This window comes from Malania oleifera, chromosome 5 (assembly GCF_029873635.1).
Source record: "Malania oleifera isolate guangnan ecotype guangnan chromosome 5, ASM2987363v1, whole genome shotgun sequence".
In the NCBI taxonomy this organism is placed as follows: Eukaryota; Viridiplantae; Streptophyta; class Magnoliopsida; order Santalales; family Ximeniaceae; genus Malania; species Malania oleifera.
Genome location: NC_080421.1, coordinates 10,577,654 through 10,721,832, shown reverse-complemented (window position 1 = coordinate 10,721,832; position 144,179 = coordinate 10,577,654). Strand labels below are relative to the sequence as shown.

The window sequence follows — 144,179 nt, the reverse complement described above, 5'->3', positions numbered from 1 at the left end:
TGTGTGTACTGGTGGCGAGGTAATGCTTCACCTGAGGGCTTACTAAGTAAGGTGAGTGCTTTAGTAGGTAGTTTTTAGTACTAGAGTAGAGGGAAGCTATTTGTATGAGTGGGTAATCTTCCTTTTTCTTGGGGACTTTCGCATGCAAAAAAATTATGTACTTGTGCATATTGGATGTGTGTATGATATTAGATGTTGGGGATGTTATTAATGGTACATTTTCTTAGTTGTTATTGATATTATGTGAGAAGCAGTTTATTTTGATATGTAAGTATTGAAACTTATATGTCACACACTGTTATAATTTATTCCACCCTTACTGAGAAGTGTCTCACCCTAGTGGACTAACAATTTTTCAGGTTCTTCTGGAGACCAGGTTTGAAGGCCTAGACTGGGACTGTTTTTGCTGGTTTCTTTTTGGGATATTATGAGATACTAATATATGTATAGATATATTTGTACGAGATTATGTTTTAAATACCGGTTGTGGATATAGATATCAGGATGTTGTAGTGTTTATTTTTGGGTTGCTATATGGAACTCTGGTATTTATTTGAGGTTATTTAGTTATGTTCCGCTGCGTGCATATTAATTATGGTATCAGATACAGGTGATTGGAACACGTGGCACCCAGGCCCCACTTGGCGGGTTTCGGGGCGTAACAGTTATGGTATTATATTATTTTCTAGAATTGTTAAAAAGGAATGCATAATATTGTATATGGTGCTCTGTTGAGTCGCGATCTTGGTTATGATTATGTTTTATGGTGTTCTGTTGAGCCGCGATCCTGATTATGTTTATGGTGCTCTGTTGAGTTGCGATCTTGGTTATGATTATGTTTATGGTGCTTTGTTGAGTCGCGAGCCTGATTATGTTTATGGTGCTCTATTGAGTCGCGATCCTGATTATGTTTATGGTGCTCTATTAAGCCGCGATCCTGATTATGATTATGTTTATGGTGCTCTATTGAGCCACGATCTTGATTATGTTTATGGTGCTCTGTTGAGCTGCGATCTTGAATTAAAGGAAAATATTTATTTTCAAGTATGTAGGTGTGAGTACAATTACAAATGGTTGTTTGTTATACATATGATGAAATTATGTGGTTATGAACGTATGTTAGGCTAAAAAAATAATAATATGGTTTGTAGGAAATGAATATATATAAAAAACTAAAGTATGGTTGGTAGAAAATTTCATATTAATACTAATCTTTGGTTCATTATTATATAGAGGTGAGTTTAAGGAATAAGTTATTAAGTTGTTTCATACTAAAACTTATGTTGCACACGCTGATAATAATTTATTTTGTTTTACTAAGAGGTGTCTCACTCCAATAACCTTAAATATTTTAGGGAATCCAGGCTTAGCAAGTTTCGAGGTAGAGGAGACTTAGATATTGCAGTCAGGGTAAGTAGTTGTGCGACAAGGTTATGCTTTGTGTATTTTGGGATATATTATGGATTTTTGGGAGGAATACATGTGTATTTTGATGGTATTAGAACTATGGTATTGTATTAGGGATTTTTATGTTTCTACTGCTATGTTTTAAAACAAATATGGTACTAGAGATGTATTTATGATACACAGTACTTCGGGCCCTCCGGGTTCGGTATGTTATAGTTATGATTTCCGAGCCGTCACATGATGATGTCGTTATTATGTGTATAATGGAATATTATTTTTTTTAGGGTCGTGACAAATGTGGTATCAAAGCTTTATATGATAAGAAAAAGAAAAATATAGTAGAAATTTTGGGTCGTGACATTATATAATGCATAAAATGCAATAGTTTGCGGATATCTCTGGTCTAACCATGTTTATCATGTCATTTTTTAAAATAACCAGTTATATTGTTTTGTGTTCATAAGATTAAATGCCAAAAAGGGAGAGAATTTTCTGAGAAAACTAATTTTTCTAAAATTGAGAGTTTCTCTTTTAAGCTAAGAATTTTTTAAGAATCAATTTCTTATACTTATCTTAACCTTTTTGTTGATACCAAAAGGGGGAGAGACTTATGAGCAAAAGGTTAGATTCTTTATATGAGGGACAAGTATAGGGGCAAATAAGTAATATAGGGGTAAAAATATCTGAACTTTAATGTGCTTTAATGCCAAAACTAAATGCATGATTATTTGTATTGTCTTCTTTATTGAATATGTTTGTACTATATTGTCTATATCTTTAACTTATGCATATTGTAAGGGGGCACCTTTTCAAGCTAAACCCATTTTGCTCTTATATGTTTGTCATCATAAAAAAGGGGGAGATTGTTGACTTTTTGAGTCAAATCTCTATTTTTATGCTGACAAGGCACAAGATCCTTATGTGTGTATTCAGTGCATGAGTAGGTTTACATTTCAGCACACACCTAAGATTAAAGGGAAATGGAAGCTAGGAGCAACTTAAAGCTTACACACTCAGCATATTCCATAAAGAAAGAAGACTAAAGAAAAGGAAGAAGACAAATATTTTAATTTGTAAATGCATTTTGTTTTAAATTTGGTCTGTAATAATGCATGATATGGATTACAGCTCAGAATAACCATAGACAGACCTTAGGAACCAACACTTTAATCAAAAATATTTTTCATAAAAGCTAAAATCAAACAAAGGGTTTTGAAATATCTTTAGGGTCAAAATCAGGGTAATAAATGAGGAATTTATTGACCTCAGTCGACCGACCAGTTCAAGTTACAATCCGCTTAGTCGACTGACAACGCATTAGGCTAAAAGTGAATGTTTGACTAGGCTCAATCGAATGACCATTTTTTAAACTTAGCTTCCACAGTCGACCGACCTCTAAACTTGACCTTTCTACCTTCCTCAGCCGACTGACGCTTTTGGTTCAAAAATAGCCTCAGCTGACCAGGCATCTGAATAGCCAACCGAAGCGACGAAGGGTTAGGAATCGCCCAAGGTCAGCCACCCGGTGATTTGCTCATTCGACCATACCTAGAGAAAAATTCAAAATCTTAACATAGCTTAGCCGATCGACGCTAGCTTCAGTCGACCGAACTTCTCGAGTTAGTCTAATTTCCAATACTTAAACGTGTTTAATTTTTTAATTAAATATTTTTAAAAATACCAAGCGTGTCCCTAACAGTCAAATTTTTCAGAAATTTATATATACCCCCTTCATAACCTTGATTAGTAACTTTGATTAAGCCAAAAATTATTTCAAATCTTTCTGGGCTAATTTTTAAATCAAAGTTCCCCCACAACATTTTCATTTGCAAAATTTTCTTTGGGGTAAACTTGTTACATTCTCTCTAACTCTCTTTCACTCATTCATTCACTTGAAAAATCATTTTCGAAAGAGAGCATTTATTTAGGGCATTCATATCATCAAATGCATTTTACTCTCATTAATTCTTTCCTTGTTTTAAAATCATTCTTGAGAGTAAATCTTGGTTCTCTCCACATGTTTTCTTGATAAATGTTTAATGGAGAAACCACTTCAAGCTTGTGAATCTTTGCACATTCATTGTAAGATTCAAAAGCTCACTTGTATTTATTTGCACAAATCATTTTGAACTAAAAACCCTAGTTTCCCTTGAACTTATTTTTAACATCTTTACTTGGGAAAATATCTTGAGGATTTAAGATCTTTGAAAATACTTATTGCATATTTCATTTTTGAAATCAAAGATCATATAAATTTCTTTAAGCAAAAATTATTTTGAAAGTAGAACCCTAAGTTCTCCTATTCTAATTGAAAAATATTTTTGGAGAAATTTATTTGGGTTTAAATCTTTGAAGCACTCATTATATACATTTTATTCAAAGATTGAAAATATTTTGAGAAAAACACTCTTACTCTACTGAGCATATTTTATATCATACTAGAGTACATTGTAGAGCTTCAACGTGTACATTTATGTTTATTTTCCAGAAGCATTTTATTGTAAAAAAATTATTATTGTCATTTCACCCAGTCTAGCTCAGCCTGTTGATTGAGTTGGGGAGTCTTTACCTCATAAAAGAGACTGGTTTGGTTCATCCCGGTAAATTGAACTGGGGAGTCTCTACCCTCGTAAGGGAGACCAGTTGGGCTCAACTTGGTAATTGAGCTGGGGTTTACCTCACCCTGTAAGGAAAGGTTGTAAATGGTTTTTGTTCCGCTTGTTAAGGGAGCAGGGTTAGTAGATTCCTTGGGGGGTATGCCCAAGGCGGGGATGCAGGCTGGTTTGGCCGAATCTCATTAACAAATCGTTTGTGTGTGTCCCTCTCTATCTCATTTATTTTTTGCACTTTAATTTCCATATGTATATGCTTGTTCATTTATAGTTATAATTATTTGTATGCACGCATTGAATTAATTGAGATATGCCGCACACATTTATGTTCGCATCCATTGCCTAATCATTTTACATACACACTTATTTTTTGAATGAGATGATGTGATGATTGTATGCAAATATTCAATTTGTAGAGAATGTCATATTTGTTTTAAATTTTTGCATACTTGAATAATTGAGGGAATTGAGACTTTTTTTTTTTTTTTTTGGAATACGCACCGGGTATCCACGCGTCCGTTTTACGGTCTACGTGACTAATCCTGCGCCCCTTGAAGTTGACCCCACATTTCCAAAGGGAGGGTAAATTCAAGAGTCCAGGGACGGAAACGAGCCTGGGAGGGTTTGAACACCTGACCTCGTGAAAGGCACTCCCGCAGCCCGCACTACCACTTGAACCACACCCTGGGGGTGGAATTGAGACTTATTAGTAAGACCCTAGGTTGCAAAATATTGATTGTGATTTGAATCAAACCTAGGAAGAATTTTTAATACCCAATTCACCCCCCCTCTTGGAAATACACCATTCCTCTAAAAAAGAGAGTAGAGGAAAAGAAATTTGCGGAGAGAGAGAGAGAAAGGGAGAGAAATCCGTGAGAAAGGGAGAGAGGAGAAGGAAAGAAGCGGAGAAAAGAAGAGAGAGAGAGAGAGAGAGAGAGAGAGAGAGAAGAGCTTTTATATATATTAGTGGAACATGTGTCACCGTCTGTACAGTGACATATGGCAAAATTAGGGTGATGTATTCAGAGGGCAACAGAGATGGTGCAATCTTGGCCATCCAAAATGCGTTTTCTTTAGATGATCGAATCGCTACCATGTTAGTGATCCATGTCAAAATCTTAGGGCAAGTCGTGTCTTGCCACGTGGCAGGTGACATCATCATAACGTCACTTTGCTAGAGTAAAATAAAAAATAAAATAAAATAAAATAAAAGTAGTACCTCGTATTGCCATGTCTAGCGCTGACATGTGGTGCACTCATCCCAACTAGGTCAAACCTGATTCAGACCGATTGAACTGGTCTATCTTTTTTCGAACCGTCGGATCATTTATTTAATTTTAAAATTAATTTTTAATTAATTTTTTTTAAAAGTAAAAAATCAGAAAATAAATAGAAATTATTTGAGTTATTTTGACTTAGATAACAAAAAATGGGAAAATAAAAATATCAAAAATGAAGGAAAAAATATTTAAAAATCCTAGAAAACTGTAGAAGAATGTTGGAAAATTTTCAGAAAATTCTAAAAAAATTTTGGAAAAAATCTGAGATTGTTTTGAAGACTCTTTTTGATTAAATTTGATAAATAAATTATCTTTATATTAGTTCTAAGGGGGTTTTATCTAACAAGATCCCTTCCTTTGGGTCTTATTAGACATTCCCAAATCACACTTTATTTTTCTTTTTTCTTTTAAATTTTTTAAATTTATTAGTTTATTTTAAAGGAGTTAATCAAATACCATTAAATTTAATTTATGGATAATTCATGATTAATTAGGGTATCATTCGTAGAACAAGTGTGTAGGGGGGGGGGTGCTAAAACCTTCTCCTCGCATAACTAAACTTTTGATCCCAACTTTGGTAAATACAGATTAAGATTATTGGTTCTTTGACCTAAGATTAATCTAAAAGACCAATCAACAAGTATAGTAATTAAGTGAACTAACCACATCTAGGAAAATAACTTGCTAGTAGCGATTCTATCGAACTTATATTATTATTATTCCGAGCCATTCCAGACCTTTCTCCGGGACGGTGTGACAAACCCCATTGTTATTTTTTGTAAGCCTAGAGCGGAAGACACCTCCCTGGAGTTCCCAAGTTGGTGGGAATTTAGGGATGTAGTTAAGGCATCCTAATAGATCGATAGACTTGAACCTTGTTCCTACTTGATGCGATAAATTCGATTAGGCACTAGTCATCTATTTTTATTGTTCGAATTTTAGACATTATGAATAATCAATGGCTTTGTCCATCTATTTTTTTTTGGTATTTTTCTTCATTTAATTGTAGATATTCTGGTGTCTTGGGCGTCCACCAATTCATCCTCAACTTGGTGGTTAAACTCTATTGTGGTGACGATATTTATTGCATGAGTTCGAGCTCGACTAGTTTATCTTAATAAATGAGTTTGTGTAAGCCATTATTGAGTGGACCATTGAGTAGTTGATGAGCAGTTCGACTCATTTACTAGTGTGATGCAAGTGTTACGTCAAGGGCAGGAGGATCAACTAAAGAGCACCTCATAGCATGCTTTCATTAGAGGCCTATTAGTACAAAATAATTAACTAGACAACCTTATTTAATGTTTCTTAGATAGTGTTAAAAGCACAGATTTTGAAGATTGAATTTAACTTGTGTCCATTTGAACAAATTATAGCATAAAATTATATTAATTTTCTTTTCAATTCACACAAATTCAAATTCATGTCTCGAAATTTATATTACAAGTTAAAAATGTTATGTTAATGGTATCTCACATTGAAATCTTTGAAAAAAAAGAAAAAAAAGAAAAAGAAGGATGGGCCTTGGAGGGACGTAAGATGGAAAATGTGCTGTGCTAGCAACATGCTGTGAGCCTCCAATGAGATTTTACAAAATAAAAAGTTGGACAGATACTTGGCACCTCCAATTTCAATTTCAATATTTCATGACTCATCAATTAGAATTATGCAATCTCCGAAAATTCAAAGCCAACGAAAATAACGAAATATCTTTATTAATTATTTTTCTTTTGTAAGAATGACAAATTTATCTTGAAAAACTAAAAATTAATACAATTAATCCGCCCTCCTATATTTCTAGTAAATGCCTTATTCTTTTTTCTTTCTTGGCATCATATTATTATTTATGCAACAACAAATCCAAATAATATAGAACAACAAAAAACCAACTTAATCAAACCCAAGTTTTGAAAAAAAAAAAATTCAAAGCCCAGAAGTGAACGGAACACCCGTAGACGGCAACCAAGACCCGCCGGCAATGAAGTTCCCGACGGTGAATTTCGAAGCTTCGGTGGCGCTGGTGATGACACGATACCCACCCCACTTCACTCGATTCGCCGTCGACGACCCAGGTCCGGTGTTCATGTACTCCCCGTAATACAAAGTGTTAAGCGCAAAATTCCCGTCCCACTCCAACCAACCCGCCGGATTTATCAATCCATCGAGATACGTCTTTATAAACACCGTTCTCGAGTACATTTTCCACGGCCGCCCGAGGTAAGTTTTCACGGAGCTCTGCACCGCCTTGAGGTCGCTGGCGGCGGTGACTCTGGAGTTGTGGATGGAGATTCCGGTGTTCTGGTTGGGGTCTGTCCGGCCTTGCGCGGTGATCGTGTTGGTCTTGTTGGGAGGGTTTCTGGCGTAGATGTTGCAGTTCTGGAAGACGACGGCGGCGTTGCCGAAGATGAAGTCGACGGTGCCGTAGATGTCGCACTCTCTGTAGAATTGTCTATCCGAATGAACGTAAAGCGTGTCTTGGTAGCCCTCGAAGCTGCATTGGTAGAACACCGAGAGGTCTGAACCCGACCGGAGAGCCACCGCCTGGTGGTTTTTCGCTCCGGCGGTGTTCCGGAATGTGATCCCCCGGCCAATGAATCCGTCTCCGACCACAGCTGAAACCCAAAATTGAAAAATCAAAGTTAGTTGGGTGTTGAAATGGTCGCGGACAATATTTTAAAAAAATGAAAAGAAAAGAAAAATTGGTTTTACTCACCAACAGTGGCTGAATTGAATGTGGTGGAACCTCCTCCGACGCTCTTGCTACCGGTAATGACAGTTTTTCTGATCCCATCTCCGACCAACATGATATTCTTCAGCTTGCTTCCTATCTGAACATTTTCATTGTAAATCCCTGCCTTGACATAAATCACATATCTTCCGGTCCCGGACCGCTTCGCTGCCGCCGCGACCGCCTCGCTCACCGTCTTGTAATTCCCCGACCCGTCCTTCGCCACCACCACATTTGCTCGAGACGCAGGAGAAGAAGAAGCCTGCAAGAGCTTACGGTCGCCCGGTCTCACCCAGGAGGGAAACCCGTCCCTGCCGTAGCTCGGCTCGGGGGAGGAGGGAACTACATTCAGAGCCAAAGTGTTGCTTATCAACTTGGACACGTTGTTGGACATCAATGGAAGGATGAAGTCACCGACGCCGAGCTCCGCGAACCCGGCCCGGCAAGTTTGGAGGTTTGTGAGCGCGGTGCTGAGCCATGTCTGGGCGTCCACCTGGGTGCACGTGGTGGCGCGGCTTAGGGTTTCGTTCAGGCGGAGGACGGTGGACTCGTAGAGCTCGAGACAATCGGTCCACGCCGCCTTTTCGCGCTCGTTGCGGCACTTGGGGCCGAGCGAGAGGGCGGTGGTTTGGGCACGGTTGGCGCGGTTGAGCGCCAGCTGCATCGCGAGCTTGAAGAAGTCGGACTTTTGGTGGATGGAGGCGGTGGTGGAGAGGTTGCGGGCTAGGAAGTACTCGCAGGGTTCGGGGTGGGGGGTTTGGCGGCACCAGGAACTCACGTCGGCCGCAGAGTAGCCGGAGACGGCCGGCGAAAGGAGGAAAAGGGCTGCCACTGCTAGGGTTAGAAATGAATGAAGTTCCATTTTGCTAGGTTATGGAGGTTGAGGGGGTGTCGTTGCGATGATGAGGGTTTGCATGGATTTAATGGGAAATGGTACGTCTATATATAGAGGGGAAGTGAACCAAAGGAGGGCTCGCTAGTCGTGGAGATCCGAACCTTCACGTTTTAATTTATTATATAATTTATAAATATTTGTCAATATATCTTAATTAAGAAAGTGACTTATATACATCAATCAATATACTTAATTGAGTTGTTGATTCATGAATTTTATAAATTCACAATATTAATTAATTAATTGAATATATATATATATATATATCTACTTATGTATTTATGTATTTATTTATATGATTACATACACATACCTATAAATACATACATTTTTGACTTCAGATGGGAGAGATTAAGTAGTCTATAATATTTAGGACAGCACAACTTATTAGCAAGAAAACTCATCCCGGGGGGTTTGAAAGTTGAAACCTACGAAGCATTCAGACAAATTAATTAAGTAAATATACACAAAATGACTGATGGGAATTGTCAAACGATGTGATCCAAACACCTTTTACTTTCTAGAAATGTACATTTTCAAATCTTCAAAAATCAAAAGCCCTCCTTGATGAATGAATACTGCTTTTGAAAATTAAGTCTGCTGTTTTCAGTTCTGCTGGGCTGAGATTGCTGGCCTTGCAGGCTGCTGATTGTTATATTAATTCTTATCCAAATCAACCTAAGTACATTTTCAACTTAAAATTTCAAATCCGTGTTCTGATCACCCCTTTAGACTTATACACAACAAGAAATTTGACTACAAGCGGCCGCAGGGCTTGATTAATCTTCTTCCAGAACTGGCAATTCCTAGCTAGCCCAGTGCATTGCATGCATTAATTTAATAAATTTGGCAAAAGCTAGGCGCAGTGTGCACTACATGTAGTTTATAAAAGGATTGAATTATTTTTTTATCGAGAGAAAATTTTCATTAATTAATATAATTAAAGGAATAGCCTCTCAATAGTGATTCATGTAATAAGTTAAAGACTCCCATGGTTAAATGATCATTATGAAAGGTAATTTTTTATTTGAGATATATATTTGAAAATGCAATATCATTATCAAAGGAGAAATTAAGTAAACAAGTAAAACTTCCAAACAACTGAAATTAAGGCTAAATTATTGATTTTTTTTTAGATAAAAAAACACAGACAAAAGTAAGGAGAAAGCCGCGGAAGGATAAAAGAACGGACCTATTATTTTGATGGATTAGCCGAGTGTCCAAAGGTTCTCGGACCATAATTTATATATATATATATATATATAGAGAGAGAGAGAGAGAGAGAGAGAGAGAGAGAGAGAGAGCTGCATGCATGGTTAATTAATTAGTTAAACAAATGCCACATTTAGACAAAGCATGCAATATATCATTTAACTTATTAATTATATATCATCGAAAATAATCATCTGCCATAATTTATATAAATCTATAATTAATTAATCAGGAGGCTAACTAATTAACCATGAGCTGCAGATCTCCAAAACCTTGTGTCTAATCTTCAACATTATACTGCAACTCTAATTTTTATTTAGGGCAAAAGACAACGATCACCTCTCTCAAGGTTTAGCAAAAATTGTAACAACATTCCCAAAGATTTCAAAAATTTTATCAAATCCCAGAAAAAGGTTGAGTGACTTTTACCCGTTAATTTTATTTATTATTTCACACATGATAATAAAAGGGAAAATGGTCGGACAATGAAAATTAAGGTCATAAAAGGTTATGACTAAAGGAATAAAGGTAGAGCTGAATGGTTGATTAATTAGTCCTTTTAACTGTAGCTGCAGCTGCAGCTGCCTTTTGCTGAGAATTAAGAATAATCCGCACATATTAACGCGCAAATCGACGTCAAATTAGTCATTGATGAGAAATTCAACGGCATTGTAAAAATGAAACGGACGTCTAACTACCTGCCTAATATATAAATAAAGTAGTAATGAAATTTTGCTTTAATCTAGATTAGATGTTCATCATGCATGGCACGTACGTACGTACGTCCAGACCACGCATCTACGTACTTACGTACCCTTTTCTTTTCTTTGGTTGACTATTTTATATATCAATTTTTTTTTTATTATAATAGGCAAATTGTACAAGTTATCCAAACCATAGAAGAGCTACCTAACCATATATCTGCCTACCTACCTAGATCCCCATATTCATGATTAGAGCTTTTGACCCTTTAATATTGAATATTTTGGGATTTAATGCTTGATTAAAGCTTTTTACCCTTTAAAATTAAATATTTTAAATCCTAGTATTTGCTGATATTAAAAATTAAATTTGTGTTGTGCATTTACAGTACATGACTTACAAGAAAAATGATGTTTGGAAGGTCTTTGTAGTATCCACTTAGAGCTTTTTCGAAGGTTCAAATGAGTATTAAGATTGCATAAGCTATCAAAATAATTGTTCTACAATATCCGATATTTCGTATTTTCTCCCGGTGTGAGGGCATATACCTTAATGATATATGAGTAGAGTTCATCTGTGAGAAAAGTTTATTTAGTCTTATAAGTATGACTCATTTATCATAATGAGCATAACTCTCATCTAACTTATGAGTAGGATTAATTTTTCTTATGAGAAGAACTCATTTCTCGGCATGAGCAGGACACATTTGTCTTATAAGCATGACTCATTTATTGATATGAGTAGAGCTTATATGTACTTATGAGCAATTATGAGCATGGTTCATCAATCAGCCTTATAAGAGATAGGATAGGCAAAGAGCACACATGCTATATAGCGGGTCAACTCCTCCCGCCTCCCCCCTCTCCCCCCAATCGGCCAACTTAGGTTAATACAAATCAAAGACATTTAAAATTAAAAGTTTTCACATGCTTTACATATTATAAACTAGACACTAAAGAAAAAAATGAAACAAAGAATGTGAAAGAAATAATATTTTTATTTCAATGAATGGCAACGTGAACACTTATAAGCTATACAGAGAGTAGTATTAATATTTAAATGGAGGTACATAATACAGTTGTTAATTACGAATCCCGTAAAGTCGAATTTGTTTACGATTCATATCAGATCTTCAATAAATATTCAGTAGTGGTTAAAATTGTCAATGATTTGATAAAACCGTTGACGGTTTGCTACTGAATTACATTATATTTGAAACGTACTGTCAACAATACTGTCAACGATTTGCTTCAGAATTACATTCTATCCGAAACCGTAGATGAAACCATCAACGGAATGATCCTCAACTGAGTCAAAACCATCGAGTATCAGGACTGACAGATCTACGTGTTGATTGGAATCTTCCTTCTTTGGTTTGATTTTATTGCCATTGGAGCAATCTTCATAGTGATTTGAATCTTCCTTCTTTGGTGAGAAATTAAATTTATTTCCTTGTTGATGTGAGTTATCCTGATTTGTAGGAGCTGCTGAATCATCATTGTGGCCTAAATTTATTAACGTGAGAGCTCTTGTATCCCTCATCGTCTCTCCACTAATTTGGGCTAGATTGGTGGCTTCATTAATTGTCTCACGTGCATTGAGAGTGTCGAGCTATGATAAATTGCTAATGCGTACCCTCCCACAAACCTTGTTGAGATTGGAGGCAAAGTTTGTTCTGAAAATAAAGACGTGCTAACTTAGACCTTGGCTTTCTAAAGAGATCGGCAACCTGGTTATTAGTGGAGATATGTTGAGTGATAAGTAGTCCACGTGGAACTTGTTCATGCACAAAATGATAATCCAGTTCAATATGTTTTCTACGAGCATGGATGACAGGGTTAACGGTCATGTGATGAGCACTGAGTTTGTCACAGTAGATTATGGGGGGAGACATCATTGTAATTTGAAGGTTTTGAAAGATAAAGGTGATCCAAGTGAGTTCACCGGCTGTGTTAGCCATGGCCCGATACTCGGCCTCCATGCTTGATCATGAAATAGTATGTTGTTTTTTTGGCACACCACGAGATGAGATTCCCTCCAAGGAATGTACAATAGCTTGTGGTTGAGCATCTTGTTGTAGGACACCCTGCCCAATTTGCATATGAAAAACCAACCATATCAAGTTGAGTGTGTGAAGAAAAATGTAATCCCATTTCAATTGACCCTTTGACATATTAATTGTAGGATAGTTGAACCATTTTTAAGTGTCATCGTGGGAGCATGCATGAATTCTGAGGCATAATTAACACTAAATGAAAGATCAGGATGAGTGAGTGTGAGGTATTGTAAAGCGCCAACAAGTCCCCGATAGTAATTAGGGTCTTCCATGAGAGTTTCATTGGAAGAAATTTTTGTTTTAGCTTCAAGTGGTGTACTCATGGGCTTACAAGCAACCATATTGGAGCGTTCAAGGATGGTAAGGGCATACGTAGTCTGATTGATACAAATGAAGTCCATTGGTTGTTGGTGTGATTTCCATTCCAAGGAAGTGATGAGTTGGCCCCAAGTCTTTCATTGCGAACTCACTGCTTAGAAGTTTAATGAAATCTGCAACAAGTGTTGGAGTAGATCATGTTAGCAATATATCATCCATATAAAGAAGTAAAATTAATGAGCCAAAATCAAAGTGAAAAATAAATAATGAAGGGTCGGGTAGACTATAAAAGAAGTCATTTTTAAGAGGAAATGTACTAAATCGATCAAACCAAACATGAGGTGCTTGTTTTAAGCCATAAAGTGCTCTTTGTAGTTTACAAACATATGTTGGATGTTGCGGATATGGTATTCCTGGTGGTTAATGAGCCAAAATCAAAGTGAAAAATAAATAATGAAGGGTCGACTAGACTATAAAAAAAGTCATATTTAAGAAGAAATGCACTAAATCGATCAAACCAAGCACGAGGTGCTTGTATTAAGCCATAAAGTGCTCTTTGTAGTTTACAAACATATCTTGGATGTTGCGGATCTGTCATTCCTGATGGTTGTTGCATATATAGGTCTTCAGAAATTAAACCAGGCAAAGAGGCATTTTTTTACATCTAGTTGACGAATAGACCACTGCTGAATAAAGTGCTATAGTTATAATCATAAGAATTGTTCCAGGTTTGATAACTAGGGAAAAGGTTTCAGTGTAGTCCACTCTATCAATTTGATGATACCATTTGGCAACCAAACGTGCTTTGATTCAATCTAAAGTACCATTGGGGTTGAGTTTTAATTTAAATACCCATTTCGAACAAATGACATGCATGTTAGTTGTGCGAGGAACAAGTGTACAAGTCTCATTTTGATGTAAGGCAACAAGTTCTTCATGCATGGCTACTTTCCAGCCAGGGTTTGCTAAAGAAATTTTTATGTTGTGAGGCTCACGGGATATGGTGGCTGAGGTGATTGTGGTCAAAACATACTTTGGATTGGGTTTGAGCACACCTAGTTTAGAACAAGTGACCATAGGATGTCTTTGTGCTGAAGATTCAGGGTGTGATTCTTGTGGTGGTTATGTGTCTGGTGAACCATACTGTGAAGTAACTCGTGAGAGTCATTTGTTGTATTGTCAACGGTGGTTTGGGTGAGGTAGAGTTAAAGGTTTGGGTGACATGGAATTTTGTGAGGATGAAGTTGTTGTATCTTAGGGTGGCAGTAAGGGACTTAACCATGGAGGTGTGGAAGAATCTGAGGAAATTCCTAAGGAAGAGTGAGTGTCAATATGCGGTAGCCAAGTTTCGAAAATACTAATTACTTATGGTTTTGGTGTTGTCATACAAGGGGTGTTTGTATACTTATAAGGAAAAACTAACTCATCAAAGACAACATGCAGAAAGATAAAAAAAAAATTTCTTAATGGATAAAAACATTTATAAGCCTTGTGTTTGTCACTGTAACCAACAAAAATGCAAAGAAGTGTTTTAGGATCGAACTTGTGGTGTTGCATTTCCCAAGTGTAGGGAAAACACTTAGACCCAAAGGCTCGAAGTGAAAATAAAATCAGATGGGTTCCATGTAATGAAAAATATGAAGTTTCAAAATTGAGAGCTGATGAGGGCAGCACAATTCATGAGATAAACAACTGTAATGAAGGCTTCTACCCATAAAAATAAAGGACCACCACAGTGAAATAACATTGTCATACCTAGTTCTCTTGTAGTCCTATGGCTTCTTTCAACAATACCAGTTTGCTCGGGAGTATACGGTGCTGATACTTGATGAACAATGCCTGTGGAAAGAATAGGAGCAGGTCCCCAAAAGTCACAGTGAATTTTTTCAAAGAAACTACTACTTGAGTGTTCTGAACAAGAGAAAGATAAACGACTAAGTTTTCCTAATTGCCAACTATCTCAAAGATGTTGAGATTTTGTTGTCCTCACAACATCAATTAATCCCTTATTTTTTAGCAATTGCAAAGCTGAATGCTGGGGGTGGCCAAGGCATTGAAACCAAACTTCTGCAGTGCCAGATTTGAATCGATAAGAGAAATATAGTTCTGGTGAAGTGGGTAGGACATAGAGGTCACCCTTGCGTTTCCCTGTCATCATTGCTTGTCCTATTTCGCTTTCCTTAACACAAAAATCAAAATTAGAAAATTCACAATTAACAAGAATTTGAGTAGTTAACTGACTTACAGAGAATAAGTTCATTTGTTAGGTTTGGAACTAATAACACATAATTTAAAGGTAAGGAAAAATATTTTTTGTTTTATACAGGAGTCTCCAATTGCAAGAATTTGCATGGAAGATCCATCTTGTGACGACCCAAAAATTGTAACATCCCGAGAATCTATACCATTTTTTTTATTTAATTAAAATTACTCTGATACCCTTGCATTATCTACTATAACATCTCAGACCCCAAGCAAGTACTAAGGAAATCCTATTTATATTACACACCTATGTAACGGAAAATATAAAACTGTACATCCATATTAACAATACCAAAATTCAGTAATTCCTCCCAAACCATACACACATATATACATCGCCCCAGTATCATTTGCTCAAAAATACAATCTCTTGTATACACTTACCCAACAAATAGGGTAGTGTACTCGCCCTCTCTATCTGCGAGCCTAATTCGCTCGCCTAACTGGATCACCTGAAAAAAAAATATTAAATCACTGGGACGAGACAACGCTCAGTAAAAGGAAATATGCTATTACTAGTGTGTGGCAACTGAGCTTACAAACATATTATACTTGAAAATAACATAAATTAAATTTGGCTGGTAAAACATCTCATAGTACATCGTACACTCATATAGTTTAAAATACAACTGACATTTCTGAGTGTTATTTATTCATAATTCCAGTATTATAGAATATTTGTTGTTGTTTTGTAAATCTATATACATAAAAATAACTGTGATAATACCTGAAAAAATTGTACATCATGATTTAACCCCTTATGATAAGGTTGTGTGGTCCGTAGGCGGTACTTAACACTGGTTGGCCTACCATGATAAGTCAAACTACACTCTATCAATCCTTAGCCCGAACTTGACACAAACTCGTTGGCACAGTAACTGGTAAACTGCACTCCACCAATCCTCAGCCCTGTCCTGACACAAACTTCGTGGCACAGTAGCTAGTAAACTAATATGAAATAACAACGGTACCGTGCTTTACTGATAACTGATTTAATTCATCAAGGTCTAATACTGTATTTATATATATATATATATATATATATATATATATTATCTTCCTGTTTCATCATGATTTCAAAATAATCATAACACCGTAAACTGATATGAAAATATTGTACTAACTGAACTGAAATATTTATAATAATTGGCCTATAATATCTGAACTGTATAAACTACAATATCATAGTCAGAATTTTGGTAATCTGTGAATACTGTAAATCAAAATAGTTTGAAAACTATATAATGATATTTTCTCTTAATATACTATAAAACATGATATCTGAAAGCTGTATAAATTTTGTACTGATCTGTTACAAGCTCATGCCATACAACTAATTAAATAAATTCTCATGCTATAAAATTTGTATTTTATGATATACTAATAATTTGTGTATTGAATAATAATTTGATAAAACATATAATTTATCGAAAACCATACTAAAATTCCTAATATAGTATATTTCCCTAACCTAATTGGTTGGGAGGTGACTCACTCAAAAAATAAGCATCTCGGAAGTTATCCCAAGTATAGGAGTTCAATCGTGTAATACTTAGCCCAAATGCTAGATCGTCTCCTCAGAGAATGCGGTTTAATTCCAAATTTTACGTAATTTCAATCAAAAAATAAGAAACAAAAGGGTCATTGAACACAGTTTAGATTCAGGTTTTCTAAGATGTTTGAGATTTTTTTTGATGAATTAGAGCAACATGAAATTTAAACTATTAATTCTAATACGAACTAAATTTAACAATGAGAAACGGAAATCCTATGTTTAATAGTTAGGTAAGAATTGAAACACGTGTTGAACTTGAGAAAAAATTAAAAGTGATAACTTTAAGCACAAACTTAAACATGCAATTAAAAAAACTCAATCAAACTTAACTTCAACAGGAACCAAATTTTTTCACGCAATCAAGAACTTAAACAAAAATTAAAACTTTCACTACTAAACAATAACGAAAATACAATAAAAAAATTCGGACTTTAATAAAACTAAACTTAAACTAAATAGAAATCAACAAATTTAAATTTTAAAGAAGATAACTAATTTAAATCCTAAAGAAGATATATTTTTTCTTTTTGTATTTTATTCTTTTCTTTTTCTTTCAAGAAACCAAACCGAACTTTAATCAATAAGAAAAAAATAGCTCAAACAAAAACTAAGTCTAATACTAATATTAATTGAGAGAAGAAGAAAATAAATAAACTTTCATAATAACACCCAACAAAGATTCCCAAGTTTAAAACTTTAATCACACTTCCATTAAAAACTATAACAATTATTCAACTTTTTTTAAAAAAAAAAAAAAAGCAAGAACAAATTAAAGAACTTAAAGAAAAGAGAAGAAAGAAAAGAAAAAGAAAGAAAGAGAGAGAGAGAGAGAGAGAGAGAGAGAGAGAGAGAGAGAGAGAGAGAGAGAGAGAGTTGTGGCTGGCTGGTCGTGGGGATTTTGGTGCAGTAGCAAGGAGTAGGGGTAGCAGCGACTTGGAGCAGCTGGAACAACAGCAGTAGAGGGGCTTCTCAGACAAAACCTTGGAGCAGCACGCAGCAGGATGCCTCTCGGGTTGTAGCATAGGGAGCTTCGGGTTGGCCTCCTCTAGCAACACAGTAGCGAGGCCTTCGGTTTCAGCAGTAGCACGTAGGGGGGAAGGGCTTGGGCAAAGCAGGGAGCAGCAGCAGTGGTGGAGAGGAAGAGAAAGGGAGAAGCAAGAGAAAGGGAAGAGAGCCTGGGAGCTGAGAGAGTTGAGAGGGAGAGAGAAGAGAGGAGAGAAGAGGAAGAAGAGAAAGAAAGAGAAGAAGGAGAGAAGGGAATGTTGGGAGATAATACCTGGAGCAACAATCACACACGAAGAAAAAATACAAGCACACACAATCACAATGGAACACCGGATTTACGTGGTTCGGTCCAAACTGATCTACATCCACGGGAGCACACACCACTGCACTATAAACTGGGAGAAATATTACAAGGAGGAGGAGCTGCACTGCTCAACTCTACTCTCTCACCACAACTCTTTGCTCTCTGCACTTCTCTACACACTACACATACAACTCTCTCTGCAACACACCTCACTACCTTTCTCTCTGCACTCTCAGCACACCACACACATTGCACATTTGCCTCACTACAACCCACACACACACACACACACACACACATATATATATATATATATATATATATATATATATATATACAGGAGGGGGGGAGCAAAATTCAAAGAAGGTGGCCACTGTTTCAGCAATATCTGCAGAGTAGGTGGCCGCTGATCTTCAGTGTCAAAGGTGGTGGCTGGTTTGGTGCGGCTGTCGGCGGCTCCACACCTGCAAAATCAACAATCTCCCACTTGGAGGCGGAGACAGCATCTCAACCAGTGTATATACAAATGTTGTGCTCATGTCCGTCTTCAATCATGAAGGCTAACTGAAGTTGAGCATAACTTCAGTTTCTCTATAGTTACCACCTTTGTCAACATGTCAGCTGGATTTCTGTTGCCTTGAATCTTTTCAAGTGTTAGTACTCCATCCTCTAATAGAGATCTGATGAAGTGATAACGCAATCCGATATGTTTGGTTCTGGAATGAAATGCAGAGTTCTTTGCCAGATGTATCGCCCTCTAACTGTCGCTGTACAAAAAATTCCTCTCCTGCTTTAACCCAAGCTCTGTTAACAAACCCTGAAGCCAAATCATCTCTTTGTTGGCTTCTGTCACTGCTACGTACTTAGCTTCTGTAGTGGATAGGGCAACAATCTTTTGTATCTGCGACATCCAACTAACAGTTGTTGTTCCAACAGTGAATACGTATCCGGTGGTGCTCCTGCAATGATCAATTTCACCAGCAAAATCGGCATCTACATACCCTTTGACTTTCAAGTCTGCTTTGCCAAAACATAAGCACTTATCAATAGTGCCCCTGAGGTACCTGAAGATCCACTTCACTGCTTCCCAGTGAGTCTTTCCTGGATTAGACATGAATATACTGACTGCTCCCATTGCTTGGCCAATGTCCGGTCTCGTACAAACCATAGCGTACATGAGACTTCCAATGGCTGAGGTGTAAGGTACCTTAGCCATGAAGTCCTTCCCTTCATCAATCTTGGGAACCTAATCCTTGTAGAGGCGAAAGTGTCCTGCCAAAGGTGTATTTACTGCTTTGGCGTTGCTCATGTTAAACCTCTGTAGAACACGGCCAATGTACTCCGACTGAGATAGCTGCAATGTTCCTTGTCACTTATCTTTGGAGATTTGCATCCCAAGTATCTGCTTCGCTGAGCCTAAGTATTTCATGTGAAATTCCATTGACAATTGCTGCTTCAATTTCCTGATCTCTTCTATATCTGGTCCTGCGATCAACATGTCATCCACATATAACAACAGAATGATATAGCTATATCGATACCTCTTGAAGTAGCAACAGTGGTCGACATTACACTTTATAAAATCATTCCTGTGCATAAAATCGTCAAATTTCCTGTACCATTGTCTGGGAGCTTGTTTGAGACCGTACAAGCTCTTCTTTAACCTGCACACCAAATTCTCTTTACCTTTCTCTGAGAATCCTTTTGGTTGATGCATGTAGATTTCCTCTTCAAGATCACCGTGAAGAAACGCCGTCTTCACATCTAACTGCTCAAGATGTAAACCCTCTGAGGCAACAATACTCAGAACAGATCTGATGGTTGTCAACTTCACAACTGGTGCAAAAATGTCGGTGTAGTCAATTCCTTCCTTCTGCTCGAAGCCTTTAACTACCAACCGAGCCTTGTATCTCCTAGAGCCTTCATGCTCCTCTTTGATTCTGTACACCCACTTGTTGTGAAGGGCCTTCTTACCTTTGGGCAACTCAGCTAGTTCCCACATTCTATTGGAGGTGATGGACTTCATCTCGTCCTTCATTGCAAGCTCCCACTTGCTCGCATCTCCTGCCTAACATGCTTCATCATAGCATTCGGGCTGTCCTCCATCTGTAAGAAGTAAATAATCTATATACCTTCTGTTTGGTACATAGAGCCGAGTAGATCTCCTAAGCTCCGGAGCTGGAGTAGGAGGCAGTGGTGCGACGAACTACTCCATTGGTTCCTCCACCCGAGGATTCTCGGCATTCTACTATTGTGTCCTCACACATTCTGGGACATTATCCATATTTACATGGGTTGATTCTCTCTGAACTGGTTCGGTGGATTCAGTTGTGTGCCTATCTTTGTACATCACCTTTTCATCAAAAATCACATCTCTGCTTCTGATCACCCTTTTGTTTTCATCATCCCAAATGCGGTATCCAAATTCATCTCCACCATAACCGATGAAAGTGCATTTTCGGGATTTCGGATCCAGCTTATCCCTGACATGATCATTGATATGTACATATGCAACACAACCAAAAACTTTCAAATGTGAAAGTCTTACCTCTTTGTTACTCCAAACTTCTTCTGGTAGGCAATAGTCCAATGGTACTGAAGGACTTCTATTAATCAAATAAGCTGCTGTGTTGACTACATGTGCCCAAAACATCTTTGGCAAGCCTGACTGAATACGCATGCTTCTGGCTTTTTCTGTCAACGTTCTGTTCATCCGCTCGGCTATGCCGTTGTGTTGAGGCGTACCTGGCACAGTCCTTTCCATTCTGATGCCGTGCTTATAGCAGAATTTCTTGAACTCGGTGTCAACATATTCTCCACCGTTATCAGTTCTCAACCTTTTGATTTTCAAAACAGTTTCGTTTTCTACCATCGCTTTCCAATTTTTAAAAGTATTGAAAACATCAGATTTATACTTCAGGAAGTAAACTCATACCTTCCGTGAATGATCATCGATAAACGTGACGAAGTAATGCTGTCCTCCTATAGACGAAATTGTTGTTGGTCCCCATACATCTGAATGAACTTGCTCAAGTTTTGCCTTCTTCGGGGTACTGATATTTGCCTGGAAACTAACTCTCTTCTGTTTCCCAAATATGCAGTCCTCACATGTGTCAATCTTCACCGACTGTAAATCACTCAACTTACCCTTTGAGTGTATCACCTTGAGTCCTTTCTCACTCAGGTGTCCTAGTCGTTGATGCCATAAGTTGCTATCATCATTTCATGTAGCAACTGTAATAGATATACATGTATTAGGAGTTACATAAAGAGTACCACTTTTCTTACCTCGAGCAATTGTCAATGCTCCCTTCAAAATCTTCCATTCATCACCAATGAAAGATGTATTATAACCTTCATCTACCAATTGTCCGACTGAGATCAAATTCTTCTTTACGTCTGGAATATACCTGACACCTCTCAGCTTCCATACTGACCCATTTATTTTGATCTTCACTGTCCCCTTACCGACAATGTTACAAGGTTGATCATTGCCCAGATATACCTTACCGAAATTACCTGATGTATACTCCCCCAGGTAATCTCTGCTACAAGTGGCATGGAATGAAGCTCTAGAGTCTAATACCCAAGACTCCCTTTTGCTCTCCAAAGAGCAGATCAACAAATCATCGTTCTCGGAAGCAATATTTGCTTCTGTCTTTGCCCTCATATCTTTCTTCTGACTTCTACACTGGTTCTTGTAATGACCAGTCTTTCCATAATTCCAGCACTCAATAACTTTTCTGCTCTGAGAACCTGTGTCCTGAGTACCTCTGGAGTCTCTGGATTTGGACCGCCTGGTCCTGGATCTACCACGATTGTTAGATTGTCCATGCCTTCTTCCCTTTCCTCGGCTTTCCACATTCAAAGCTGAACTTGAAGTGGAGTCATTGTTCGACTGCATTCTAATCTCCTCTGTCAAAATCATGCTGATAACCTCGTCGTATTTCAGCTTCGATTTTCTTGCAGAGCTACTGATCGCAGTGACAATACCTTTCTAACTCTCAGGCAGCTAACTGAGAATTAATAGGGCACGGATCTCACTGTCAAAGGTAATCCCGACCGAGGCGAGTTGATCCGACAACTTGTTAAAATTATTTAAGTGTCTGCTGAAGCTTTCACCTGCAGACATGCTCATGGTAAACAGTCTCTTCATTAGATGTACCTTATTTGCGGCTGATGGCTGCTCGTACATGTTAGATAGCGCATCCATAAGGGACTTGGTGGTTGTCAAGTGCTTGATGTTGAAGGCAACAAACTTTGCCAACATCATCCTCACGGCTCCGAGGGCTTTTTGGTCAAGCAACTCCCACTTGCTTTCCTTCATGGATTCTAGCTTCTCCATCAGTGGTAAGTGCAACTCCCTATCAAATAAGAAGTCCTCGATCTGCATTTTCCAGAAACCGAAGTTCATGCCGTCAAACATCTCGATGTGAGAGCTTTTTTCGTTCGACATCTCAATTCACTGATCTAGAGATGGAATTGGCTCAATCAGATAGCACCGTTGGATTCGAAACGGCCGAAAACCCTAGAAATGGCTTAAGTCGCTCGAAAAACGGACTCGAAATGGCTTCGAAAAGCCAAGTCAAACTTTCTGTCAAACCTGGTCAAAATGGTCAACCCTGCTGACGTGGCACGTGGGCCCACTACTGAAGTGGCACTGTGGGACCCACTGCTGATGTGGCGTGGGTCCTGGGCTGACGTGGCGGCTGACGTGTGTGATGACATGTCACCAGTTCCCTGCTGACGTGGCGCTGACTCGCCTGCTTACTTGGCGCCACATGGTGCTGATGGGGTGCTGGCATGGAGCGCTAACGTGGAGGGATCTGGCTGACGCGGCGCTGACGTGGATGCTGACGTCAGCGTCTTCAACCTCCGAACGCTCGCCGGACTTTCTCCGGCGCGTGGCCGCGCATGGAGTGATGCATCGAAGCTCTGCCGGCGCGTGTGTGCGCATGGGAACGTCCTTTGGACGTTGACGGCGCGTGTAGGCGCGTGCGGCTTCTTCCGAGCTCTGTTTGAGCTCCGGTTACTGCCTTTGGCTTCGTCTCGGCGAGAGGAGTTTGATGGCAGCCTCAAAATTAAATTTTGAGCTACTGGACAGGGGCTCAAAATCCGAAATTTTTCTCTGATCTGACGATTTTACTCCAACCAAGCTCTGATATCAATTGTTGGGAGATAATACCTGGAGCAACAATCACACACGAAGAAAAAATACAAGCACACACAATCACAATGGAACACCGGATTTACGTGGTTCGGTCCAAACTGACCTACGTCCATGGGAGCACACACCACTGCACTATAAACTATGAGAAATATTACAAGGAGGAGGAGCCACACTGCTCAACTCTACTCTCTCACCACAACTCTTTGCTCTCTGCACTTCTCTGCATACTACACATACAGCTCTCTCTGCAACAAGCCTCACCGCCTTTCTCTCTGCACTCTCAGCACACTACACACATTGCACATTTGCCTCACTACAACCCACATATATATATATATATATATATACAGGAGGGGGGGAGCAAAATTCAAAGAAGGTGGCTGCTGTTTCAGCAATATCTGCAGAGTAGGTGGCCGCCGATCTTCAATGTCAAAGGTGGTGGCTGGTTTGGTGCGGCTGTCGGCGGCTCCACACCTGCAAAATCAACAGGGAAGAGAGGGAGAGGGTGTCGGCTGTCAAGAGAAGAAAGAAAAAAATATATATATTCAGAGAGAGCCCCCAACCCTACGCCCAACGCTTCAAGCAAAAGGACTGACTGCATGACTAGATCAAATCACAATTTATTTATTTTTTATTTTTCTTTTATTCTCTTTTCTTGTTTCTCCTTTTTTTTTTTCCTTTTTTTTTCCCTAGCGAACAAGCCTAAGTTTGACCCTCCTAAAGCCCGTATCTCTTAAAGATCGAATCGAAGGATGAAAGCCGTAGAACACTCCCTCAGCTTTTCCCATAATTTTGAATTGTCTCAATCGAAGTTCAAACGAGAAAGTTACGCCCAAAAAACGAAATAGTGTTGATTTTTACTTCCAATAATTGCCCTGCGATAAAAAATATCGAAAATTCATAAATTACTCAATAAAACCCAAATATTATAAATAGAACACAATGTTAAAATATTGAGAGTAATTAGGCATTTAATTAAAAATATAATTCTTAATGCATGAATTTAAATGCCTAATTACGCAATTTAGGCGCGTAATCACACCCCCAACTAACGTTTTACTAGTCTCTAACAAATAATGTGAATAAATTTCAAGGTAGTGCCTATAAATACTAATTCCAACAAACATGAAATAAATGCACATGCGACCCAACTATACCATATCACATATAAAAATATAACCAAATTTTACACAAGCTCATCATATACAATGCATGCAACTCCGAAGTAAGTCATTCATGTGTCTCATTATTATATAGCTGTTAAGAATAGTATATTCACATGAAGTTAACCAGCAATAATATTTAGAGTTAATGTAGTCAAATAAATCTGAGTATAAACAGGCAAAATTATGAGGTATGTGTAATGTGTATGACTCGTTACACCCAGAATACTAGTGGACACCTACAGAATGGTCTTTTTGACTTGGTCTAACTGGTATACCCTAAAAAACACTCAAAAAGGATATGTTCACTTGTCATATGTGAGGAGGAGTGTCGCAAACAAACATACCACATATTGTAAATAACAAACGCTAAATGTATGGAATGGACTAGTCTGAAAAGGATCTAACCTATTTGTGAGGTGTCAGGTCCTTGCCCCTAACATCTTCTCACCTACTCACCATGTCCAACCAAGGCCACCATAGACCAACTTATTCACAAATCAAACGTGAATACATCTAAAGCATTAAGCGGTTCAACAGTCTTCATACATGGTGAACATGTGTCGTGTCCCTGACTTTTTGTGGTATTTGTATAGAGCAGGTGTAGTAACCGGGAAAAATAAAATTTTAAAAAATAATAATAAAATAATAAAATAAAATAAAATAATTAAATTAACAAGTAAAATGAATAGTATGACAAGGAAAAATATATATATATATATGTAAATATTGAAACATGTATATATATATATATATATATATATATATCTGTGTGTGTGTGTGTGTGTGTGTGTATAAGTAAGTTATTATGATATACATTTAATATATAGGTTAAAGGTATATATATATAAAGTGTGAAAGCTTCTTCAAGAAGCTTGCTTAGATTTTTTTGGAAGTGCTCTCTCTTTCTCTCTCCTACGACTCTCTCTCTTCGATTCCGGGCCAATTTTACGCTGGATCAACAAACCGAAGTCACCATGACGCTCCTAACGAAGTTCTCTACAAGTCTGCCGGAGCGGATCGTCAGGAAAACGAAGTTGGATTTCATCCCAAATCTAAGGTAAGACTTTATACTCAATATTTGGATTTTTGATAGTTGAAGAAAGTGATATACAAGCAAAAATACTGAACTTTAATATTGAAAATTTTCATTTCTAGGGGTGTTGATTGGGAACGTTGGGAATCATCCCTAAGTTGAGGTAAAACTTTTTAAGCCAAATTTGACTTAGTGGTAGTTATAGAAAATGTTGTACGTACAAAAATACTAAACTTTAATTCTGTGAGTTTTCATTTTCAAGGTGTAGAGTTGAGAACCTTGTGGGTACGGAGAAGATTTTCTTAGGGGCTTTTCAGGAATCAGGTAAGGGGATAAACTAAATTAGTTTTGTTTTGAGAAAATGCATGTATATATATGTAACATCTGGTTTCAGGAAAAATAAATATATTTATATATATGATTTATATTTGGAAAATACTATTTAAATGATGATATGTTAAATATGTGGAAAATTTGTTCAGTGTGGCATGAGTATAAAATGTATGAAAAACTGTTTTCTAGGAATGTGATTATGGCACGAGTTTTTATGATGGAAAAACCGGCGTACGGGCCGAGATATTTTTATATGTATATGTGATTTGCCGACGTATAGGCCGTGCTATGTGGTTGAGATTTACCAACGTACGGGCTGTGTTATGTGATTTACCAGCGTACGGGCCGAGCTATATTATTTGCCAGCGTACGGGTTGTGCTATATGATTTGCCAACATACAGGCTGAGCTATGTGATTTGCTAGCGTACGGGCTGTGTTATGTGATTTGCTGGCGTAAGGGCCGAGCTATGATAAAATGTGTAATTTCGGCGTACGGGCCGATGATTTTCATGAAATATGTATATGTGAAAAATGATATGATTGATTTGATAATTATTGATATGAGATATCTATGTATCATGATTTTAGTATATGTATATGATATCAGAACCTGGTTGGCTTGGTCTAGGCTAACACTTGCACGGTACCGTTACTATGTGTCCATGGTTCTCGTGATCATGATATCTGTGTTAACACCACTGTACGGAGTGGTGTGAGATTGGATGGTCGATGTGGTTATTTTCAAGAAGTGTGCTGTTATCGCCCCTGGTGTACAGACCAGTTTGGGTAGACCCATCGGACCTACAGATTACTGTTTGACTTGGCAGTGGTCGGCCAACCATTGTCAGGTCCCGCATTCGGGCCACACAACCCAGTCATGTGGGGGTAATACATGACAACAGCCAGCTAACCTACTAGGATTGTTTTATGTTATTATTATTGTATGAGATGAGATATGTTTATGAAAATGTAGTATATTCTGGTATGTGTTGATATATATGTATGTTTTCCCAGATTTGATAAACAGTATTGAATATGTTATGTATAATATATATAGAACACAGAATACTCATATTGTCATACACTGGTATTAGTTTTTTTCCCTTACTGAGAGGTGTCTCACCCCTAAATCTTATTAACTTTTCAGGAGCCCATGATAGGAGAGCGGAAAAAGCCTCGCTAATATAGTACGGTCTATCTGCCCTTTTTGAAGGGTAAGTTTTGTAGGGACAGTTAGATTTTGTGAGAAATGTCCCTAGGTTTTATTTTTGGGATGTATATATGAAAATACAGTGATTGTAGTAACTCTAGTATATTGTGGTATATGGTATTAAGATGTACATGTTTGTATATTTTCTGCTGCTAGGGCTTCTGCTTTATGTTATGATATATCCCTGGTGCCCACGGGCCCAGGTGGATTGTGACCTGCTGAGGTGGAATATGGGATATGTGATATTGATATTATATAAAAAAAAAATATGTGGAAAAATGAGCAGTTCGTGACAGTAGGTATAAACTTTTCATTTCATGTGCATTTGTATTTTTCTTATTTTTTCTTTTACTCATTCTTCAATTTCTGTCTTTTCATTGTCAATTAGGAAAATCATTTCATTTCTTTTATTGTCTTCATACCACCAATGGTAATTAAGTTTAGACAGTAGTCCATGAACTAGGTCTATTTCTAGGGGGGCTCAACCTTCACATTTTAAGTAGGCTACAAGACCTAAGTTTCTATCTCCCCACTAGATGCCACCTTTAGGCTAGCAAGTCAAAAACAGAGACTAGTGTACAAAGAATCGTCCAAAAGAAAAGAGAACAGAGTTTTATGAACTCTGATTTTATGTTAACGCTTAAAAGGACAATAAATAGCTCAAGGATACCTCACAAGATGTCATAGTCGCCACGGGTGTTCTCTCAGTGCTCACATGGAACCCTAAGTGCAATGAATCACGTGAATGTGTCCATTTAGCCTCATGAGATACCATGTAAATACAAGAGTTTATATGACCCAATTAACACAAATGAACTACCAATCAACCTTCATGGAGTTACAAAGTCATATAAAAATAAACTACCCATAAATGACTCGAGTGTGTAATTCTTAGGTTAAATGCAAGTATGTGAAGGGTATATGTCAATGTTAATCATGGCATAATCATCTATCCTCAATATTTTTTCTTTCTTTATTTCTTTCTTTTTTATTTTTTTTATTAATACAAAACTCAACATGTAGACGTGCACAATGTCATATGCAAATTCTCACCCCCCCCCCTCCCCCAACTAAAGTGGAACATTGTCCTCAATGTGAAAGGATAGGGGAAATAGAAAAATTGTGCATGGGTGAACAAACTAATAGAAAATCACTACCAACTAATGCAATAGAAAAAGAAAAGGGAAATGCAAATAAAGAAAACAAATAAAATAAAAATAAAAAATAAAATTAATGAGAGCGAGGTCAGAAAATTCCCCTAGGGTCTTGTAGAAGCAAGACCTCTTTATTTGGATCGAAGGGAGTCATGAGAGACTTGAGCTACTGTCCATTGACCATGAAGCTATTATCATTCGTTAGATCCACAAGTTCTACTGTGCCAAGGGAATGAGCGTGTTCAATGATGTACGAGCCACCCCATCGGGACCTCAGTTTCCCGGGAAACAGATGCTATCTAGAGTTGTAGAGAAGATCTTGCTGAATCGAGAAAAATTATTTATCCTTGATTTTATGCAGCAGCTTCATCTGCTTCTTCACTAAGCGGTCCTTGTCATAAACTTTCTTCTTGGATTCTTTAAGCTCACACACCTGCAACTTTCTCAAGCCTATGTCACCATCAAGTGAAAAGTTAATCTGTTTTATAACCCATAATACAGAATGCTAAATCTCAATGGGTACATGACATGCCTTACCATAAACCAACCTATAGGGAGACACCCCTAAGTTCTTCTTGAATGTAGTTTGTTAGGCCCAAAGTGCATCGACTAGTTTCTCGAACTAGGCATTTCGATTAGGACAACACATCTTCTCAAATATGATCTTGATCTTTGCAAAGAACTAACGCTTATCAATTTAAATGGTTTGAGAGCACCGGTGGACCGAACGTGAGGTTCGGTTGGCCAAGTGACCAAGTTCGGTCGACTAGGATAAATTTGAATTGAGAGTTCGGTCGACTAAACTAGGGTTCCCAAAGGCGATTTTTCATTTCCGCGCGGTTCGATCGACCGTGTGGATTTGAACTAAGTGGTTCGATCGACCGGGCGATTGGCCAAACACACGTGAAAACTTGGTCGACCAGGTGGTTGGCTTAAGTAATAGGTGCGGTCAACTGTATGGTCAAAAGTTTGACTTGGAGAGAGTTCAGTCGACTGGGTAACTTGAACTAGGCAGGGTATCGTTAACTGTGCTATGGTCAAATTGTTGATTCGATCGACCGAGGGATATAGTGCTTTCAAGTACGGTTAACTGAACATGTAATTTTCATGCACTTCGGTTCAAGTCCCTTATACAAAAATCCTATTCATGTGAGCATATATATTTAAAGCATGCATGAATATCCTAGGGTCATTCTAGGTCTTTTTTAGGACACCAAAAAAATTCAGCGTCTACGGTCATTTGGTTTCCCTATGGTCATTTGAGCTTATCTACCCTATCATACAAGTAAAGCATTGATTATTACAGACCATTTTCCTTAATTACTATTACAGACCCAAATTGAATAATAATGAATTATAACACAAAATGATCTTTAGGGTTTTCATACTCTTCTTCATCTGCCATCAAAGTATTTACGAATATAGACCTACACACAAACTTGATAGCCATCAATTACAAGTATTTATCATTATCAAAACCGGAATATGACCCATAGGGTCAACAGCCAACCAGAGTTAACTCCCGCCTACGGGTTGCACAACCCTGTCATGAGGGGTTAAATCATGACGTATAATTTTTTAGGGTAAATATCACAGTTATGTATATGTATACACATTTACTAAATATCAGCAGATATATATTATGATACTAGAAGTGTCGCGACGTCCCGGGAGCGCGTGTGCCCCGAGCGGCGAAATTAAAAATTAATTTTAATATGGTGTGGAAAAACATGGATGTCGGAGTCGCCACTAACCTTTAGTGCGGTTAGAACACATGATTACTACCCCGTTAGGGGTAGAATCAGTCTACATTACCAGAGTTGGGGTCGGGAGTTCGGTTACGCGAGGGGAAGGTACTAGCACCCCCTACGCGCCCGTTCTTACGAACGGTACCTAATTAATTTGAAATTATCCCTAAGTCAATCTAACAATTCTTTAAATTACTCCTTTTTATAATTTTATAAATACATAGAGAAAATAAATAAATAAATAAATAAATATATACATATATTCCCTCAGCTCTTAGGGTACGTGATGCCCAAAGGCTCATACCCATGCAATAAAATCATAGGGATTAAAATCAAAATTATTTAAGAAAATACGCTCCCACATTTTAAAATTGTAAGTAAAAGTTTTATAGGAAAATATTAGTATGGGAGGTTTTAATAATAGATATAATAATTTAAACATAATAAATAAGTAAATAAAATAGTAATAAACTAGAATATTAGGATACCAAAATACATACTAATCAACATATATAATAGAAGCTAAAATATCTAACATACCAATAATAGTAGAATATAAACAATAATATAGACTAAGATAATGAGCAAATATTAAAATACTACATGTGCGTTATAAACAAAAATACTTAAACATACCATAATACACATAATTACGATAATAATAATAATAAATATCCACAAATAATATAATACGTAATAGATTACTATAATACTATATATACTAAACATACCATATAATAGCATGATACCAAAACACAAAGAATATTACCTAAAATATTAAACTTACCATAATAATTAATACCTTGTATATTAACATACTAAAAATATAATAATAATATATAATATTACCTAAAATGTTATATTACTAAATGTACACGGTCACCTAAAATACTAAATTAAATGTATAATGCTACTTACAATTCTAAGTTGCTAAATATAAATATCATTTATTCAAATAAATATTATAGCATTAAAAATTCCACAACAATGTTATGAACACGACAAAATGATAATACAATCGTATACAAGAAATAAATAAACAATAAACAATAATGAACATCAATATATACGCAATAGCAATATATATACAAAATAACATTAAGAAGAAAAAAAAAATATATATATATATATATATAAACAAATTACAAAAACATCACACGTGCATGTGTGTGTTTGTGTGTGTGTGGACAAGTTGTCCAAGAGATGAAACTCAAAGAAATTAATCAAATCAGTAAATATTAACAAGGGAGAGTTAGAAACAACCGAGTAAGGTTTCAGATTGATCAGATAAGAAATCGCCGCTCGATTGGCTTCATCTAGTTGAATGCGCATACACCGACGATTCCACTGCTGCGGCGGTGAGACAGCTGTGTAATAAATTAAAATGAAATTTTAAAACTCAAAATAATAATCTGAATGGTGAGAATTAAGATAAAAGGGTCAGAAACAACCTGGTAAAATTTCGTATTGATCGGATAAGAAATCGCCGCTCGATTGCCTTCGTCTAGTTGAATGCGCAGATGCCGATGACTCCACTGCTGCGGCGGTGATACGACTTTGGAAGAAATTAACACAAAGGGAGAAAACTCAAAAGACGAATCTGAACGGTGAAAATTAAGAATAAAGGGTTAGAAACGACCTCGTAAAATTTCGCATTGATCGGATAAGAAATCGCTGCTTGATTGGTTTCGTCCAGTTCGATGCGCAGACACTAATGATTCCACTGCTGCGGCGGTAATACGGCTGTGCAAGACATTAACACAAAGGGAGAAAACTCAAAAGAAGAATCTGAACGGTGAAAATTAAGAAGAAAGGGTTAGAAATGACCTCGTAAAATTTCGCATTGATCGGATAAGAAATCACTACTTGATTGGCTTCGTCCAGTTCGATGCGCAGACACTAATGATTCCACTGCTGCGGCGGTAATACGGCTGTGCAAGACATTAACACAAAGGGAGAAAACTCAAAAGAAGAATCTGAACGGTGAAAATTAAGATGAAAGGGTTAGGAAACACCTCATAAAGTTTCGCATTAATCGGATAAGAAATCGTTGCTCGATGGTTTCATCTAGTTGACTGCGCAAACGCCAACGACTCATTGCCGCCGCACAAGACTGCAAGGTAAGATGTTTTTCTTTGCTTTGGTCTGTCACTCACTCCTCCTCCCCTTTGTCTTGGCTATGCCCCCTTTTATAAAAAAAAATTCTCAAAGCCCTAAAAAAAACTTTCTTTTTGATTTCTTTTTCTTTTTCTTTTCTTTTTTTGCTTTTGCTATGATGGTAATAGAAATAGAATAGTAATACTAAATTATATAATAATAATAAAATCATAAGGTAATAATAATAATAATATAAATAATTGTAGTAAAAGTAAAATAATAAAGATACTATCAATAAAATAAAATAATCAATAAGACAGTAATAATACTAATACTAATAGTAATAGTAAAAATGACAATAATAACATAATAATAATTATAATTAATAGCAAAAAATAAAATAAAAATAAAAATGAAGTAATATAACAAATGTAAATACACTCCATAATAATAACTAAAATCACTAAATAATAATAATAATAATAATCATATGGATCGGGCCTGGGTAAAATGGGGTGCTACACTGCCCCCTTCTTTGTAAGGACTTCTGTCGCTATCAAATTAAACAGTAAGGAATTCTCCATACTGCTAGTTGTAGCAACAAGCCTGCAAAGAGAAAAGACCACTGATTTGTGACTAGGCCCAATGTAACAAAAGACCAAAAGATTTGTGCAAACCGATTATTGCATGTATCTCTGAGAGTCCATGAGAAGACTTGCTTCGAGTGTAGGAACCCCCGAGCTATAGTCCTCCACCCCACCCAACCCAAGGATGGGGAACCTTGCAACCCCGTGGGTAGGAACCCGAGCTAATCGTATCATGAAGGGTCAATAAGTGGGATGCGTGGATGGCTTTCTAATAAGGAGTGGGACTGCGATGGTCAATAAGAGTGGGACTCGCAAAGGTCAATAAAGTGGACTGTTAAGGCGTCAATAAGAAATGGAAACCGCGATTGGTCATAAGAATATCTAGGGGCGTACAGGAACTGCAGGGTCCAATCAAAGTGGGACGATGAAGGTCATAAGATGGAACCAGCTGATGGATCCGAAAGAATGGGACCACGATAGGTCAATAAGGTGGGACCAATAAACGCGGAAGGGTCAAATAAGGTCGGAACCACGATAGCTCAATAGCAATGGGACCCGTGATAGGTCCATAGGTGGGACCACGCGAAGGGTCCAATAGGTGGGACCAGACCCCGCTATATGTCATAGAATGGGACCGAGACGATAGGTTCAATAAGGTGGTACCCTAAAACCGCTAAATGCGAAGGTCATAGGTTGTGACACCGCGATGGGTCAATAAATTGCGACCGTGATAGTCAATAAGGTTGGCCCAAAACACACACAAAGATAAGGAAGAGGTCAATAAGAGTGACCGCACAGTGTTAATAAAGGTCGACCCAGCGGCCGAATTGGGGGGGTCATAAGGTGGGGACTATGCGATGGTCAATAAGAATGAGACCCCGTGATAGGTAATATGTGGGACTCGCGAAGGTCCATAAGGTGGGACCCCGCGATGGGTCATAAGAATGGGACCGTGATAGGTCAATAAGTGGGAACGCGAAGGGTCAATAAGGTGGGACCATCCGAGCATGGAGATACATAAGAATGGGACCCCTCGTGATATGTCATAAGAATCCGAGTGGGACCGCGAAGGGTCATCGATGGTACCGCCTGGGACACATGATGGGTTCAATAAGAATAGAATCCGAGCCGTCGATTATCCACCATGGAACACATAGGTCGAAGGTATGGAATAGGTGGGACCGATGATCCAGTGGGACACAAATGATGCTTTGCTTCGAATTCAAGCCGGAGTCACGGATCCAGGCCAGGACCATGCTTTGCTTCGAATTGGTCGGAATAAGGTGGGAACATCGATGAATCGAGCCGGAGGACCATATGGATCCAAGAGCCCATTGGGACACAATATGGCTTGCTTTCGAATGTAGAATCCTGAGCCGTAGGGCCACAAAAACACGATAGATACAAAACCCAGCCATGGACCTGAACAATGACAAAAAAATGGCTTGCTTCGAATGTAAGAATCCGAGCGTAGGGACACCGATGATCCCGCCATGGGACACAATGAATGGCTTGCTTCGATGTAGAATCCGAGCCGTAGGGACACACGATGATCCAGCCATGGGGACACAATGATGGCTTGCTTCGAATGTAAGAATCCGAGCCGTAGGCACGTAGGGACCCGAGCCATGACCATGCCCATGGACACAATATGGCTTGCTTCGAATGTAAGAATCCGAGCCGTAGGGACACGATCTGATCCAGCCATGGGGCACAATGATGTGCTTGCTTTCGAATGTAAGAATCCGAGCCGTAGGGACAAAAAACGATGCTCCACCAGCCATGGGACACAATGATGGCTTGCTTTCGAATGAGGCATCCGAGCCGTAGGGACATGAATGATCCAGCCATGGGGCACCGCAATGATGGCTTGCTTCGAAGTAAGCATTCCGAACCGTAGGAACACGATGATCCAGCCATGGGGACACAATGATGGCTTGCTTCGAATGTAAGAAACCGAGCCGTAGGGACACGGATATACAGCCATCAGACACAATGATGGCTTGCTTCGAATGTAAGAATCCGAGCCGTAGGGACACGATGATCCAGCCACCTCAATCCAGTAACAAGATGTGAAAGCAAAATTTGGAAATTTGTTACTCTATTTGGAAAATGCACTTGGGGTAAAGTCTAAATGTCAATGAATGAATCCCCTATCTTTGGGATTTGTTGTCCCAGTTCAAAATAAATCAACGTGTGTCTGGGGTCAACTTGCCCTAGTTTTCCAAGTAAATCAATGTGTGCTTGGGGTCAGTTACCCCAATACAACTGAAATCTCTCCATCCAAGATGTCAAATAATCATTTGAAAGCTCAAAACAAGTGTGAAGGGTGCTCTATTGCTGCTTGTGATGCTAGAATGCAATGATATGCTGCTATATGTATGCATGTTGCTAACTGGTGATTTTTATTTTTTATTTTTGTGATGCTAAAATATAAAATGCATAAGATGTATGGTAATGCGTGAAATGCATGACAATGCATGAGATGCATAGTAATACATGAAATGCATGGCAATGCATGAGATGTGTGGTAATGTGTGCATGACATGCAAGGCGATGCATAAGATGTATGGTAATGCATAAGATGTATGGCAATGTGTGAAATGCATGGAAATGCATAAGATGTATGGTAATACATGAAATGCATGCAATGCATGACGATGCATAAGATGTATGGTAATGCTTGAAATGCATGACAATGCATGAAATGTACGGTAATACTATGAAATGTAGGTACTGCATGCAATGGATGATAATGCATGAAATGTAGATAATGCATGAAATGCATGACAATGTATGAGATGAATGGTAGTGCATGGAATGCATGGCAATATGTGAAATCTAGGTAATGCATGAAATGTATGACAATGCATGAAATTTGGGGTAATGCATGATAATGCATGAATCTTTTCTCCCAATGCACTCATGATCAATGTCCTCATCTTTGGTCTCTACATGAGGTTCGCCACATTTGAATGGATTTGTAACCGATCTTAGCTTAATCTTCTTTATTCATCCGGTCATGGAAGTGATTGACTCAGCTCAAATGAAAATCATAAAATCTGCCCCAGTTGAATGGACCTACAGATGATCTTGACTCTGATTTCCTATTCCAATCCGATAAGAAAGTACTTGAATGGGACCTACTGAGACTCAACTCGGAATTTGCCCCAGTTAAATTCATCTGTCACCGATCTTGAATCTATTGTTGGATTCCTTTTGAACTTGGCATAACATTTGCCCCAGTTTGACTGCTCTTTCTCCACAAGGATCTTCTTTATAGAAATTTCTGGTGATTCTGAAACTCTTTGACTATCCATCCCATTGGAATGATTATGCAATTATGACATCAACTTGGGAAATCAAAAGGTCAACCACCCAAAAAGATGTTTTACCATGTTCCAATGTTATTACAAGAAAAATTTATACCAGTATTCAAAAGCTATATGATATTGATGTTTAATTTACTAAACTGAATGGCTGATCTTTTCTTCGACTGTCCCAACTTTATCGATGGCCACCTCTCTTCTTTTGTTTCATCATGCTGTGAAACCATTAGAAATTTCACCTATTTAAACGTTGTCTTTAGTTTAGTCAAGTTCAACTCATGTTTTGATCTCAAGATGGTATTTAAGACTCGGGACGAAATGTAGGCTAAGGGATACAGGTTTTCAGAATAAAAGGGAAACTAAGGCTCAAAAATACCACCCCAAATAATGTTTTACGCCCCCAGTTCAAGTTGAGACGTTTTGCAAGATGTTGACCGAACTTGTTATTCAAACAAGCTGCCTACGTACCTTTTCAGGATCAGGTCATTACGTAGTTCAGACTCGTCATTGAGTCTGACAAATCATTAGAGACAACAATGTATACCAATCTGGTCAGGACTTCATTTGGACCGTAATGTAGGCTGGGGGTTATAGGTTAAAGAAAGAAAGAGTTAAATAGGGCTCAAAATCATCATTTTCATCAAGGGTAATTTGGTCAAGGATCACATGCGTAGTATGTCCCTTATTTTCTTTCTCTTTTCTTCTTTCTCTTTCCATTTTCTTTTATTGCTCCCTTTTGTTTTTCTCTTTCATGAAGGGATTTTTTCATTTTTGTTTGAACTTCATTTGGGACTAATCCTTTAAAATTGCCCCAGTGTGGGGGTGTGATCCTTTGACGGGTTAATTAATAAATGAATTTTTCAGGCTCAAAAGGGCTTGCAAGAGATTTCTTCTTTGAATTTCTTTTGGATAGTAGAAAAATGGCCTGCCATCATTTCGATAGCCCATTGTTGTCTCATATGACTTGCCAAACGCTAGGAGACCCAACCCAGGTTAACTTTTTGGTGAACTGACTTTTAAGAAAATGCTAGTTTAACAATCAAGCTCAACTTGGTTAGCAATTGGTAAATCAATATTTGGTTCTTTTTAAGGATAACTGATCGGCCAAAGATGGCCATCTATCATTTGATCAAAACATGAATAGTGAATTGACTTGAAATTTTTGGCACAACACACATATTTTGCTGAATTCCTCCGAGATTCTTTATTTCTTCACAACATCTGTCTTTATAGGTTGAGGAAAATTGTTTTATCTTCTTCTGATTTCACCTCCCGTGTTTGGTTTTCAAAATTAACATCACTTTCTGGCTTATGAATATTGGTATTATTATTTTCCTTATCTTTACACGAAACATCAGTAAACAAATTTTTGGTCAACTTGAAATCAGGACACAAGTGATATGAGAAAATGCATAACTCAATTTATTGATGAAAGGGAAATTGGCTGAGATAATAGTGTCGACAGACTGCCGGAAATTAAAATGACATCACCACATGAAACAAACTGGATAATCAAAAACTTGCCCCTTGTGTACTTTTTCTCCCTTTGGGCTCCTTACGAGAACTCCGGGATCCATAACTTGACATATTCTTTTGCCTGACCTCGGCTCACAGTCTTTCGTACAACATATTAACCATTTCCTTCCCCGTGATTGGGTAGGGGATCACTATGGACTCCTGGCTGCTTATCATCAAAGACCAACCAACCGGCATCCCTCAACGACTGTACCTTGTGTTTAAATGTCCAACAACGGTCAACGGTGTGACCCGGCGAATTGGAGTGATACGCGCACTTAGCATCCGGGTCATACCATTGTGGTAGGGGGTGTCGTACGACTACTCCAGGGATTGTTGAAATGAGTCTTCTTTCGAGCAATTGTGGGAGCAATTCCGAATAGGACATGGGAATTGGTTGCACCCTATTAGGACCATATCTCTGTGTCTGAACATTTTTCTGTGTGAGCGTAGGCCCATAGGGAACAAACTGAGACCCTGTGCCTGTATGCGCTATCTGGCTAACAATATTTCTTCTAAACCCTTGGTTATGACCTCTTTGGTATTGCCGCCCTTTAATCATATGAGTTTCATCATCCTTCTTCCTATTTGTCCATTTCTTGTCTGAACTAGTTTCTTCGCCACTACTTCTGGCTTTTCCGACTTTGATGGCTGTTTCGATTCTCTCTCCGGTAGAAACAATGTCCATAAAGTCATGGGGGGTTGCCCCTAAGAGATGCCCAAAGTAGGGATCTTTCAATGTATTCACGAATAGGGAGATAGCCTCCCTATCTTCCATCGGAGGGCTCACTTGGATGGACATGTCCCTCCATCTATATGCATATTCTCTGAATGTTTCATTAGGTTTCATTTGCATGCTTTGTAGGGTCATACGATCAGGTGCCATCTCTATCACATGGCGGTACTGAGCTATAAATGAATTTGCCAAATCTTTCCAAGTACGGATTCGAGCTCGATCCTGCTGAATGTACCATCTAATAGCTGCTCCAGTCAAACTATCTTGAAAGCAATGCATCATCAACCTCTCATCATCGGTGTGTGCAGCCATTTTTTGGCAATAAAGGCGCAAATGGGTTCGAGGACAGTGGGTTCCATCAAATTTTTCAAAATCCGGCATCTTGAATTTTAGCGGCAGAGCGACCTTTGGCACCAGGCAAAGATCATTAGGATCAACTGAGTCAAATGTATTATACCCTTCAATTGCTTTTAAACGCTCCTCTAATACGTCACAACGACCCTCAGACTCAGATCTATTTATCCCCATATCAGGAGTTGCTAATGGGGAAGTCCCTGCCACTGGAAATCCCTGTGCTGGCACAGTTGGGATAAATGGAGGCATATTTGGCATTGGATCCCCCATGACGCCCGGCGGTGGAGCTGATGTTTGTCCATGATTTAGGGTGAACCCTGGAGGATGAGTAGGGTCTATATCTGTTTCAGAATCATCTTGTACCGCTTTTCCTTTGTTCATTAACAATTCCATAATTTTACTCATTTTTTCAATCAATTCTTCCTGTCCTTGTTCTATGCCCAGGACTCTACCTTCTAATTGTTCACTCATTTCTTTTGCCCTTCTCCTGGTATTGTATTGTTGCGTGACAGTCTCAATGTTGCTTGCTCAGACGAATTCTGTGGCTAGGCACTGCAAACCAAAACTTTCCCTTTTTAGAAACGTGAATGCATAGGTATGAATGCATGAAATGCGATGGTCTTTTCAAGACATGTGTAAATTTTACAAATATGAAACATATGTATGCAACCTATCATGCATGGTTATGCGTGTGAAATTATGCATGAATGCATGGATGCCATGAATGTTTATGCATGGATGTAACTAGTGCAATTCCTCATGCAAATAGAGATATGAACATGCATGTGACCTATTGTGCATGATTACGCGTGAAGTTATGCATGAATGCATGGATGCAATGTATGTTTGTGCATGGATGTAACTAGTGCAATTACACATACAAATAGAGATATGACCATGCATGTGACCTATCGTGCATGATTATGTGTGAAATTATGCATGAATGCATGGATGCAATGTAAGTTTGTGCATGGATGTAACTAGTGCAATTACACATACAAATAGAGATATGACCATGCATGTGACCTATCGTGCATGATTATGTGTTAAATTATGCATGAATGCATGGATGCAATGTAACCTAACTAACTACTTTGTCAGCATTCTAGGAAAAATCCCACTAATGAGAGATTTTAAGACAATCATTGATGGGCCACAATTTCAATTCAATTCTTCCCTCAATCATTCTTTTCCTTGATGACGGTCCATGTACCTCAGATTCTATGAAGGGTCAAATTATGATCTGAGGTTGGGGTTAACCCAGGTTAGTCAACCCACTGGATTTGTTCAATATGGGCTTGTGGACTTTAGGGTGCATTTGGGCCTCAAGTATATTAAAATATGGGCTTCAATATATTTCATGATGGGATCAGGCCCTAGTTTTAAAAGGGCTTGGGCTTGGATTGCTTAGAAAAATGTTGGCCCATATTTTTAAACAATAGGGCCGAAGCCCACTTTTGAAATCTGGGTTTTAACCTTTTTGAAAATCAGGCTTGGGCCGAGTTTTTACTTAAGAAAAGGTCGGGCCTGGGTTTGTTTTTAAAGAATTGAGCCCAAGTTATTTGAAAAGGGTTGGGCCGGATTTTTAGGTAATAGGACCTAAGCCCATTTTTGAAATTTGGGTTTAACCCCCCCCCTTTTTTTTTTTTTTTGAAAATGAGGCCTGGGCCGAGTTTTTTCTTAGGAATATGTTGGGCCTATACTTGTTATTTCTCAAAAAATTGGGCCCGAGTTATTTGAAAAGGGTTGGGCCAACCCATATTTTAAAATAGTTGGGCCAAGTGCTTCATTTTTGAAAGGATGGGCCTTTGTCTCATTATTGGACTTTTTCTGAATACTGACTAAGTAGTATGTAAAACTGGACGCAAAATGTATGATATAATGCAAAGTACAACATATATATATATACTATACATGAAGAAGGATGTGGCTCCTGTCCCAACCCAGGGTAAGTATGTATATACAAGGTTCTTCATGGCTCTATCCTAGTTAAGGACAAACTATGGACAAGTACGTGTGGGTAGACTCTAATCCCTATTGACAAAAAGGTCCCCAATTTGAAATTTCATCCTCCCCCATAGGGGTCCGGACAAAACTCGCATTGAGCGGGGTGGTTCGCGGGTCCCATCAAGCTTAAGCTACGAAGGGACAAACGCTATTACACCCCTATCTAATCTTAGCAAGGAAAGCTCGGGTATAGAGCGTGAGAGTGTGTGAATTTAATTTTAACCTAATCCCGCTATCCCACATTTATTCACATGCTATAAAGAATATGGAAGTAAGATATTTACAATTAATATATATATTCAAAAGATAAGGAAACACAATATATGCAATAAATATGTTCATGCAAAAAATTTGGAAACAAGGAAACAAAATATTTATAATTAGTATACAAAATATCTATACTTATTCAAAATATCTTACAATTAATATGTTTTATTCAGAATATTTGGAAACAAAATATCTACAATTAATATTCACAAAATTAGGAAACAAAATATTTTTAATTAATTTTGGTTATTTACAAATTATGGAAGTAAAATATTTTCAATTAATCAAAGTTATTTACAAATTACAATATTCACAAAATAAGGAGTAATTAAAAGTTTTATTAAATTTGGACTTGGGATAATTTCTAATTAATTAAAGGCTCGACTCTCTCAAGTCCCCAGCGGAGTCGCCAAGCTGTCGCGACGTCCCGGGAGCGCGTGTGCCCCTAGCGGCGAAATTAAAAATTAATTTTAATATGGTGTGGAAAAACATGGATGTCGGAGTCGCCACTAACCTTTAGTGCGGTTAGAACACATGATTACTACCCCGTTAGGGGTAGAATCAGTCTACATTACCAGAGTTGGGGTCGGGAGTTCGGTTACGCGAGGGGAAGGTACTAGCACCCCCTACGCGCCCGTTCTTACGAACGGTACCTAATTAATTTGAAATTATCCCTAAGTCAATCTAACAATTCTTTAAATTACTCCTTTTTATAATTTTATAAATACATAGGGAAAATAAATAAATAAATAAATAAATATATACATATATTCCCTCAGCTCTTAGGGTACGTGATGCCCAAAGGCTCATACCCATGCAATAAAATCATAGGGATTAAAATCAAAATTATTTAAGAAAATACGCTCCCACATTTTAAAATTATAAGTAAAAGTTTTATAGGAAAATATTAGTATGGGAGGTTTTAATAATAGATATAATAATTTAAACATAATAAATAAGTAAATAAAATAGTAATAAACTAGAATATTAGGATACCAAAATACATACTAATCAACATATATAATAGAAGCTAAAATATCTAACATACCAATAATAGTAGAATATAAACAATAATATAGACTAAGATAATGAGCAAATATTAAAATACTACATGTGCGTTATAAACAAAAATACTTAAACATACCATAATACACATAATTACGATAATAATAATAATAAATATCCACAAATAATATAATACGTAATAGATTACTATAATACTATATATACTAAACATACCATATAATAACATGATACCAAAACACAAAGAATATTACCTAAAATATTAAACTTACCATAATAATTAATACCTTGTATATTAACATACTAAAATATAATAATAATATATAATATTACCTAAAATGTTATATTACTAAATGTACACGGTCACCTAAAATACTAAATTAAATGTATAATGCTACTTACAATTCTAAGTTGCTAAATATAAATATCATTTATTCAAATAAATATTATAGCATTAAAAATTCCACAACAATGTTATGAACACGACAAAATGATAATACAATCGTATACAAGAAATAAATAAACAATAAACAATAATGAACATCAATATATACGCAATAGCAATATATATACAAAATAACATTAAGAAAAAAAAATATATATATATATATATATATAAACAAATTACAAAAACATCACACGTGCATGTGTGTGTTTGTGTGTGTGTGGACAAGTTGTCCAAGAGATGAAACTCAAAGAAATTAATCAAATCAGTAAATATTAACAAGGGAGAGTTAGAAACAACCGAGTAAGGTTTCAGATTGATCAGATAAGAAATCGCCGCTCGATTGGCTTCATCTAGTTGAATGCGCATACACCGACGATTCCACTGCTGCGGCGGTGAGACAGCTGTGTAATAAATTAAAATGAAATTGTAAAACTCAAAATAATAATCTGAATGGTGAGAATTAAGATAAAGGGTCAGAAACAACCTGGTAAAATTTCGTATTGATCGGATAAGAAATCGCCGCTCGATTGCCTTCGTCTAGTTGAATGCGCAGACGCCGATGACTCCACTGCTGCGGCGGTGATACGACTTTGGAAGAAATTAACACAAAGGGAGAAAACTCAAAAGACGAATCTGAACGGCGAAAATTAAGAATAAAGGGTTAGAAACGACCTCGTAAAATTTCGCATTGATCGGATAAGAAATCGCTGCTTGATTGGTTTCGTCCAGTTCGATGCGCAGACACTAATGATTCCACTGCTGCGGCGGTAATACGGCTGTGCAAGACATTAACACAAAGGGAGAAAACTCAAAAGAAGAATCTGAACGGTGAAAATTAAGAATAAAGGGTTAGAAACGACCTCGTAAAATTTCGCATTGATCGGATAAGAAATCACTGCTTGATTGGCTTCGTCCAGTTCGATGCGCAGACACTAATGATTCCACTGCTGCGGCGGTAATACGGCTGTGCAAGACATTAACACAAAGGGAGAAAACTCAAAAGAAGAATCTGAACGGTGAAAATTAAGATGAAAGGGTTAGGAAACACCTCATAAAGTTTCGCATTAATCGGATAAGAAATCGTTGCTCGATTGGTTTCATCTAGTTGACTGCGCAAACGCCAACGACTCCATTGCCGCCGCACAAGACTGCAAGGTAAGATTTTTCTTTCTTTGGTCTGTGCCTCCTCCCCTTTGGCTTGGCTATGCCCCCCTTTTATAAAAAAAAATTCTGTAAACCCTAAAAAAAACTTCCTTTTTGATTTTCTTTTTCTTTTTCTTTTCTTTTTTTTGCTTTTACTATTATGGTAATAATGAAAATAGTAATAGTAATAATAATTATTATAATAATAATAATAAAATCAATAAGGTAATAATAATAATAATAATAAATAATTGTAGTAAAAGTAAAAATAATAAAGATACTATCAATAAAATAATAATAATAAGACTAGTAATAATAATAATACTAATAGTAATAGTAAAAATGACAATAATAAAATAATAATAATAATAATTATAGCAAAAAATAAAAATAAAAATAAAAATGAAGTAATAATAACAATGTAAATAATAATAATAATAATAATAATAATAATAATAATAATAATAATCATATCGGGCCTGGGTAAAAATGGGGTGTCTACAAGAAGTATGAAAAAGTAGGAAACTCAAATATTACAGTTCTATTTTAAACTATAATAGATGCAAGATGTACAATATATTGTTTTGCCAATTTTTACAGTTTTAGACATTTATAAGTATAGTATTTATGGAACTCAGTCACCACACACTAGTAATAGCATATTTTCTCTTACTGAGTGTTGTCTCAACCTAGTGATTTGACATTTTTCAAGTGATCTAGTTAGACGAGCAGATCAGACTCATCGATAAAGGGGTTGTTGCACTGCCCTGGTTGTGGGGTAAGTGTTTTCAGGGAGATGTGTTTTTGGGTAGTTTTCCAGGGTTTTGGTGGATGTTACTGGGAGAGTGTTTTTGTGTATGTATATTTTGGGGAATTATTGAATTCTAGTATTGTAAATATAGATGTATAGTTTTGTGTTTTCTCGGTGCATAGGTGTACCAAATGAACATGGTTTTCTTGGTGCTCGTTTGGGGCCTAAGATGTTATAGTAGATAATCCACGGGTATCAGAGTAAATTAAGTTTCAGTATATAGTAAAATTTAATTAATTGAAAAAAATATATAGTTTTTCGGGTCGTTATGTCATCCCTCCTTCCACCACATCCTATAATCCCAGCTTTGTTTTCTCTTAACCTTTACCTAATAATGTTGATTTTCCCACCTTAACTCCACCCTCCAATCCCACTGACCTCCCAGAAACCATAGAACCATCTCTTCCCACTCCATCTTCTCATACATCTCCCTTCAACTCTTGCACATATCCTATCAATTCTCATACATCTCCACCCCTCCTTAGCCCTTCAAATACTCCACCACCTTGTAGGTCAACTAGACCATGGAAAGCTCCCCAATACTTGCAGGAATTCCACTGTGACTAGGCCTCATTTTCAGCTTCAGATCAATTGTTGTCCAAGGTTTTTGCACCTCTTACTAGTAATCCCCACTCACTATCAAACTTTATCTCTTACCAAAAATTTTAACCTACCTTTAGTGCTTTTTCCACCTCTATTTCCACCGTGTTTGAACCACAAACCTACAAGCAAGCAGTGGAACACCCTGGCTAGTGTCAGGCCATGAATATTGAGTTGGAAGCTTTAGAATAGAACCATACTTGGATTATCACTAATTTACCTCCTGGAAAAGATGACATTGACTGCAAGTATGTCTACAAAACCAAGTTTAATTTTGATGGGCCAGTTGGGATATTGAAAGCAAGACTTGTTGTCAAAGTTTTTACACAACAAGAGGGCATAGATTACACGTAAACTTTTTCCCCTGTAGCTAAACTTGTGACAGTGCGGGTTTTGCTCTCGGTGGTAGTCATTCAAGGATGGTTTCTTCATCAATTTGATGTTAACAACGCTTTTCTCCATGGTGACTTTGAAGAGGAGATTTACATGCGCAAATCCCTGAGATACAACAAAGGAGGACCTCAACAAGTACGCAAGTTACTTAAGAGCCTTTATGACTTTAAGCAAGCCTCAAGACAATGGTATTCAAAATTCTCCTCCTTTCTTATTGCTTTTGGTTTCAACAATCTAAAGTTGACTATAGCCTTTTTACCAAGCTTGATGGTACTGTTGTTACTGCCTTATTAGTCTATGTAGATGATATTATTATGGCTACAAATTGTCTCACAACCATCACAGCTCTCAAGTCCTTCTTTAATCGCCAATTTAAGATCAAGGATCTTGATTCCTTACACTATTTTCTTGGCTTGGAAGTTGCTCAGTCTCCTAAATGAATTCACTTATGCCAACGTGAATATGCATTGGATATTTTGCTGGCTGACTCAGGAAACCTTGGCAATAAACCCACCAAGCTACCTATTGACTAGAATTTTAAATTGAGCAAGGATTCTGGTGACCTCATTTCAGATCCAAGCTCTTATAGGAGGCTCATTGGTCGCTTATTGTATCTAACCCTAACTCGGCCTGATTTGTGCTACGTTATCCAGCTTCTTAGTCAATTTATGGACAACCTAAGGACTTAATATTCATCCATTGCTCACAAAGTGTTGAGATACATCACAGCTATCCCTGGACAAGGTATTTTTCTACCTTAGGCTCTACGTCTCAACTTCAGCTCAAAGCTTATTGCGACTCGAATTAGGCTTCATGCTCCGACACTTGTCGATCTATTACAGGATATTGTATCCTCCTTGGTGATTTACTTGTTTCTTGGAAAACAAAAAAGAAAACTGTGGTATCTCATTCATCGGCTAAAGCTGAGTATCGTTCCATGGCCTCAACTTGTTCCAAACTCACTTGGTTGCGCTACTTGCTCTATGATCTTAGAATTCTACATCCACAAGTTGTAATACTTTATTATGACAACCAAACTGTTCTTCACATAGCTGCCAATCCGATTTTCCATGAACGGGCTAAGCATATTGAGTTGGATTGTCACATAATAAGAGAAAAAAATTCAAGAAGGAGTTGTCACCACAACTCATATTGCATCCCAATACCAATTAGCCGATATTTTTACTGAGGCATTGTCTTCTTACCTTCTCCAAAGGCATTTATCCAAGATGGGAATAGTGAATATCTATTCTCCATCTTGCGGGGGGTCTACTACATAATTAGAATCAACACCAAGCTGCATAAGTGCTTAAATCTGAAGAAGGATGACCAGCTATTTTCTTTTTATTTGTTCATTATTCCTTTTATTATTCTTCTATTATTCTAGTATGTAAATCAGTTAGTTTGTTAGGAATTTTGTGTCTAAAATAGCTTCTTGTATTGTACACAGCAATTCCATTAATGAAATACAGCATTCTCCAAACTTCCATGCCTCACGCTCTTTGAGCTCTCTCGTCTCTTTCCTTTGTTTTCTTACACACGAGCCTAATGAGTCGAATATAAACTAGCTTGAGTTCAACTCTTTTAGTTGATGAGTTCGAAGTTTGAGTTCAAGCTCGACTAGTTTAAATAGATAAACGAGTTTGTGCAAGCTTTTATTGAGTTGACCATCGAGTAGTTGATGAGCAGTTCGACCCATTTACTGGTGTGATGCAATTGTCACCTCGAGGGCCGGAGGAGCAACAAGAGAGCATCTTAATCCCAATTAGATTTTTTTACAAATTTTGTGTGTGCTGCTAATATTGTAAATGAAGAAAAACAATTGAAAATTGTTGTTTATATTGGAATGGTATTAGGCCTGGAAAAACGGGTTATAACCCGTCGGGTCACCTTGATCCACCCGTTTAAAACGGGTCCGGGTTTGAAAAAGTTAACCCATTTAATAATTAGGCGGGTCACAGGTCAACCTGTTTATAAACGGGTTAAGTGGGTTTGGGTGGGTCACTCGTCGGGTGACCCGTTAATTCGCTGCTTCAGCCCCTTCTCTGCTTCTCAGTTCAACCCCCCTTCATTTCAAGCCTTCACCAGCTTCATGCCTCACTGTTCACAATCACACACAGTCACACTTAAAAAAAAAACCCTAAGGCTAAGTAAAGTTCCCGACTCCCTGTAGGCTCAATTTTCTAATCAAGCAAGAGGTGGGAATATTTATCTGCTTCGAACTTTTCTTCTTCTTCTTCTTCGTCTTCGTGCTCATCGATCGCCTTTCCCAGACTTGATAACAGCTCGAAATCGACTATTTCCGAATCCCAATTGATTTCATCAATGTAGATGTCTGGGTCCGACACAGAAATTTGGCAGGGGCAGGGGAGACCATTGATCTGTGCCCAATATCTGGCTTTTGCATTTCGGAATGCCTCCTCTGTACCGGAGTCTTTCCAATTTGCAATTTTTACAGTAATGAGTTCTTCTGTCTGGCATTCGTGGGCAAGGATTTTTCTTTGGAGCTTCTTGATCACGACTCTTGATTGTAAAGTTTTTGAAGTTTCCCATGATGTTTTTCCCTGGGAAGTTGATCCGAGAAATCAAGAACAGAGAGAGAATGGGTTTAGGAAAGTTTAGAAAGAAGAATTAGGATAGAAATCCTTTTATGTGGAAAGTTGATTGGGGCGCAAGTCATCCAAGACCCCTCATCTCAAACAACTTCATGGAGATTGCGTCCAGCTGCTCCACTCGGTTGGACCACTCCTTGTGTTTTTTTTTAAATTTTACATTTTTAAAAAAATGTATTCATTAAAGGTATGTATTATTTTGTACATTTTATATTCTTTTTATTTAAAAATTAATAAATATAATGTAGTTTTTTTTTTTTAAATGTCATTTTATATGAAATTTTTTTAAAATTTAAAATAAAAAAATTAAAATTTTTTAAACAAGTGACCCCTTACCCGCCCGTTTATTAAACGGGCAGATTAGGGTTGGCATGTGTGTGATTCGTTTAACATCTACCCATTTATGAACCGACTCGTTTATGACCCGGCCCATTAGTGACCCGCCCAAACCCGGCCCTCCCACCCGTTTTGCCAGGCCTAAATGGTATACCAACGTGATTTCAAGTAGATATAAATTCCATTATTTTTGTCCACATACAAAATAATTAGTTAGACAACCTTATTTAATTTTTCTTAGATAGTCTTAAAAGCATAGATTGTGAAGATTAAATTTAAATTGTGTGGATGAACAAATTATAATATAAAATTATATTTATTTTTTTCAAATTCACACAATCAAATTCATCTCTTGAAATTCATATTTCGAATTAAAAATTTTATGTTAAAAGGTATCTCCTATTCAAATTTTAGAAAAAAAAATTGGGAAGAAATGTATGATGGGACATAATTAAGATGGACAGATAATTGGCACCTCCGATTTCAATATTTCATGACTCATCATTTATAATTATGCAATCTCTTTTCTTCAAAGCCAACGAAAAACAAAAAGGAAATATCTTTACTAATTATTATTTTTATAAGAGTGACAAATTTATCTTGAAAACTAAAAATTAATACAATTAATCCGCCCTCCTATATTTCTAAATTCTAATAAATGCCTTATTCTTTTTTCTTTCCTGGCATCATATTATTATTTATGCAACAACAAATCCAAATAATATAGAACAACAAAAACCAACTTAATCAAACCCAAGTTTCCAAAAAAAAAAATCAAAGCCCAGAAGTGAACGGAACACCCGTAGACGGCAACCAAGACCCGCCGGCAATGAAGTTCCCGACGGTGAATTTCGAAGCTTCGGATGCGCTGGTGATGACACGATACCCACCCCACTTCACTCTATTCGCCGTCGACGACCCAGGTCCGGTGTTCATGTACTCCCCGTAATACAAAGTGTTAAGAGCAAAATTCCCGTCCCACTCCAGCCACCCCGCCGGATTTATCAATCCATCGAGATACGTCTTCATAAACACCGTTCTCGAGTACGTTTGCCACGGCCGCCCGAGGTAAGTTTTCACGGAGCTCTGCACCGCCTTGAGGTCGCTGGCGGCGGTGACTCTGGAGTTGTGGATGGAGATTCCGGTGTTCTGATTGGGGTCTGTCCGGCCTTGCGCGGTGATCGTGTTGGTCTTGTTGGGAGGGTTTCTGGCGTAGATGTTGCAGTTCTGGAAGACGACGGCGGCGTTGCCGAAGATGAAGTCGACGGTGCCGTAGATGTCGCACTCTCTGTAGAATTGTCTATCCGAATGAACGTAGAGCGTGTCTTGGTAGCCCTCGAAGCTGCATTGGTAGAACACCGAGAGGTCTGAACCCGACCGGAGAGCCACCGCCTGTTGGTTTTTCGCTCCGGCGGTGTTCCGGAATGTGATCCCCCGGCCAATGAATCCGTCTCCGACCACAGCTGAAACCCAAAATTGAAAAATCAAAGTTAGTTGGGTGTTGAAATGGTCGCAGACAATATTTTTTTAAAAAAATGAAAAGAAAAGAAAAATTGGTTGTACTCACCAACAGTGGCTGAATTGAATGTGGTGGAACCTCCTCCGACGCTCTTGCTACCGGTAATGACAGTTTTTCCTATCCCATCTCCGACCAACATGATATTCTTCAGCTGGCTTCCTATCTGAACATTTTCATTGTAAATCCCTGCCTTGACATAAATCACATATCTTCCGGTCCCGGACCGCTTCGCCGCCGCCACGACGGCCTCGCTCACCGTCTTGTAATTCCCCGACCCGTCCATCGCCACCACCACATTTGCTTGAGACGCAGGGGAGGAAGAAGCCTGCAAGAGCTTACGGTCGCCCGGTCTCACCCAGGAGGGAAACCCGTCCCGGCCGTAGCTCGGCTTCGGGGAGGAGGGAACTACATTGAGAGCCAAAGTGTTGCTTATCAACTTGGACACGTTGTTGGACATCAATGGAAGGATGAAATCACCGACGCCAAGCTCCGCGAACCCTGCCCGGCAAGTTTGGAGGTTGGTGAGCGCGGTGCTGAGCCATGTCTGGGCGTCCACCTGGGTGCACGTGGTGGCGCGGCTTAGGGTTTCGTTCAGGCGGAGGACGGTGGACTCATAGAGCTCGAGACAATCGGTCCACGCCGCCTTCTCGCGCTCGTTGCGGCACTTGGGGCCGAGCGAGAGGGCGGTGGTTTGGGCACGGTTGGCGCGGTTGAGCGCCAGCTGCATCGCGAGCTTGAAGAAGTCGGACTTTTGGTGGATGGAGGCGGTGGTGGAGAGGTTGCCAGTTAGGAAGTACTCGCAGGGTTCGGGGTGGGGGGTTTGGCGGCACCAGGAACTCACGTCGGCCGCAGAGTAGCCGGAGACGGCCCGCGAAAGGAGGAGAAGGGCGGCCAGTGCTAGGGTTAGAAATGACTGAAGTTCCATTTTGCTCTCTAGGTTATGGAGGTTGAGGGGGGCTTGTTGTGATGATGAGGGTTTGCATGGATTTCATGGGAAATGGTACGTGTATATATAGGGGGGAAGTGAAACAAAGGAGGGCTCGCTAGTTGTGGAGATCCGATCCTTCATGTTTTAATTTATTATATAATTTATAAATATTGGTCCATTTATCTTAATTAAGAAAGTGACTTATATACATCAATCAATATACTTAATTGAGTTGTTGATTCATGAATTTTATAAATTCACAATATTAATTAATTAATTGAATATATATATATATATATATATCTACTTATGTATTTATGTATTTATTTATATGATTACATACACATACCTATAAATACATACATTTTTGACTTCAGATGGGAGAGATTAAGTAGTCTATAATATTTAAGACAGCACAATATTAATTAATTAATTGAATATATATACTTATGCATTTATTTATATACATTATTACACACACATACCTATAAATTTATATATTTTTTACTTCAATAGAAGAGATTAGGGTGATCCAAATTAAAACATTTAAGTTACTTTAGTATATATATCTAGATCGTTAGTATAAAAATGATCAATTGTTAACTGTATGCTACATTATATTCTTACATTTTTTTGGATTAGAAACTAAATATAACACAACATAATCATGAACTACACATGCATTTCCAAATAGTAAATTAATCCCATTGAAGGTAAATGAATAAAAAGCTAGTTTATTAATTAATTAAGAAAACTCATTTGGGGGGGGGGGGGTGTTAAAATTTGAAACCTATGAAGCATTCAGGCAAATTAATTAACTATATATATAAGTATATACAAAATGACTGATGGAAACAAATTAAACTGGGAATTGTCAAACGATGTGATCCAAACACTTTTTTCTTTCTAGAAAAATATTATATAATTAATTAATAGAAAAAGTACATTTTCAAATCTTGAAAGATCAAAAGCCCTCCTTAATTAATTAACACTGCTTTTGAAACTTAAAGCAATATTGTCCCCAGTAAATTAAGTCTGCTGTTTTCAGTTCTGCTGGGCTGAGGCTTCCTGCGTTTAAATTAACAGAAAAAATTAGTATTGGAATGATGAATTACAAAGTAAGACTTACACACAACAAGAAATTTGACTACCTGCGGCCGCAGGGCTTGATTAATCCCAGCAGCAGCAGCTGCCCATGTACTTTAGAGAATTGTGCATAATCGGAACATCCCCTACGCGCAATTTGACGTCAATTAGCAGTCACAGACGTCGCTGTCAAATCAAACATCTATCTTAAATTTTGTAAGGTATTAAATTATTTTTTTCATACAAAAACGACGGTGTTCGATACCCCTTCAAACAATCGAGTACCGAAATAACATATCGATCCATTATCAAATTATAAGTTATCAAATTATTATTAAATTATTGTATTAAAATACTTTTATTCTTCCTAACACACTTTCCACCAACCAAACATAATCTTAATTCTTGTCTTTTAATTATAAATTTTATACAATTTTTGAAATATATATATCTAAATTTTCTCCTTCTTAATTTGCAAATATTATATATATATATATATATATATATATATACATGTGTGTGTGTGTGTGTGTGAGCTCTAAATCATAACATGAAAATTGTTTTTTTTTTTTTCAACCGAGGGACTCCAATCATCATTGCGCCACTTTGAATATTTTGGTACGACACTAAACCTAGAGAGCGAAAGCCGCCCGACTATTGATAATGTGAAAATTGTTAAAAAAAAATATATGAAGTTTAGATTTTACTCGTGCATACACATAGACACACTTGCACAAGTTAATTAGTTAATTAGATTGTGAATTACTTCACGTTTTGTATTTCATGCCAAGTGCATATAAATTGGTTTTTTTAATAGACTGAAAGAGACATAAGGAGAAAAGTTATGCTCCAAATCCAATAAGTCTCTCAATGCCTAATGATAAAAGAGAAAAATGAAAAAAGTTGTTTGAGACTTTGAGGTATATGCTAAACTGATATCAACATATATATTAAACAAAGCATGCAACATATCATTTAACTTATTAATTATATATTATCATAAATAATCATCTACCATAATTTCTCTAAATCTATAATTCATTAATCAGGAAGCCAGCTAATTAACCATGAGACGCAGATCTCCAAAACCTTGTGTCTAATCTTCAACATTATACCGCAACTCTAATTTTTGTTTAGGGAAAAAGACATTGATCACCTCCCTTGAGGTTTGATAAAAAGTCTACAAACCTTCCCCGATGTTTCAAAAATTTTAGAAACTTCTCTTAAAATTTCAAGAATTTCAAGAATCTCACTTAAGTTTTGTCAAAAAGATACAAACTTTCTATCAAGGGACGTCTGTAATATTTTTGAAATCTTAAGAGAGGTTCTTATCTTTTTGTCAAATTTTAGAAAAAGTTACAGATATTTTACCCTTTTATTTATTATTGCACACATCATCATAAAAAGAAAAATGGCCGGAAATTAAAAATTAAGGTCATAAAAGGTCATTAATATAATTAAAGGAATAAAGGTGGAGATGCTTGGTTAATTAAGTAGTCAAATAACTGCAGCTGCAGCTGCTTTTGCTGAGAACTATGAATAATCCACATATTAACGCGCAATTTGACGTCAAATTAGTCATTGAAGAGAAATTCAGCGGCACTGTCAAAATCAAACGTGCGTCTATCTAGTCCATAACTACCCGCCTAATATATAAATAAAGGAATAATGAAATTTCTGCATGGCACGTACGTACGTACGTCAACCGTGCATGCATGGTTTTGAGGAACAAATTAATCAAGACCGCCCATCTACGTACTTACTCACCTTTTTCTTTTCTTTGGTTGACTATTATATATATCATTCGTAATACGCAACTTGTACAAGTTATCCAAACCATAGAAAGAGCTACCTAACTATGTATCAACCTACCTACTGGCATCCCATCTTCATGATTACATCGTTTGACCCTTTAACATTGAATATTTTGGGCTTTAATAATTGATTAAAGCTTTTGACCTTTAAAAATGAATATTTTGAATTCTAGTATTTGCTAATTTTAAAAATTATATTTATGTTGTGCATTTACAGTATATGATCGGCAACTAAAAAGATAAATGATGTTTAGAAAACCTTTGTATTCACTGGGAGTTTTTTCCAAGGTTCAAATCAATATTAGGATTGTTTTCAGTGCTAAATATTGTAAAAATGATCATTTAGTAATAATGGGAGACCAAATGATTCTCAGTTCTGGAAATCAGTGATAACCACCATTTCAAAAGTTATAGATAATGTTAAAATGATCATTTATTAATAAGGGGTGACCAAATGATTCTCGGTTCTGGAAATCAGTGATGACCATCATTCTGGAAGTTATAGATAATGTTAAAATTTTGGTGAGAGGTGGGAATTCTTCTTTTTGGTTCAATAGGTGGCTTACATTAGGCCCATTAGCGGTGCGCATTGAGGATATTTCAAACAAGAAGCTATGCATTAAGGATTGATGGCTGAATAACAACTGGAACTCTGATTTATTAATGGAAATGGTTGGGATAGACAGAACAAGGGAAATCTTGCATAATGTGCTAGTTGGTAAAAGTGGTGAGAATATATTCATCTAGAAGTCTGCCCCTGACAACAATTTCTCTACAAAAACTACATAGGGGGCAGTGAGGAGCAGAAGTTATAATTTTGAGTGGCATGAGTGTGGTTGTGGCATTCTCTATTGCCTAGAAGAATCGTAATGTATTTATGGAAAACCTGGTTTAGATACTTGACAGTAGATTATAAAATTTAGGCAAAAGGAATATCGATGGCTTCGACTTGTGATTGCTACGTGCAAAGAAGTTAGGAAAACACTGATTACATTCTTTTTTTACACGAGGTGGTTTCAGAGGTTTGACGTCGGGCAAGTGTGGTGTTGGGGATTCCTTTCCAACAGTTCCTTCCTTGGAAAAATAGAATTACAAATTGGTTTCACTATGCTCGAAAATCATCTATTAAAGGTATTTTAATCGGTCTAATTCTATATTTGATTACGTGATGCCTCTAGAATCGAAGATTCAAAGTGAGGATGGAAAGAGTTTACCAAAGTGCGGATCAGACGTGGAGAAGTGTTCGATACTAGGTTAGTTATTTAGCTGAGAGCTCTAATTCTTTTCGAAATTTGAGTATATCGGACATTACGATTTTGAAAGAGTTTCAAATTCAGCATTAGGGAGTTTGCGTTAGGCCTAGAAAAATTATCTCGTGGGTTAAACCCTCAGTAGGGTGGATAAAACTTAATTGTGATGGGAGGTGTAGGGGCAATCCGAGTACTTCAAGAGGTGGAAGGATCATTTGGGACTGTCATGACATGGTGAAAGCGGTTTTTTCAACCTATTTTAGTAATGGTACGAACAATAGTGCAGAAAAGTGCAGAAAAGCAATCTTGGAAGGAATTCGTTTATGCAAATGACTTCATTATTTTAATGTGATTATTGAAAGTGACTCAAGAATTGTTGTTGATTGGTTTCGGAAAGGTAAATATACCTTGTGGTATCTTTGGGATTTTTGGGAGGACCTTGTGGTGAAACTTGAAGGAGTGAACTTCATGGTGATCCATCAATATAGGGAAGGCAATAGTGCGGCTAATTTTCTCGCTAGAGAAAGAGAAATGAGAAACAATGTCATCTATGAAGAATAACATCTTTTACCACGTTTTCTAAAAGATATCCTTTTGATGAATAGGTTGGGTCTCACTTCCCTTTGTCATTAGTTCATCCTATTGATTTTTATTTGGTTGGTTTAGATTTTTCTATTTTAGTTTATTTTATTATTATTGTTTTTGTTAGGTCTGTTTAGATTTGTTTCTTATTTAGTTTTGATTGGATTTGTAGTCCTATTTTGGTTGGTTGTTGGTGTTATTTTTGAGAGGCCTTTAATATATTTTTTATCTGTAACCTCTCAATGATTGTCATGTAACCACAACATTCTTCCGCCAAAAGTGAAGGTATATTAATAAATAATTGGAGGTGCTGCCCTTCTTTAGTTTAAAAAAAAAAAAAATTAGGATTGTATAAGCTAGTAAAATATTTGCTCTACAATTTAAGGTATTTCCTATTATCTCTTGAAGCGACTCTCTTATAAGCTCCCAAAGACTTAAAAGGTTAATTGTTATAATAAGGGCATATACCTCAAATGACATTTGAGCAAAGTTCATATGTCATATGAGCAAAATATATCTGTGTTATAAGTATAGCTCATTTATCTTAATAAGCATAACTTTCATCGGTCTCAAACTATCTTATGAGCAGGACTCATTTTTCTTATGAGAAGAACTCGTTTCTTGACATGAGTAGGACACATTTGTGTTATAAGCATGACTAATCATTAATGGATATGAGTAGACTTCATCTGTACGTCTTATGAGCAATTATGAGCATGGTTCCCCCCCTCCGATCCCCTCAATCGGCCAATTTAATTAGGTTAAGACAAATCAAAGACATTAAAAATTAAAAAAATTTCACATGCTTTACATATTATAAACTAGACACCAGATGTAACCATTATAATATGATTTTATGCATAATATACTTATCCATATTAATTAATTAAGTGCTTGTCTTTTTCTTATTTTATGTACACATTTATACTCATATATAATTACCATACGGATCACCAAAATGCATATACCGTGAGTAATTAACGTAATCGAAACCAATTTTAGTCCAATTATTTAAAAACCAAAAATCATGCCATTAGTTAATCAATAATTTTTAAACATTATTATCATCCTAATCATCCCCACTTAGTCACTATCATTAACAGTAGTAGATGATTCCAATCACCATGCATGTTTGAATGAGAAGTTGTGATTTTTCTCATCAAACAGCTCTTAGGTTTGGTTTGGTTTGGTTTGGTTTGGTCTGGTCTCGTCATTTCAAAAATTATAACAAGGAAAGATAATCACGGACGTTGATATTGTTGACTTCCAATTTGGTTAATTAATTTTAGTGCATGGATATGTCTTCCACGCATGACTTGAACAATTGATCATGCTGACAATTAATATGTGGATTGTGGTGAGCTCTACTCCTCGCGTTTTTGAGTCGTTGTATGATATGATCATGACCGTTGAAAGTGAATAATTAGGACGGTTGAATTTTGGCTATGCGGACTTTTGATCTACTGCGGGGGAGGCGTACCGGCATGCAGGGTCAAGATTCAAGAATTAGGAAATGAAGAATTTTCTTCCTGGGATATTACACTTTAAATTCTTTAACTTTAAACTTTTAATTACAACATGTGCTATTATAGTGATAGGTATATGTTGAATTAAATATGTTAATATTTTCGTTTACACAAACAAGTTAACATGGTAAATGGCGAACAATTTTATTTTTATTTTGTTGAGTGGTTAATACGTTCAATCAAAAGTGGTCAGGTTAAATAAGTGAAAATAGTCAAGTATGATCTAGACTTGACCAATCATCATGTAAAAGTACCACTACAAAAAAAAAAAAAAAAACTTTTAGTGACGTTTAAAATGTCACTATTAACTATTAGCGATAATTTAGTAACGCTTATAGATTGAGAACTATAACGGCCGTCTCAACTTACTATTAGTGACGATTTTGGAAACCATTACTAATTAATAATGGACTATTAGTAACGGAGACAAACCGTCACTAGAAATGTACTACCATCACTATAATTTACACTATTTTTAGGTTAAAAATCGTCACTAAAAACCTACTATTAGTGACGGTTACTAAATCGTCACTATTGTTAACTTTTAGTGATGATTTTTAAACCGTTACTATTGTTAACTTTTAGTGACGGTTTGAGAATCGTTACTATTGGCATATTTTCAGTGACGACTAGCAACCGTCACAATTGACCCACTTTTAATGATGATTCTAGAGTCGTCACTACTAGTGAACTTTTAGTGACTGCTCTAGAATCATCACTAAAAGTTTCTAATAATTTAAATTTAAAAAAAAAATCACGCATTCCTTTGAGAACTCTATAATTAAATTTTTTTCACACATCATATTGAACCATAATTATAAATTAATTGTTGTAATTGTTATGCAAATAAATATATATATATATATATATATATATATATACATAAAAAACATTAGAACATACATAAATATCTTGTATATATATACATGCATTGGTATATGACACAATAAAAAATAAAAAATAATAATAATAATTTGCATCATTATCATCGTGGTTGTAACGACCTGATTAATTTCCATATTTTTTTTTTCCATAATACATTAAAACTCATATAATAAACCCAACAGATCAAAATCCACCTGAACCTGTGGGTATCAGAGATACATCAGAAACACATAACGGAAGCTTTAAGTAGTAGAAAACATACAATCATAATATCATAAATACAAAACCATCCATCACAATAGTAGAGTTACTACATCCACTATATTTAAGTATATACATCCCAAAAGAAAGATCTAGGGACATTTTCCACAAAATCAATCCGTCCCTACCAAAACTTACCCTTCAGAGAGGGCAGATCAACAATACTAAATTAGCGGAGCTTTACCCGCTCTCCTATCAGGGACTCCTGAAATGTTTATAAAATTTTGGAGTGAGACACCTCTCAGTAAGAGAAATAAATTAACACTAGTGTGTGACAACATGAACATTTCTGTGGTATACATATAATCATAAACATAAGCAGCAAAACTGTATATATATTTCATTTCTGAAAAAAACATGTATAATCAAAACATGGCAGAACATAATGGTTTCCATAGCATAATTCATCTCATATAAATAATAATACAAAAACAACCCTAATGGATTAGCTGACTGTTGTCATGTATTACCCCCACATGATTGGGTTGTGTGGCCCAAAGGCGGGACCTGACAATGGTTGGTCGATCACTGCCAAGTCAAAAGTACAGTCTGTACTTCCGATGGGTCTGCCAAACTTAGTTTGTACACCAGGGGCGCTCACACTTCTTAAAACAACATCGACCATCCAATCTCACACCACTCCTTATAGCGGCGTTAATACAAATATCATGAAGAATCATGAACACATAACATTGGTACCGTGCAAGTGCAGCCTAAACCAAGTCAACCAGGTTCTAATAACATATAGCATATACTGAAACTATGATACATGGATATTTCATACCATTAATTATCAAATCAATCATATCATTTTGCATATACACGTATATCATGAAAATCATCGACTCGTACGCCGGTATTTCATATTTTACCATAGCTCGGCCCATACGCCAGCAAATCATATTCATAACTCGGCCCATACGTCAGCAAATCATACACATAGCTCGGCCCGTACGTCGGTAAACATATCCATAGCTCGGCCTGTACGTCGGCAAATCATATCCATAGCTCAGCCTGTATGCCGGCAAACATATTCATAGCTCAGCCCGTGCACCGCCAAACATATCCATAGGTCGGCCTGTACGCCGGCAAATCATATAAAAATCTCGGCCCGTACGCTAGTTTTTCATTATAAAAATCCATATCTTTATCATATTCCTAGAAAACAATATTTCATTATAAATTCCACTCATGCCACACGAAATAGGTTTCTCGTATATTTAAACATACCATCATTTTCAATAGTATTTCCCAAACATAACATATATAAGTATATTTATTTTCCTGAAATCAAATGCTATAATAATATACAAACATTTTCATAAAATAACTAACTTAGTTTATCCTCTTACCTGATTCCTTAAAAGCCTTTAAGAGAAATACTCCTGCACTCGTAGGGTTCCCCACTCAACACCTTGAAAACGACATTTCTCAAAACTAAAGTTTAATATTTTTACGCGTACTACGCTTTCTACAATTGTTAAATAGCCAAATATTGAGTAGAAAGCCTCACACTAAATCTGCGATGGTTTCCAACTCAGCCCCACCGATGATCCACTCTAACAAATTTTAAGAGAACTCTCTTAGGAGTGTCGTGGTGGCTTCAGATCGTCAAACCAGTAGAAATCCGGCCTAAAAACTTAGAGAGAAGGAGGAGAAACCGAAGGGAGGGAGGGAGGGAGGGAGAGAGAGAGAGAGAGAGAGAGAGAGAGAGTGAATTCTGCGAGCAAAATAAGTTGTAAATCACGTTTAACCCCTATTTATATTGCAACCTTCATCGACGAGCCACGTCACCTTGTCGATGAGGTCAATAGGCAATTTGTCGAAGAAATTTAGAATCTCCCAAAACCTCTATCGATATTTTCTCGTCGACGAAGAGTACCCTCATTGACGAGCCCAACTGTTGCATCGTCGACGAAGACCTATTTACCTGCTTTTTATTTCCTTTTCTCCCTTCCCTTTATTATTTGAATATTATAAATTCTCTGGGTCACTAGACTCACTACAGTGGTCGTCGTCATCCTCATCATCATTTGATAGAACGCAGATCCTACAAAATAATAATTATACAATAAATTAGTATAAAATGTTCGAATACTATAAGTACAAATGATTTGATAGTAAGAATAATTATATATAATTAAAGAAAAAATGATGCATTTTTTAAATATCTAACTTTGAGTACTACATACGATTTTAAGTTTCAGATAGGGAAAGTTTTTAGGCACCGTTAGTTCCAACATGTCCAGCTTAATGTCACGGACGTGTTGGAATTGACCCTGACCACTTAGTTTGGACCTCGTATGCCTGAGTCGGAGACCTGAGTGCTGAAATCAACTAAATATAGATCTTAGATATGTACTCTAAGTTTTCTTCTAAACACTTAATTTTCAGTTGGGAGGAGTTTTTAGGCATCGTCACTTTCAGCACGTCTATCTCAATGTTATGGACGTATCGAAATTGACCCTACTCAGTTTGGACCTCGTATGGCCGACTTGGACACCTGAGTGTTGAAATCAACTTAGAATATATCTAAGGCATGCATTCTAAGTTTTCTTTTAAGCGCCTAATTTTCAACTAGAGAGGAGTTTTTGGGTATCGTAAGCTTCAACACGTCTACACCAATGTCATAGATGTGTCGAAACTAACTCCATTCAGTTTAGATCTCGTATGCCCGACTTGGACACTTGAGTTCTGAAATCAACTAAGTATAGATCTAAAGGCTTGTATTCTAAGTTTGCTTCTAAGTGCCTAATTTTCAGCTGGGAAGGAGTTTTTGGATACCATCAGTTCCAGAACATCCATCTCAATGTCAAGGACATGTCAAAACTGACCTCACTTAGTTTGGACTTCGTATTCTTGACTTTGACGCCTCAGTGTTAAAATCAACTAAGTATAAATCAAAGACATGTATTCTAATTTTGTTTCTAAATGTCTAATTTTCAACTGGAAATGAGTTTTTGGGTACCATCAGCTCCGGCACGTCCATCTCAATGTCACAAACGTGTCAGAACTAACCACACTCAGTTTGGACTTCAAATGTCCGACTTTGAGAGCTGAGTACTGAAATCAACTAAATATAGATCTAAGGCATGTATTCTAAGTTTCCTTCTAAGCGCCTAATTTTCAACTAGGGATGAATTTTTAGGCACCGTCAACTTTGGCATGTCCACCTCAATGTCACGGACGCGTCGGAACTAATCCCACACCACAAAAAATAAAGTTAATTATTAATGAAGATTTCAAATTAGTCACTATATCTACCATTATTAATACTTATTAGTGACGAATTTTAAAATCATCACTAATAATAAAGTATTAATGACGGTTTTATTTTGCCACTAAAAGCCTAAGATCGTCACTATAAATTCTACATTTTCTCAGTTCAAAATCGTCACTAGTAATAGACTATTAGTGATGGTTTGAGAACCGTTACTAATAATTGACTATTAGTGAAAATTTTAAAATTGTCACTAATACTTTAAAATTATTAGTATTAGACTAACTAGTGATGGTTTGAGAACCGTCACTAACAATTGACTATTAGTGACGATTTTAAAACCATCACTAATAATTTAAAATTGATAAAAAAATTGATTTCATTCATTAATTTCTATAAAAATCTATGATTTCATTGAACAGGTATAAGATTCAATGAACACATGGGTTAAGCGTTCCGCCATGGGAGTATATAGTCCAAAGGGGGGGGGTGAATGGACTCTTTCCACGAAATTCGTATTTTTCTACAAAATAAAATACTTGGCAAGGTTGCAAGCAATTATATCACAATATACACAAAATAAATCATGCACAAGATAAAATAAATGTGAAGGGAGAGAAAGCTTAACACCGGAGATTTAACGTGGTTCGGCACAAAGCCTACGTCCACGCTGTTAGCCTTAGTGGCTACACCATCATTATTTAATGTGTTTTGATGATATTAACCTACATGTTGTTCCTAGTGTTTTCCTATCTTTGCAGATCATATTTAGTACAGGTACTTGTACATGAATTATTGGATCGAAGGCAAAGATCAGACCGAGTAGACGTCAAGAAGGAAAGATCAAATGGACATGTACTCGGAATGACCCAAGCACAACCAAAGAAAGCTTAAGTGTATATATTAATTATAATAAGGGTTATGTGAGTGAGTGCGTATTATAACTCTTGCGATGTGTATCTTGCATGATTTCTGAGTAAGAGTTGAACCATTGCATAAGCATACTAGGACACATGAGTTTATAAGATTGCACTAAAGACATAAACACAAACTCACCTTTCATAACTTTCTAAGTTAAAACAAGAGTTTGTCAAATGAATCCTAAAACTCAAATATGTTTTCAAAGGGACAGGTTTTTAACATCCTAGTTTTAAGAACATTTTTATACTTAGTCCCGATTGTGTTAAAACAAGTTTAACGTCCTAAAGGTTCAAAGAAAGTCGAGTATATTTACAAAAGGACATACTAAGCATATAAGATATCAAAATGGGTTTTCAAACGTGTTCTATTAATTAAAATATCTTATATTCAAAAGGAAACTCATTTGGACAAGTTTTAATCTTCATTAGACTTAATATATTTCATATAATTTTGTCCAAGAATGATTTGAGTCATTAAAACACTTTTTGATAAGAAAAAACAAAGTAATCGTCACTGTCGTAGTGCAATCTTGAATCCTGAACACCTTACGGTATTTTGAGCATAACTTTTCCTAAAAAAGTTCAAATGGGAAGATCTTGGTGTCCCTAGAAATCTAAGACAAAATGCCACAACTTTCATTTTGGTGACGTTTTCTGATTCAGGGACCTCATCGACAAAATTCATATTTCGTCGAAGAATTCTGGACAGAAGTGCCCTAACGGGCGGAAAACGGCTAGTTTGCCAAATAAAGTATTTTTTTCTTTCCCCCAACGGCTAGTTAACGGCTCCTAAGGTTCTTGAGTTATAAATACAAGTTTTTAGACTTGTATTAACAAGGTTTTGAGCATTGTTGATCATATTTGTGAAAAATATCATTTTATCCAAAACCTAAGTACTTTGCACTTTGCATTTTAGTTATTCTTCACTAGTGCTCAATCCTCTCTTGCTTACTTATCTTGTAAGATTCATTCCTTGAGAGAATAGAGTGAGGATTTGGTTATGTTTCATATTGGCTCATTTAAGGAGCATTAAATTGTATTTCCAATCTCTTGTAAGGTTCTTTGTGAACCATTGTTGTAAGGTTCTTTGTGAACCGAAGCGAGGCTCTTGGCGAGCATGGTAGGGGTTTGTTCCCAATTGTAGGGATTTGTTCTCGAGTTGTAAGGCTTCTCCGCCGGTGAAGCAGTATCTTTAGTGGATTGTGGAATCCTTGGCTTGGTGCTAAGGCGTGGACGTAGGCTTGGTGCCGAACCACGTAAAAATATCGATGTTGTTCTTTCTCTCCCTTACACTATTTATTTTATATCTTGTGCATGATTTATATTTATATTGCGATAGAATTTCTTGTATCTTGCCAGGAGTTTTTATTTTGTAGAAAAATACGTATTCCGCAAAAAGAGTCTATTCACCCCCCTCTAGACTATATACTCCGGGCTGGGACTCCCAACAAGTGGTATCAGAGCCAGATGCTTGCATTTGACGGTGTAAAATCTAGAGCGTAAAGATCAAATGGAGTATTTAGCGAGTACCTCCTCCCAAGGACTGTCTGTGGCAAGACCACCATTGTTCAACAGTTCAAACTACCCGACTTGGAAAAACTGAATGACCATCTTCATCCAAGCACAGAATCTCAAAATGTGGCGTGTCATCTCAAAGGGAAATTACGAATTCAAAAATACCGAGGGTGAACCAAAAAAACTAGAGGAGATGTCGAACACCGAAATAAGGTTAGTTGAGCTTAACTTTCAAACCAAAAATTTTCTTTATTGTGCTTTAAGTGATAATGAATACAATCGTGTTTGTGGTTGTGATACCGGTAAAGAAATATGGAAAAAACTTGAAGTCACATATGAAGGTACTTCACAAGTTAAGAAGTCCAAAATTTACATGTTAGTCAATGAATATGAAATGTTTAAAATGGATGAGGGAGAATCTATCACATCCATGTTCACTCGGTTCACACACATCATAAATGAATTAAAAGCACTCAGTAGAACTTATTCTATGGAGGATAATGTTCAAAAAATTTTACGATCTTTACCCGAGTCATGGCATGCTAAATCCACCGCCATTGAGGAGGCAAAGGATTTAACCAAAGTCACACTTGATGAGCTTATTGGATCACTTATGACTTATGAACTTAAGAAAAATACGACTTTGGATCCTCAAAAGCCTAGGAAGGATAAGTGTGTTGCTCTTAAATCATCTAATCCAAAATTCAAAGAAATGTTAGAAAATGATGAGGATAGTAAGGATGATATGAAATCACTCATAAAAGACTTTAGAAAATTCCTTGAAGAAAAACAACACTTTAGGAAAGAAAAAATAAGCAAAAATGAGGAAAAAGCGCATCCATGCTTAATGGCTAACGAACAAGAAGATAAAGTAAGTTTGGATGAGGAGGATTATGCACCTTCTCATGATGAAGTAATAGAAAATTGTGCTAAATTATATGATGAATTAGTTTTAGTAAAAAGAATGAACAAAAATATGGAGAAAAAACTTACTTTGTCAAAACATAGGGAATCCTCATTGATAGAAGAAAATAATTCTTTTAAAAAGAAGAATGAGGAGATTGTTTTAAATTCTCAAAAGGAGCAAGTAAAGATAGAAAATTTGGAGGAAAAATTGTCAAAATACAAAGGAAAAGAACCTTGTCTTTGTTCCTCCTTGAAAGATGAAAATGCTTCCCTTAGAAAAGAAAATGAGGAACTTAATGAAAAAGCACAAAAAGACCATAAAATTTTTCAAGAACAAGTTGAAAATTTGAAAAATCAAATTGAAAATATTATGAAAGAAAAGACTCTCTTGAAAAAGATAAAGGAAGATCATAGCAAAACCATTTAAGGAAAAGAAAACTCCAAAGCATTTTTGGGAGTTAAAAAAAATAATTTTTACAAAAATAATTTTAAACCACATGGTCATGCCTCAACAAGCAAAAATAATATAAATAAGTCAAGACCCTTACATGAAAATAAGATTTGTCTATATTGTGAAAGAAATGGTCATGTTAAATATTTTTGTCCATTTAGAGGAGTTAAAGGCAAAGAAAGAAAAATGGAATGGGTTGTGAAGAAAAATCCATTGGGACCCAAGGAGAAATGGGTACCAAAAGGAAACACATGAGCTCTTTGAATTGTTTCCTTAGGACCTAGGATTAGAAATTAGGTTTAGGTAGATTTAAACCCCACCTAAGTAAAAGTATTCAATGAGCTCAAAGTAAAAAATCCCAAATTTTGAATTGTTTAAATTACATTGTTGGGAACTTTTGTCCATCATGCCAATATTGATGAGTTCAAATTATAAAACCAGTGTGATGCTTTAATTGTATATGTCATTATCAATTGGTTTCTTTTTGAAAATGTTGGCTATTGTTTATGGGATAAATAGCATGTGCTCCAAGCTTATTAAATGGAAATACCTTGTGTTTTCTCATATAAGTTACTAAGGTTTTGAATTTAAGCTCAAAGGCATGCTATGATAGGTAAATCCATCTCTTATGGAAAAGAGATGTATTTCTTAGTCACATAATTCGTTTTGATGATATATATGCTCTTGTTTGAATACATAGTAGAATATCTAAACATAGCATTCATGAATTGAGTAAAAATAATCATAACAACAAGTGGTATTCTAAAATGAAGCATTTATTTGTGATATCATATATTTGAGGAATACCTTCCCATTAGTGGCAAATTAGGAGAACATGTCTCCTATTTTCTAAGAGCATTGTCGAATAAAACCAAGTTAATTGAAAAGGTATATTTTCCTCATTTTACTTTATCTCATGTCTTGATTCATGATTTACATCTTGTGTTAAATTCATTAACAAATCATGGGTTATATTTGCATGATATCTTATGAGATATCTTAAAAGAAATTTTTTTTTTTACTCATAAGATTCTTGTTAGGTTATAAAGGGTAATAATGCTTTAAAAACTTAAATAGTGTTTTGTGCTTAAAATTTTAAATTTTAGTATACATTATTATACTAAGAACCTTAGGAAAATCAAGCCAATATGAGAACTTTAGTGAAACATCCAATCTATTTCGCTTAATATATATATCATTATGATTGGTTATTATATGATAGTATTGGTTATTGCATACTTAAGTAAACCCCCTAAATGGACAAAGGATCTTAACTAGTTAAATAATTTTTTAAATGCTATATCTTAAAATATAGTATATTTTGTTCATCATACAAAATTGAGTTTTTGCGAATTAATTATAGACTTTGCACATATAACCCTAAACTCATCCTGAAGCTTAAATGATTAATATATTCAAAAAGATCATAAAATTTTTCTGCTTGAGTTGTATAATTGAAAGGAAGTAGCAAATTTAAAGTTCATCCAATAAATACTTTAGTGTATTGTGCTTATTTTGGATATATATATTTTTTGGATGCTTCATGTGAACTGAACGCTTACTATCCATTACTTTCTAAATATTACATTATTTAATAGTTTATATTGATTGAATATATTGAACTGCATGCTTAATTTGAACATAACCTACTTGGTCGATACAGATTTGTGCATTGCGTGCTGATAGTTGACTAGGGTCTGGCATGTTGAATTTATTGATCTATTTTAGACATACATGCTAGTTAGTCAATTGAAATTATGACTTCCTAAGACTTATTTTTTAAATTCTAAATACTTTTGAAAGTCTTATGCAGTATTAGTATGGTGACCAAGTTGAACTTAGTGTTTTAACCTTAAGTGGTCACTTAGACTAATTCACGTACATTGTCATTAATGAATATTTATAAATGATGCATGATAAAAAAGATTATTTGCATGAAGATTCATTGATAATTATAAGTCTTTGCATGTTAGATGATCATGGCTTGAAATCCATTGCATGTGGGTTGAACTTTATGAAATTTTTTATAATGCATGCTGAATAATTGAATAGGTGGTGGTACATGTTGAATCCTAAACATTGTATGCTATATTGAAAAACATACAAAATTTTCAATAATCCTTTAAATTTTCCTAGAATGCTCTAAATTATACACATGCTCTTTATCAAGTTGTTTGGACACATTTACCATGCTTAAATTATAAGTTATTTATGCTTATTTTGAAAATGTCCATTCTTGAATGATTGATTTACAACAAATGGTTTAACTTCTGAACATTCATGAGTTTGGAAGGAAGTCAATCCAGGCTTTTCTAATATTTTGGTTTAGCACCCAAAATTTTGGTATATGTGTTTAGCACACTCACCTCACCACCATGAAAACTAGTCTTAATAGGCTCTTAGAGTATTTTTAAGATAAATGACCTCTTTTTTTTATGATGATCAAAGGGAGGGGAAGATATTTGAAGTTATCCATGGGGACAAGATTTATGGTGTTATATGGAATAGGGAAAACATGATGTATGTGTGGGGGAAAATATGGAATGCGTTAAAAGTTCAAATGAACATGAATTATTTTTATGCTTCATATGCATATAGTAAGGGGGAGCAAATTATAGATATCATTTAACAATATGCATAAATTAAGGGGGAGCACATAAATAAAGGGGGAGCTTTAAAACATGCCTCATATAGAACACCAATGGTTTGTCATCATCAAAAAGGGGGAGAATGTTAGCCTTAGAGGTTACGTAAACTTAATTGCATAGTTTTGATGATAACAACCCATTAGTGGTTCTAGGTAAGTTTATCTTTGCATATCAAGCCATGATTAGTATAAATATAAATGCAAAGATTAAGTAAATTAATAATAGGTTAGACATCATCAAAAAGGGGGAGAATGTTAGCCTTAGTGGCTACACCATCATTGTTTAATGTGTTTTGATGATATTAACCTACATGTTGGTCCTAGTGTTTTCTTATCTTTGCAGATCATGTTTAGTACAGGTACTTGTACATGAATTATTGGATTGAGGGCAAAGATCAGACTGAGTAGACATCAAGAAGGAAAGATCAAATGGACACGTACTCGGAATGACCCAAGCACAACCAAAGAAAGCTTAAGTGTATAAATTAATTGTAATAAGGGTTGTGTAAGTGAGTGCGTATTATAACTCTTGCGATGTGTATTTTGCATGATTTCTGAGTAAGAGTTGAGACATTGCATAAGCATACTAGGACACATGAGTTTATAGGATTGCACTAAAGACATAAACACGAACTCACCTTTCATAGCTTTCTAAGTTAAAACAAGAGTTTGTCAAATAAATCCTAAAACTCAAATATGTTTTCAAAGGGACAAGTTTTTAACATTCTAGTTTTAAGAACATTTTTATACTTAGTCTCGATTGTGTTAAAACAAGTTTAACGTCCTAAAGGTTCAAAGAAAGTCGAGTATATTTACAAAAGGACATACTAAGCATATAAGATATCAAAATGGGTTTTCAAACGTGTTCTGTTAATTAAAATATCTTATATTCAAAAGAAAACTTATTTGGATAAATTTTAATCTTCATTAGACTTAATATATTTCATATAATTTTTTCCAAGAATGATTTGAGTCATTAAAACACTTTTTGATAAGGAAAAACAACGTAATCTTCACTGCCGTAGTGCAGTCTTGAGTCCTGAATATCTTACGGTATTTTGGGCATAACATTTTCTAGAAAAGTCCAAATGAGACGATCTTAGTGTCCATGTAAATCTAAGACAAAATTTCACAACTTTCATTTTGGTGACTTTTTCTGATTCAGGGACATCATTGACGAAATTCAGATTTCGTCGACGAATTCTAGGCAAAAGCGCCCCAACGGGCAGAAAACGGCTAGTTTGCCAAATAAAGTAATTTTTCTTCCCCCCAATGGCTAGTTAACAGCTCCTAAGGTTCTTGAGCTATAAATACAAGTTTTTAGACTTGTGTTAACATGGTTTTGAGCATTGTTGATCATATTTGTGAAAAATATCATTTTATCCAAAACCTAAACACTTTGCACTTTGCATTTTAGTTATTCTTCACTAGTGCTCAAGCCTCTCTTGCTCACTTATCTTGTAAGATTCATTCCTTGAGAGAATAGAGTAAGGATTTGGTTATGTTTCATATTGACTCATTTAAGGAGCATTAAATTGTATTTTCAATCTCTTGTAAGGTTCTTTGTGAACCATGGTTGTAAGGTTCTTTGTGAACCGAAGCGAAGGCTCTTGGTGAGCGCGGTAGGGGTTTGTTCCCAAGTGTAGGGATTTGTTCTCGAGTTGTAAGGCTTCTCCGCCGGTGAAGGAGTATCTTTAGTGGATTGTGGAATCCTTGGCTTGGTGCTAAGGCGTGGACGTAGGCTTGGTACCGAACCACGTAAAAATACTAGTGTTGTTCTTTCTCTCCCTTACACTCTTTATTTTATATCTTGTGCATGATTTATATTTATATTGCGATATAATTTCTTATATCTTGCCAAGAGTTTTTATTTTGTAGAAAAATACGTATTCCGCAAAAAGAGTCTATTCACCCCCCCTCTAGACTATATATTCCGGGTTGTGACTTCCAACACACGCCTTAGCACCAAGCCAAGGATTCCACAATCCACTATGAATGCCCCTTCACCGGAGGAGCAAGTCTTACAACTTGGGTGCCAAACCCTACACTTGGGAACAAATCCTTACCACGCTCACTAAGAGCCTTCGATTCACCAAGAACCTTCACCAAGCGGTTTACAAAGAACCTTTACAACCAAGAATATGATTAACAAAGAAATGCTCCTTTAATTTGAGCTGATAATAAATACAAACCAAACCTCACACAACTCTCTCAAGGATTGAATCAAACAAGATAAATGAGCAAAAGAGAACTTGAGCACTTGTGAATAAATGAACAAAGATGCAAAGTGCCTAGGTTTTGTATTCAAGGATATTTTTCACTATATGCTCGTAATAATAATCAAAACCATGTTAAACAAGTCTATGGACTTGTTTTTATAGCCAAAAAGCCCTTATAGTCGTTAGTTAGCCGTTGGGAGCAACTCCCAAACAAAACTAATCGTTTTCTAGTCGTTACAGCACTGGGCACGAGGTCATTGGTCGACCATTCACTTTCTATGGTCAACCATTCACCCACTGGAGGGCAATGGTCGACCAGTCACCTAGTTTGTGAGGAAAAAATACGCACTAGTTAAGCTAGTCGACCATTCCCCTATATTGATTGACCATTCCCTTGTTCTGGTCAACTAATGCCCTGAATTAGAAAAATTCATCAACATAAAAGTTGTGTAATTTTTTTTTTAACTTTCCATAGACACCAAGATCATCTTTTTTGGACTCTTCTAACAAAAGTTATGCCTGAAATACCAAAAGGTGTCCAGGACTCAAGGCTGCACTATGTTAGTCGACGAGTGCTCTATTTTTTCTTTGGAAAAAAACATTTTAATGATTTAAAACATTCTTGAACAAAAGTATACGAAATATATTAAGTTTAATGAAGATTAAGATATAAAACATTCTTGGACAAAAGTATATGAAATATATTAAGTTTAATCAAGATAAAAACTTGTCCAAGAGAGTTTCCCTTTAATATAAGATATCTTGTTAATAAAAATACATTTGAAAAACCATTTTAATATCCTATATAAGTGTATGTCTTTTATTGAAAATATACTTTACTTTCTTTGCGCCCTTAGGACATAAGACTCATTTTGATAAAATCGGGAATGTAAATTTTTGTAAAACCAAGATGTTGAAAACTTGTCTCTTTGAAAAACATATTTGAGTTTAGGCTTCTTTTAACAAACTCTTTGATTTATATTTGAAAACTATAAATGTGAGTTTATGACTTAAGTGAAAACCTATAAACTCAAGTGTCCTAATATGCATATGCAATTTTGCTTCACTCTTACTCAAAAATCATGCAAGAATCAAAACCGCAAGAGTTACAAAATACACTACCTCAAACACACACCTATTACATATAAATTAAACAAAAAGTTTCCTTTGGTTGTTCTTAAGTTCTTTCTGAGTGAGTGTCCACACCACAATAAATAAGCTTATTAGTGACGGTTTCAAGCCATCACTAATAATAATAAAAAATTGTCATTAATAGTATTAGTCACGGTTTTATCAATATTAGTGACGATTGTCGCAACGTCCCGGGAGCGCGTGTGCCCCAAGCGGCGAAATAAAAATCAATGTTAATGTTTTCAGGAAAAATGGAAATATCGGAGTCGCCACTAACCTTTAGTGCGGTTAGAACACATGATTACTACCCTGTTATGGGTAGAATCGGTCTACATTACCAGAGTTGGGGTTGGGAGTTTAGTTACGCGAGGGGAAGGTACGAGCACCCCCTACGCGCCCGTTCTTGCGAACGGTACCTAATTAATTTGAAATTATCCCTAAGTTAACCTAATAAGTCTTTAAATTACTTCTTTTTATGAATTTATAAATACATATGAAAAATAAATAAATAAATAAATAAATATATACATATATATTCCCTCACAGCTTAAGGTACGTGAAACCCGAAGGCTCATACCCCCGCATTAAAATCATAGGGATTAAAAATCAATAAAATATATAAGAAAATACGCTCCCAAATTTTGAAATTGTATATAAATTTTTTATAGGAAAATACTAGTATGGGAGGTTTTACTATATATTGATAAGATAACAAGTTAAAATATTAAATTATCACAATGCATATAAAAATAGTAATGATAATAAGCATATCTGTTAAAATATTACAACTTTCAAAATAGGCAATAAAATACCATATGTATATATATATTAAAACACTCAAGATACTATACAAGGTAATACCATCTATAAAAAAAAAAATGCCTTAATAAGTGAAGCTAAATAATAATTATACCATAATATTATATACAATATCATACTAAATATAATAGCAAAATATATACCAAAATACTAAACTTACCATAATGATTGATACCTTTATATATAAACATGATAAAATATTAGAATACGAATACTAAATATCAGAAAATATTAATATGAGTATAGATAACACATACAATAAAGAAAACCCTAAGTAATTAAAATTGAACATACATCAACGATGAAAACCCTAAATAGCCCTAAACATATGGATTAAGTAAATAATTACAATAACTATTCTAGCTACGTATTAAACATGCAATAATAATATTAACAATCCAACGAATAAAATGAAATTAAACTTTAAATATCTAAACAAATTCCAACTATAAAAATTCCGCAATAAAGACAATTAACTTATATAAATAATACAACCAAAATTTACCATGAATACTAAATATTAAACTAACTATAAAAATAAAAACCTACATACCTGCATATACAAGAAAAAAAACCAAATATTAGATGTTAGAACAAATAATAATAAAAAATCAACAAAGAAATAGAAGGAAAAAAAAGGCACGTGAATGTGTGTGTGTGCGTGTGTGTGTGTTTCTGTGTTTGGGTGTTGCAGTGTGTGCTGTGTGTGCGCTGTGTGTGTGTTTTTGTGTGTGCTGTGTGTGAGTGTTGCAGTGTGTGCTGTGTGTGTGTGTTTTTGTGTGTGCTCTGTGTGTGTATTTTGTGTGTGCAGTGTGTGCTGTGTGTGTGTGTTTTTGTGTGTGCTGTGTGTGTGTATTTTGTGTGTGCTGTGTGTGTGTGTTTTTGTGTGTGCTGTGTGTGTGTATTTTGTGCGTGTGCAGTGTGTGTGCGTATATACAACAGAGGGGCAGGGAGCTCCTGGAGAAGAGAGGCCGGTGGAGCTTACGGAGGTGCAGAGAGCCTCTCGGGTCTGCTGGTATGGTTGACTGCACCAGCTGTGCTCGGCTGGAGTTGGGTGGAGTTGCCGGAGATCTTCTGGCTTGCTAGATTGCTGGAGTGGAATGGAGAATGGAGAGAAATAGAGAGTGGTGGAGAGGTGGCGAGGGGCGACGGAGCTGCTGGTTTGCGGGGAAGAAAGCAAGCAGCAGAGGGACAAGGGGGTGGTGCTCGGGTGGCTGGTGTTGCAGAGGGTAGCCGGCTGTTTGCGTGTGAGAGAGGATGAAGAATAGTTGGGGTTCTTTTTTTTTCTTGGTTTTTCTGGCCCCCGTGCTGCTGCGGCTGTGCGCTGCGCCTGCGTGTGTGAAAGAGAAGGAAGAGATGAGAGACCTAGGTTTTTTTCTTTTCTTTTGGCATTCGCTGTGCCGCGCCTCTCCTCCCCCCCCCCCCCTCCTTTGGCTCCGTGCCTCATTGCCCTTATATAAAAAAAAATTAAAAACCCTAAAACAAAACTTCCCTTTTTTGAATTTTTTTTTTAATTTTTTTTTTATGCTTTTATTCTTATGGTAATAATGAAAATGGAAATAATAATAATCATCATCATCATAATAATATAAGGATCAAAATGGTAATAATAATAATAATACTACTACTAATAGTAAATAATAATAAATAATTATAGTAAAAAAATAAAAATGAAGATACTATCGATAAAATAATAATAATAATAATAATAATAATAATATTAATAAAAATAAAGTAATAATACTAATATTAAAAGTAATAAATAATAATAATAATAATAATAATGATAACATTACCAAAAATAATAAAAATAATAATAGCCAAAATAAGATACTAATGCTAATAATAATGATAAAATCAAAATAATAATAATAATAATAATAATAATATATCAAAAAAAATAAAATAAATGAAAAATAAAAATAATTATAGTGAAGTAAAAATAAAATAAAGATAATAAAAGTACTAGTAATAATAATAAAAATGAATAATAATAATAATAATAATAATAATAATAATAATAATGATAATAAAAATACTAGCAAAATAATAGTAAAGTATTAATAATATAGGAAAATAATAATAATAATAATAATAATAATAGTGGTAATAACAATGAAAAATTATAATAATCATAGATAATAAAAATAATGGGGCAATAATAATAATAATAAATTAAATATAATAATAATAATAATAATAATAATAATAATAATAATAATAATAATAATAGCAAATATGATAATAGTAAAATGGTAATATAATAATAATAACAATAGCAAGATAATAAAGTGATAATAATAATATTTTAAAAATAATAATAACAATAATAATAAAAATAATAATAAAATCAAAATAATAATAATAATAATATAATAAAATAAAGATAATAAAAACACTAATAATAATAATAATAATAATAATAATAATAATAATAGTAATAAAAATAATAATAATAATAATAGCAAAATAATAATATTATTAAAAATAATAATAATAATAATATTGGGCCTGGGTAAAAATGGGGTGTCTACAACGGTTTTAAATTTGTCAGTATATTTGTAGTTACTACTACTTATTAGTGATGGTTTTAATAAACCGTCACTAATCATGGAGTATTTGTGATTAATGACGGTTTTCATAAACTGTCACTAATAATGGAGTATTTGTGACGGTTTTATTCTGTCAATAAAATCCAAATACCGTCACTATAAATTCTACATTTTCTCGGCTCAAAATCGTCACTAATAGTCGTTAATTTAGGTATAATCCCAAGAGGGGGGCTGAATTGGGTATTCTAAAAAAAATTTCAAACTTATTTACCAATTAATCCCTATGTCTAAATTTAACCAATTACTTATGAAGCTCGTGTGAAATTATTCAACAAACATACATGTCATGTAAGTAATGAAATGTAGTGCGGAAAGTAAAGAGATAAGGGAAGAGAGAGTGCAAACACAACTTTTATAAGGTTTGGCCAACCCGGCCTACGTCCTCGCCTTGAGCAACCCACTTAAGGATTCCTCTATAATCTCGGCTCCTTAAATTGGGACAGAACTTCCCTTACAATCCGCTGTTTACAAGAGGTACAACTTCCTCCTATACTACTGCTTACAAGAGATATAGCTCTCTCCTCATACCCGGTTTACAACCCGAACCATGAATACAATGAAATCTGTAAAACACTCAAAGTTGCTTCCAACAAAGCTAGTGAGTACAATTCAAATTCCTAATACATAATCATATAATGAAACTTGAAACTCGGACTAAATGTAACGATGTAATCATTATATGCAAGAGTATGATTCACTAACTATCCCTTTTATCAAATCTCCCAAAAATATTTATATAAATCAATGCTTTGGAGAACTTAGATTAAATCTTTGAATACACACACAACTTTGAAGATTGCAAAGATTTGAAAACACTCTTTGTCAAAACAATATTTCTCTCAAAATTTAAATCTCAATATGATCTTTATAATATTCAACTTAATGTATACAGTTATGCGCTGCTAAGGATACCTAATCAAATAGTTTAGGAGTATCCAATATATCAAGTCTTTAGCTAAGAATACACTTAAAAGATAACTCTTTAATTAATGGCCAAAGTAAAACTTTCTCAAGTAATGAACTAGTAAAAAACACTCTCTATATGTATATGAAAATTTAATATCAATCTTCTCTAATGATATTCAATAATAGATGATGATATGAAAAACTTTTGAAATCACTAAATGAATTAACCAAACCTTAATACCAAGTTGAAATCAAAATGTGTAAATAGATTCCCTTTGATTTTCTGAGTTGATTTGCCCAACCTTGATGATTGTAAGTTGGAGTGCAGGCAATCGTATATCAAGACATTCAAGTTTCACAGTTCTCTTTTCAACAAGATGTTCTTTTCTCTTCTCGTATGTCTTATCTTACATAGTAGGGTTTAGATATTTAGTATGTATAGCGATCTTGCCTTTAGAATAAATCTCAACCATTGGATCAAAAAATATCTCATGAGTTCTCTTAATAAAAATTAATTTTTTAAGTTTTCCCGCAAGTTCAAACGACTGAGGTCAAGGGCCCAGACGACTGAAGTGTTGGGTTTAGACAATTGAAGTGTGAGTTCAGTCTTCTGAAGTGCTTTTGCCAAGTTCTGAGTTTCACTAGAAATTCTTCAAGCAACTGAACTTAGTCTTCAGTCTTTCAAAGAAATTCTTCAGACGACAAAGGTTAACTTTGGTCTTCTGAAGTTGCCACTTCAGACGACTGACCGTTGACTTTGGTCTTCTGAAGTACCCAATTCCTAGACTTTTTCTTTAGTTTGAAAAATCTATTTTGCTTTCTTTCTTGACTCTTTTATAAAAATATTTTTTGGGGTTTTGACATTATTTCTAAGTTTATGAATGTCCCCTAAAGATGTTCATGAAACGCATGAGTCCTAAAGTCATTCTGAGGTATGATTTTAGCCTCAAATTAAATCATATGAGAATGTAAATACATGAGTTCTAAGTACCCATTCCCATGACACTCTTGAACTTGGTGATTGCATCTTCATTCTTGTATTCTTTGAGTTCCATGGATTTGCCAAGTTATGTATGCTTTCATCTTCATGGCTTCCATGACTTGTTATCCTTCCGTGCATGCAATATATACTTCCTATTCACAATCTCAATGCACAGATCAAATATCAAGTGATTAGTCATTATCAAAACAGGATTGGACTTATAGTGTCAACAATAGTCTATTATTAGTGAAAGTTTTAGAACCGTCCGTCATTATAAATTCTACATTTTCTCTGCTCAAAATCATCACTAATAGTCTATTATTAGTGACAATTTTATCTATTATTAGTGACAGTTTTAGAACCATCACTAATAGTTAATTATTAGTGACGATTTTAAAAAGCGCCACTATAACGACCTAATATTTAATTGGGTTTTTTTTTTTTTTTTATACTACAACATTTAAAATGCTCTGATACCACACTAGATTAAACTCAATCATCAACCTAAGCAGCGAGAAGCGGAAATCAAATAAACATAACCATATATAGTTATATACAATACCAGAGTGCTAAATTGTTTTCCAAAATATACATATATAATTGTTCCTCAGAAATATCCTCAACTGGCTGGGGCTATACAAAATACTCCCAAAAATACTCACTCTAATATCAGGGCAATACTGAAGCCCCTATGTCTACGAGCCTGATCTGCTCGCCTACCTAGATCACCTGAAAAATGTTAAAGTAAGTGGGATGAGCCAACGCTCAATAAGACCAAATATGTTATTGCTAGTGTGTGGCAGATGAGTTACAATATTATGAAAATCTGTTTCTATAAAATCATGTATAACTAGATCTGTAAATATAGTACAAGTAATAGAAACCACCACAATTTTCATGTTGCTTAACATATCAGTATTTTTAAAATACTTCTAATGTACATAAGTATATTCTCTATCTCTGTAAATCTGTATATACATAATAATAACTGAAAACTTCCCTGTGGATAACTATGTGTCATAATTTAACCCCTCGTGACAAGGTTGGGCGATCAGGGTAAACCACTATACTCCCTCGGTCTAATCTGCCCTCCTCAACCCATATCTGATGGGGAGTCTGTCCACGTCAAGACACTATACGACTGACCTACTACCACGTATTATCTGAATAGGTGGTTGCACTCTATAAATTGTATGTAGCTACGGTACCGTACTCTATAACTGTATGGTCCAACAGGGTCTGATACTATAATAATACATTTCTATACACAACTATCTGTTTTACCATGATTCTGTAATAACTGTATAAACCATGACGTTGTAATAAATTCTAACTGTATTATCTGTCTTTTTTAGCTGAATTGTAATCTGTAAGTCATGGTACTGAAACTATATAATCATGGTACTGTAAACTGTATAATCATGGTACTGAAAACTATATAATTATGGTACTGTAAACTGTATAATCATGGTACTGTAATTACTATAAAACATATCCACTAGTTGTATATTCTATAAAAACATACCCTGAAAATATTGTAAAACTTGCTTCTGTACTATATTTATATTCTCAAGTCACACAGTAATTTATTATATAATATTCATAATTAATAATCTGTATAATGTCATGCTGTAAATAATAAACTGGTAAAAATAAACATTTCAAACCTGAAATCATTTTAGAACTACCTAGCATAGCATATTTCTCTTACCTGATTTCTGCTAAAAATCCCCTACTATAATGGGTCCAGCACTCACAAGATTCTCCACTCAACACCTTGAAAATCATAAATCCCAAAGAAAAACTTTACTATTTTTACGTATATTACATTTTTTACAACTGCTGGAAACTCAAATTCCGAATAAAAGACCTTACCTTGGATTTGGGATGAATTCCAACTTCATCCCACCGACGATCCGCTCCGGCAGACTTGGAGAGAACTCCACTAGGAGCGTTGTGGTGGCCTCAGATCGTCGATCCGATGACTGATGAAGCCGAAATCGAAGGAAGAAGAGGGAGGAGCCGTAGGGGTAGAGAGAGAGAGAGAGACTGTGGCAAATTTCTACGATTAAAATCAGTTTAAGGCTATTTATACTGCGAGTTTCGTCGACGAGCCACGTCATCTCGTCGACGAGTCCTTAAGTAATTTCGTCGACTAACCTTATCCTTCGTCGATGAAATTCAGAGTAGCCCAAATTCTTCTCTCGATATTAACCCTCATCGACGACCCCTGTATTCGTCGACGAGGCCTAGAAATTTCTTGGAATTGTTATTACCTCAAAAGTGCAATGTCATCGACCAACGCGGAGCTTTCGTGGACGAAGTCTATTGCCTCCTTTGGTTCCAATTTCCATTTTCCTCCCTCTTAATTATTAAAATATTATTATTCTTCAGGTCACTAGAGTCACTAATGCTTATTAAAGCATCTATTAGTTACGGTTTTTGAACCGTTACTAATAATAGACTATTAGTGACGGTTTGAGAATCGTCACTAATAATAAACTATTAGCCACAGTCTTGAAGCTATCACTAATACTTGGGCTTTAGTGACAATTTTTAGTCGAGAAAATATAGAATTTATAGTGACGATCTTACGATTTTAGTAACGGAATGAAACCGTCACTAATACTCCATTATTAGTGAGAGTTTTAAAATTGTCACTAATAATTGACTATTAGTGACGATTTTAAAACTGTCGCTAATACTTATAAAAATTGATTATTAGTGACGGTTTCAAAACTGTCACTATTAATTTTAAATTAATAAATTTTTTTTATTTCATTCATTAATTCCTGTAAAAACCTATAATTACATTTTAACATACATAATATTAAACCAGAATTACTAAAAAATTCATAAATTATTCAAAATTCAAATTCAAATACAAATACATTATACAAATTCAAATTAAAATACAAAAATTCATTATGTTTAGATAACAAAAAATACAGAAAAAGTCAAAAACTGCATCTGACTGTCGTGCCTAGCATTGTCTTAATGTTGTGACAACCACAAACCCTACAAATTAATAATTATAAAAAAGATTAGTATATGAATTTTGAACATATATGTATATCTACTATAAGTATAAATGATTTGATAGCAAAATGATTGGATATAGTTAAAAAAAATGATACAATTTTAAACAGCTAAGTTTTTTCAATCGGAATTCACCACACTCAGTTTCGACCTCGTAAGCCTGACTTGGACACCTAAGTGCTGTAATCGACTAAGTTTGCTAAGTTTGTTTGTATTCTTACTATTGGCCTCATAAGGCTTAGAATCTTATTTTTTATGATAACAAACTAAAGGAACTTAATCAATCTTTTTGTTTGTATGAATACTTCTTTGCAGACCTCAAAAGCTTTCATAAAAAGAGATCAAGCTCAAAGTTCTTATAAAAGATTCAAGTCTCTAAAGGATCAAGGCTTAAAGAATCTCATCATGAAAGTATGCTTGTCCCATGATGAAAACAAAGGAAAATTAGAAGAAAAACTTGGATTCTGAGATAAAAAAAAATATGAGGAACCTGAAGAGATATTGAAGTTTAAGACAAAAATGGGACTCAAAGCAATATAATACAAGAATACTTCAATGTTTTAAAAAAGTTTTTACAAAGTCTTACGGAAGTGCTTTTTGTATCATTATACTAGTATTTCATTTTAAATATCAAAATGAATGCTTTAAGCTCATTACGGGTTATTCATCGGACTTAAGACCTCGTATTTTGAAAAACCCTTGAAATATCTTTTCTTAAAGTATCATAAAACAAGTTTGACAGAAATAGTTTTTTTGGAAACAAATTTTAAACAATGTTCTTACTTATTCAAGGTAAGTTCCGGTGCGACTAACCCTTGTCTAGTCATCGACTGACAATTTTATTGAATTAAATTAGGAAACAGTATAGGCTTCATCAGTGCGACCTGACCCCCCCCTGTGGAGGATCATGTGACTGACCCCTGTTCTACTTCTAAAATCCCTGACATTACTTTGTATTTAAAAAGATTTGGTGACTGACACCCGATGAGTTCAGGCGGCCTGACTCGTAATGGCTAGTTAAAATAGTGTTGAAAAAAAAAAATTTTCCAATGAGTTGCGTGTGCTCTAAACTTTGTCAAACTGGGAACATGCCAAGTTAACATTGGGTAAAACAACGAAAACTCTAACTGTTTAGCAGTTAGGCTCTATAACTAATAATTTCTAAAATCAAGATTTGAACTAAACAAAAATTGAAAATCTGATTTCAAGGACTATAATTGTGCTCACTTGACTCAAAAACTCGAGCTCCTCGTCAAAAGCCTTCTTGCACACATTCATACTTGCGACTGAGATCTTCTGATATATTTATTGAGTTATTGATGACACCGATCTTGGAGCACATACCTTCTTTCTAAGTTTTGAATCAATCAAGAAGATCCTGGTAACATACTCTTTACAGCTTCTAATTCTATTCTTCATTGATTTTTGCATTAAACGCTATTGATTTAGTTGTCGCTAAAAATCTTGTATTAAATGCTGCCTCTGTTTGAGAGTAATTCTTGTACGCAAGAAATGTTCTTCATTTCTTGTATTCCTTGATTATTCAGGCTTGTTGAATCCATTGTATCGGAGCGTCGGGGTATCACTTGGAGAGGAGGGGATCCAACACTATTGAAGGAGTGGTTGTAAAGGGTTTGCCCCTGCCCCAAAAGAAGTATTATAGTGTAGATCCTTAGGTGTGTGCCTAAGGTAAGAATCGTGACAGTATATAAGCGAACCTCTAAAACCTCCTCGGTCTCACTCTCTTCACTTACTCTTTAAGTATAGCAAACTAAATTGAAATTAAGATTGAGGAAATTTTAATTAAAGGATACGTTGATTATCTTTTTGCAAAACCTTAGAGGGGAAATATGTTTACAAATACACCCACACGGAACCTTCGATTAAAATAAGTTGCATTGATTAGGACGCTAAGTGACAATAAAGATTGAATCTTCGAAGTGTTGCTTTAGATCCATGGTTATTATTTAAGGTAACCTGGTGGATTGTGTTATATATTGATTGATTGATTGGGTATTTGGTTAAAAATTGATGCAAAATCAGTTGATAATACAACTTTCCAATATCGAATTTAAAAGTGAATTTTATTTTCACCACAGCTGATATTGTAATTGAAAGTGCCAATATACCATCCTTGTGTGATTTGCTAAGAATAAAGTAATTTGGGAAAGAATTTATAAAAGAATTTAAGAAATTTTTATAACCCCAATTCACTAACCCTCACCCATCTTGGTGATTACAATACAAAACCTTACTTTCAATTGGTTATCAAAGACCAAGTTTGTAGCGAAATCTTAACCTAGTAGCTAACAAAGATCTTTATTCGGCACACTAGGCGTAGCTTCCTCTAGCTCTCCCTTTGCCAGTGTCAATCCTCAACTAGGCCTTCTCATCTTTTGTGCTCTTATTACTTATCTTCTTTAGGAAAACAAAGAAGGAGAATCAACCTCAAACTATATGGATTGAAAGCATGGAGGGTTGTCCACAATATCCTAACACACATGCTGATCTTCCCATCCATAAACTTGTGTACGATTGGAAAAGAAATACCCACAGAAGAAAAAGACATGACAGAAAATGATCATAAGATGTTACAAGTTAACTCAATTGCTATAAATGCATTATATTGTGCCTTTGATATAAATGAATTCAATAGGGTCATGACATGCAAAATAGCTAAAGAAATCTAGGATAAACTTGAAATAACCTATGAAGAAACAGTTGATGTTAGAGATAGTAGAATTGGCATGCTCACAAATGAGTATGAAACTTTTAGGGTAGCCCAATGTAAAACCATCCACTCATTGTACATTAGGTTCAACCATATAAATAAACTCCCTTTCTCAACGCCTTACGAAAAATTGCCTCAATTTATGAAATGATTTGAAAGAAATGATTTGAAAAAATCCTTAGAGGACTTGCCATTTCCAATTTGGGAACCTAAGGCCACCACCCGCAATTACAGAAAGGAAGAAATTCTTTGAAAAATTAACCTCCTAGATGAAATAATAGGTTCTCTCCTACATATGAGATGACAATAAAAGACCGAAAGAAGTGGAAAATCCTAAACGAAGGAAATATTGCCATTGCTTTCAAAGCTATCAAGTGAAAGCCTAACTAGTGATGAAGATACTTGAAAGAGTGATGGGATGTAAATGATGTATCCCTTATAACCAAAAGACTTGCAAAAATCCTTAGAAAGAAGAATAAGTTTACAAGAAAAATCTGGAACTCAAAATCAGATGAAGGTGAAGAAGAAGAAATCGGTAAAAAGAAAACAAAGGCTGAACTTCCAACGTGGTACAATTGTAAGAAACTTGGACACATAAAACTAGATTGTCCACAACTTAAGAAGGATTCCAAAAAGAAAAAGGCAATGAAGGCCACTACATGGTACAATATAAGTACAAGTAGTTCAAATAGTGAATCAAGTGACCAAAAGGTTACTAATACTTATTTTATGGCATGGGACAATGATGAAGAACAAAGCTCCTCATCCAAATCATTTAATGATTCTTGTGATGAGTCATCTGATGAATCCAATGATGAGAGTATGACATCTTATGAAGAACTACAAAGTGAACTATTCAAGGTTTATAAGATTCTAGTTAATATGACTAAATGATACACTTTATTGAAAAATAAGAATGAAGTTGTAATAAAAAAATTAGAATCTAAAAATCTTGCTGAAAGAGAAAAGGATCTAAAAATCAAGAGATTAGAAAGCAACAATGAAAAGATGATGAAAGAACTAGAAGATTTAAGATCTCAAGCTCACCTAGCCTCGACGTTGAAAAAGAAAAACTGTACCTAGTCATTGATGTGCACTGAAGAGATAAATTGAATCAGATGACTAAAGAACTACTCGTAAGGCTGCAAGCTAAATGCAACGAATCAAAGATTCAGTTCGAAGATAATACAACCTTTGTGCCTTGAAAAAGTAAAATTAAGGGATCAAATAAAATAATTTTACATCTTACTAAAGGCGGAAATGGGAACGTTAATAATGATTTGGAGCACGAAGAATGTATGTGTATGCAGGGACCCGAACCCATATATCATTTTATACAGTAATCAATAAAATAGGGAGAGAAATGATTATGAAAGAGAAGGACGGCCGTAGAATTCTTCGTCGTATGACAGTATTCCTCATTTTGGAGTGATAATGATTAAATAATCAAAATTTTAGGAAATTGCCAGCTTCGTCGACGAAGGGAAAGTGGTGTTTGGTGGATATCAGACAGAACGAAGGTCCTTCCTTCAATTGGAATTTAATATCGTCGACGAACACCCAGGGCTTCGTCGACGAGAAAACCAAGATTAGAGGGTTAGAAGGAAGGGGGCTGAAGAGAGGGTTCGGTTCGGCTCGCTCTGAATTTTGGGGACAGGGATTGTTTTTGATGAATCAACAGGGTGCGTAGATGAATTTTATGAAGACTTCTTGTCGACGGGAGGTGACATGTCTCGTCGATGAATCTGGGCAGTATATTAAGAGGAGGAGGAAAACCGGGATATTTCCCTATTTCTCTTTTTCCCTCCTCGATGCCGCTTTCTCTCTCTCCTCTCTCTCTCTCTCTCTCTCCTACGACTCTCTCTCCATTCTCTCTTTGTTTTCAGCCCCACCAGTCGCCGGATCGATGATCCAAAGCTACCACAACGCTCCTGGTGGAGTTCTCTACTAGACTGCCGGAGCGGATCGTCAGGAAAACGAAATTTAATTTCATCCCAAATTTAGGGTAAGACCTTTTAGCTAGTTTTTGGCTTTTTAGCAGTTATAGGAAATGATATAGATGGAAAAATGCTGATATTTTGTTCTGGCATATGTTGGTTTCGGGGTGTTTTGTAGGAGGCCCTGCGGGTGTTAGGCTTGTTTTCCCTAGGGGAGGCTTTCCAAAGTTAAGGTAAGGGAAATATGCTATGCTAGGAAATTTCTAAATATGATACAGTTTATTTATTTACGAAAATTATGTATTAGAGTATGGTGTGGCTTGTGAATATGTATGTAGTACGGGGATATGTTTTACGAATTGTAGTTTCATGATTTTTATGAATTTCAGTACCATGATTTTATGAATTTAAGTACTATGATTATGTAAACTTCAGTACCATGATTTTACGGATTTTAGTACCATAATTATACGAATCTCAGTAACATGATTATACGAATTCCAGTGTTACAAATATGCAGTTCCATGTTATGATTATTCAGATTTCATTACGTTTTGCAGCATCATGGTTATTATGATTACTTTATAATCATGGTAAATCAGATAAATATGTATAGAAATATATTATATGATATCAGACCCTGTTGGACTTGCAGCTACAGAGTACGGTACCGTTGCTACAGATACTATGTTACTTATTTAGTGCAACCACTTATTCAGATAATACGTGGTAAAGTCGACCACCTAGGCCCTTGAAGAGGTTAGGCTCCCCTTCTAGATATGGGTTGAAGTGGGCAGGTCGACTAACGGAGTTCAGTGATTTATTCCTGGTTGGCCAGTCACGGTAAATCCAGCCTACAGGCAACATAACCCTGTCATGGGGGGGGGGAAGTCATGACACACAGATAGTCATAGGGAACAGTTTCAGTTACTATTACTTATGTACAAATTTACAGAAACAGGGACCATATTTATGTACACTAGAAGTACTTTGAATTATAACCATAATACTATTATGTTAAGCAATAGGGAAAAGGGGTGGTGTATTTTATTATTTGTACGGCACTTTCGTATTCAGTTATTCATGTTTATATGGAAACAGATTTCATGATATATATATATATATATATATATATATATATATATATATATATATATATTATCTCATTTGCCACACACTAGTAATAGCATATTTCTTCTTACTGAGCATTGGCTCACCCTAGTGTTGAAACATTTTTCAGGTGATCCAGGTAGGCGAGCAGATCAGACTTACAAATAGAGAGACGTCTGCAGTGCCCTATCAGAGAGTGAGTATCATTTTGGGAGCGTTTTTGTATAGCCCTCATCAGTTGAGGATATTTTGGGAATACAGTTATATTTGTATATATTGGAAAACATTTCAAAACTCTGGTATTGTATATAATGGTTATGGTTATGTTTGTATGATTTCTGCTTCTTGCTTCTTAGGTTTATGAATGGGTTTTTCCTCAAGTATGGTATCAAAGCATGTAGAATATTATAATATGGAGAAAAAAAATCAGTTAATTAAGCAGGTCGTTACAATGTCTTTGGATAAAGAAGGCATAGGATTCAATGGATTTAGACATGGAGGAAAAAAAGATAAAGAACCTTACATGGGGGTGCTTGCAACCAAGCCTCCAAAGGACACCTCCTCAAATGCTAGCCCTTTACCCCTCTCTCAAATGGGTTGAAGCCTTTCTTCTTCCCCCCCGAAACAAGTTTGGAAAGTAAAAGAAAACTTTAAACGAAACAAAAAAGCATTGGTTCAAAATTGCCCTCCAGCTTATGCATAACCTTTTGTAGAATTTCAAATAAGGAATAAGGATAAACTATATTATGCTCTAATAGTAGATTTTGTACGAAGAGAACCTGAGAAGTTGCAAAATCTAATGGAAATGCAAGATGCATATATATTTTGTGAAACCAAACACTAAGTTGGGTTGAAATATTATTTTATTGTGCTTGGTTCTTTTATTAATTGGTTTTTCTCTTGACCATCTTAATGATGGATGATCATGTTATGATTGAAATATATGCTGGATTATGGACTTTGTTATCATAATTTAAATGCAATTTTTTTGGTCCTTATTACCTTTGCATAATATTGCAAGTCAACTTAGCTTGCAAGTGTGTGCTTAGTAGTTAATATGTGTTGTAAGTTGTGCTTATTACTGTGTCTATTAAGTTGGGTCATTTAATAGTTTAGTAAGTTGTAATATTTATTTTGTCTCCCATGCCTACATGGGAATTGTGTGTGTCTAGTCTTTGTCCCCCATGCTAGCTTAAGTTAGTTATGGCTGTGTCTTCCCCTTCCCCATGTCAAATCTATATATATATCCATTGTAATAGTTATAACAACAACCAGAAGTTAATATATTGTTATTCAGTTAAAGACTTTGTCTTTGTGAGCTTGTCTAATCTTGTTCTGATCCTTGTGATTGAATGGTGAGAGGCTACATTCGTTCTCCTCGAAGATCAGTTGGTGTGAGACCAATATTTATCCAGCGATACCATTCATTTCCATCATTCACGTCCTCCATCCATCATCCAATCAGGCCAACCCACCAACGTTACCTCCCCACGGGCCATACAATATACACAGTTTCAATGTGCCTAGCATATATATTAATATATCAAAGTGTGCATAAGGACTCCAGAAGAGTTCTAACTTGTGGAGAAAATCATCAAGGCACTCTTCAAAGTTCGTGGTGATTTCAATATTTTCTTGGACCATCCCAAGTATATAGCAGCTTCATTACAACTTCAAAGCTTGATTAAGGAATTTCAAAGGTATAATCTGAATTTGTGTGAATCAAATCAAGCCATTCAACAATTTACCTTGGTAAGATTCTTCTTAAACCAACCTAAAATTTCTTGAGAACCTTTGTTTAAAGTTCCATAAGCATTTGTTGAGAAACAACCTTGAATCCTCGTTGTTGGCTTTTTGAGTCCGATCCCTAGTTTTGATAATGACAAACTGCAAGTTACTTATGTGTGTTTCTAGTGGTTGAATAGGTTATAATTTATCACACACATAAGAGGTCTGAGATGGAAGTCAGACGAAGCTCAAAGAACACATTATTTGACATATTCTATGAAGGCGGAAGAGCAAAAGAAGAAGAAGAAGAAGAAGAAGAAGAAGAAGAAGAAGAAGACATGTTTTCAGTTGCATATGCATTTAATTTTTATATTTTGGATTGTAATAACTGCACACATTCTACATGATATGTCTTAATGTTCAAACAAAACTGTAGACAAACCTTAGCGCTGACTTCAGTCGACCGACGTCAGGCTTCTAGGTTAAGTTAAATAGCTTTGGCCTTAGATAGACCATAGGTCCCTACACATAACTTTTGCAAAAAATAAAGACCAAATCTTAAGTGTGAAAGGGCTTCGGGCGACTGAATTGTGTGCGTTGAAAATGCCTCGATCGATTGAACCATTGAAAGGTCAAATAGTTGACTTGACTTCGGGCGACCGAACAAAAAAGTACTTCACCGTCCTCGGTCAACCAAACTTGCATGCTTACCTTTTCACCAACTCGGCAGCCTGAACTTTACATTCAAAACTACCTTGGGTGACCGAACTTTGAAGTTCAACAGACCGAACTTTGAAATGGGCGACCGAACCTCGGGCGTTTGGAAAGTCGCCTTGGTTCAGCCACCCGACCATGATCTCGGGTACTCGAACTTGAAAAAGGCATTTTTCATCTGTGTTTGTTCAAGCAACCAAAACTCTCGGGTTGGCCAGATTTAACTGCAATAATTAGGATAAAAGTTTGATTAAACTTTTTAATAATACCCTCTATGTCCCCAACGGTCATATTTTGTTGAAAAACTATATATACCCCCTCATTTGCTTAGATTAACAACTTTGATTAACCAAATTTTCTCTCTAATTTTATCCTAATCAAAGTTCTCCCAAAACACGTTTTTATTGCAAAAATTTTTTCTTGGGCCAAATCTTTTACTTTTCAAAACTCTCTTTCATTTAGTTATAAATCATTTTTACAAGAGAGTATTTTGTATAGACATTTTTGTTGTGCAAAATCATTTGAAACAAAAACCCTAGGTTCTCCGATTTGTTCTTGAAAAATATTGTTTGGAGAAAATCTTTTATTAGGGTTTAAATCTTTGATGTCTTCACCATACATATTATGTTCAAAGATTGTAAAAATATTTTGAAAAATACCCTTACTCCTTAAGCATTATTTCATATCATTGGAGTGTGTATTTTTTATGATCTTAATGTGTACATCCATGCTTGAATTTTCAGAAGCATTATCTTGTACAAAATATTTGTAATTGTTTCGATTGGGTTCAGCTCGAAATTGAATTGGGGAGTCTTAGCCCCATATGTGAAACCGATTTGGTTCAGCCCGAAAATTGAACTAGGGAGTCTCAGCCCCATAAGTGAGACCGGTTCGGTTCAGCCTAAAAATTGAACTGAGGTTTTCCTCATTCCGTAAAGAGAGGATGCAAACGGCTTCAAGGATAGTGTAATCCTTGGGGGGTATGCCCAAGGCGGGGACGTAGGCTGGTTAGGCCGAACCTCGATAATAAATATCGTGTGTTTCTCTCTCCCTATCTCATTTACTTTCCGCACTATAATTTCAATATGTTTATATTTATCCATTTATAGTTATAATTATTTGCATGCACACATTCATTTAAATGAGATATGTTGCACGTGTATGTTTGCACTCATAGTTTTATTATTTACATACATGTTTGTATTATGAATGAAATATGATTTGTGATGACTCAGTGAAATGTTTAAATTAGTCAAAAAAATTTTAAAATACTAATTCACCCCCCTCCTTAGGATCACACCAATTCCAACACTCGCATTTTCATTCAATCCCGTAGCAGGTCAGTCAACTGACCTTGTACTGACTCTCGATATTTTGTCTGAAATCTCAGTTAGTCGACTGAGATCCTTCTGTCAGTCAACTAACCCAACACTGCCACTTCATAAATATGTTTTTAAATTCTTCAAGCGACTGACCTTTGATCCATAGTTGACTGTATAGTAGTTACCTAGATTCTAAAATTTCAATATTATTTCACATTGTTTGAGTCCTTGCTTAACCTTGTGTAAGTCCATGCTTGAAACTTGAACTTCCATGATTTAGAAAGCATTTTTGAGCTATTTAGATTTCATTATCGATACTTGCTAGCTTGTAAATCATTGGGAATATTATTTGTTAAGTTTAGAATTTTATTCTTAAAATATTGAAATAACATCTTTCCATATTTTTACTTGATATCTTTCTAAAAGAATCATTTAAAACTTATTTCTGAACTACATAATACACATTTTCAAAATCCCAAAACATGTAAAATATCCTTTGATTTATTGTGTTTATATTGATTAACTGAATTTTTAATTTGAAGTGTCTTGAGTGTGTATGCTTACTTGTGAGGGTTGAAATTGGTAGGATTAGGTCACCCATCCCTATCATACATCATCTTGGGGGTGTTACCATCCCGTTCTGCATCAGTTTGGTATCAGAGTTGTTGGTTAGACTCTAGGTTAGAGAATAGGTTAAATAGGCTGAACCCTCAGACCTCCCATTCTCCTTTGGTTAAGTTGACTTGCAATAATACAAAATAAAAATATAAGTCAAAGGGGAGGCCCAACCATGTGGGCCCAATATGAAATTGAGTGGGGCCCAAAAAATCGTGTGGAGCTCACATGGGGTCTTGATCTCGATTTGCTTCAGCATCTCAATTTGGGATTTTCTCACACTGAAAATGTCTTCTAAATACTCCATCAATTCTTGCGAAGCAACGAACAAAAGAGACATCCGGAGGACTTCCATGTGTTAGCATGTCGGTGAAGGAATTGTGGACTCTCGGGGGTTGTCCACATGTCATAACATCTACAAAAAAAATATAGACATTTGGAGGTCGTTCACGTGTTATAATATTTGAAAACGACATGGACAACGTTTACTATTCCCCATGATAAACATTATAGATGCTAAAAAAAAGCATACTACAATAAGCACTAATACAATGATATTTGTTTTTGTTCATTGGAGGATGCACTAATTATTAATATTTTTTAAAAGCTAATTTATAATCATCTAATAGTATGCATATTCTATTTTAAATATATTTTTAAAAATCTATTTGGTGCACAGTTTTTCCCTGGTAAGTCCTTATCTTAAATTAGTATTATGTAAGTTTAAACGCAATACCTGGCAGCAATCCGTTGTCGTCCAGTGGTTAGGATATCTGGCTTTCACCCAGGAGACCCGGGTTCAATTCCCGGCAACGGAATAATTTTATAATTTTAGAAAGTAAATTTTGCTACAGTTGGATCCATTAAAGAAGAGAGCTAATTCTTATACTTCAATCCTATTCAAGTTTGATTTGTTCAATAAATAAGTTAACTTTAATCTAATTTGAATTTTATTTTATTAAAATAAATTTTAAAATTACATCTAAAGTTACTTATTCATGTAAATAATAAAATAATTAGTTTACATTTTTTTTTCTAATTTGTGTTTAATTAATTATACTATAGTATGAAAAAAAATTTAAAATAAGTAAAAGTATGTGATATATGATACCTTGAGGGTAAATATTTTTCTAAAATATATATGTAAAATAGAAGTTAAAATGAGCGTTGACCAATTTATAGGCCAACCTCTCAAACACATAATAATTAAGTAAAATTTTGAGTATAAACATATAAAAATTTATAATTCAATGAGTTAACTCATTTCTATGATTTTTTATATAATCCTGGAATGAATTGAAAATTTTAAAATTTTAGGTCACTTTTTGCCCTATTTGTTCAATAAATAAGTTAACTTTAATCTAATTTGAATTTTATTTTATTAAAATAAAATTTAAAATTACATCTAAAGTTACTTATTCATGTAAATAATGAAATAATTAGTTTACATTTTTTTTTCTAATTTGTGTTTAATTAATTATACTATAGTATGAAAAAAAATTTAAAATAAGTAAAAGTATGTGATATATGATACCTTGAGGGTAAATATTTTTCTAAAATATATATGTAAAATAGAAGTTAAAATGAGCGTTGACCAATTTATAGGCCAACCTCTCAAACACATAATAATTAAGTAAAATTTTGAGTATAAACATATAAAAATTTATAATTCAATGAGTTAACTCATTTCTATGATTTTTTATGTAATCCTAGAATGAATTGAAAATTTTAAAATTTTAGGTCACTTTTTGCCCTAATTTTAAAACACAACAAGTATTTCTTAAACTTAGGGTTTTTCAATCAATCTCAAGTCCCACAAGCATCTAAGTATGCAAATATTTAACAAATATGCAATAATCACAACAAATTATATGTAAACATGCAAGAATGGGAAAAATAAATAGAGTAAGGAAAGAGAAAGCAAATACCAAGGTTTTTTTTTCTGAGGTTCGGCTATTCCCGCTTACGTCCTCGCCTCAAGCCAACCCGTTTGAGGATCTTACTATGCCACTCCTTAACAAGGCGGAGCCACCTTTTTACACACTCATTCACTCAGGTGGAGCCCCCTGGCGGTTACACACTCCTTCAAATAGGGTCGAGCCCCTCTTTTACACGCTCCTTCAAATAGGGTCGAGCCCCCCCTTTACACGCTCCTTCAAATAGGGTGGAGCCTCCCTCTTCAGACAATACCCCATGCCTAACTCGAATTTATACCCAAATCGTAAATACAAATTAACAAAAAAATTGCGTACAAGAAAATGTTTCTCACAAGCTAAGTTATACAATTATAAACTATATGTACTCTCACAAGATAGGATTTAATATCAATAGAGTATGCGTATTTCTTTCAAGAAAATTTTGCAATATATGAGAGTAAATGATCTTTAAATAAAATGTGTATAATAAATACCTCAAAGATTCAAACCCAACAAATGATTTCTCCAAAAATATTTTACAAGGAAAGAGTAGGAGAAGTTAGAATTTTGCTCTCAACAATATTTTTGCAAAAATAAAGGTAGATGATCTTTGATGTAAAATGAGCGCACAATAAATGCTTCTTCAAAGATTCAAGAGCAATAAATATGTTCTCTAAAAATGATTTTCTAAAACAAGAGTACAAGAGAAGCTAAATATTCTCTCTAAAAAATATTTTATAAAAATGAAGAGAGTAGAAGAGAGTGAATGCTCTTTGATTTTGAAAGGATGAGTGAAAATATGCCCAAATACGCAAGAGTATGAAAATATATTCGTAAAAGTTATTTCAAGTCTTTTGGGCTTGATATTTATAGGCATTTTCAAAATATGACCGTTTTATGGTCGTTGAGAATTAAATAATAATATAATTTTGAATTTTATGACTATTTTCAGCTCAAAATAAGTTCAACCCAAGAGTTTTGGTCAACTAGCCCAAGGCAACTTTTCATTTTCGCGCAGTTCGGTCGACAGGGCATATGATCCGGTCGACTAGATCATCAACCATGTGAAGTTTGGTCAACTGGGTTTGTGAGTCCGGTTGATTGGCCCCTTTACAAAAAGGATTTCTGGTTGTTTATCTTGTCCAGTCGATTGGGCTTATCAGTCCAATCGACTGGGCCTTTATAAAAGAAAAATGAATTCTGGCCATATGGTGTGTTCGGTCGACTGGGCATTAACAGCCGGTCGATTGGCCCTTTACAAATTTGAATTTTTGCCCTCTTTTGACCTCAAAAACATTCCAAATCTTTTATATGAATTTAGCATTTTAAGTAAAAGGTTTTTTATAAAAATATTGATTTCCTATGGTCTTTCTATGGTCAGTATTAAGCATTAAACCAAATCATGCAAGACATGCATTTACAATACAAACTAAATGCAATACAATTATAATAATCAATGGCTTCACTCATTTGCTCTTCAATTTTTCACGCAATAAGCCAAGTGATATGAGCTTTAAATGCCTCATGACTTCCAATTTTCTTGTACCCAATGTGCGTACTGAAATATGAACCTATTCAAGTGCTAAACGCACACATAAATACTTGTGATTTGTTATTATCAAATGAGATAGGATTCAAAAAGTCAACAATTTTTATTAAATAGGTTTATAGAATAAATTAATTGAGCATATAAGCAAGTTGATAGTTTAAACTTAATCAACGTACGAGTTAATTAAATGATTTAATTTATGAGTTTAACATACTAAATATAATCTACCTAAAGTTTGACTCGTTTAGTTTTTGAGTTAAAAAAAAAAACTTAATGTCGATTTATTTATCTTATTGAATGAGTTCGAATGGATCATTATTGAGTAAAATGCCTAGTAATAAACGATTTAACTTATTTGTAATCCTACCTTCATTGCTTTAATCTTTTTTTCGTTTGGATGCTATACTAAGAGAAAATGTGAGTATAGTAAAATAATTTGTAATATAAGAAAATAAAAAATGATGCAATACAAGAATTATAATGTATTTAAGAGAGCTTTGTAACTTGGTTGATATGTTCTTCAATTCCAATCTCGAGCATAGTTCATTATATACAAGTATGGTTGAATCAATGTTGATGATATTAATATGGATTTGCAATTAATGAAACTCAGAGATATGGTAATATGTATTATCCTAAATGACATCTTGTATATTTTTGAAAAAAAAAAGAAGTAAAAAATGTGGCATTGGTAATGGCAATGTAGTTCATATGATGAACTTGGGGTAGAGTGGAAATCAAGAATAAATTAATATGGTAAAATGAATCTTTAAAGGGTAAATTGGTGTTTCAAAAATGAAGCCCAACTCTATATCTCTCCCTCTAAAAAAAGTAAATAAAAATATCAAATATTAATTAATTTTACTATATATTATTACTTAATGATATAAATAGAATTAAAGACAGTTGAAAGAGATATTAAGAATTATAAATTTTTAAGTACTAACGTATCAAGTTATTATTTTAGGGGTAAAAGATATTGACCTCTCATAAAGTTTGACAAAAAGACAATGATCTTTCCTAAGATTTCAAAAATTTGAAGGAGTTCCCTAAGGTTTCAAGACTTCCAAAAACCTCCCCTGAAGTTTGTTAAAAAGATACAAACCACTTCTTTTTATAAAATATAAGAGAATGTTTGTGTCTTTTTAACAAATCTCAGAAAATGTTTGTAACATTTTTGAAACTTTAGGAAATGTTAATGATATTTTTGAAATTTCAGGGGAAGTTTTCGTCTTTTTATCAGACCTCAAGAGATGTGAATGTCCTTTACCCTTATTTTAATTAGTATAATTATTAATATATTTAACCTTATTGAGTTCATATATGAATTAATTAATAATTAATATCTTACTATATTAATTCCAATTGATTTTGGATTATAGCATAAAATTTATCATTTGATTAGTTTTGCACAATTTATTTGATAAATCACTTCTTAGAATTGAAAATCAATTTAAAAGAAATGCAGTGGTTAAAGTATGAATTTCAATGTCTAAATTTAAATTTGTATTAATTTATAGTAAACTTAATATAATTTTATATTATATTTTGTCTAATTACAAATTTAAATACAAGACACAAAATTAGAGTCTATTTTATAAACTAACATTATGATTATTTTAAATATTATAAAAAAAAATGACAGTAAAATAAGAAAATATATATATATAGTGAGTATAAATGGCATTTTAAAGTTCAAGAAATATAATAATATATATTAAAAATTAGAGAATATTAATTAATAAAGGAAAACGCTCTGACTAAATTGGTGAAAAGAGATTTATATAATAAAGCTCACCTAGGGGGTGATGTTTGCAATTTATGCAAAATAAAGAAACCACGGTCCAGAGTCAGCAGATTTCCATTTTCCAGCGGCCATAGCAAAAACAACGGACACACAGGAAAGAGCTCAGGTCAGGGACCCCTCCATTTCTCCAAATCTCTGCTTCCGTCTTCTCCAAATCAATTTTGGTTTCGGTAACACCTCTCTCTCTCTCTCTCTCTCTCTCTGTTGTAGATTTAACGACAGTCATAGCCAGTAACTTCAATCGTATGCGATTGATGGCTTCACTTGTTTTCAGTTGTTCTTATTGATAATGATTTTTTTTTTTTTGGCTGCATTCTTTTGAATGCATTGGTTATTGGGTCTAAAACATTCTGACGAAGTTGTTTCCATGATGCAAATTATGCATATTATTTGGTTTGAACGATTGTACAGTAACGTTAAATCGACAGTATATGGATGCTGAGTAGATGCGTTCTTTAGTTATTTAATTCTTGCGTGAAAATTTGAGCTGCAATTCATATATTTGAGGTGAAATTGCGTTAGAGAGGCAGAATAAGAATGTTCTTCTTCGGTTTTTTTATAATTTTTTATTTGTTCTAAATAAATAAAATTCCGCGTTTGGTATTGATTGTGTTATGTTTCCGTCTACAGTCGCAGATGGCGTCGTGCGATCTCATTAACAACACTGAGCCGTGGAAGGACTTAAGGGTATGAATTGATAGGGATGCCGCCCTTAAACGAAGGATATTTTGAGGTTATAATTGTAGTCTACTTATGTGATTCACTAATGGTGCCATTGCTTCTTTGCAGAACCATGTTGAGGATATTAAAAGGACACATTTACGTGACTTGATGAGCGATGCTGCGCGATGCAAGTCAATGATGGTGTACGATTCATGTGCCTAGATAATTGCCCTTTTCTTTGATAAAATCTTAGAAATGTTTGCGTTAGAGAAGCTAATATTAATAACGTTCAATACATTCTCTTGTGTTCCTATTATGCTAATGTTACTTTGATTAAAAAAATGTTACTTTCGTTATGCAAATTGTTTTCTAGTGAGTTTGATGGATTTCTGCTGGACTATTCGCGACAATGTGCCACTCAAGAGACTCTAGGAAAGCTCTTTAAACTGGCAGAGGTGGGTTGGTGTGCTCGCTTATTTTGGGCATAGAAAACTTGCTCTTATACTTATCATTCCATGTGTATTAATGCAGGCTGCAAACCTCAAACGAAAGATTAGCCGTATGTTTAATGGGGAGCATGTAAGTTAAACTCTAACTCTAATCCTAATTCTGTAATGAATGACATGAAATGGGGTATCTTACAACCCTTTTTTCTTTTTCTTTTCCCTGTTTCATTTTGGTTTTGTTAGTTTTAGTGGTCATCTAGTGGTCCTATATTGAATTTTTATACATGGGCATGCAATGAATTAATGCATTACTTCGGTTGGTGTCTTCAGATAAATAGCACAGAGAATAGGTCTGTACTTCATGTGGCTCTACGTTCGTCAAGAGATGCAGTCATGACCAGTGATGGAAAGAATGTAATCCCGGATGTATGGAAAGTTTTGGACAAGATCAGTGAGTTTTCTGATAGGGTCCGAAGTGGTTCATGGGTAATGGTTCACTATTCTTGCCTGTGGATTTATATGTAATGCAGTGCATAGATTTCAAGTAATATACAAGTATTGGTAGGTTGGAGCTACAGGGAAAACACTGAAGGATGTTATTGCTGTTGGTATCGGTGGCAGCTTTTTGGGCCCTCTTTTTGTGCATACTGCTCTTCAGACAGGTTGAGTTACTGCAGCCTCTAGTTAAACCTGTCGCTATCATGATGCAGTCACATTTTGTTTGCTCTATGTTGCATTTCTTGTATCTTGGTTTTTCTTTTTTATTGGAATCTCAACAGGGTTTTTCTATGAACTTGGAAAAGTATGTTTGTTCTAATACTGGCATTCCTACAGATCCAGATGCTATAGGTTGTGCAAAAGGACGTCAGCTGCGATTGTAAGTGGTGATTATCTATGATTTCTATTTTTCTTAGTTCAGCAGGTTCTAAACAAAATAATTCACTCTGATCAAAAACAAAATTCCATCTCCATGTCATTTTGCCTAGTAAAATGTAATCAGCATTTAGTTGCTTCTTTGCTGGTTCTCTAACATATATGAAACAGAAGGGGTGAGGTTTCTTGAAGGAATTCAACTTCTTGGTTCCAGCATAATCAGTGAAGGAAGAGAAAAAGAGGAAAATAAGAAAATGGGGCAGGAAAAAAGTGATGCCATTAGGGATTGTCAAGTATGAGGCAAAGAGGCAACTAAATTTTCTGTTTCAAGTTTATCGCTTGTTAGTGTCCATTTCTAAAGTATTGTTGTAAATTCTTATTGTTGGAAGTCCTCATGGTTAAAGAAATGTATCTTGAGATGATACCATGGTTGAGCTAATGAATGATCCCATTTTTAGGATTCCAAAGTTAGTTTGTGATTCATATGATATGATCAATTTATTAGTTGTCTTTTGGTTGTAGGTAAATGTTTCATGCATTAACAAATTGCATAATTTTAAAATTTTTAATTTTATATTACTAATAACAAAATATTTATTTAAGTTTATTTCTAAACTTAAAGTTCATTTTTGAGTTTCTTAATATATCATAGCATTCAAAGAAATTCCATAGTTCCCTTGCTAGTTTCAAGAAGTGGCATTTTCTTTTATTAACCATGGGACGCCATAGTTGCATCCTGAGTCTTATAAGCTTTGCTGAAATTTAAGTTTGCGATCAGCTGCACGTTACTAAGCAGGGTGTGACCATTTCATGCATTCTTTTATGATATCTTCCTTGACCAAATATATAGTTTATATAAAATGCAGGTCTGCAAATGGTTGAAAATTTTTTACCATTGTGATGGATGTAAACTAGGAAAAAGAGAATTGTCCCAAACCTGCACAGTTATTTCATGATAATGATTTTTTTTCTTTACATTGCACTTATGATCCTTTCTTTCTTCAATGCAATTCTCATCTCCATCTTAGTTTTGACCTAATCCTGTATCAGCATTTGACTGCAGTCTCGCAAATGTTGACCCAATTGATGTTGCTAAGAGTATTGGAGGTTTAAACCCTGAAACTACATTGGGTAAATTTACATTTTTATATTGAGTTGTTTCACTGAGGCTCTATTTGTTTTTGCCAAAAGTGAGCTTTAGAAAAGTATTTTTTCTGCATCTTCTTCTTTAGCAGTTGTTTTCAAATTTAGACAGAGTTACTGTTTGGATTTTGTATCCTAGTAATTGTTTATTCACATAATGCAGTTGTTGTGGTTTCAAAGACTTTTACAACAGCTGAAACTATGCTAAATGCTCGGACATTGAGAGAGTGGATTTCTGCTGCTCTTGGGTTAGTTCAATAATACACGCACATGTGTGGCTTGTGTGTTTGTGTTTATGTTTGTGTTTGTGCATGCATTTGTCTTGCGTTGATTTGCATCCTGTGTGCATGTGGGTGGTAGGTTTTGATTTTGGGGGGCTTTTGTATTATGCTGCAACCATTTGATTGTGCTTGTTTCAGGCCTGAGGCAGTTGCAAAGCATATGGTAGCTGTTAGTACTAATCTTAAGGTATGTTCCCAAATGTACAAACTTGGGCATGCACACTCATACAGACATTTTTTTTATTAATTTCACTGTTAGCATTTGGATTATATATTGCATTTCTTTGCATATTATATGGTTTAAATTTGCTGAAGTTATTCTCTGTTCTGTGGCCTATGTTGCATGCATTCCAAAATATGTGTAAGTAGTCATGTAAATGTGGTGTCAGTATTGGAGTGGGCTACGTGTCTGACAGGTCTTCTGTTGGTGATGTTTGTGTCTACCTAAAAAAGAACAACTTCTTAGCTCTCGCTATAAGTTTTTCCTGAATTACTTCCTTGATTTGCTCACATTGTCATATGCATATTGTTGCATGAGCGAAACATCCATATTGGATTCGCACCACATGTGTACATTATTTTGCATTCTTAGTGAAGATTGGAAAATTTGGATATTTTGGTGATTCGATCATGTTTCCATGTCCAAAAATTCGGCGATTTTTATGAAGACACACTCACATCCACTGCCACTCAAAACTCATAGTTTATTGTGTGTAATATGTGAGCAAAAAATTATTCTACATCCATAATTTTTGTTCTGACATCTCTTGACACTTCAACTAATATTGATGCTCTAAGAAAGGCTATTTGTCGTGACTTCTACTGCTATATGGAAAGATGACCTGTGCTTTGATTCATGTTAATAATGCTACATTTACAATGGGTAAATTACTATTGAGAGTTTTTTAGACCTGCATGACCAATGCTAGGCCCATTACTCAGTTATGGTCCCACTAAGCAGGTTCCCTAGAGGGGTGGTCTGGATAGTCCTAACTTCTTGCATTTTGGTGTGAAGTTGCTTATAACAAGTTCAAACTTGTCCACTTGCACTTGACAACCTGAAACATTTTTCGTTGCAGCGGGCAATAACCCCTTTAGCAGATGCTAAGAATGATTTGAAATAATGAGACTACTTCTGATTAAGGTCTTAAATTTAGATTTCAACTAAAATTTTGAAGCTCCAAAAGTCCAGAAAATTCGATGGAAATTTTAACTTCAATGCCAATTTTGATTTGATTTGAAAAAACTATGGAAATTAGTAGTAAAGAATGGAATTCTTTCATGGAACTTTAGATATGGTTAATAGGTACAATAATGTAAGTTTTAGGACTAACATATTAAAAATTAAATAAATCTATTGTTGTGTAGTTTGTATGAGGTGCAATAATTGTAATACAATATAGGTATTAAACATATTCGTAACAAAGTATCTGTTAAACATATTCGATTAATATAAATGAAATTCATAAATTAATTAAATATTATTTATTGTACTATTCAGTGTTTTAAAAAGCTCAATCAAGGCGCTCACTTCAAGGCAAGGCATGCTAAAACGATTTTAGGCTCAATCTAAAATACCAAATTCCAAAAAAGCTAATGCATTACATGCTGAGCGTTACGTATTTGTACTTGCGCATTTTGGGATTCTCAAGTTAGAATTGGCTGGAAAATTTTAACTATATTTTCATATAAAAAGGAATGTCATAATATGAGTTGATTTCTAAGACTTTTGAACCTCAACCTTTTCAAAACAATTGAGAGTTGTATCTTAGATCATGAAAATAATTTGAAATTTATAATAGTATAGCTATATCTTGTCACGATTTATGTTATGAATATAAGTAGCTATTTTTGAATAGCTAACACGTAGTTTGCAAGTTATATCAATTTTTTTTACATTATATTTGTGATTTTTTAAATCTTTTTTTTTTCATATATAATTTATTTGTACATATTTTTATCTAAAAATAAAAATCTCAAAAGGCTTACACCCCAAGGCCTTAAGGCTTATGCCTTGCCTCTTAAGGGTTAAAATGCCTCACCTTATGCCTTTGCCTTTTAAAACATTGGTACAAATAAAGAACATGGATGGTTAAATGAAATGTTGTTTTAAGTTTAATTTTCATATAATTTCAAAAGCCCTTGTAAAAATATTACATTTCAAGAAGAAAAATAAGATAAATTTAGAGAGAAATCTCATTTTTCTGTTTTGAGTCTAAATCTCACATTTGATTTCTAAGGAAGTTTCATTCTATAGTTAATTTTGATAAGTTTCGCTAAAATTTCGAGATTTCGATAAATTTCAAATGGTTAGTTGAATTTTCGACAGAAATTATGCAAGACAGGAATTGACCGCCATTTCAATTTTTAGGGTAATGGAAAGTGGAAATTTTGATGGAAATTTCGACAATTTTGTGAAAATTTAAGACCATGCTTCTAATGTAGCTGTATCTCATAAAAAATCCAACTATAGTTGGCTTAGAAATTCACTAGAAAAGCTTCAATTTTGTTTAATATACAGAGTCCATAAGTTTAGGTAGGCTTATTGACAATATGTTCTAGAATATTCATAATCTCATACGCAAAATAATGCATTTCATAGTAGGAATAGAAACTGAGAAAAAATGTTATCTGAGTTTCATAAAAAAGGAAGAACTAATAATCTCCTTGTTATGGTGAAGCAAATATTTAACTGGACCTAATTTTTTATTTATTTATTTTTTCGGTGAGATTAAGATTTTAGCATATGAAGGAGGTGGTTGTATGTGTGCCAATGAGCTCTGGCAATTTAGCTAGTTTTTTCTTTTTATTAAATTTCCATATTTTTTGGCTTCTGTCTTATAATATATGCTTCTTCTTTAGATAATTTCAATTGAAAGTTTTGTGCAGCTTGTTGAGAAGTTTGGCATAGACCCAAATAATGCTTTTGCCTTTTGGGACTGGGTTGGAGGTCGATATAGTGGTACTTGTAACATTCACCTTATTTTGATTAACTTTAAACTGTAAATGGGCCATTGTAGCTGTTGTTTACTGCATAACTTCTGACAGCAGCATTGTTTGTCAGTTTGCAGTGCTGTTGGAGTTTTGCCTCTATCTCTTCAATATGGTTTCTCAGTTGTTGAGAAGTAAGTCAATTCACTGTGCGTTCAGTAAACTTCTGGTAGTTTTAAAATATTGTTGTGTTTTTATTTAAGAATGTCTTCTTGATCCAAGTTCTTACTTTAGATTGAACTCATTTTATTACCAGTTTTGCATGTAGTATATGTGTTTTGAGTGCATGTGTTTTGACATAAAAAACACTTGAATGTGGTAGACTCCCTGAGAAACTAAACTCATTCAATATTTGGAAGTATTCATCACAGCATGTATTGAATTATCTGACATTTAGAGATGTATTCGTGTTAGTTGACACAATGTGATACTTGAACTTGAACTCGAACTCGACTCCAAAATTTTAAGCTTGAAACTTAACTCAAGCTCAATTCTCCTCAACATCTTTGAACTGTAACCCAACTTGGCTGTGAGTTCTTAAAACTTGAGCTCGATTTGATTATAAACTAATATTAAATTCATTTATAAAAATATATAATATAAATATATGTATAAAAAATGTATTTTTTCAAGTATACGACGTAAAACTAAAATGTTATAGATGCTCAATTAGGTTTGCTAGTAGTAGTACAAAACTTGAATTCGACTCATTAAGCTACTCAAGTGAACAAAGTAGAATCAAGTTGAGTTGAGTTATATAGTGAGTCGAGCTTGAGTAACTCGCGAGCTAGCTTGCTTGATTAATTGTTCATTTTATTTATTGACATTTAGTATTGGTAAGCTGCAATATTATCCATTTGATAGCCGTTTCATTTGAGTTTGAATCCCTAGCTAATGGAGTTTCTCTCTTAGGTTACTTTTGAGTGATTGCTTTGCTGCTTTGCATGGATTTCGTGCTTGTTATTGCGTGTCAACTTCTGAGCAAGTGCTAGTGCTTTAAACTTGTAAAATTACAAAAGATGATTTTGGAGCGTTCATCTGTAGGTTGCCTTATTCTTGTTTGAAATGTTCTTCTTGCTTCTTAAAGGTTCTTAAAAGGAGCTTCTAGCATTGATCAACATTTCTTCTCAACACCATTTGAGAAAAACATACCTGTAAGTGCCTAACACACACACACACAGACATACATACTATATATATTACATGTTTCTCTTTGTCGAAGGCATTGGATTACCTTCCAAGTCTTATGTAGTCAATGTATATTTTCCTCTTATATTTGGACAATGGTGTGTGTGACATGTGTTATCCAGATGTATAGGTTTAAGGATTGCTAATTCGTAAAACGTAGATAGCACATTGCCACAGCTTAATGATTTCATTGGTAATGCTTACAGTGTCGAGTCAATGAACCTTGGATTATCTCAAATTGAATCAAATGACCTTTGATTTCTCTACAATATTGACATTTGCATGTTTGCATTTGCACATGCCCGTTTTTAACCTAAATATGATAGGTGAAGTTGTATATGAATGTCTGAATATTTGCATTGATGCCTCTATCATCTTCAATTGTACATAACTATTTTGGCACTTATATGACTTGTATGTCCTTTTTGGTTGTACATATTTGTTTTTATTTTGCTTCATGAATGGATGTTGATCAATGCATGGGATGGTTTGCGGGGCGGGATTTGAACTCTTTGGAGCCCAAAATTGCACAAGCCCTGTACCCAGGTTCTACCCTTTAGGTATAGGGAGTAGCAGCATCACCTCTTGCCAGGTATGTCTGTGTGTGGATGCACAGAACATTTTGTGCTGTTTATATTTGTTCCACTCAAAGCATAAGGCTGGAGACTCTGCTAGATAGTGTGGGTAACAACATAAATATTTTGTGACCTAAGTCATTAGGATAGAGAGCTCAGCTTTCACATCCACACCATAGTCCTCTTCCCTAGGTTGAAGCTTTAGATACAACTATATTCTGAGGACTTATGAGGCTTCAGACAGGAAACTCATCCTTCATTACAGACCTCTCCTATTCACTGTTTTGTGTTTATTGGCTTGCTTTTGTTCATTTTTTATTGTGCATTTGGATTAGGGATTAAAGGGCGGAATTGATCCTAGGAGCACCATGAACTACTTGACATAGTAATGAGAGTCATTAGGATTAATAAGACAAATGAACGGATTAATAAGACAAATGAACCCTATATCGTTTTTTTCTTTTTAAAGTTATATTTATGAAATGGTTCAATTTTTCAGCATGTAGTTGCACATTTGCCTGTCAAGGTTTTGTTAGTAACCCAAGCAATCACATGGATAATTGAGTGGTGGTTCAAATGGAAGAGGAGTTGGAAGTCTAGCATTCCTCAGAAAGCATGCAACATCATCAAGGGAATGTCTAATTGAGGAAGTGAGTATAGCATTGCTTGCCATTATCACTAAGTTGCACGGGCACATTGGTTTTTCTCTGCATATTGAGGTGGATCTAAATGTGGTGAATGTTCAAGTATAATTTTGGAACTTCTCTGTTGTTTCGCTTTCAACGGGGTGGACATCGCCCCCACAATAGAAGAGTAATCCTCCATTCAGCATTTGAAGCTGGTTGCACCTTATGATATCTATAGGAACAATTAGGGGTGAGCATTTGGTAGGTTCATATAATTTGGTTAATTAACCGAAAAAAATTCGGTTAAGAATTTCCCAAAACCGAATTGACTGAATTAATCTTATTAACTGAACAATACTCCGACTGAACCGAGTTTTTAGCTAACTCGGTTAACCGAACCAGATTTCAACTTTGTGATAAAACAATTCTCAGATCATGTATTCAAATTCAGCTTAAATGGAAAATTGAACAAAAATAACCACCATATTTGCCAAAGTTGCTTGCCTCTCATTTCCCAAAGACAAGCCTAGAAGTCCACCAAACTTTTCGTTCACTTTCTTGTCAAGTCGGGGCCAAGGTATCCTTATGCTTCTTCAACCAGCTGTCCGGGAAGGGGAAGTCGGCTGATGGCCGATGGTCAATGGATGAGGAACTGAGAATCGATTGATCGAAGGCTGAGCACTGAGAGGCGACGGCCACGGCAAGGGTGAGGTAACTCAGGTGAGGACTACGGTGATGGCATGAGGCAACTTAGGCGAGGTCTAAAGCGATGGCAAGGGCGAGGCGACTCACTGGGCTAGGGTGATGACAACATCCGCAAGGGTCAGGCAACTCGAACTTGGAGTCGAATGGTGGACGTGTGGAGTACTAAGTGCCGACTGTGGAACCTGGAGGCTGGAAATTGGAATGGAACCCTAAAATCTAAATGATAACCGGTTAGAGATAATATATGTAAATTATATATAATTATTAATTATTGTTAACCAAAATTAAATAATCCTCAAACTGAACCAAAACTGATTTTTAACTGAAATTAAAACTGAACCTAACCAGCCGAATTGGCTTGGTTAATTTGGGTTATTCGGTTTTCACCGAATTGTGCTCACTCGTAGGAACAATGATAAGTCTATCCCTTCCCTTCGGAAGGGATCTAGGACAATAGGGATCAAGGCTTCCCAGATAGACGGTCAGACCAAAGAGAAGGGGGTTGGGAAGACTTAAAGAGCCTTGTGGAAAGAGAGGAGGAAGAAGAGGTTATCTTGCGATTGCGATGACCTTAACCATAAACCATCTATGACTTTATGATCTTTCCTAAGGCCTTGGATATATTGACTGAGTGGGAATCTGCTTCTCTGCCTAAGTGGTATTCAGGGCTAATCCAGTGCGAGTATTCTTGTAGAAACCTTTAGATCTCTAAACCATTGTGAACCATGGGTGAGGGAAGATTAAAGTGCTATGTATCCCTCCTCTGCTTTTGGTTTCTAAACCATCCTGCAAAGGACATTTTTGAGCCTTATATTGCATAGACCACATCCATTTAACAGAGTTCACTGGAGCAAAATGGCAAAAGTTTCCTAGTAAGCACGAATTGGCCAATAGGCTGCAGAGTCATACAACTGAAGGGGTCATCTGAAGAGCACTGGGGATGGGCCATACAGAGCTATTCTATCAAAGTGAATCTGAGTGAGAAAATAGGATCTTCATCTTGTGCATTGTTTTGCTTAGGTGGTTCGGCCTGCACTGCCTGGCCCTTGTTCAAAGCCATGAGCATCTTCAACAACTTATTCGTTGATTCTTTAAATGACCCTGATGCCCTGACTAACTTCATCACACTGCTCAAGCCTCTCTATATGGTTTTTAGTTGTGAAGGAGGGAAAGGAGACTCTAGCTGGGAGTCAACTGAGTTGCTAAACCACAATGTATTTACTTTGCTTCTTCAGGAACTCACAGGCATCCTTTCAAGTGATTGGCCCCTGATTCTGCGAGCTAGTTCATTATTTACTGCACCTTGTGGTTCAGTTTCTTTTTCAACTTGAACTCATTCTCCTTCTTTGGTCTTCCCTTTCGGACTCTTTTCATGAACTCCGGAGTACAGGCATTGTCTAGTGCATGTCATCCATCCCTTCGACTCCTTTGATACTATTTGCAGTTCATTACTCACTTCCTCACATTTGCCATTTGCGGTCTGACTCCTATATTTCCACCTATCTGTATAAGGGAACGGAGCAAGTATCAAAATATGGAGCCTTGTCAGTGGGTATTCTAACTGAGGGTGAATTATTCTTTAGTCTTTTTCTTCAATTCACCTCGACTCAAGATGCAAATCAGCGGCTCTTCTTTCATTTTATAGAACTTTGTTAGATGGGAATTCATCAAATCCTGTGCAGAAGCACTGAAAAGTATGAAATGTTCTGGCAACAACTGCAATGTTTGTCTGTGTTTGACTGCAAATCATCCACTCTCGACCTTCATCCATAACTTCTCAAACACCAGCTCCAATGGCATTTGCACTTGCTCTATTCTTAACTTCTTGTCTCCAGCATATTCCTCCCCTATTGCATTTACTGCTGATCCCCCATGATGCAGTGATGGGTTACCATGCAATCAGGCTCCTTTGGGAAGTCTAGACACTTTGCATCCCTCAATGCTTGAACATAATTGAAGGCCATACAATTTTCAACATTATGCGCTGCTCCACTGCATTGTGTTCACACTAGCATTTGTGTCATACCTCCAAGGGGACAACTCCCCTGCAGACACTTAGAGAGCTGAGCCTTTGATTATCATTAACATTGCATTATCTCAAATTGAATCAGATTACCTTTGATTTCTCCACATTTTGAGATTTGCATGCTTGCAGTTGTTCATGCCTGTTTTTAACATAAATATGATCAGTAAATTGATACCATTATTTCACTGAACCAAATAAATAATACTCTAACTTGTAACATACTACACTTTAAGCAGTTGAAAGTGCTAGTTATCTATAGAAGAAGACAAAGATGATATTATAAGGAAAGCAAACGAAGTTAGGTAATGGAGTTTCTTACTTCAAGCTGAACCTCTATCCATTTGCTTTTTGTTGTTGTTGTTCTTGTGTATTTTATTTTTCCTTATTTTTTGGGTAGGGGAGGAGGGGGGGGGGGGGGGGGGGGGCGCACACAAATCAGCCCCAACAATATCACCCATGACCCAACAAAGGTTAGTCAAACCGACAGGAGGTTAAGGCAAAGCTCATTTTTCCCTCGACATTCATGAATCTTAATTCTATTTAACTCTGGCCTACTGCAAATGTTTGGGATAAAGGCTTTGTAGTTATTGTTCTTGATGTCTATAGCTGTTAAAGTTTGGTATAAATTGTTGGCCCACAACCTAACAACTTAAGCTTTTAGGTAAAGTGATAAATCTGACATGGTATCAGAGCTACAGTTGCCAGGAGGTCTTGGGTTCCAGTTACCTGCGTTTACTGTGTGATGGTTAAAAATTATTTGTTCCCATAATGGATGTTATTTATCATTTGTTTATCTCTCCATGTGCAATTGGGCTGCATGTGCAGTGGAGTGTTAAATCTTGATGTACACTATTGGTCCATATCCTAACAGCTCAAAGCTTTTAGGTTAAGTGGTAATCTAAGAACAGCCTTGTTTTTTAATTGGCGTTTCTTGGTGTGACCTATGCGATAACCTGGGGCACCCCAGACTATTGTACCAGGGGCATGTGTTTGGCTCCACACTGCATACTGTTAACCACTTAGAAGCTGTTTGACCATCATATGTGCATGTGCATGTGCATCATACTTACAGACTATCTACTCAGATCTACAGGATTAACACATTGAATTCGTGCCCCACAACCAAAACCATTTCAGCCATGCGTATAATTTGGCTAGATTAGCATGATACAAATTTACCTTGCATTTGACATTATGCATGCTATCCATTTTCTTTGTTTGAAGACATGAATACTTTCTTTTGGGAGCAGGTGCTATTAGGCTTGTTGAGCATATGGAATGTTTCTTTTCTTGGTTATCCAGCAAGAGTGAGTATTTCTTGACTAAGGTTGACTTTAATGGATATTTGTAGCTTTCATTTTTTGTTCCTTAATTTGACATGTGGTGTTGTTATGATAGAAATTTAACTGCTAATCTCCTTCCAGGCTATCCTCCCTTACTCTCAGGCCTTAGAGAAGCTTGCCCCGCACATTCAACAGGCATGGATTCATTGACTTCAGTGTCCTTACATTCAGTTAGCTTCAGCAATGTCTGCAACTGTATTCTTATAATCTGCTAAATTTGTTTCAAGATAGGTCAGCATGGAGAGCAATGGGAAGGGTGTTTCAATTGATGGTGTACCCCTTCCCTTTGAAGCTGGTGAAATTGACTTTGGTGAACCTGGGACAAATGGTCAGCACAGTTTTTATCAGTTGATTCACCAGGTATTTGGGATGTCTGTAATAAGGATAACACAAAAAAAAATTTTTGTTCATCACTGGTTTGTAAATATTACATTTATACTTTCTTTTAGAGGCAAATAATAATTGTACTCTATTCAAGCAGGTTAATATTTCTGTGATTGATTATAATTAGGTTTTTCAGATGACAAAGTTGTTTATTATCTTGGAAGGACAAAATATCTGAATAATTGAACTTCGATACTTGGAATTAAGAAGGAAATTTTTCTAAATCATGCATTTCTTTCCATTGGCTCTTTTTGTTTGTTGCATTTCCAGGAAAACTTAGTGGCTGAACCAATTACATGCCCAAAGGATCACTCCATAAGCCAAATTAATGGATTGAAATGTGTCTAATATGCAGAGGAGGTTGAACCTTTTTTCTATTCACATTGTTTGTGTGTAATGGATTACATATTATGCACACAATTAACATTTACAGGTATGTTGGATATATAAAAGCTTTATTTCCAAAAGAGGAGTATAATTAAGTCCTTTCTTAAGGATGGGAGGGGTGATGTGGTGTGCTTGCAAGAAACTAAGGTGGAGAGAGTGGAGAAGCTCTTGATCAAGGACCTTTGGGGCCAATGTGCTTGATTTTGGATATCCCTTGGAGTAGTAGGCAGCTTAGGGGGTATTTCTTGTCTTGTGGAAGCCTATTGTTGTGGAATTGTTGGACCATGCCATTAATTTCTTCTCAATCTCCTTTTTGTTCAAAAGCATGAATGATAAGTTTCAGTGGATTTTCATAGGGGTTAATGGCCTAGGTGAAGCACCCTCCAGATCTTCTTTTTGGAATGAGCTCTTCGGGAATAGGAGTAGATGGGATGCTGCTTGGATCATTGGAGGTGATTTCAACATGATTGTTTATTCACATGAAAGAAGTGGGGGTAACCATGAGACCAGTAGCATAAGATAATTCCTCGACTTTATCTACTTGAATGCCATTATGGATCTCCTTCTTATTGGTGGCAATTTCACTTGGTCTAACTCCAAGGAGCTGCCTTCCTTTTCAAGGACCGATAGGTTCGTAATTTTGATAGACTTGGAACTTCACTCGCCTCACGTGATTCAGAGTTTACTTCCTGGAGCCATCTTAGATCACTTCTCCATCACCCTTGACACCAAGGGAGTTAAATGGGGGCCACCCCCCTTTTGCTTTGAGAATATGTGGTTAAAGCATTATGGTTTTGGGGAGTTACTAAAAACCTGGTGGTCCTTTATTCAGGTAAGGGAAAGGCTAGTTTTGTGCCTGTCTTAAAATTGAAAGGAATAAAAGAAAAGCTAAACATATGGAATAGAAACACCTTTGGAAATGTCCAAGCGAAGAAGATTGTTATCCTTGATGGCATTAAAGAACTTGATAAACAAGAGATAATCCAAGGTCTTGCTAATGAATAAAGGGCCAAAAATCTTTGCTTAAGAAGGAATTGAATGAGTTTATTAATCTCGAAGAAATATATTTGAGGCAAAAATCTAGAACTTTTTGGCCCAAGTAAGGGGACCATAATACAAAATTCTTTCATCGAAAAGCAAAAGCTCATCATATTGGTAACACATTATCCAACATTAAAATTGGGGGAATCACCTTGACCAAGAGGATTTTAGAATGGTTATTGGTGATTTTTATAAAGACCTTTACATTGAACCTGAGACTTGGAGACCTATAATGGATGGCATCAATTTCAAATCTCACAGTTCCAACACTATGGATGGCTTTAGAGATCCTTTGATGAAGCAGAAGCCCTCCAAGCTATTAAAAATTGCAATGGGGATAAAGCGCCTGGAGTGCTTGCAAGATGGGATCCTTTCCCATTAATTACCTCGGTCTCCCCCTCATAGCCAATTCAAAGACAAAGGAGCCTAGGATCCCATTGTTGAAAAGTTTGAACGGAGATTGGCAGGTTGGAAAAAAAATTTCTTATAAAAAGGAGGCAGACTCACCCTTATCAAGAGCACTTCAACGAATCTTCAAGTATATTTCATCTCCTTCTTCCCTTATTGGCCTCAGTTGCTAGGAGTTTGGAGGGAATTCAGAGAAGATTTCTTTGGGGAAGCTTAGGGGAGGAGTTTAAATATCACCTTGTTAGATGAGTGGTTAAAACAACTCATATGTTCATGAGGTTTGGGGCTGAAACCCCTCCCGACTTTCAATAAAGCCCTCCTCAGGAAGTGGTTATAGAGGTTCATGAAGAAGAAAGACCACTTTTGGTGGGATATTATTGCTTCTAAGTATGCGCTTGAGCATAATGGTTGGACAACGCACAGTAGTAGGGGACCGTTTGGAGTGGGAGTTCAGAAATTCATTAGGTAAGGATGGGATGATCTTTCCAATTTTTGAGATTTCAAGTGGGAAATGGGACAATGTTTACTTCTAACATGATGTGTGGTGTGAGAACAGTAATCTTAGAGTTGTTTTTCCTTCCATATACAGCTTGGCTTGTAACAAAAATGCCCTTATCAGTCATCATCTCCAAATCACTGATCAGGGAATTTTTTGGAATATTCCTTTTACTAGGAATGTGGCGGATTGGGAATTTCATGCACTGTGACTTTTATTGAAATCTCTATAATTTCTGTTACTAGAACATCCCCAACGAAACAAAATCTTTGGACAAAAATGGTGTTTTCACTATTAAATATTTCTACCAAAAGCTCTCCTCGTGGGGAACAAATTGCAACAACTCCCCTTGGATTCATATTTGGAGGACAGCAGCCCCTCCAAAGGTTGCCTTTTTTGTCTGGGAGTCCATCGATGAAAATATTTTAATCCTTGAAAATATGCAGAAAAGGGGGTTCACATTCACAAATAGGTGTTTTCTTTGTATGGCTGGTGCAGAATCAGTCAATCACTTTCTTCTCCACCGCCCTTAGACAAGGAACTTGTGTAATATGGTTCTATCCTTGACTGGACAGCAGTGGGTTATGGAAAATTCCTTTTGGGGGGGGGGGTGGGGGGGGGAGGGAATTTGGACTTGGAAAGGCATCAAAGCCACCAAGGAGAGGCATAAGCCTTTGAACCTCATCCATCTCGCCATCATTTGGTGTGCTTGGAAAGAAAGAAATAAGAGAGTCTTCAAGATACAACTGCTCTGCTTCAAATTTGCAAAGAGCAGTGGATTGTTGTTGTTTTCAGCTGGCTTAGTGGGCAAATTGTTAATAATCTTAATGTAATCCTTGATGTTTGCGACACTCTACAAAGTGGTTGATGTTTTGTATCACTTCCAGCTGACTTAGTGGGCAAATTGTTGATGATCTTAATGTAATCCTTGATGTTTGAGCACTCTATAGAGTGGTCGATGTTTTGTACCTCAAGATGGCGTCCCCTTGATGCCTTTCTAATTAAATAATTTCTTAATATAAAAAAGAAAAAACAAGAAGTCTTAGCCAACATTTCTTGAATATGGGTTAAAACCCTTGGTTTGTGAACCAATAAAGGGTTGTTGTCTTCTGATACAGAAACCACCCTGTCTTCAAAACTATCTTTTTGAAATTTCTTACAATGTTTATTTTCTTTTTAAAAATACTCTGGTAGCTTCAAGTTTCACTCTCAATGTCTATCCTCTCTTTGTGATTTTTTTTTGCATGGCGTGCATCCCTACAATTCTATATTTTTTAATTGAAACAAGACAATAATTTCTTCCCTACAATCCTTGGTTTTCAAGACCTTTTTTTTTTATTTAATTTATTCTCAAGTTTATTTGCCTTTAAAAACACTCTGTTGACTTCAAGATTCCCTCTCATTATCAATATTCTATTTGTGATTTTTTGGAGTGAGCTGTATTCATACGATCCTATGTTTTTTAATTATTGTTTTGTTCAAAAAGCATTGAGAAGGCAAAAGGGAGAAAGTTTTCAATACAAAATCAGAAAATACAAAAATGATCAAAAGAATGTGGCTTTTTCCTATCCTTGGATTTTTTCTTAGGAAGACTGACTTGAAAAAGGATGTTTGTTGAATGTAGTAGGTTGCTTCTGATGACTCTTGTGTGTTTAAAAACTAATGGGCTTCTTCATAAACATTGTTGTAATATGTGGCTCATATGTTGAGTGGAACACATGTACGAAGAAAACATGGTAGAAAAACAGAGAACCTGGTTTGCAGAAAGAAACCAACGACGGTTTTCCTGAAATCGTCGACGGTTTTGTTCAAGTGTAGAAGAAACAATTGACGGATTTGTAGTGTTATATCAATTGTTTGGTCTTGGCATTAAACCGTCGACGGTATGTCTAAAACCGTCAACGATTTTGCTCGATTACCCAACACTGGTTTTCGAATTTTGAATTTGGAAGTTGTATAGGTTGGGTTTCGGGGGGAAAACCTCCGGAAGGGTTATATATACATGTTGGATGATATAATCCTAAGTCTTTTGGCAGAAGATAGTAAAAATCACTATTGTTTGCTCTTGTGAATGTAGACATTGCCGAAGCACATAATTATTCATGCCATTGTTTTTATTGCTTTCATATAATTTGCGTGATTGTGTTTTTTGTATATTTCATCATTGGTTACTGCATTGTGAGATTTTTTTATTTTCGCTGCACATTGATTTGCATAACAAATTGGTATCAGAGCATTTGGTTACAATGACTGGGATTTCTTTTGCAAAGTTTGATCTTCTTAAGTTTGATGAAACGGGAAAAATCGGACTATGGCAAAGGAGGGTTAAAGATTTGTTAGTGCAGCAAGGTATGGTGAAGGCATTATATGGAGGTCAACCGGAAGACATGGACGAAACAAGTTGGAAGGGAAGCGAAGACTGTGGTCTGTGGCGACTATTAGGCTTTGTCTGGCTAATGACGTGTTGTATCACGTCATGGATGAGGAATCTCCGGCAGCATTTTGCCAGAAACTGGAAAGTTAATATATGTCCAAATCTTTAACGAACAAGTTGTATTTTAAGCAGAAATTGTATTAGCTTAAGATGATGGATGGTTCATATTTGAACCAACACATCAATGTATTCAATTAGATAATAAGTGATTTGATGCGGGTTGATGTGAAGTTCGAGGAAAAAGACAAGACGTTGATGCTGCTGAATTTCCTACCTACGTCTCATATGTATGAAAATTTGGTTACTACTCTTACATGTGAAAAAGAAACCCTAAATTTGGAAGAGGTTACAAGCGCTCTGCTAGGTTTTCATCAAAGGAAGAAAGCTAGCAATGAGATTTCACAAGGTGAAGGACTTGTGGTGAAGGGTAATCAGGAATGTGGGAGAAGCATGTTCTGGAGCGGATTGAGTAATTATAAATCCCGATTGCACTCCAAGAAGAAGAAGGATATTCGGTGTTTTAAGTGTGGGAAAAAGGGGCACATAAAATCAGAGTATCTGGAGAGGGAGAAAGGGAATGCAGAAAATCAATAGGATTTGTCAAAATCGGCAAATGTAGTGGAAGGAGGCTCAAGAGGCAGCGATAGTGATATACTTTCTATTTCATCGGGTTCAGATTGCCTCACGGATTCTTGGATCCTAGATTCGGCGTAATCTTATCACATGACACCAAATAAAATTTGTTCAGCACCTACAGGTTAGTAAATTCTGGTTCTGTTCTGATGGGTGATCTGATGGTGCTTCATGCAAAATTTTTGGAATAAGAAATATCATAATTAAGATGTTTGATGGTGTTGTGAGAACATTATGTGATGTTAGGCACATACTGGATCTACGGAAGAATTTAATTTCATTGGGCACTTTGGATTGTAACGGGTTTAGTTACAAGTCTGAAAGTGAGGTAATGAAGGTGTGTAAAGGCGTTTTAATGGTGATGAAGGGACAGAAGTTAGTAAGGAATATCTATGCACTGCTAGGTACAATAGTTGTAGGTGGACCTGTAGCTGTAGATTCTGAGTTAGATAATACTGTTTTGTGGCATATGTGGTTAGGGCATATGGGTGAGCGTGGAATGATGGAACTTCATAAGAAAAATCTTTTGAAGGGTGTCAAAACATGCAAGCTAAATTTCTATAGGTATTGTGTTCTTGGGAAACAAAACAGGGTGCAGTTTAAAACAGCCACACACAAGACGGAGGGGATTCTTAACTACAATCATTCAGATGTTTAGGGACCGGTGAGGGTAGCATCATGGGATGGACATATGTACTTCGTGAGTTTTATCGACGATTACTCATGAAAGGTCCTGTACTTCATGCGGAACAAGTCAGAGACGTTTGTCAGGTTTAAATTGTAGAAAGCTGAGATGGAAAATCAGACCGGGAGAAAGATTAAGTGCCTCAGGTCAGACAATGGAACAAAGTACAGAGATACGAGCTTCAGAGAGTTGTGCGAGCAGCATTGCATAAGGAGACATTTTATAGTACGTAGGACGCCACAATAGAATGGTGTGGCGGAAAGGATGAACCAAACTCTAGCTGAAAGAGTTCGGTGTTTCAGATTGAATGTAGGGCTTGCAAAGAACTTTTGGGCTGAGGCGGTGAGTATGGCGTGTTCTTTGGTTAACCGATCACCAAGGACATCACTAGATAGGAAAGTTGCAGAGATGTGGACAAGTAATGCGGTAGACTACTCCTGTTTGCGAGTATTTGGATCTCCAGCCTATTTGCACATTTCTAGTGAGGAGAGATCTAAACTTAATGTAAAGTCTAGACATTGCATTTTTCTGGGGTATTAGAAAGGTGTGAAAGCGTTGCTGTGGGATCTAATGGCAAACAAGGTGGTGATCAGTGGAGACGTGATTTTTGATGAGAAAGCCATGTTGTAGCGTGCTCAGGCAGAAGAAGAAAAGAAACAGATGCCAGAAGACTATAGCAGAAATGAGCATGTGGTGCGGGTAGAGTTAGAGACTCAGGGCAGAGGTGACAGTGTTTAGAATGCAGGGAGTTCTAGCTTGGGAGACTAGCAGGATCATAGTATAGTTATACACAAACCCAAACGCATTATCGGGTCATTGCCTAGGTCTGGATTTGATGATCTAGTATCTTATGTGCTCATTACTAGTTGTAAGGATCCGACTACTTTTTCAAAAGGCGGTGCACAACCAAGAGAAAAGTAGATGGATGGGTGCAATGGTGGAGGAGATGGAGTCATTGCATAAACCAAATGTGGGATTTGGTGGAGCATCCAGAAGGGAAGAGAGTGATAGTATGGAAGTGGGTATATAGGAAGAAAGAAGCAGTATCGGAAAAGGAATGAGAGAAGTTCAAGGCTTGGTTAGTAACAAAGGGTTTCTCACAGAAAAAAGGAGTTGATTGATGAGATCTTTTCTTTTGTGGTCAGACATACTTCCATCAGGATAGTATTAGGATTGGTGGCACATTGCGATATGTATTTGGAGCTGATAGACGTAAAGACAACGTTTCTCCATGGTGATTTGGAGGAACTGATTTACATGGCACATCCATAGGGGTTTAGTCAACCTGGATAGGAGCATTTGGTTTGTAAACTGAAGAAATCCCTTTACGGGCTGAAGCAGTCTTCGAGGCAGTGGTATAAATATTTTGACTCCTACATTATCCAGATTGGCTACAAGAGGTGCGAGTATGATTGTTGCGTGTACTTGAAGAGTCTTGATGATGGTTCATTGATTTTTTTGTTGCTTTATGTTGATGACTTGCTGATTGCTGCAAAGGATATGACTGAGATAAATCAATTAAAGGCTCTGTTGAGTAAAAAGTTTGACATGAAAGATTTGGGTGTGGCCAAGAAGATTCTTGGGATGGAGATTCACGGGGATAGAGCTACAGGGAGATTGTGGTTATCTCAGGGTGCCTATGTTGAGAGGGTGTTGGAAAGGTTTAGCATGATTAATGCAAAAATGGTGTGTACACTATTGGCGAATCATTTTAGATTGTCTACGGCCTAGTGCCCAAAGACGGATAATGATATTTGTGACATGTCAAAGGCCCCTTATGCTAGTGCAGTGGGGTGTTTAATGTATGCTATGGTATGTACAAGATCAGATCTAGCACAAGCTATCAGTGTGGTAAATTTTTTTCAAATCCGGGTAAACAGCACTGGGATGCAGTTAAATGGATTTTCATATACTTGCGGGGTACTTCACACTATGGTATCATGTTTGGCGGGCAACAGGGTGATCCGTTAGTTGTGAGATTTGTGGATGCAGACTATGCAAGGGACTTGGATGACAGGAGGTCTACAACAGGGTATGTGTTCACCTTTGTGGAAGGACCTATTTGTTGGAGGTCCATGGTACAGTCTCTGGTTGCACTATCGACGACTGAGTTGGAGTATGTGGCGGTTGCTAAAGCTGCCAAGGAAGCATTGTGACTTATAGGATTGGTCAAGGAGCTGGGTATTCAGTAAGGTAAAGTTCAGTTGCGTTGTGATAGTCAGAGTGTCATCTATTTGGCAAAGAACCAAGTATATCATGTGAGAACCAAACACATAGATGTGAGGTTTCACAAGATTCGAGAATTGGTTTCTTCTGGTGAACTTGTACTTGAGAAAGTTCACACTTCTAAGAATGCAACAGATATCTTGACAAAGCTTGTTACTATGGATAAGTTCAAGCATTGCTTGGGCTTGCTTAATGTCTCCAGTTGCTATACGGGAGGTAGTTCCAATCTATTGTCCCACATGGAGCAGTGGGTTATGTTTTTGGTTTTCTCCTAAGGGGTGTATATTCGCCAATGTGGAGATTGTTGTAATATGTGACTCATATGTTGAGTGGAACACATGTACGAAGAAAACATGGTAGAAAAACAGAGAATCTGGTTTGCAAGAAGAAACCGGCTACGGTTTGCCTAAAACCGTCGACGGTTTTGTTCAGGTGCAGAAGAAATAGTTGACGGATTTGTAGTGTTATATCGACTGTTTGGTCTTGGCATTAAACCGTTGACGGTATGTCTGAAACCGTCGACGATTTTACTTGGTTACCCAGCACTGGTTTTCGAATTTTGAATTGGGAAGTTGTATAGGTTTGGTTTCGGCCCCGGGGGGGGGGGGGGTGGGTGGGGAACTTTAGGAGGGTTATATATACATGTATGATGTAATCCGAAATCTTTTGACAGAAGATAGTAAAAACCACTACCGTTTGCTCCCGTGAATGTAGGTATTGCCAAACCACGTAATTCTTTGTGTCATTGTTTTTATTGCTTTCATTTAATCCGCATAATTGTGTTTTCTATATATTTCATCATTGGTTGCTGCATTGTGAGATTGTTTATTTCCATTGCGCATTGATTTGCACAAGAAACATGTCCGTGCATTTCTTGTCGCCATTGAATTTTTTCTTTTTCTTTCTTTCAGTGAAGCGAGTAGTTATTTGGATGCTTTCTCTTGATGTCTCTGCATATGTTAAGCTAAAGTTTGCCTAATACGTGATAAGGATGACGCATAATTTAGCTTTATCTATTTTTTCTATTTTAGAAGAGGTGAATTAAATCATAATCGAATCCTTCCTTTCTGTTGTTTTCAACTGTTTCTTTTGATGATGATTGGCAAGTTTTTCCTGTTTCTAAACAGTGCTTACTGAAGACTTTAAGTTTTGTATAATATGACATAGAAATGCATTTGGAAGCCCAAAGATTCACTTTAATCGGTTTGGTTAACTGGGTCCAATTGAGAGAAGGCAGGAATATGCATTAATGAGGATAATAAAGAAGAAATGCAGCATGCCATAAAATGCTTCTGTCATGAAGGCAGCTGGAGTGAGCAATTCTTCAAGATGGAAGTAATTAGATCATAAAGTAATAAGGTTGTATCCATCATGCTAAGGCAGTGCAAGCTTGCATAGTTTAATGTGCATTGCTGGTTTCTTGTGTTGCCCATAATGAAGCCTTAATTTACAGACCAACCATATTTTCTTTCATGCCCCACTTTCACAGCAGAATGCCAATTATTTAGTCTTAGGAATATACGACTCAGGTTACTGGTGGTGACAATTTCCCCATAATGATGATATACTAATTTTTTACCGTCATCAAGCTTTTATTGATTGTAATTTTTGAAAAAATATTTTCTTTTTTCAGGGACGGATTATTCCTTGCGACTTTATTGGTGTTGTGAAGAGTCAACAACCTGTGTTCTTGAGAGGTAAGTAGGAGTTAACATTGTGTGAACTGTGTGTTAAGTAGGAGTTAATCTTGTGTGAACTGTGAATGGTCTCACTTCCTTTCTCTTATTATTTCTTATGGATTCTTTTTGCAGGTGAAACTGTAAGTAACCATGATGAGCTTATGTCAAACTTTTTTGCACAACCGGATGCTCTTGCTTATGGGAAGGTTGGTTTCATATTTGTTATTCACTATATAATCTTTCTTTTTGAATACCCATTATCTTGATTAGTGACGTATTCTTTCTCCCACCCCACCCCTCAATCCCCTGCCCGCCGAGGCATGCACAAAATACTTTGATGTTTAGAAATTAGTTGGTGGAAAATTAAAACATTATTTTTAATTGCAATAAAGTATTTTTTTTATTTTTAATTACTCTTTGAAGTTTCAAGGATTCCCTAGAAACCAATTGTTGCTATAGTGCGTCACCAACATCTTTTTCTAGTATCACTGAATTCTACAGCTAATGTCTGTGCAATCAAATGTTGGTTTCTTATACAGACCCCAGAGCAGTTGCTAAACGAGAATGTCCCACGTCATCTTATTTCTCACAAGGTTATTTAGCTTAAGCTTGTATTTAGCATTAAATTTTCTCTGTATTCTAGGTTCAGTTCTAATTCTTTTTTTTTTTTGGGAAGAAAGTGAAAAAGCATTTTTAACACCTGTGTTTATTTCTGCAGACATTCTCTGGAAATCGGCCTTCTCTTAGTCTGCTACTGCCTGCTTTAAATGCTTATAATATTGGGCAGGTTTAAAGCTTCTTTCACACTCAGCAATCAACATTAATGAAATAATTTGCTTTTTATTATTTTTGATTTTTTGTTTGTCTTTCAAATCATAGTGTAGTCTTCTTGTGTAAGGGCACTGCTGTTATTGGCTTACACAGTGCATTTTCCACCTTATATTCTCCCATAACCCTCTCATTGGTTATTTTCGAGTTCTCTTGCCAAAATATTTTTGGTGTGGTGGAGTTTATCATGTGGGAGGGTAGTGATTTGGGAAATTTCAGATTTTATTTAAAACTGTTGTTTTGCCCTTTTTTTCAACTAAGAAAAGATGGTGAGATGTACTTTTCCAAGCAAAGGAGCGAAGGAAAAGCAAAAGGAAAGGAGAAAATTATGGGAATATTTTAATACATCCACAAGGAGAACTTCCAGGTGAAAGTCTAACCACACAACATAGAGTCTTAGTGTTAGATATATGCATTAAAAAATGGAAGAAAAAGGATAAAATAAACCAATGTAGGAGAACTAGATGGTGGAACCTAAAAGGAGAAAATATAATAAAATTTAAAGATAAGATGATCAAAGATGGGGATTGGACCTTAGAGGATGGGATAGATTCAAATACTCTTTGGAATAGATTAGCTAACTCTATTAAAAAGATAGTAAAAGAGATTTTAGGCGAATCAAGGGGAAGATTCTCAAATAGCAAAGAAAGTTGGTGGTGGGATAAAGATGTACAAAAAATCATAAAGACAAAAAGAATTTGGTATAAAACGTGGCAAAAATGTAGAAACAACGATAACTTTGAAAAATATAAGGAGGCAAGAAAAGATGCAAAAAGGGCCGTTAGTGAAGCTAAATATAGATCATTTAATAGTTTGTATGATAGATTAGGTACAAAAGAAGGGGAAAGAGATATATTTAAACTTGCTAAAGCTAGAGAAAGGAAGAACAAGGACTTAGGAAATGTAAAATGTATAAAAAGTGAGGATGATATTGTCTTGGTTAAGGACGAAGATATTAAAGAAAGATGGCGAAGTTACTTTAGTAAGTTGTTTAATGAAAACCAAATAGAAGGCTTAAATTTAGAATTGTCAAATGAGGAAAAGACTAAAAATATAAGATTTATTCGAAAAATTAAAGTTAACGAAGTTAAGTTTGCACTAAAAAAGATGAAAAATGGGAAAGCTATGGGACCAGATAACATCCCAATTGAAGTTTGGAAATGCTTGGGTGATAACAGAATTATATGATTAACTAATTTATTTAATACAATTGTAAAAACTAAGAAAATGCCAGATGAATGGAGGAAAAGCACTTTAATACCTATATACAAAAATAAAGGAGATATTCAAAATTGTAATAACTATCGTGGAATTAAACTTATGAGTCATACGATGAAACTATGGGAAAGAGTAGTTGAACAAAGATTAAGGTTAGAAACGAAGATCTCAGAAAATCAATTTGGTTTTATGCCTGGGAGATCTACCACAGAAGCTATTTATCTTTTAAGAAGATTAATGGAAAAGTTTAGGGAAAAGAAGAGGGACTTGCATATGATATTTATTGACCTTGAGAAAGCATATGATAGGATACCTAGGGAAGTTTTATGGTGGGTTTTAGAAAAAAAGGGTGTATGTTGTAGGTATACCGATGTCATTAAGGATATGTACGATGGAGTAATGACTAGTGTAAAGACTATAGATGGAGAAACTAGAGAATTTCCAATTACCATAGGTGTACATCAAGGATCTGCTTTGAGCCCTTATCTTTTTGCTTTAGTGATGGACCAATTGACTAAGAGTATTCAAAAGGAGGTTCCATGATGTATGTTGTTTGCAGATGATATTGTATTAATTGACGAAACTAGGGATGGAGTAGAGACTGAGTTAGAATTATGGAGAGAAGCTTTAGAATCCAGAGGCTTTAAGATAAGTAGAAATAAAACAGAATATATGAAATGTAATTTTAGTAATGATAGGAGGAATATTGGAGACAAAGTTAAACTTGATGATGAAGAAATAAATAGTACTTGTAGATTTCGATACCTTGGATCTATTATGCAAGCTGAAGGAGAAATTGAAGATGATGTAATGCACAGAGTTAAAGCAGGTTGGGTAAAATGGAGAAGTTCTTCAAGTGTTCTATGTGATCGTAGAATACCCTTAAAATTGAAAGGGAAGTTTTATAGGACATCTATAAGACCAGCTATGCTATATGGATCAGAATGTTGGGCGACGAAGAAACATAATATCCAAAAAGTAAAAGTTGCCGAGATGAGGATGCTTAGATGGATGAGTGGTATGACATTAAAAGATAAATTAAGGAATGAACATATTCGTGGTAAGTTAGGTGTAGCTCCTATAGAAGATAAGATAAGGGAAGGACGACTCAGATGGTATGGACACTTGCAACGTATGCCTTATAGTGCACCTATGAGGAAGAGTGACTTAGTTACTGTGGGGGGCAGTAGAAGGGGTAGGGGTAGACCTAAAATAACTTGGGAGGAGATAGTGAGTAAGGATTTAATGTCTTTGAATCTATCAAAAGAAATGGTCCATGATCGCATAAATTGGCGGAAAAGGATTCATATAGCCGACCCCACTTAGTGGGACTAAGGCTTGGTTTTGTTGTTGTTGTTGTACAAGGAGAACTTCCTGATATTCTAATACATAGCAAAATGAAGTTTTTTCCTATTCAGCTCTATATAGACCATGTTTTCTGGTAGTTTTGTAGATTTGAGTTAAAATTTTGAGCATTCTTGGAGGAAATGATATAGTTTCCCTCATAAAAAAAAAAAAGGGAAAATAAAGCAGAAGGCAGAAAGAGATCCTCAGTCAGGAGAGGAAAATGATTGCTTTAGTTTTGGGTGTGCCTGCTGATTTGAGATATCTTTTATTTGCTAGGATAAAAATTAAATGTTATGACCAAAAGGGTGGGGGAAAGGGGGCCCCCGGGGGGGGGGGGGGGGGGGGGATACCAATCTAGAAATTAGCATTGTGTCATGCAAAAACCACATAATGGCATTTTTTTTTTGTTACATTTGAGCGCAGAATGCCTTAACACAAAGATCAATGAATCAACTCCAACCAGCCTCAGCTTAAATATTACCTTCTATTTTGTGAGAAATATCAGTGGGTGTGTGGAAATACCTCTTTGAAGTTTGAAGGCTAGGGGCAGTGAGGTATAACATTGTCCATCATGCATTATAAGTGCCTTGAAGGGATTTGAAGGTTGTAAAAATATGCATGATCATAAAAGTTGAGAAGAGAAAATTTTATACTCATTATTAATGAATCAACTCAAAGCATTAGAGGAAGTATCAATAGTTTGTCAAGCTTATTTAATCTAAAGCAGAAAACTAAAGAAATACATGAACACTGAGAATGCAGAAAATAAGATAGTAAAGTTCCTAGAAGAGTTGAGTGCAATAAATTTTCCCAAACTGAAACAAAGAAGTAGACTTTTGAAACTTACTTGTATTCAGTGGTTCCCTAAAGCGTTATTTGTGACAGGATTGCTTAGTCAAAATTTCAAATATATTATTATTCAATATGTTTCTTCAACCTTCTTTCAGCCAAATCAAACTGGACAATCTATTGGTTGAATGTTTTTTAGGAATTTCAAGGCACAAAAAATATTAAAACAATTCATTCATGGGTCAATTGCAAATTTAGTTGTGCTAACTAATTAGAAGCTTTGTATTTAATTATCATATGAGGTATGCAAGTCAAGTCTCAAGCTCCCAATGTGTACATATTTTGTACTTATGTACCTGCCCACAATAGCTTCATATTTAAATATCATAAAAGGCACATTGTTAGTAATCGGGATATTGCAAGTCTTAATATGTACATGTTTATTTATGTCCACCTGTTCACAATCCCCAAGCACATAGTATTCATGTGCTATCTTGCTGGTTTACTTGGATGTTCTGAATAACCCCCTGCTGTATGTGTAACCATCACTGTTTATGCATGCTTAACATTTCATTTCATCTCTGTTGTCTGGATTTTTAAAACATGAACTGGTGGCATGAAATAAATAATTTTGTTTATTTTTCAGTTGTTGGCTATATACGAGCACAGAATTGCAGTGGAAGGTTTCGTATGGGGAATCAATTCTTTTGACCAGTGGGGAGTGGAGTTGGGCAAGGTATGATCTTTTTTATTCCCAAATTGGCTGCTCGCACTTTTCTTAATTTCAGCTGTTCGTTATGTGTTAATTCAATGGCTTTCACAGTCTATGCCTGTTGATTTTGCTCACTATATATATGTATGCTCTTGCATGGGTGGAAATGCAGTCACTGGCTTCCCAGGTCCGAAAGCAAATTAATGCATCTCGCACAAAAGGAGAGCCAATAGAGGGCTTTAATTCCAGCACTACCTCACTGCTAACGAAATATCTAGAGGTATGGCAGTGCATCCTGCACTGAGCTTTAAAGGGATTTTATTGTTAAAATTATTCCTCTGAAATTTGGTAGATAGTAAACAAGATGCATAAGAGGGGAGGCAGTCAGGTGTAATGAAGGTTTGAAATAACATATATTTGGTTACATGGTTAAGAGTCTTTTTAGGTTTTCTACTTAGTTGCAACTTGCAACTTGCCAATACAATTGTCACCATGACATTTTCTATTTGCTTATTTTGCTTTATATATATATATATATAGCATCATGGTAACATAATATAATTCAAGTACTGCAATTGGATAAAAGAGCAGAATAATGATATGTATGGATGCTGCCTATTAAAAGCTGTTGTTCTTGGGTTTTCTCGCAACCCTAATTGCCATGTTGTTACTTGTTCATGTATAACTGTGAATATGACCACAAAACAAATAATGTGCATGCAAGATCAGCCTTCATGTGATTAGAAGCAATTCATGTATGTATGTTGCACATATGTGTTTCATTTTATATCATCATTGTCTGATTCTTTAGTTTAGTTCAGGAGTATAGAAAGGAGTTCAGTTATGTATCCATATCGCTGCTTATACTACTTAATAACTTCTTTATTTTTAAATTTCAGGCAAAATCGCCGATTCCTTCTGAGCCTGTAACCACTCTACCAAAAATATAGTGCGTGGGAGAACCTTGTGGCTGCATTTTCCTTGGCTGCCAAGAAGGAATTAAAGGTCAAATATCTGCTGATAATCGTGTCAATTGAAACACTACTCACAGTGCATACAGAACTTGAGCTGCTATACCCGTGGTATTATTCTCATTTCTTAAGTTGTTCCTGCACAAATTTGGATTGGATTCTTCATTGTAAATTAGTTCAGGATCATTATCACTTAAAATGGTCTATGATGAAAGCACTTCGCATGCATGTTTGATGTGTGCTTTGTCATAAATCTTCTTTTTTTTTTTCTCCCAATAAACCACACTAAATTTTTAATGTGAATTTCATCTCCCTTTGTTATAAAGTAATAACATTGCCTTTGACTGGCAATGGCTTTTGTTTTTTTTTTGTAAGTAATGTTTGTTGTCATTTACAAAAATAAATTTTTTTGACTAAAGAGTCCTTTGTAAAAGTTTAAAATCTTGGGTTGTGTATGGAAGTAGGATTTCGAGCCTTGGATTTGGATTTGGATTTGTGTTGATTTAGAAAAAATTTAATATAATTTATATTATACTTTGTCCAATATCTCACATATTTAAATTCAAACTATGAAATTAATGCTTCCAAACATACTGTTGGAGTCTATATGGCTGAGGAAAATGATTTTTATTTTTTATTTTTAATTTTGAAAGAATTACAAAAATAGTCCATTTGGGTCAAGTGTCTTTTTTTTTTTTTTGAGTAAAAAGAAAGAAAGGAAAGAATTCATTATTCATTATATTTTATTAATATCAAATATTATTAAAAGTTTTTAAAAAATATTCTAGTATGGTCAGCAATTAAAAAAAGTAAGTGTTAATAATATGTAAAATTAAACTTTTGCTCATCCAATAATTCTTAGTATGGACACAAATTATGAATAATGATCATAAATGTTAACCTCCTATATTAATGATTATTTTGTGTGAGTGTATAGTGTATGTCATAGCATAATCATATGCTCTCTCTTTGGCCTTTAGAACTAGATATATATTCGGGTCAAATCAAATCAATACAATGAAATGCTCAAATTGGAGGGGACTCAAAATTGTCAACTTTAAACTTGGGCCAAATTCAAACGATACTAAAATTGTTAAGCTTTGACTTGACTCCTTATAAAATAATTCACACATAATAAATCTCTTCATCTAAAATAATATCTAGCAATGTCAATTTGTGTGAAACTTTTCCTAAACTTAAATTTTGTTTTCTCAATGAAAGTTATGATTCTTTCTCCTGAGTGTCATGTTCTCCTTTGCTCTACAAGTATTTTACTCTCTCCTTCACTCCCTAAATTAAATGAAAATCATTAATGCAAATGCCGAAAATTTTATAATTCGACCTTCCTATATAACTCATGATAATTTAATATTCAAGCATCCAAATTAAGTTGCCATAAATTTTCTTTAGAATGGAATTTTGAAATAATGTATTACTATCTTCTCTCTTTTCTCACAATCCAAGATCTCGGAAACAATCGAAATATTAATAAATCATCATTCCAAAAATAAAGGATTTTTGTTATGAAAAATATGAATGGTTGTCACTCCATGTTCCACTCCTTCATCTTCCACCACCATGTATTGTCTTATTAAAGGGCCCTCTCCCTTTAAATTTTTAATGTATAGAAAAATACTTGAAGAGAGTAGGCATATAGAAAGGATGAAAGAAGAGAGATAAAGAGAAGAGAGATATTTTGTATAAGGCCGGTTCCAAATCATCTTGTAATTCCTCCCGAGATAGTGAAGTTTTTAATCTCATCCAATTGTGGAGTAGGCATAGCCAAACCACGTAAATTTTTATCTCATCTCTATTTATTTTCCTGCATATTTTATAACACGTTATCAATACAAGACTCTAACTATCTAATATATTTCTTTAAATCCTATTTAATTTATTTCTTGTAATTTTTACTTCGCAAAAGTATAATATTCTCCAAAAGATAATATGTCTTTTAAATTTTAAAGAATACCAATCTCCAGAAGAGATGGTAAGATAGTGTGATTTATGGTGTAATCTCAAGAGGAGAGGGGGGTGAATTGGATATTTAAAAATTATTGGTCAAGTTTTGCCCTAATTTTAAATCCAAATACAGTATAACTCAAGCTTAGGGTTTTTCAAGCAATCTCAAATCCCACAAATGTTTAAGTATGCAAATATTTAATGCATGTACAACAATCACAACAAATTAAATATAAGCACACACAAGTGGAAATTTAAATAGCGTAGAGAAAGAGAAAGCAAACATGAGATTTTTAACGAGATTCGGTTATCCCCGCCTATGTCCTCGTCTCAAGACAACTCGCTTGAGGATTTTCTTAAACCACTCCTTAACAAGGCGGAACCACTTTATACATACTCCTTCAATCGGGTGGAGCTCCCTGCTACACACTCCTTCACTAGGGTGGAGCCCCACTCTATACCAGTCCTTCTAGGTGGACCAACCTCTCTAGGCAATACCCCACGCCCGGCATGGTTCACTACCCGAACTGCAAGGATACAAAGAAAATAAAAGTTGGACATACAAATAAATGCTTCTCAATAAGCTAAGATGTACAATGTAAAACTAATATGCACTCTCACAATATATGATTTAAGCTCAATAGAGTATGTGTGTTTCTCTCTCAAAAGTATTTTTGAAATAAGTGAGAATTGATGAGAGTAAATGCTATTTGAGTAGGAAAATATGTATAATGATAAATTGCTCAAAGAGTTAAGTGCAATAAATGATTTATCCAATAAAGATTTTTGCAATAAATGTGACTCGGAGAAGCTAGGGTTTTGCTCTCAAAAATATATTCAATTGAATGAGTATAAGAGAGTAAAATGCTTCTTTGATTTTAGAAAATATGCAAGATAAAAGCTTCAAAGATTCAATAGCAATAAAGGATTTCTCCAAGAATATTTTTCAAAAGAAAGTGTAGGAGAAAACTACGATTTGCTTGCAAAATGATTTTGCAATGAAAATGAGTATAAGACAGCTTTGATTTGTATAAAGAAATGCCCAACAATGTAATAATATAATATGAGCTTGGCAAAAGTGTTTTCAAATGCTTTGGGCTTGGTATTTATAGCAATTTTAAAATATGACCGTTTTATGGCCATTGGGAATAAGATAATAATATAAATTTAAATTCTATGATCGTTGGGAGCTCAAAATTGCCTGAACCCGAGAGGTCCAGTCGATTGGCCCAAGGCAATTTTCCGAATTCGTGATGTGATGACCCAAAAATATATATACGATTAAAGCAATGTAATAATAATAATAATAATAAAAATAAAATAACAAGAATGCTCATTAAGTTAATATCAATACAGAAGTGCTCTTTTGTAGGATCCTTGATTCCATGTTTGATGCTCAAGAAAGACCTTATCTTAACGAGTGCTCAGAAACCATTGCGGTTCAGTCGCTCCCTGAAGGTCAGCCTAATCAAAATGGAATTTCATAGGATAAACAGGATAGACACTGTTTGTACACGTAAATAAAGACATATACATAAAATAGTATTTTGACAGATATAATTTATAGAAATACATGATAAAATAATAATAATAATAATAATATAGGTATCCTATGTGGGGTCCACATGAGTCCCGAAGTCGTGTGGGGTACATATGAGTCCCGAAACTATGTAGGGCTCATAAAATCGTGTGAGGACTATTAGAGTTACGTAGGACCCACTTGGGTTTCGAAGTTGTGTGGGACCCACAAGATCATGTGAGGCCCACATGAGTTTTCGAAATTTGAATTTAATTCTTTTAAAAAAAAAACTAAAACATGGCTTTAATAATAATAATAATAATAATAATAATAATAATAATTTTTTAAAAAATAAAAATATATAATTAATTAATTAATTAAAAATTAATTAAAGGGGAGTGGTGGCAAGCACTCCCACATGACTTTCATCCCTATCCCATACCTAACCCATGCCTAACTCATCCCATGCCCATTCTTTAATTAAAAAAATTATAATTTCACCCCTCTCCTTATACTTTTATAAATTCTATTTTCTTCCCCAAATTTTTTCTATAAATAGGAAGCTCTCAACTTTCATTTTTCATAAAAATTTGCAAAGAAAGAGAAAGATTAGTGACTGAAAGAATTAGTGGTGGAAAGAGAATTTTTGAGTAAGTTTTCACTCACCCACTCTTTCCGATCTTATTTCTTAGAGATTGTAATGCCCCAAACCCCCTAAACTCGGGTCCGGCGCGTTATACCTGATAAAATCCCTGATAATCCATAATCCATAATATACACAACGAAAAACATAAATATAATCTCTATATAATATAAAAACCATAATTAATAATACTAGAGTTTACTACCCCTATACCACATCCATATTATCCATCCAACATCTGCACTACCATAAATACACAAATCTCCAAAACATTTCAGTATGTTCACAATCACTTCGTTCTCAACAGACTTAAAACATAAAGACATAAACATAAATATTTACATTCCCCAAAGTATATCAAAATATACTCTTTCTCTTTTACAATCCTCAAAAAGGCTAAAAGCCCTCGAGTTCTCTAAGCCCGACCTCGAGGATGTCCTAAAAAAGAAATAATCATATTCAGGTGAGACACATCTCAGTAAGGGAAGAAACATACATATTAAACACAATGTGATTAACATGAGGCATATAAATATCATTTTAATAACATGTGTATAGCATTTTCATAAACTCTGAAATCATTCTCTAAATCTAAACACTCACATACAAATGTTTACCCACGAGATTATCCAAGAATAGGGGTGATTACCCGCCTATACAAGTAGCACCCCTCTGCTCTAATACTTAGGCAACCCTGATGTTATAACTAAAGCATACCAGGGCACTCACCTTACTCGATAAGTCCTCAAGTGTTAACTTGATCTCATACTCACATATTCAACAATAATTTACTAGCAAAGACCCTAAGGATAGGGAAATCTACCTGCCCATACAAGTAGGTTCCCTCTACCCTAGTACGTTATGTAGCTACTGCTACATTTGAAGTTACTAGCGCACTCGCCTTTCTCAGCAAACTCTCAAGCAAAGGGTACGCACTGCCCAAATCATAGCATGTTCTACGTACATAAATACTTCTAATATCATAATACATCATTCTTTCTGTCATTATTCAATTATACACACTTGTTCATATTTATAACTTAAACATTACATTGCATTTCACTTTAAGTGACTTTTCCCCATTTTCATCATTCACATTTCTCATTTCATTCCATTGCCACTTCATTGTCATTTCATTACATAACGTTTTCATTTCATTTCTTCGTACTACAGCTGATTTTTAGCCATCATCAGTTAGTCTACAACTCCTTTTAGCTATCATCGGTTAGTCTACGTAGAAACGTACTAGATCTGCTAACATGATTGTCTTTCAGCTGTCTTACGTTTACATAGTTGCATTTAACATACACAAGCAACATAGTCCATTTCATATTTTATTCTCAATGCTTTACTTAGCCTGTATCTTATACATTTAACATATATTTGCACAGAATCTCATGCCACACAATTTAATAGTAAAACTCATACATATTCTAGTAAAATAGGTCAACCCACATTTAACATTTATAAGCTGAAAATGCAATTTCCATTTCTTACATAATTATCCAGAAAATTCATTCCACTTTCTTCAGTTCATTTTCACAAATACATACCTAAATAAGTGGTCCTAGGCTCGAAAATAATAGTTTTACATGGTTGGCATTTTAATAATTTACACCAAAATATACATATAATATAACGTAAATTATTATCTTTAATTTCATAAATTCTGATTTAATATATAATTTCCCCTTACCTGAATTCTCGAACTACATTGACAGGAATCCCACACAGATGCCCGCGGCGCTCACCCGGACCCTGATTCAAAACCTTAGTTCCATTAAATTATTTCTAAATAAAATACTATTTAAATATTTTTGAGGGCCATTATTTCCAAATAAATAGTTATACCTGCAAATATAACAATTTTGTCAAAATTTTCAAATCTTACTCTCGCTTTGGAATGAGGCCTAGAAAACCCCAATTAAAAATTTACTCACATCAAAATGACGACAATCATGATTAGAACCATGTGATGGTGCTCGATCGCCGATTTAACCGCATATTTAAAGAGAAATTGGGAATATAGGGAAAAGTTACATTTCCCCAGTAGTAGGGCCTAAGTCGTTCCCACGACAAATCTGCTCCAGTAGAAATGTCAGCGGCGGAATTAGAAATCCAACGACACCTTCCATTTCCCGATCCGCCGCAAATCTATCGAGAAATCGATGAAAAAAGAGACGGAGACGGAGACGGAGAGCAAGCAGAGGGCACAGGAAAAACTCTTAGGGGCGGCGCTCCTCTTTGGAAAAAAAAAAAAACTTTCTTCTTTTGAAACTTTTGCTTCAGGATATTTTCAAACATATATATATATATATATATATATATATCTTATTTCTATTATTATTATTATTATTATTATTATTATTATTATTTTCTTTCATACTATTTCTTTTTGTTTATTTATTTAATACATCAATTTAATAATGTTTAACTAATTAGTTGATTAATAATTTTAATTAATTAATTAATTTCATTTATTATTTTTTCTTAATTATTTTAATCTTTCGAGTCTTTACAGAGATAGTCATTGTGTTCGTAATACAAGGTAAAAGAAGAGGTAAGTAAATTTGATTATGTTATATTTTTATTAAAAATTCATACCCGAGTTTATTTGTAAGTAAATTTTGATTATGTTAGTTAGTTTCATAAAATTCTCTTGAATTAATTATTACGCATATTTAATTATACTAGTTTTATCTTTAATATACTTGAATTTATTTTTGACTAAAGAAATGTTATAAACCCTTCGGGTGTTTTACATCATTAATTTCTATTCAACAAAATATTTTTAACATGAAAATTGTGTGGCGTGAGTTTATTTATACTTTACATATTTCACAAAAATATGAATAAAGATTACATGAATTAATTTTTTTTACATTGCGTATTTCACGAAAATATGAGTAAAAATGAGATTTTCATGATATTATTTTAATTGTATAAATTATATAATAAAAATATTTTTAAAACCTTTTATGGCAAAGAAAGTTCAAAATTACAGATGTTCGGTACCGCAACTTAAAATTTAAATGGATCAGAGTACACCCACACTGTTTACAGAGTGGTTTTATATGGTATTGGATTTCTCCTGAGTACACACCTGGGTCGGACGAGAGTTTAATAGCGAAAATCTCACTTTATGATGATATACGTTGATTTAGTTTGACCGGCCAGCCAGCTAAATCTAGTATTCGGACTGTACAATCCAGTCATGGGGATAAACATGACTTACGATTAACATGCCTAGGGATGGTTTTTTTTTTTTTTTTACAGTATATATATATATATATATATATATATATGTATATAATTACGTATACATAATTATTGATAATTTGAAGGTAAAGTATAAGTTTATATGAACATGACCATTATTGTGCCTAAATAATGATCTAAAGGAAACGTATAAAGAAAATTATATATATGTATATAATTAAAAATTATAATTTCAATTTTTAAAGTTAAAAGTTTAATTTAACAGTAATAGTATATGATTATAAAATTTTATTGTTGTAATTGATGACAAAAGTTTTTATACAGAAATTTTTAAATTTATATTTATTTTAAAAATATTTTTGAAGTTATAGTATTAAATATTATTTTACGAAATTATGAAAGCTTATTTTGACCACACACTAATAATAATCTTATTTACTTACTGAGCGTTGTTTCACTCCAATTATTATTTTACATTTCAAATCATTTTGAAGAGAGTACCAGAAATCTAACGTATTAAGTGCATAGACGGGAATAGAAAGAGAAGAGTAGAATAAAAAAAATAGTATAATACAATTTAGAATATGTTTGTGTATTTTAAAATTTTAGAAATTTACATTTTAATAGTTGAGACATATATTTGTAATAAAACTAATTAGTGCTCTAATAATAAAAATAATTTAGATTTATTTGCGTCCATTGAAAAATTTATATGTAGCAACCCACTCGGGTTTGGGTCTTTACAATTGGTATCAGAAAATAGGATATAGGTTCTGCATACTCTAACATCTAAATTTTATCAGAACTTAGGCATAAAACATGATTTGGGTAGGATTGGATAGTTTAAAATATTTATTTTAGTTTGTTCTACGTTAATAATAGATTTATTACTTTAAAATAACATTTGATCATTATTTAATAATGGATCCTAAAAATAGTAACATTGAAGGAAATGAAATTAATGTGAAAGCTCCCAAGGACAGGTAACAATCTTATATTCTCTAAGAAAAATGGTAGTATTATTGAAGACATGTTAATTAACTTAAATATATTATTTATGTTTGTAAAAACATGTACTCATATTGATGACTTATAATTAATTGTTAGATCATATGCATTAATAATTTAAAATTTTCATATATATAAATATAATAACATCTTAGATTTATTTATTTTCGCTATTATTATTTTCACTAAAAATATAAGAAGTAGCACATTAGACCCTATTAGGTTTGGAGGTGCTACACATACAAATAGGTATGAATAAACGGTTTATTCTGAAATCTGAATTTACCAAAAATTTATTTGCATGTGCAAGTTGGATATGAATATGTATTTTTACGTTGCATATTCAGTTCTTATCAAAATATTCAAGCTTAATTTAGGAATATATATTTTGATGAAATTTTTAATTTTAATTTTGTATTAGTTTATAAGGAATTAAATACAATTTAAATGTTACTATATTATATTTAAATTCAAAAAAAAAATCCCTTAGCACGTGCAAGTTAAATATGAATATATATATATATACATATACACACACACACATTGCATATTCAATTCCCATCAAGTATCCAAGTTTGATTTAGGAGTACAAATTTTGACGGAATCTTTAATTTTTATTTTGTATAAATTTATAAAAGTAAATACAACTTAAATTTTACTATATTATAAAAAAAAAAATCCATTAATGAAAGCAATATAAAAATTAACTAATCTTCTTCAAATAACTAACCAATGCCAAATCATCGATCGGTCAAACATACCCAATATATATTTGATCTAATAATAATAATAATATTGGAATATATATATATATATATATATATATATATATATATATAGACACATATGTATGTATATATGTATAGGGTACTCTCGCAATAATAAAAAATAAAAAATAAATAGCCTCATGGGTAGAAATCATTAGCTATAGCTCACTTTCCCTCGAAGCAAGGTCAGGGCATAAGACCACTTAGGCACAGTGGGGATTCAAACCCGCGAGCACATGGATGCTCGGCCGATTCCTTACCACTAAGCCACCCACCCAGGTGGTAACCTAAGGATGAGATTAATTATAATTAAAACATTAATAAAGATGTAAAAACATAAACAGAACCTTAAGTCCGCAAATTTTGCTATACGCATCGCTCACTCGATTTTCGCTACACGCGTCACTCTCTCTCAATTTCCATGACACATGTCGCTCTCCCTCGATTTTTGCAAAGTGTGTCACTCGAGGCACGCGTCGCTCTCTCTCGATTTTTGCGACACACATTGTTTTCCCTTGATTTTTGAAAAACGCATCGTTTAATATCCGTGACATGCATCGCTCTCTCTCGATTCTCGCAGCACATGTCGCTTTCCCTCGATTTTTGCAAAACACGTCGCTCGATATCTGTGACACGCGTTGCTCTCTCTCGATTCTCATAGCACATGTCTCTCTCCCTCGATTTTTGCAAAACGCGTCGCTCGATATCCGTGACACGCTTCACTTTCTCTCGATTCTCGCAGCACACATTGCTCTCTCTCTATTTTTGCAAAATGCGTCCCTCGATATCCGTGACACGCATCGTTCTCTCTCGATTCTCGCAGTACACGTCTCTCTCCCTCAATTTTTGCAAAATGCGTCGCTCGATATCCCTGAAATGCGTTGCTCTCTCTCGATTCTTGTGGCACATGTCGCTCTCTCTCTATTTCCACAACACGCGGTTATTCCCTTATAAAAAGGGTTTGTCTCCTCAAACTCTAAGCATCATGACTTTTTACCATCTTGAGCAACCATTTCGGTTTGCAGAGATTAGCTCTTCCCAACTTTTCTCTTAGTTGCCTCATTACTCGAAAATGTTGTAGAATCACCCAACTCCCCAAGTTGCTGAAAGCAGCACTAAATCGCCAATCCAAAGATGGAAACCCACCCCAACTGGAGATTTTAGAGGAGGCCTTCCACAACAGTCAAGGGGAACTCCCTTTTGTGGAGCGAGCTATCTTGCTTGCAGCATGACTTCGACGGTATGGTCTAATCGAGCCGAGAAACATACGCTTTCGGTTTGAGAACTATAGGCGTAAGAGGGGATCAATTGAAGAAGCTACTATTTCAACTACTGCCCCACCAATTATCTATCTTACCTCCTCCGCCACTATCGCCCCGAGTAGTGCCCCTGCCATTTTCCCAACCACTTGTACTCTCATCCCTATCGATAATATTCCGTCTATGAAACTTACAACTAACATCGCACCAATGAGCCATACCCCTTACAATGACAGCATCGTAGTCACGACATTAAGGGTTTGTGATAATGCTGACCTACTCCACCATTGCAAAGAGATCCAAAACGCGTTGAGACTCGTGTACGGGCCACCGATGGCTTGTTATGAGCATCCCCACTAAAGGCCACAAGGGGAAGGGAGCGCTCTTCCTCCCTTGCCGAACAAATGGGTATTCTCTCCCTTTTTCCGACCCAAGCCGGCGACATTACAAAAGGTCAACTCTACCAAGAAACAACCCAGGCAATTAACAGTGACACCGTTAGCACTTCAATAGATTTTAACGTTGCTAAGGCTCTAAAGGCCAGATTTCATTTCATTTTATTATATATATATTTTTAATTTATAGGACATGTATAATATATATATATATATATATATATATATATAAAATTATCCTTTCCACATCTTCTAAATTTCTTTTCCATTTCAACCCTTATTAGACCAACGATTCACACTTCTGTTTCCAAAATAAAATATTTTGCCAAATTGACCCTTAATCTATTCTAAGACTTAACAAAATCATTCATCAATTTACTCTTTCAAAATAGTGCAACCAATTATACAGTACTCATTTTAAATTAGCAAATTTCGAGGACGAAATTTTTATAAAGCGGGGAGAATGTGATGACCCAAAAATATATATACGATTAAAGCATGATAATAATAATAATAATAATAATAATAATAATAATAATAATAATAATAATAATAATAATAATAATAATAAAATACAGAAGTGCTCTTTTGTAGGATCCTTGATTTCATGTTTGATGCTTAAGAAAGACCTTATCTTAGCGAGTGCTCAGAGACCATTGCGGCTCAGTCGCTCCTTGAAGATCGGCCTGGTCAAAATGGAATTTCATAGGATAACAGGATAGACACTGTTTGTACACGTAAATAAGTACATATACATAAAATAGTGTTTTGACAGACATAATTTTAGAAATACATGATAATAATAATAATAAAAATTATAATAATAATAATAATAATAATGATTTTAAAAAATAAAAATAAAATAAAATAATTAATTAATTAATTAAGCAATTAATTAAAAATTAATTAAAGGGGAGCGGTGGTAAGCACTCCCACATGACCTTCATCCCTATCCCATACCTAAATGTCACGGTCCGACTATTTACACACCGTTGTGAATGGTCGTGCGGCGCTAGCTAAAGCACTCTTACTTAACTAGCCAGCCTATCATTTACCAACATTCATCCACAAAGCACTTTCATTAACATTCATTCAGATAGCAGCGGAAACAATAATCAATTCATGAAAGTCGTGGCAAGCAAGCAGTAAACATTGAAGCAAACGTAATTCATTAACAAATCTTTGGTTGACATGTTGTACTTAGCGAGGGAGGCAAGTAGGCTAAGCACGTTGACAATTGCTAGTGAGTTTTACAATGACTGATGAACACTCACCCTCCCCTAAAGAGGTTTTTATGTAATTATTGTCCTGGCACTAGGAAACATCAAAGTGACCGAGGAGTCATACTGCCTTATTTGGCTTACAAAGACTCCAGTAGCAAAAAAAAACCCTACACTAGTATTTACATGATGGAAACCCATCCCAAGCACACGAGATAAGCGGTCACAGGCAAGCATAATGCCCTGAACAAGCTTAGCTCGTGACATTCTCGCTCACTTATGCGGTCGACATCCTCGTAGACTTTTGGCGGTAGGTACACTTCAACTTTGTCCACGAATGGCTTCAAATCTTCCGCACAAATCCAGCTGATTTCTTTGTCATCAAGGCGCTTCCATTTCATTAGGAACTTCTGCCGCTTCTTCCTTGAGGATATGAACTTTCTGTCTGCAAGGATCTCTTCAACATCATGTCTGTCAGGTTGCACTGTCTTCAACTCTGCGCTGTTTGACTGACTTTTGCTTAGGTTGTTGGTGTTGGCATTGAATGGCTTGAGGCAACTGACATGAAACTGCGGTCTTCCCTCTTGATCTGTCCACTTCTTCATCTTCTTAGAAGCTTTCTCCAGATAGGCTTAGGCAAACTCTACATTCAATCTCCATTCTCTGGTGAAGATGCACACCTTAGGACTCTTTCGTCTGTACGGCTCGCCCACTGTGTGAGGTAATAGCGGCATCTAGCCTGTAACAAGCTCAAAAGGGCTCTTGTTGGTTGTTGAGCGCCTTTGGACGTTGCCACAGAACGGAGCCACATCAAGTAGTTACACGCCATTCTTCTGGTTGTCGTTGACAAGATGGCCCAAGTACTTATCTAGTAGCTCTCTGAATCTCTTCATCTGTCCGTCTGTCTGTCGATGATAACTCGAAGAGATGTCAAGGTGTGACCTGAATATCCTGAAAAACTCTATTAAGAAGTTGTCAGTGAACATTAAATCTTGATCACGAATAATAACTCGGGGAACACCCCAATGTTTCACAATAGCCACAAGGAGCAATTGTGTCGTCTCCTCTGCCGAACAGTACTTTGGTGCGGCCATGAAAGTACCATACTTCTTTCGCTCCCCCTTATCTTGTTGGCAAGTGAGACAAGTTTTGGTATAATCAACCACATCATCCCCGTGTGCGGCCAATAATACCTCCCCAGTAGTCCTATCATTGGATTCATTATCCGCGAATACCCCTCAACAAACTTCCTGCAGTATCTAGTAAGGCCAAGAAAGGAACGCAACTCCTTCACTGTCGTGGGGATCTTCCATTCTTGAATCATCCTTACTTTCTCCATACCCCTCTGGATACAACCTTGTTCAACCACTTGACCAAGGAATTTGTTGCTCCGCCGAGCGAAAGAGAAATTCTCCTTCTTCACATCCAAACTGTTTCCCTTCAGCCTGTTGAACACCTTCCGTAGATGCTCTTCATATTTCCTCTGAAACAACACCGATGCTCCCAACGGTGTTTTGGAAGGGCGAACACATCCCGCTTCCAATTCATCAAGCTGTTTCCCCAACTCTACTATCTCTCAAGGCGCAATCCGACATGGCCCTTTAGCAGGTGGTTTCACTCCTGATAACAACTCGATTTCATGCTCCACAGTCCGTCATGAAGGCAAATTATGAGGCAACTTATCCAGCAACACCTCCTTATACTCATCCAACACCGCTTGGATGGTTGTAGGCTCCAGCTCTTGGCCTACTTCTTTGTCTACCACCACTGTGGCTAGATGTGTCTACTCACCCTTACCCAATCCTTCATTGAGTTGTATGGCTGAAAGGGACTTCCCGTCGTCTCCTTTCGTTGCAACAACTTGCACCATGCACGAGTAATCTCCCATCAGACACAGGAAACTAGCCGAAGGCATCAGCACTACCCTCGTCCCTATTAGGAACTCCATTCCTAGAATAACCGGATAGTCATCCAATGGCACCGCTGTGAAATTCGTATGACCTTCCCACTGTCCAAGCTTTATAGCCACTTGCTTGGCTACTCCCAGAGTAGGCTGGGCTACAGATTTAACTGCTTTCATGCGTTCTGTATCCTTCTCTAAGGATAAGTTGAGTCTCCATGCTTTCAACTACGAAATAAAATTATGAGTAGCCCCCGTATCCACTATAGCGTGAGTACTCTTCCTATTTATCCTCAAGTCCACAAACATTAACCCTTTTGCTCGTGTAACTTTCGATGTTTTTGCCTGCTTTTCCAATGCATTCACCAGTCGCACTGAACCTACCCTTGGGGCATCATCCTCTTCCTCCTCGCTTTCCACCCCTTTTCCCGAAGTAGAAGCTTGTAAGGCATTGAGTAAACTTTTGTGTTGACACTCACTCATTTTGTGAGATCCACCACACAAGTAGCATGAAATTTTACTCTTCCCCTTTCCATTGGGTGTGTTGAACCCTTGAGACGACGAAGAAACTTCCTTTGAGGTTGATGATTTATAGTCAGCTCCCCCACTCTTGCATTTGCCATTCTTGAAAGACTTTCCACTGTTTCCCTCTTCGCCAAACCGTTTGGACAAAGCGGTCTCATCACCAGTGTAGTCTGTCAAGCGTTCTACAGCCTCTTGTGCAGTTGACAAGTCTTGAACCCTTTGCCTATGAAGTTCAGTTCTTGCCCACGTTTTCATCTCTCTAGAAAATAGAACAACTTGTCCTTCTCCGACATATCCTGAATATCCAACATTAAAGCAAAAAATTGTTTCACATATTCGCTGATTGACCCCGTATGCTTGAGATCTCTCAGTTTTCTTCTTGCATTATACTCAATGTTCTTAGGAAAGAATTGGGCCTTGAGCTCTCTCCTCAAGTCTGCCCAACTATCAATTACACAACTTTCATTTTCAATTTCTCTGTACTTGGTACGCCACCACAATTTGGCATCACCTACCAAGTACATGGTCGCAGTATCCACCTTTGCCTGTTCTGAGGCCATCCTCACAACGCAAAAGTACTGCTCCACATCAAACAAGAAGTTCTCTAACTCCTTGGCATCTCGGGCACCCCTATACGTCCTGGGTTCTGGCACCTTGGTCTTGCTAACTCCCGGAGTGTTGGAGTTTCTCATAGCAAGAACCATCACATTCATCTTTGCATCCAGATCTGCCATCCGGGCCTGCAAAGTTTCAACTGTGTGGCGAAAGTCCTCTGACATGTCGCCTATCAAACCTGCTTAACGTTTTTGTGATCCCATCATCTCATCAACAAGTTCTCTCATTTGGGCCACCTCCACGGCCATAGTGTTGGTTGTTGTCTCAACCTGTGCTTCCAGCACGCTGATCCTCTCAGCAGTGTTTGGTGCCATGGTCACTTACCAAAGCTTTCCAAATCCAACAACGAATGCAATCGAATTCACGTAGCAACTCAACCTTGGGCTCTCACCAAGTGTCACCGACTTGGCTCTGATACCAAATGTCACGGTCCGACTATTTTCACACCGTTGTGAAGGGCTGTGCGGCGCTAGCTAAAGCACTCTTACTTAACTCCACAAAGCACTTTCATTAACATTCATTCAGATAGCAGCGAAAACAATAATCAATTCATGAAAGTCGTGGCAAGCAAGCAGTAAACATTGAAGCAAACGTAATTCATTAACAAATCCTCGGTTGACATGTTGTACTTAGCGAGGGAGGCAAGTAGGCTAAGCACGTTGACAATTGCTAATGAGTTTTACAATGACTGATGAACACTCACCCTCCCCTAAAGAGGTTTTTATGTAATTATCGTCCTGGCACTAGGAAACATCAAAGTGACCGAGGAGTCATACTGCCTTATTTGGCTTACAAAGACTCTAGTAGTAGAAAATAACCCTACACTAGTAAATACATGATGGAAACCCATCCCAAGCACACGAGATAAGCGGTCACAGGCAAGCATAATGCCCCGAACAAGCTTAGCTCGTGACAACACATGTCTAACACATCTCATGCCCATTCTTTAATTAAAAAAAGTTATAATTTCACCACTCTCCTTACACTTTTACAAATTCTATTTTCTTCCCCAAATTTTTCCTATAAATAGGAAGCTCTCAACCTTCATTTTTCATAAAAATTTTCAAAGGAAAAGAAGGATTAGTGAGTGAAAGAATTAGTGGTAGAGAGAGAATTTTTGAGTAAGTTCTCACTCACCCACTCTTTCCGATCTCATTTCTTAGAGATAGTCATTGTGTTCGTAACATAAGGTAAAAGTAAAGGTAAGTAAATTTGATTATGCTAGATTTTTATTTAAAATTCATACCCAGTTTATTTGTAAATAAATTTTGATTATGTTAGTTAGTTTCATAAAATTCTCTTGAGTTTATTTTTACGCATATTTAATTATATTAGTTTTATCTTTAATATACTTGCATTTATTTTTGAGTTAAGAAATGTTATAAAGCCCTCGGGTGTTTTACATCATTAATTTCTATTTAACAAAATATTTTTAATACAAAAATTGTGTAGCATGAGTTTATTTATACGTTGCATATTTCACGAAAATATGAGTAAAGATTACATGAGTTGATTTTTTTTACGTTGCGTATTTTACGAAAATATGAGTAAAAATGAGATTTTCATGATATTATTTTAATTGTACAAATTATATAATAAAAATATTTTTAAAACCCCTTATGGCAAAGAAAGTTCAAAGTTACATATGCTTGGTACCGTAGCCTAAAGTTTAAAAGGATCAGAGTGCACCCACACTGTTTACAGAGTGGTTTTATATGGTAGTGGATTTCTCCTAAGTGCACACCTAGGTCGGACTAGGGTTTAATAGGAAAAATCTCACTTTATGATGATGTACGTTGATTTAATTTGACTCACCAGCCAGTTAAGTCCAGTTTTCGGACCGCACAACCCAGTCATAGGGGTAAACATGACTTACGATTAACAGGCCTAAGGGTGGTTTTTTTTTAAGAATATATATATATACATATTTAATTACATATACAGAGTTATTGATGATTTGAAGGTAAAGTATAAGTTTATATGAACATGACCTTTATTTTGCCTAAATGATGATCTAAAGGAAACGTATAAGGAAAAGTATATATATATATATATATATATATATATATATATATATATATGTATGTATATAATTAAAAATTATAATTACAGTTTTTAAAGTTAAAAGTTTAATTTAACAGTTATAGTATATGATTATAAAATTTTATTGTTGTAGTTGATAGCAAAAGTTTTATGCAAAAATTTTTAAATTTGTATTTATTTTAAAAGAATTTTTGAAGTTATAGTATTAAATATTATTTTACGAAATTATAAAAGCTCATTTTGGCCACACACTAATAATAATCTTATTTACTTACTGAGCATTGTCTCACTCCAATCATTATTTTACATTTAAGATCATTTTAGAGAGAGTACTAGAAATCTGACGTAGCAAGTACATGGGCGGGAATAGAAAGAGCAGAGTAGAATAAAAAAAAAATAGTATAATATAATTTAGAATATATTTGTGTATTTTAAAATTTTAAAAATTTGCATTTTAATAGTTAAGATATATATATTTGTAATAAAGTTAATTAGTGCTCTGGTAATAAAAATAATTTAGATTTATTTACGTCCGCTGAAAAATTTATATGTAGGAACCCACTCGGGTTCAGGTCCTTACACGCAAGGTTCAACATGTCAGACATATGATCCGGTCTGCAGGATCATAAAAGCAAGTAATCTGGTCGACTGAGCTTTAAAGTCTGATCGACTGACCCTTTACAAATATGTAATTTTGGCCATTTTGTTCTGTTCGGTTGACTAGGCTTGTGAGGCCAGTCGAATGGGCCTTTACAAATAATGAAAATCTGGCCAAGTGCTTTGTGTGTTTGATTAGGCTTGTAAGTTCGGTCGACTTGAATCTTTGAAAAATATACATTTTAGCCCTCTTTTGACCTAAAAGACATTTCAACTGTATGAGTTTAGCTTTTAAGTGAAAGGTTTTCCATGAAAATTTTGATTCCCTAAGGTCAGTTTATGGTTATTATTGAGCTTGCTATCATACCATGTAATGCATGCATTTACAATTGAAACTAAAAGCATTACAACCAAAATATAAAAGTCTTCATTTCTTTTGCTCTTCAATTTTCCATGGGATGGGCCAGGTGAAATTAGCTTTAAGTGCCTCATGACTTCCATATTGCCTTTACCATATGTGCATGCTAAAATATAAACATGTTCAAGTACTAAACTCACGCATAAGAAACTTGTGATTTGTCATTATCAACATGGAATTGGACTCAAAAAGTCAATGATCTCCCCTTTTTTATGATGACAAACACATGAGCAAAATGAGGTTAGCCTTACAAGGCTCCCCCTTACAATATGCAGAATTTTAAAATAGACAATGTAATCCAAGCATATGTAAAAAGAAGACATTGAAATTTCAAGTTGAAAAGTGTTGAATTTTAGCTCAATATGCATTTAATTTTGGCCATAAAGCTTAGATACCAAATATCAATTATGAATAACAGAAGGTTAGAAGGATGTAAGTTATATGATAAATAATTTTATAGATATTTCTCCCTATAATCCCAATTTTGCTCATATAATCTTCTCCCCTTTTTGTAATCAACAAAATGGCTAAGTTAGGCATAGTATTACAAAAAAAAAAACTTTTGGCTTGAGAAGCTCCCCCTTTTTTAATACAGAAATGGGCATAGACAATATTCTTATAGCTGTTTTGAAAACGAATTCTACAAATTTGTACACAAAATAGTATAATTGGCCATTGAAGTTCAAAAAGATATTTTAATCATGATCAGACCAGAAATATCCATAAATCATTACAATTTTGATATTACATAAGACCTGTAGAGATTGGAGTTTTAAAAAACAGTCTTATGAAATCATGATTTCAGTCTAACTCCCTAGTTAACAAGTTAGCATGTGTGGTTGTATCTGATCATTTAATTCAACATGCAATACCCTAGTTAGCTACCAGCATGCATTCACAGGGTCTGCATCAACCATGTAGATGGCGTTCAGTTCAAATAACATGCAAATCTCTTAATCAAATCTACAACATGCATTTTGCATCAACCTTGTAGATGGTATTAAACAATTTAATATTACCAATAACTGTTCATGATACCAGATTAAGAGATAATCACCATCCATCAAAGAAATTTAAGTATTCAGTGTATTATGGATAGTAAGTTGCAGTGTTGTTCTCACAAAAGCATATAAGCTTAAAACAAGATAAGATTGTGAGAGTATTTAATTTATAGAACCATGAAATTACATTAAGGGAGTTGCTCCCTCTCAGTTACGCACTCTACTCATCACCATCTTATGTTCTCCATTTTCATCTTTTTATGCTTCAAATTCTAAGTTAAGTGCTCTAAATTTTCAATAACTTAACTTTGGCTTTTAATGCTTAGGCTTAGAAGACCAAAAAGTCTCAAACAATGTCCCTCTAGTGTAATAAGCCTATTTTGCCTCTTTTTCTTATGAATTTTCAACATGTGAGAGGCTCAAGTTCAAATTGCTTTCAATTTTAACTGGTTGTATATAGGTTTCCTTGAAATTTATGCTTTCTTATATATTGAACCCTATAGCAACCATCCTAGCTCATTAATGCCATTTTGAGGAATGAAGCTCTAAATGGTTTAATTAATATTTGAGAGCTTATGAAGGGAGTATGAATAACTACTCTTTAATGAATTTACAAGAATGTGCAGATGAAATTTTTCTCCCTTTTTGAATCAACCATATGTTTTGAATGCTTGAAAAATCAATTGCGTTGCACTTATACTTTGAAGCTCATGGTTGAGCATGAGTTTCTTAGATAATCATGAATGCTCGTTTAGAGAACCCAACATTGCTTTGAAGTTTTGATAAGATAAATCTCCTGTTCAATATACGACATGAATGAGTATTTGGATTCAACCAACTTTCATCTATCCTATGAGGCTTCTTATTTTGATTCTCAAAGCAACACCCTATCTTATGTAAAAACTTACCAAGAAATTAATAAAGGGCGGTTTCA

At 35.5% G+C, this 144,179-nt stretch overlaps 3 protein-coding genes and 1 non-coding gene across 5 annotated transcripts; 2 read left to right on the top strand and 2 right to left on the bottom strand.

Annotated features, from left to right (window-relative positions):
• Nucleotides 1-7,199: 7,199 nt before the first annotated feature.
• On the bottom strand, nt 7,200-8,926 carry LOC131155410 (pectinesterase 2-like). The gene is made up of 2 exons (XM_058108501.1): nt 8,013-8,926; nt 7,200-7,911 (listed from the first exon to the last, which is right to left on the bottom strand). Exons 1-2 carry the CDS (start codon nt 8,887-8,889, stop codon nt 7,223-7,225), a joined length of 1,566 nt encoding a protein of 521 aa, XP_057964484.1. The 5' UTR covers nt 8,890-8,926; the 3' UTR covers nt 7,200-7,222.
• Nucleotides 8,927-49,183: 40,257 nt separating this feature from the next.
• LOC131155467 (pectinesterase 2-like) lies at nt 49,184-50,853 on the bottom strand. The gene is made up of 2 exons (XM_058108633.1): nt 49,977-50,853; nt 49,184-49,872 (listed from the first exon to the last, which is right to left on the bottom strand). The coding sequence occupies exons 1-2, from the start codon at nt 50,851-50,853 to the stop codon at nt 49,184-49,186; spliced, it is 1,566 nt and encodes a 521-aa protein (XP_057964616.1).
• A 39,677-nt stretch (nt 50,854-90,530) lies between these two features.
• Nucleotides 90,531-90,602, top strand: TRNAE-UUC (transfer RNA glutamic acid (anticodon UUC)). Its single transcript has one exon. It is a non-coding gene; the product is annotated as a tRNA-Glu (tRNA).
• A 4,418-nt stretch (nt 90,603-95,020) lies between these two features.
• Nucleotides 95,021-124,528, top strand: LOC131155437 (glucose-6-phosphate isomerase, cytosolic 1-like). Of its 2 annotated transcripts, none has more exons than XM_058108568.1 (24): nt 95,021-95,226; nt 95,687-95,743; nt 95,846-95,922; nt 96,093-96,174; nt 96,251-96,298; nt 96,496-96,651; nt 96,731-96,827; nt 97,000-97,042; nt 98,102-98,169; nt 98,345-98,429; nt 98,601-98,649; nt 101,352-101,424; nt 101,527-101,587; nt 102,541-102,607; nt 107,824-107,880; nt 107,998-108,051; nt 108,148-108,276; nt 118,244-118,307; nt 118,422-118,495; nt 118,829-118,882; nt 119,008-119,076; nt 123,118-123,207; nt 123,356-123,463; nt 124,083-124,528. In XM_058108568.1, the coding sequence occupies exons 2-24, from the start codon at nt 95,693-95,695 to the stop codon at nt 124,131-124,133; spliced, it is 1,707 nt and encodes a 568-aa protein (XP_057964551.1). In that variant the 5' UTR covers nt 95,021-95,226; nt 95,687-95,692; the 3' UTR covers nt 124,134-124,528. The 2 variants fall into 2 exon arrangements, with proteins under 2 accessions (XP_057964551.1, XP_057964552.1); XM_058108569.1 differs by having other exon boundaries at nt 95,069-95,162.
• The last annotated feature ends 19,651 nt before the right edge of the window (nt 124,529-144,179 follow it).

Excerpts from the sequence above, each read along its gene's own strand:
- LOC131155410 (XM_058108501.1), bottom strand. The coding sequence starts at position 8,889 with ATGGAACTTCATTCATTTCTAACCCTAGCAGTGGCAGCCCTTTTCCTC. Across the intron at positions 7,912-8,012 it reads ATTCAATTCAGCCACTGTTG|CTGTGGTCGGAGACGGATTC; the intron begins GTGAGTAAAACC and ends TTTGGGTTTCAG.
- LOC131155467 (XM_058108633.1), bottom strand. The coding sequence starts at position 50,853 with ATGGAACTTCAGTCATTTCTAACCCTAGCACTGGCCGCCCTTCTCCTC. Across the intron at positions 49,873-49,976 it reads ATTCAATTCAGCCACTGTTG|CTGTGGTCGGAGACGGATTC; the intron begins GTGAGTACAACC and ends TTTGGGTTTCAG.
- LOC131155437 (XM_058108568.1), top strand. The coding sequence starts at position 95,693 with ATGGCGTCGTGCGATCTCATTAACAACACTGAGCCGTGGAAGGACTTA. Across the intron at positions 98,430-98,600 it reads TGGATTTCTGCTGCTCTTGG|GCCTGAGGCAGTTGCAAAGC; the intron begins GTTAGTTCAATA and ends TGCTTGTTTCAG. Across the intron at positions 107,881-107,997 it reads TTCTTGGTTATCCAGCAAGA|GCTATCCTCCCTTACTCTCA; the intron begins GTGAGTATTTCT and ends ATCTCCTTCCAG.